This window comes from Zalophus californianus, chromosome 8 (assembly GCF_009762305.2).
Source record: "Zalophus californianus isolate mZalCal1 chromosome 8, mZalCal1.pri.v2, whole genome shotgun sequence".
NCBI lineage: Eukaryota > Metazoa > Chordata > Mammalia > Carnivora > Otariidae > Zalophus > Zalophus californianus.
Window position 1 is genome coordinate 108,898,825 of NC_045602.1, and position 143,647 is coordinate 109,042,471.

At 44.9% G+C, this 143,647-nt stretch overlaps 3 protein-coding genes and 1 pseudogene across 15 annotated transcripts; 2 read left to right on the forward strand and 2 right to left on the reverse strand.

The window, feature by feature from the left end:
• Positions 1-29,569: 29,569 nt before the first annotated feature.
• Positions 29,570-87,520, reverse strand: CDS2 (CDP-diacylglycerol synthase 2). 4 transcript variants are annotated; one of them, XM_027621200.2, is made up of 13 exons: positions 87,251-87,520; positions 46,236-46,372; positions 44,889-44,985; positions 44,032-44,129; positions 41,967-42,106; positions 40,403-40,461; positions 39,293-39,375; positions 37,246-37,333; positions 36,653-36,721; positions 35,589-35,717; positions 33,894-34,013; positions 32,396-32,499; positions 29,570-32,135 (listed from the first exon to the last, which is right to left on the reverse strand). In XM_027621200.2, exons 1-13 carry the CDS (start codon positions 87,305-87,307, stop codon positions 32,003-32,005), a joined length of 1,314 nt encoding a protein of 437 aa, XP_027477001.1. In that variant the 5' UTR covers positions 87,308-87,520; the 3' UTR covers positions 29,570-32,002. The 4 variants fall into 4 exon arrangements, with proteins under 4 accessions (XP_027477001.1, XP_027477003.1, XP_027477000.1 ...); XM_027621202.2 differs by having other exon boundaries at positions 35,565-35,717; positions 42,009-42,106; positions 87,251-87,517; XM_027621199.2 differs by having other exon boundaries at positions 35,565-35,717; positions 87,251-87,512.
• Positions 72,768-73,354, reverse strand: LOC113937233 (annotated as a pseudogene).
• Positions 87,521-97,301: 9,781 nt separating the features above from the next.
• Positions 97,302-103,170, forward strand: PCNA (proliferating cell nuclear antigen). The gene is made up of 6 exons (XM_027621720.2): positions 97,302-97,722; positions 98,584-98,681; positions 98,841-98,908; positions 99,649-99,843; positions 102,561-102,684; positions 102,770-103,170. The coding sequence occupies exons 1-6, from the start codon at positions 97,502-97,504 to the stop codon at positions 102,847-102,849; spliced, it is 786 nt and encodes a 261-aa protein (XP_027477521.1). The 5' UTR covers positions 97,302-97,501; the 3' UTR covers positions 102,850-103,170.
• A 1,401-nt stretch (positions 103,171-104,571) lies between these two features.
• Positions 104,572-112,538, forward strand: TMEM230 (transmembrane protein 230). 10 transcript variants are annotated; one of them, XM_027621723.1, is made up of 6 exons: positions 104,595-104,707; positions 105,131-105,218; positions 106,672-106,792; positions 108,100-108,222; positions 109,927-109,981; positions 111,469-112,538. In XM_027621723.1, exons 3-6 carry the CDS (start codon positions 106,694-106,696, stop codon positions 111,582-111,584), a joined length of 393 nt encoding a protein of 130 aa, XP_027477524.1. In that variant the 5' UTR covers positions 104,595-104,707; positions 105,131-105,218; positions 106,672-106,693; the 3' UTR covers positions 111,585-112,538. The 10 variants fall into 10 exon arrangements, with proteins under 10 accessions (XP_027477532.1, XP_027477522.1, XP_027477531.1 ...); XM_027621724.1 differs by lacking the exon at positions 104,595-104,707 and adding an exon at positions 104,739-104,858; XM_027621722.1 differs by lacking the exon at positions 104,595-104,707 and adding an exon at positions 104,777-104,933.
• The last annotated feature ends 31,109 nt before the right edge of the window (positions 112,539-143,647 follow it).

Consider the following 143,647-nt stretch of genomic DNA (forward strand, 5'->3'; position numbering starts at 1 on the left):
GTAGTTGGTCCCTGTCCTCCCAGAATCTACAATGTCCCTATGGAGACAACTCACTTCTGAGTTGTTCTAAACTCCACAGCCCAGACCTTCAAGCATCCCAAACACTGATTTCAGTTTGTTCTTCCCATTTGGCTGAAGACAAAGTGATGATGATGCCTGAAAATATGGTTCTTCTTTATCCCCATAACATACATTAAAAAAAAATGGAACCACTGGTTCCCCTTTTCTTTTTTCTTCTTAAATTTTAATTTATTATGTTATGTTAGTCACCATACAATACACCATTAGTTTTTGATGTGGTGATCCACGATCCATTGTTTTCGTATAACACCCAGTGCTCCCTGCACTATGTGCCCTCCTTAATACCCATCACCGGGCTAACCCATCCCCCCACCCCCTCCCCTCTAGAACCCTCAGTTTGTTTCTCAGAGTCCATCGTCTCTCACGGTTCATCTCTCCCTCCGATTCCCCCCCTTCATTTTTCCCTTCCTTCTCCTAATGTCCTCCCTGCTATTCCTTATGTTCCACAAATAAGTGAAACCATATGATAATTGACTTTCTCTGCTGGACTTATTTCACTTAGCGTAATCTCCTTTGGTCCCACCCATGTTGATGTAAAAGCTGGCTATTCAACCTTTCTGATGGCTGAGTAATATTCCATTGTATATAGGGACCACATCTTCTTTACCCCATTCATCTGTTGAAGGGCATCTTGGCTCTTTCCACAGTTTGGCTATTGTTGACATTGCTGCTATGAACATTGGGGTGCATATGGCCCTTCTTTTCACTACATCTGTGTCTTTGGGGTAAATACCCAGGAGTGCATCTGCTGGGTCATAGGGTAGCTCTATTTTTAATTTTTTGAGGCACCTCCACACTGTTTTCCAAAGTGGCTGTACCAACTTGCATTCCCACCAGCAGAGTAAGAGGGTTCCCCTTTCTCCACAACCTCCCCAATATTTGTTGTTTCTTGCCTTGTCAATTTTTGCCATTCTAACTGGTGTAAGGTGGTATCTCAATGTGGTTTTGATTTGAATTTCCCTGATGGCTAATGATGATGAACATTTTTTCATGTGTCTGTAAGCCATTTGTATGTCTTCTTCAGAGAAGTGTCTGTTCATGTCTTCTGCCCATTTTTGACTTGATTATTTGTTTTTTGGGTGTTGAGTTTGAGAAGTTCTTTATAGATCTTGAATAGCAGCCCTTTATCTGTAGTGTCATTTGCAAATCTCTTCTCCCATTCTGTGGGTTGCCTCTTTGTTTTGTTAACTGTTTCCTTTGTTGTGCAGAAGCTTTTTATCTTGATGAAGTCCCAAAAGTTCATTTTTGCTTTTGTTTCACTAGCCTTTGGAGAAGTATCTTGAAAGAAGTTGCTGTGGGCGATGTCAAAGAGGTTACTGCCTATGTTCTCCTCTAGGATTTTGATGGATTCCTGACTCACATTGAGGTCTTTCATCCATTTTGAGTTTATCTTTGTGTATGGTGTTAGAGAATGGTCGAGTTTCATTCTTCTGCAAGTGGCTGTCCAATTTTCCCAGCACCATTTATTGAAGAGACTGTCTTTTTTCCATTGCCTGTTTTTTCCTGCTTTGTCGAAGATTATTTGACCATAGAGTTGAGGGTCCGTATCTGGGCTCTCTATTCTGTTCCATTGGTCTATATGTCTGTTTTTGTGCCATTACCATGTTGTCTTGATGATCACTGCTTTGTAATATAACTTGAAGTTCCCCTTTTCAATCTACCTCTCCTTCATAGAGAAGGAGCTGACAGCCTCCTCAATTTACTGATTGAATTTTTTTCTTAGCATGTGTCTTTCTTGTATGATGTAGTAGTCTATCATAAACCTCTATCTCTAATTGGGGAACAAAAGACTTTGCTCGCTGTTAAAGGAATTTTTTTTTTTTAGATTTTATTTATTTGAGAAAGAAACAGAGAGATAGAGAGAGAGAAAACACAATCAGGGGAGAGGCAGAGTGACAGAATCCCCACTGAGCAGGGATCCCCACGTGGGGCTGAATCCCAGGACCCCAAGATCATGACCTGAGCTGAAGTCAGACGCTTAACCGACTGAGCCACCCAGGTGCCCCTGTTAAAGGAATTTTATGTCAGCATTTAAGGAGATATTTTTTGGAGGAGGGGGTTTAACAAAGGGAAAGAAAGAACTTGAAATCTAGAGGCCATGTACAACCCTGAAGAGAAAAAGACTGAAGTTGCCCCGCTTGCAACAATGAAATTATAAGCCTACAGTACGAGATTAATAAAAGGGGGGTGTGCATATCCCCCTCCCTCAACTTCACAAAGGAAAAATAGTTTGAAACTATGAAATATGATTAAACTGACAAAAAGTATATTGCATATACTTTTGTAGGCGGTAAGTTGTGACACCTAAGTTATGTTTCCATTCTGTAACAGCACAGAAATTAGAAATCTTTCCGCAAGGTAAAAAAGAAAATGTAAGGGTACCTTGGCGTAACTCAGCCACCTACATCATTCAGATTATCCCAGCTTACTTCTTCAGGCTGACCCATGTGCCGCTCTCCATTGCCAGGCTCACACATTTCTTATTTCCCTTCGGTCCCTAAACATTTTAGGCGTGTTTGGCTGCAGGTTCTTTCTAGCACTGCAATGCCCAATACAGTAACCATTAGCCACATGTCACCATTTAAATTTTAATTAATTTAAATTAAACAAAATTGAAAATTCAATTCCTCGGTCACAATAGCAACATTTTAAGTGCTCAGTAGCCCCGTGTGACCAGTGGCTATTGTATCAGACAGCCCAGATCTAGAACATTCTCTTCATCACAGAAAGCTCTTCAGTATAGTTGTTCTTGGTAACTGGAAGAATTTGAAAATCAAATTAAAAGTCTTTCTCTTTCCTCCCAGACTCCTCTCCTGCTTCCTCCCTCCCTCCTTTTCTACCACAGTCTCATCTTACATCGGGTTCAGAATTCCTGGAAGAGATTAGACAGCATTCTCCAGGGTTTGTGAGTGTGAATAAACTTTCCAGCAATGACCCCAAAGTTGTTATACATCAGTAAAAATACTGGAGCTATAACCAAAAGAAATTTTAAAAGAATGAACTAAACAGGAAATAAACATTTAATAAATATTTTTAGAAATGTATTAATAGGTCAATAGTTCTCATTAAAATATATTATTAGTATTTTGAATTAAACATAACTCAGTTCACTTTAATTTTTCTAATATTGACTTAACATTTTGTGTACTATAATTTGAAGGGAGGTCTGTTTTTTTCAACACTTGCTTTTGATATCCGTTCTAACCGAAATTTCCCTCACAAGAAGTGAATGTAGTAAGGACATCATCGGATGTCCTCTCCTAAATTGCAATGCTCATCTTTCTCTCTTCCACCATCAATTATGCAAAGACTCTTGTTGACACATGGCAAGTAAATTACCCTGTTCCCTGAGGTTCTTGCAGACCAATGAGAGGGTGCCATGTTCTTATATATTAACAAAATGTTTCAGTTCAAAACCTACTGAAGGGACACCTGGGTGGCTCATTCAATTAAGTGTCTGCCTTTGGCTTAGGTCATGATCCCGGGGTCCCGGGGATCAGGCTCCCTGCTCAGCGGAGAGCCTGCTTCTCCCTCTCCCTCTGCCCCTCCTCTCCCTGCTTCTGCTCTCTCTCTCTCTCTGACAAATAAATAAATAAAATCTTAAAAAAAAAAAACCTACTGAAATACGTCATTTGGAAGCTTTTAAATAACTCAATCATTTTGTTCCCAACTTTTCCCCCACTTTTTACTGTGTAAAAAACACATAAAATTTACCATTTTAACCATTTTTAAGTGTACAGTTCAGTAGTGTTAAGTCTATTCACATTGCTGCAAATGGATCTCCAGAATTTTTTTATCTTGTAAATATGAAATTCTATAGCCATTAACTCCTTTTTCCCCCTCACCAGTGCTCCTGGGTACCACCTTTCTACTCTGTCTCCGAATTGGACTACTTTAAATGCCCCATGTAAGTGAAATCATGAGTATTTGTCTTCCTGTGACTTGTTTCACCTAGCATAAAGTCCTCAAGGTTTATTCATGTTGTAGCGTGTGATAGGATTTCTTTTCCTTTTTAAGGCTGAATAATGTGTGTGTGCGTGTGTGTGTGTATGTGTGTGTATCACATTTTGTTTATCCATTCAACTGTTAGTGGGTGCTTGGGTTGCTTCTGTCTCTTGGCTATTGTGAACAGTACTGCAGTGAACCTAAGTGTACAAATATGTCTCAAGATTCTGATTTCAGTTATTTTGGATATGCACTCAGAAATGGGATCGCTGCATCATATGATAGTTCTGCTTTTAATTTTTTGAGGAACCCCCATACTGTTTTCTATAGCAATTGCACCAGTTTACAATCCCACCAACTGTGCACTAGGGTTTTAATTTCTCCACATCCTCACCAACACTTACGGTTTTCTATCGTTTTTTATAGTAGCCATTCTAATGAATGTGAGGTGATATTTCATTATGGTTTTTTTAAAGATTTATTTATTTATTTGAGAGAGAGAGAGAGAGCATGTGCATGCAAGTGGGGGGAGGGGCAGAGGTAGAGAGTCTTTAAGTGGACTCTCCGCTCAGCATGGAGCCCAACATGGGGCTCCATCTCACAACCCATGAGATCATGACCTGAGCTGAAACCAAGAGTCAGATGCTCAATGGAATAAGCCACCCAGGTGCCCCTTCATCGTGGTTTTAATTCACATTTCTCTGATGATTCATGATGTTGAGCATCTTTTAATATGCCTGTTGGCCATCTCTTTATCATCTTTAGAGAAATATCTATTCAAGTCCTTTGCCCACTTTTAAATTGGGTCATTTGAATTTCTGTTGTTGAGCTGGAAGAGATCTTTTCTATATTCTGGATATTAACCCCTTATCGGGTATATGATTTGCAGATATTTTCTCCCATTCCATAGCTCATCTTTTCACTCTGTTGATTGTGTCCTTTGGTGCACAAAACTTTTTTTTTTAAGATTTTATTTATTTATTTGACAGAGAGAGACACAGCAAGAGAGGGAACACAAGCAGGGGGAGTGGGAGTGGGAGAAGCAGGCTTCCCACCGAGCAGGGAGCCCGATGCAGGGCTTGATCCCAGGGCCCTGGGATCATGACCTGAGCCGAAGGCAGACGCTTAACAACTGAGCCACCCAGGCACCCGGTGCACAAAACTTTTTAAGTTTGTTGTAGTCCAATATGTCTATGTTTTGTTGTCTGTGCTTTTGGTGTCATATCCAAGAAATCATTGCCAATATCATGAGCTTTCCCCCAATGATTTCTTCTAGGAGCTTTACAGTTTTAAGTCTTAAGTTTAGATCTTTAATCAATTTTGAGTTAATTTTCATAGATGGTGTAAGATAAAGGTCCAACTTCATTCTTTTCCATGTGGATATCCAGTTTTCTCAGCACTATTTATTCAGAGGACTGTCCTTTCCCTATTGAGTGGTCTCAGCATCTTTGCCAAACATCATTTGATCATATTCACAAAGGTTTATTTCTGGGCTTTCTAGTCTATCCCATTGTTCTATTTGTGTTTATGCCAATGCCTTACTGCTTTGATTATTGTGGCTTTGTGACATGTTTTGACGTCAAGAAGTGTGAGCCCTACAAATTTGTTCCTTTTCAAAATTGTTTTGGCTATTCAGGGTTCCTGGAGGTTCTATATGAATTTAGAATGTATTTTTCTATTTCTATGAAAAGTGTCTTTGGGATTTTGATAGGGAGTGCACTGAATTTATAGATTGCTTTGGATAGAATTGATATCTTTTTAAAGATTTATTTATTTATTTTTAGAGTGAGAGAGAGCGTGAGTGGGAAGGGCAGAGGGAGGGGGGAGAGAGAATCCCAAGTAGACTCTGTGTGATCACGGAGCCCAACACAGGGCTCCATCTCACAACCGTGAGATAACGACCTGAGCTGAAACCAAGAGTCATAAGCTTAACCAACTGTGCCACCCTAGAACTGGTATCTTAACAATATTAAGTCTTACTATCTGTGATACAAGATCTCTTTTCATTTATTTGTCTTCTTTAATTTCTTTCAATAATGTTTTGTGGTTTTCAGGATAGGAATCTTTCACCTCCTTGGTTAAGTTTATTCCTAAGTATTTTCTTTTCATTGCTATTATAAATGAAGTTATTTTCTTAATTTCCTTTTTGGGTTGTTTATTGTTTTTCCCAAAATTTTTAAAAGGCAGGAGGTCGATGACCCACTTGCTTTTCTTTTATCAGTACAATATAAACTTTCAAAATGTCCTCTCCATATATTTTATTCCAAAAAACATTTGCTTTCTTTCTCAATGCTAAACCATTATTTTCACCTTGATGGTACAGATTGGATTTTATTAATTTTGTTTATTATTAAAATGTTTATTATAAACATTTTCAAACTTATGGAAAAATAGAAAAAATAGTGTAATGATCTTTCATATATGCATTACCTAAACTTAACCATTGTTAACATTTTCCAGATTTGCTTCACACTTTTTGCCAAAGTATTTATAATAAATTACAGACTGTGACATTTTTACCTCATGATACTCATATATGCATCTCTAAAAAGGACTTTCCCACATAAACCTATACTACTTTCCCACATAAACCTATACTACTATACCTAACAAAATGAACAAATAATTCTTTTATGTCACCTAGTACCCAATCCATATTCAGATTTCTCCAATTGTCACCATAACGTCTTTTGCAGTTGGTCCATCTCAGCCAAGATCCACACAAGGACCACACATTGCATTCAGTTGGTAGGTCTCTCAAGTCCCTCTTAATCCAAATACAGCTGGACAGCACTAAGTTCAGAAATGTGTCTGGACAAGGCTGTTAGCCTGGGGATGCAAAGGGGACACAGAAGGCTGTGTTCATGGCTGAGGGTACTGGGACCTATAATAGTATTTCATATCATAAACTCCAACAGTGATGAGGTACTTCTGGACCCCCTGGAAAATTTACTGTGTGAATCTGGAGCCAAAGAGACAGGCTTCCAGAAGGTCTGTCGGAATCCTTACTTGATCAGATGTTGTCATCCGACATTGTGTAGCTCCGGGAGATTTAGTTTGCACAAGTTTACACCTCCATGTGGCTCAGTTACTATTCCTAGTCTCTTTGCAGTGAATTCTGACTATACTGACTCCCTTCCCCATCCGTGAGCTGAGTGAGCCTTGATGATTTACCCATCCATGAGTGTTTCTTGGCTTTCTGCCAGGCACAGCCCTCCTAAGTCATTTGTCAATTCTGTTGATAGTTACTTGTCTTCCGAGAATTGGTTCCCAAATTTGAAACACTTGTCTTATTTTCAAGGAAAACTGTGTAATTTATCTTTAACTGAGAAGCTCTTTAACAAACTTTGCCACCAGATCACTCATGAATTCTCATGTAGTCAAATGCTTTCCATGCTCATCTTCTTAAACATGTCCTTTTTCAGCAAGTGATGTCCACGGAGCACTTCTGATCTCCACCTCTCTGCTGCAACACCTAGCCTCTAAAACAATGGTGGATGCGTTTTTCATGGAATGTCTAAGACCCTCACACCAAAATCCTTTCTGTTCTCCTCTCCAATCAAAGCAGATGATCCTGGGGGGCTACAGGTTTGGGGGGTTTTCCTTTTCATCAAACACTGGTTTTATTTGAAAAGTCATTACCACTGAGACTGTCTAGTTCATCTTTCCTTTCATGCCTCATTTAAAAAAACACCTTTTGCATTTTATTACGGACCGAAACTAACAGTACAATGCCCTGGGACACATAAGCAGCAGCTCTCTGACTTCTGGCAAACACATTGCAAGCTTCCCACCTGTGTCATTTAACATTTTCCAAATCTCCAGGAGTCCTCTACATATTTTCTGACCAAGGAATGAATTTTAATTTTGCTACCAGAGTGTTTTCATATATTCTTCAAATCATTTTTATTCCAGGAGGAGGAGACATTTTACACAAGGGCCATGGAGCTTTCCATCTTTAAACTCTTAAATAGGAAATATTACAAGTGGCTAACTATTCGCCATGAAGTTTCATAAAATTTTGTCAAGTTCTGAATCCCATTTCCCATGATTTCAAAAACAAAACAATGAGGAAGTAGAGCGTTTGGGATTAGGGCCCCCACTACTCCAGTGTTACTTCATCCTAATTACATCTGCAACGACCCTCTTTCCAAGTAAGGCCAACTTCTGAGGTTCCAGGGGTTATAACTCCAACATATCTTTGGGGGGACACCATCCAACCCATCACAGAGCTCTAAATAGTTGTTAGAGGAATGACAACTGACCCTGCCCGCGCTAACATCCTGTGTATCTAGAAATGAGATGAACAATGGGAAGTGTCCAAGCAAGAAGCTACACAGGGGAGAGCACCATGACTCTGCTTTGTGACGGTTGGTGTCGACGATGTCAACCAGAGATATTCTGATCTGTGGCTCTGCTGTCAGATTTGGCTTTATTTGGATCTAGCCAGACTGTGTTTTGGCTGTTATTAAATCAAAATGTGTCACCACACCCTCCAGCCAGAGGAGTGCTCTGTGCAGGGCTATTTCCTCCCACCCGTAGAAATAACTGATGTTCATAATAAGAGCCCAGGGACACTGCAAGGTCAGGGAGTCTTTTCTGAATCATCTGAGAACAACTACATTATCTTCTGAAGAATGTTCCTGTTCAATGCTTTTGAGTGCTTTCTTTGAAATTCAGTCTCAAGGTAAGTCCCTTAAAAGCAGAGGCTGAGACAGGATTCAGGTGCACGATTTATCGAGAGGGACTCTCTGGAGAAGGGGGGTGAGAGAAGTAGGAGGGGGCAGGGGGAGGAGCTGAGCGGGGATGCGGTCTCAGCTGCAGTCTAGCATCAGCCTGGTCCACAGGGAGCTCGAGAGTGTGAACTGCACCACACTGTCTGTCCCACCTTAAGGCAAGTGGGCTGGCCTTTTGTACCCCCATATCAGTCATCAGTAGCTGTGGGCTGCCAGAGAGGGGGCATAGTTTCTCCCAAGGAAGTTCCTAGACCAGGAAAATTCTGCACAGAAAGGGGAAACTGTGAAGCACTAGCTGCCAACAATCACAGCAAGGGAGAGATGGGTACACCAGCTGGTCAAGGGTGCCTGGCATTTCTGTGTTAGGATTTTGTGCTTGGCTAAAGTCACTGCTGTGGGCTGAACTGTGTTCCTACCATCACCACCACCAAATTTGTATGTTGAGGTCCTAGGCTCTAGCACCTCAAAATGTAACTGTATTTGGAGATAGGGTCTTTCAAAAGGTAATTGAGGGGTGCCTGGGTGGCACAGTTGGTTAAGTGTCTGCCTTCCAGCTCAGATCATGATCCTAGGGTCCCTCTCCCTCTGCCTATTCTCTCTCTCCCTCTCTCTCTCTCCCCCCTTCTCTCTCTGTCAAATAAATAAAAATCTTTTTAAAGAAATAAAAATAAATAAAAAGGTAATTAAGGGGCACTTGAGTGGCACAGTCAGTTTCGGCTCAGTTCATGATCTCAAGGTCATGAGATGGAGCCCCATGTCAGGAAGATTCTCTCTCCCTCTCCCTGCCCCTCCTGCTTGTGTGCCCTCTCTCTCTCTCTCAAATAAATAAATAGATCTTCTTTAAAAAATAAAAATAAATAAATAAAAAGGTAATTAAGGTTAAATGAGGTTACTGGGTGGGCCTTAATTCAATATGACTGGCATCCTTATAAGAGGACATTAGGACCCAGACACACACACAGAGAAAGCCATGTGAAGACAAGGGGAGAAGACTGCTGTCTGCAAACCAGGGACAGAGACCTCGGAAGAAACTCCACTGACACTTTGATCTTGTACTTCTAGCCTCCAGAACTGTGAAAAAAGCAAATTTCTGGGGGTTAAGCCACCTAGTCTGTGGTACTTTGTTATGGCAAAAAGTCACTGATATATTCATTAATATGTATCGCCAAAAGGCGAGGATGTTTGGTTTGCTTGGAAATCTCATCTCCCAATCCTGCTAGAAAACCCCGACCATAGTGTTTCATTATCCCCAGGGCCCAGAGGCCACCAATGAAAACAAAGTCTTCTAATGCTCTACCTCTGTGGAAACATACTTCCATTGAGGCATCTCCTCGGTGTATTTTCCCACACCCTTACTGGTGGTTGATACCGCCGGGAAATAGGCTTTGTTTTGCTGAGAATTTTAAATGTGAGAGCTTCTGCATTAGGGTGGTTTGAATAACAGTGGGAGAGAAAAGCCATTAGCCCAGGCATGCTTGCTGTCTTCTGTTTATAGAACATCTTCACTCTGTAATGGTGTCAGGGGATATTAAAATGTCATCGGTGGACAAAGGCTTTGTAACAACACCATCTTACCCAGAGGCTTGTGGATGGTTGGATTATGATGGAGAAGTACTCAAATAGCTATTGATCTCTGCTGCGTTGTATGGGGAAAAAACATTTAATGCTCTGACTTTACCATCGTCTCCTAAACAATCACCAATCAGTTGTTTTTAGGTAAGGATTGCTGTCTGTTTGGGTATATATCGCTATTTGGAAATAAAGCTACTTTTTTTTTTAAGATTTATTTGTTTTAGAGAGAGTGAGAGAGAGAGCACGGGGTGGGGGAGGGGCAGAGGGAGAGAGAATCCCAAGCAGACTCCCCACTGCGTGTGGAGCCCAACGTGGGGCTCAATCCTCATGACCTGACCCGAAACCAAGAGTCACAAGCTTGACTGACTGAACCACACAGAGGCTCCTAAAGCTACTTATCAATTACCTTTTCCATAATGAGGACGAACGCCAAGGAAACTGAAATTCCCACCAGAGCAATCTGGGTTCCTTTCCTTTCCCTTCCTCACACCCTTAAACCAAACAACAGTGTTGGCTTCCTGGAGTTTCTCCGGTTTTATTTCCTCTGTCCGCTGACTGGTGGAGATACCAATGGAGAGGTGAGGTGGCAGACTAGAGGAGGCAGGAGAGAGAGAAGCGTATCACAAACTGGATCGTTCAATTCTCGACTCTAGACATGAGCTTTGGCGCTCTGTTAGGGCCAGTGGCTCAAGGACTCTGGCATTCAGCCCAAAAGCCAGAGCCAGCACTCCTGACCGCTCTGTGCTATTCGTGGATCCTTGGATGAAGCCCTCAATCACCCAGATGTAACCCCAAAAGCTGCTCAGAATCTTCTCCCTGAACTCTGTGGGGATGGGGGGGATGGCACAGGACAGTCCCCCCCACCAACACACACCCCAAAGCTTTATCTGAACCAAAATGTCAACAGTGCTAAGTTTGAGAAACGCTGCTCTAACTACTCTTCATCAGAACCCCCTTGCTCCAGGCTTGTGTCCTGCCTTGACCTACATCATCCATCTATGCAGCTATCAATCCGTCTACAAACCCTCAGCACGTGCCTTGTCTAAGCCTGGAATTGTACTGTTTGCTTTCAAACACACATGGAACAAGAAGGCTAAAGTTTTAAACTGTAGCTTGGTAACTAATAAGGGCAATAATTCAGAGAGTGATTTCACTTATAGATATGGAAGAATGTTGTGTGTGATAGATGGGCTGGGCCAGTGGGATGGCTGCTCACCAAGGTGTTGGCAGGGCTCCCTCCTGCACTGCAGTCAGCTCTCAGTCGATGACCTCATCCGCACATCTGCCTGGTGTCTGACTGTTGGCAGGGGCGGTAAAGGTCTGTTTATCAGAGTATGCGTTGCTCATCCAGCAGTGGGCTCATTCACATAGCAGTGGTAGTAGGGTTCCCAAGAGCGCCACAAAAGGGCAAGCTCCATTGTGCAAGGGCTTTTGAAGCCTCCGTTTGCAATGCCGAGCAAGTCATGTAGCCCAGCCCAATAATCAGGAGTAAGAAATAAACTCTGCCTCTTGATGGGAGGACCTGCAAAGTCCCCATGCCAAGGGGTGTAGATACAAGGAGAGAAAGAAGTGGAGCTATTTTGCAATCAGTTTTGCAATGAGAGTGACTCGTTAATCTTCCTCTTTGGTTCCTCTCCACTACCGAATACTGAGTTCTTCCCATTGGTTTTGGTTAAGAACCATTTCTCATTTTCACCTTACTTAATCCTCACCCCAATCCCATGTGGGCTGGCCAGGCAAGTTTGGTTTTTGTTGTTTCTGTTTTTACTTTATAAATGCAAAACTTGAGGCTCAGGAAGAGTTCTAGCCTAAGGTCAAAAGCTAGAAAGTGACAGAAGTAGACCATAATAATGACCATCATGTGTTGACTGACCACCAGCTGTCAGGCACTGGGCTATGGACTTTCTTAATCCTCACAACAACCCTCTCATGAATCCTATTTTACAGATGGGTAAAGTGAAGCTCAGAGAAGTTAAGTAACTTGCCCCAAGTCACACAGCATATAGGGTTGAGACTCTAACCTAGGAGTTAAATCCAGATTTTCCTGGTGCCAAGGCAAGTTATATCTCAGTGTAACAGGACCATTATAACAACAGGCTGAGCTCTTGTTGAAGCAATAAGTGGCTCCAGCTCCATCTCCACAGTAAGCAGGGCAGTGCTATAGTTAGCTGGGGTCAGCTCTGCTCTAAAAGCAATTTCCCCACTGTCTAAGCTGATATGCAGGACAATGAAGAACATATAAGCACGGCCAGTAATGTGTTCTGACAAGACTTAGAGGGCACACTGATGTTTTTTTATGGGGCTAGAGGCCCCATGGGTGAGGGGCCTGCTCTCAGGTCTGCTGACCTTGACCAGCACCCCAGCCTAGGTAAACTATGTTAGTTTGAATAACAGAGCCACAGCTGGGGCTGAAAGAGAGGCAACTGGGAGAAGGAGAAGTTTTGCCCAAACTATCTGCGTCAACAGGAGCAAAGACAATATTCTTTTTCTTGACATATTTTTCTATTTACAAAAGGAATATGGTCAATTTAAAACCCCGTGAAAACACACCAATAGTATCTTCCCAAAAATTCCAAATCACCCCTCCTTCCAAGGTACCCATTATGAATAGGTCATATCCACTCTCTCTGTGTTTTTTGTATATGTAATTTACATGTGTAAGTAATTTACACATAATTTACAGCATGTGTCATGTGTATGGGAGTAATTTACAAATGTCTCTATGATTTTTATTTGCCTATATAATTTATCAAAATAAAGACTTCCTGTACAGTCTGCCTTGCAGCTTGCAATCTATTGTGAGCATTTACCCCTGTATGTTGATATTCTTTAAAACGTGACTGTAAGGGTTATGACATATGGTCACACCTTGATCATCTAGCTGGATCTCAGGGTTGGCTGTTTAGATGGACAGATTTTTCAATTAGTTGCGTTTGGGATTTTGTTTTGTTTTGCTTTGCCTCGTATCATTGAGAGAGAGAGATAGATAATAAATAAGTAAGATATGTATTATGTTAGATCGTGATGAGCACTATGGTGGCCAAATGGAGATGAGGATGAGAAGGAAGGCAAAACGCTCTCTGGTCTGTGCTCTCTCCCCATGCCTCCTTCTCCTGCAATCCTCCCAGGGCCCACAGTCCTTGAGTTAATTAGAAATGCTTGGGGGAGCAGAGTGATGGTAGCACGTTACATCTCTAAGGCTCCACAGAGCATGATGTTGTGTGGGACTGTGGAATGCATTATTTGTTTTCAAATCCACCTCACCTCCAGGCAGGCAATTCAGTATTTCCAGTGTAGTTAAGGACATGGAGGCTAACGTTTCTATGCTAGACATTCAAGAAAAATTATAGGCTCAAGTGTATGTATGAGGCTGATTGGCAATTTGAGGCTATATGCCAATTTTTCAAATAATAATACCCAGAGTCCTCATCATTCTCTTTTAGAGAGATTCCAGGAAGAAGGAACATTATCTTCTTGTACAATTTGTAGCTCTGCTTGTCATTCATGTGACCAACAGAGAGTATGTCTTACCCTGAGCACTCTGCAAACAAACAGAACTTTCCAGCTATGGCTTTAAGTCTCCTTGGTGTACCTTGAGTTCACTTTTTCTCATGCTGCCAGATGGAGTGAGGAAAATATAGTTTTTTAAACTGTTTGCAGTGTGAGCAACAGCTAACACTCAGAGAAGTAAGCAAAATGTGCAGGGTGAGACTTATTGTTTGCTTAGCCAAGCATCTTGGTAGGTAGGGTTGGTAGAGAAGTAAAGATCCCTGTGGGCATTGCTTAGGTGAAAAAGAGAAGGATAAAGAACAGTTAAGTCACTCTGCATAATAATTTGGGATTTGCTCGCTGGGGCCTGGAAAAAAAGGTTGGCGACTGTGGAAGGGGATGCGGGACCCAAGGGGTCCTAGCAATATGGTGGAAGGGATGACAGATGGGAGGATGAGGCCAGTACTGCCCTCGATCCCAGAAAAAGGAGGACCCGTGGAAGCAGCACGGGCTCAGTCATTGAGTGACTGAGCAGAAGTCAGGTGGCAGTGTCTTAGGGGGTCCCCCAGAAGCTGACCTGAGGTAGGATTTGAGTGCACGTAAATGATTAGGGAGGTGATCCCCTGAAATGCTGGTAAGGGGAGTAGGGTAAGAGATACAGAGATGTCAGGAAGTGGCAACAAGGACACCCCTCTGGGCAACTGGGGCTCAGTCTTTGGGCAGCTCTGGGGGACAACACAGGACACGCCTCAGTTAGCCCACCAGCAGGGCAAAGGGGCTAGATCGTTTGTCTGCCAATTCTTACACATCATCAGCTAAAGGCCACTCCAGGGGATGCTTACTCCCCCAAAACTTCCAGCCTCCTCCCTGTGGAGAGAAAAGCCTTATGCAGAAAGGTGCAGGGGCTCCCGATGGAACGCAGTCCGCGTGTCCTGGGATGGTGAGTGCCAAGAGCTGGGCCGGTCACTGGTGGGGTCTACAGTACGCAGCCGAGACTGAGACGCACCAGAAGGAATCATGAATTACCCTGAGAGTACAGTTTTGTTGAAGGCTGGCCCCATGAAGGTAGTAATGGAAAAAAAAAAAAAAAGTCTAAGATTTAGGAGACTAAATTTAGGATGTAGGAGCTGCAGGGTCGTCCAGTTCAAACCCATTATTTTATAGGAAACCATAGCCCAGAGGATCTCAGGGCATCCCTTGTCCATACAGCCAGGTAGAAACAGAGGATTAGGAAGGAGAGGCCAAAACATCTAACCTTTCACACACCTGTGGGAATCCAGGAGGGAAGTGATCCCAGGGGCCAGTTGGGATGGTTGCTGATAAATCCATAGAATGAGCACCGCTCGGTTCCCACCGTTCACATCAAATCTGTATTGCAGGGCACTGACTATGGCTCAACACTGTTCCAGGAGACAGGACACAACAGTGAACAAAGTGGGCAAAATCTTTGCCCTCGGGAATCTCACCCTCAAGAGAGAGAGAGATAAATAAATAAGTAAGATATGTAGTATGTTAGATCGTGATGAGCACTATGGAAAAAAAATCAGGCAAGAGGACGGGGGTGATCTGGGGTGTAGGTGTGTGTGCTGCTAGATGGGTCGCCTGACAAAGCCCACTAAGGAGGAGACATTTGCATAAAGATCTGAAGGTGCCACTTGGACATCTGGGGTAAGGGCAATCTAGACCGAAGGAATGGCAAGTGTAAAGGCCCTGAGGCAGGATGTGCTATTCTGGGGGGGCCAGTGTGATTGGTACAGAGTGAATACAGGAGACACAAGGAGGAAATGAAGCCAGACCACACAGGCATTGCAAGGACTCTGGCTTTAACTGAGTGAGAGGAAAGCTCCTGTTGGGTTCTGGGCAGAGGAGGGACAGGATCTGAGTGGACTGAGTCACTCTGGCAGCTGCGTTGCTACTAGAGTGAAGAAAGGGACAGAGAAAGAGAGATCAGTTAGGAGAGTGGCTCATTCCAAAGTGATAGCAAGGGGCAAGAAGAGATCGGATGTAAAGTACATCATTTTCAAGAGAAAGTAGAAGTAAAATACGCATTTGTGCCAGAAGTGATGTCCTAGATACCCATGCCATAAAAACCTACATGGCAAGAAGAGAGCCAGACGTGGACACTGCCGGTGTAAGGTGTGGGCTCAGAGACGTGAGGGGTGGTGTCCAATCATAAGGCTAGTGCCTCCCTGCTTCCTCTTCATTCCTTTCTTCATGGCAAAGACCGTCTCTGAACTTTCACTAACTTCCCCATGGAAGGTCCATTCCATACGTTGCCCAGGATGGGAGTGCAGGCCACAACTTTCCTGTTACATTATGTAAGGCAACTAACTCACTCTTGTCACTGGATCTTCAATTGCAGGGGACTCTGGAGTCAGCATGGACTTGGGACTTCCATGCCCCTCCTGAAGCTGGTTAAGACTGTGGACTCTCTGAGGCCCACACTGGTAGGCTTCTGTGTTTCTCTCTGCCCTTTTTTGTAAAGTGGGGGTGTGTGGTTATTTGGTATTTGTTATTACTATTGTTTTGAAGTAAAAGGTGTTGGTAAAGACAGCTGATGTAACTTTCCACTTCCTCCTTCTCAAGTTAACGGTTAAATGTCCTCAGAAGGGTCAGTGTCGTTTGGACTGATGTGGGAAGAAATATGGCAGCTCCCAGAACTAATTAGGACTCATCTTCATGTCCACACTGAACACCAGCCTGTACAGTGACTTCATGATGCCCAGCAGTTGACTTAATGACATACTATGGATATAAATCATTCTTTTCTAAACTCACTTCTCCTATATAGTGCCTCCATTAACTCATATGGTAACGTGGTACAAATTAGAAAAAGATACATCCTGCAGACAGGTTGTAGATTCCTTGTGTCCAGATGTATCCAGACTGAATGCAACTCCTTGCCGGATGTTGCAGACTAGGTGAGTGTAGCTGTTCTGCTTTTTGACCCCCACCACCCAGCATCCTGTGCGGCATGTGGTCTGCTCTCTAGTATCCAGCAGACCAAGCCCACAGGAGTCAGCTATCAATAAATTAAAGCCAGCTACGTATCTCAATAATGCCTGCATGAACTCCTAGAAAAGATCTACCACACCCAGCGCATACTTTCTGCAGGAGTAGCAGGGGCTACACACAAGCTGCCTATTTTTTTTTAAAGATTTTTTTATTTATTTATTTGACAGAGACACAGTGAGAGAGGGAACACACAGGGGGAGTGGGAGAGGGAGAAGCTGATTCCCCGCCAAGCAGGGAGCCCGATGCGGGGCTCGATCCCAGGACCCTGGGACCACGACCCAAGCCGAAGGCAGATGCCCAATGACTGAGCCACCAAGGCGCCCCAAGCTGGATATTTTAAAGAAAAAATAGTTGAATGAAATATCAAAAATGGGATATTTTGAGATGGAACTGTCACGGAAATTATTTTGCTATTTTTTATAATTGGTTGTGAGGATCTCAAACCACAAAACTGCTACAGGCCACAGTGGCATCCTTTGTGTCATGCTTGGAAAGACTGCCTGCCTGCCCTCCCAGTCCCGGCCTGAGGTCCAGCAGCCCAGGTCTTCCCCGAAAGCTGTTGTAGCCGAGGACACCAGGGCCCTACCCATATCCCCTGGGCCCTCACTGTTGCCAGCATGCAATGGCTTCCTATGCAAGAGCTTGCGACCCATTGCCTGCGAGCTACCTTTGGCTGCAGAAATGTTCTTAGCCCACTGTACAGTGCGTACAGTGTGCTGGAGGATTTGATGCCCCCCAGAAGCTCTCCTCAACCGGTGACAAAGCAGGTTGGAGGAACTTCCTCACCTTGTGGTGGTGCCAACTCTGAAGAACGTGCTCTTCCTAGTCTCACGGGTTCCTGTAGGGGGATCGAGACCCAGCTGCCCCTCTTGGCAGGACCTGTCTGCTTCCCACACCGCTGCAGGTTTGTCCTGAAGGCACTTCCCAATAACCTCCCCATCTTGGGGTCTGCTCCTGGAGAAGCCCAACCTAAAAGCAGCAGCTTAAAGGACCAGCACGCTGGTTCTCCCTTCAGCCCTTCTGGTTCTTCAGGTTCCAGTGTAGACGGGGAGTCATTTTCACAAAGGAATTGAACACACACAAATGACACAGTCAAATCAATTGCACTCAGTGGGCAGAATAAGAAGCACTGTTATTTCTGCAAACCTAATTATGCTGACGCCCACCAAATGCCAGAAAGAGAGAGGCTGTCAAAACAAAGATAACAGAAACAAATGCTCCAAAGCAGTCAGCCCTGGCTGGTGCTCTCAGCTCCCAGAGGAGCGTGACATCACTACGAGAAGTTCTGATTTGCAACATGGGGAGAGGGAAAGTGTTTCAGCAACGTGGGGAGACGGAAAGTGTTTCAGCAACGTGGGGAGAGGGAAAGTGTTTCAGGTGTTTCTCCTCTGAAACATCTTTCACACCCTTTACCCAGTTATGTGCTCACTCCCTCAGATTTCTCCCCCTCCCCATAACCACCTCTGTCCTACACTAAGCCGTGAGCCTCTTACCAGGAAACAGGGGCACCCGGTCCACAATTATGGGAAAGACCACCCTTTCCTCACAGCACTAACCTTGGTCATACACCAGGTGATCATAGATACGCAGTCTGGTTTCCCTGCTCTTAATTCTTTCGCTTTATTTACCAATTTCAAAATTACTACCTAGGTTGCTAGTTGGTTTGTCTTCATGCAGCAGGTATTTGATTCCATTGGTACAATCTATTTAGACAAAGCAGGATCAATGCTTGATTCTGCCCCTTTGTTTACAAGTTCTAGAAATAGCTTTCCTTGACTAGCATCCTTCAGTGGTGATCCATTGAGCGTATCATCCTGAATTCATGTATTTAAACATAATTGATACGTTTCAATCAACTGTAGTTATTAGTCTTACTGATGTTCAGAATGTCCCATCTTTGGCAGCCTCTTCTTATTGATATGGCCCTATTGTTTTTTATAGCTCCCTTGCTCTCTGGTATGTTTGCAGCAATAGATAATGGGTGGGTAGGGAGTCCTTGGTCAGCTTAAAATCCCACAAGGTTGACTGGCAGCTATAGGGAATTCAGTGTGAGCAGGATATGTTCAAGCTAGGAAGGGCCAAACCGCCCCCCCCGCCACTAACTCCTTCACCCCCCATGGGGCCATCTCCAGGGTGACTTGAAAAGGCCAAGCACACAGATCAGGAAGAGAAGGGGGGAGGGAAACACTGAAATGATAATAGCTAATATTTATGAAAACGTGCCATGTGCCAGAAGCTAGTCTAAGGTCTCATGTCACCCTCACAACAATGCCATGGGGCAGGGGCTCTCATTACCCCCATTTCACAGATGAAGAAACAAGCACAGAAAGGTTAAAGAACTTGCCCGAAGCCCCCAGGTCACATCGGGTCACACCAGGAAATGACGGAGTGAGGAGACAAGGTCGGTCACTCTCCCAGCCACAATGGAAAAGACCAGCCATGCCTCCTTTGTGGATTTGTGAAGGCCTCCGCGAGGCGGGGGGGGGGGGGGAGTTGCAGCACCATGTGGGAATCTGCGCAATGCCCTGACATGCTCAGTCAGCATCCCAGGGAGAACTTCAGATCTAACTGACCTTGGGATGCCCAAAGTCAGTAATTCAGCTGCTGTGATAACTTCAGTTCCCCCTGCCTTCCTTCCCGAGAGCCTCCTGCCTGGTCTGTGCACCAGCTCGGGTGTCCGGCCCTGCTCCTGCCTTCGGGGGAGCATGGGTACCAGCTCCTTCCCCTGCATCCCTCAGAAATTCACTTCTCCGACCAGGGGGGCAGTATCACAAATAAGTTTCTGATGGGTGCGTAGTAGCTGCTAGGTACTGGACAAGTGCTTTGCAGATTTGCTCAACTATCTCCATTTTGTAGAGGAGGAAGTGGAGTGGTGGAGTGTTTCCTTCAAGTAACAAAGCTGGTGGCCCCTGGACCAGGATTCCACCCAGCAGTGTCTCACACCAAAGCCCTGCGCCTGGCTTGTGACCCACGGCTGCCCTCTGCTGGGCTCATGACAGCACTGCTCCACTGTGCTGGGCCCCCGTGTCACCTACATCTCCTGAGTGGCTATCTGACCAAGAAGTGTGGCAGCAGTGGGGGGACATGGGGCGGGGGGGGGCAGGGATGCTATTTCTCATTCTCAAAGCCAGTGAGAGCCACTGACAATGATAAATTGGATCAGTCCAAACTGTATGTATTATTTTGCTATGAAGAACATTACTGCAATAATTGGTGAAATTTGAATAAGGTTACATAACAGTAAAGGGGCATGATGTCTATAATTTCAAACAATTTGAAAAAGTGTGTGTGTGTGTGTGTGTGTGTGTGTGTGTGTGGAGAGAGAGAGAGGGAATAAATAAATTGGTAACGTTAATATTTGAGGAATTCGGGTGAAGTTCTTTACACTATTCTTCTTTATATGTCTGAAATTATTTCAAATAAAAAGTTAAATAATTGTCCCTTCAGGAAGCCACCAACCATAGCTCTCCTGAGACAGTGGCTGGCAACTGATGGAGTCTGTAAGAGACCACAAATGTATGATCCCCAGGGCTCCCTCCCGGGCTCCTCTTCATGACGATAATCACAACCACTATGGCAGGTACGCAGTGCGGGGACCCTTGAGAGAGGAGGAAGAAGCTACCTCTTGGGTGGCAGCGACTAGGGGTCTTCAGTTCCCATAGGACCCCCTGTGCAGCCCCACCAACGTGCACACATATTTACAACTACAGGCAATGAGAGGGGACCCTCAAAAAGGATAAGCCTGTGTGTGTCTAGACACTGGTTAGCAGAGGGAAGGGGCAGAAGGCATTTCTCATAAGGAAGAAGGAAGGGCAGAAGATGCGGAGCTGGGGAAGAGACGGTCGGGTGGCAAGGAGAGGAGCTACCTGGGGGCACACAGCAAATACTACGGGTATTTGTGAAGCAAAATAGAAGCAGACTCAGTCTCTGAGATGCAAGAAGACAGAATGAGCTCTGGGTGGATGTGCTAGGAGGCACATCATTCTACACTGTGGCCGTGGTGTGCAACACCATTCCAGTGATTAATCCAGAAGGCTCACCTCAGGGCACCCTGGGGCCCCCACTGGAGATGCTCCCCCAAGAGGGTGCTGACCACCTGCAGGGGGAGAGGGGGTGTCTGAGAGGGGACAGACTCATCGGAGGGAGTTTCAACCACTGGTTCTCAACTTTGGCTGCACATCGGAATCACCCAGGGAATTTCTTTAAAACACCTGGATTCTGGGGTCATTGGTCTGAGGTGCTGCCTGGGCACTGAGATTCTTTTTCAAGTTCCTCGGGTGATTCTAATGTGCAGCCAAGCTTGAGAATCACTGGCTTAGAAAGCACTACCTCCAAGGCTCTAAGAGAAATCAGGACCACAGGAACAAGATCAGAGGGCCCATCTTTGCTGTAGGAGTAACAGCTTCAATCACCTCAAATAGAAATCAGAATTAACCCTGAACCTAGTCTCAGATGGACGTGCATTTGACCCCGAAAATGTGCTGAGCTTTCTCGTTAAAATTGAGAAGAGGCATTAAAATAATGGTGACATGGTTTTATTCCATTTGACAGCAACCTGGGCTTTGATCGATTTTGGAACTAGCAATGTCTTTTATGGGGAGGTAATGGCTTGCGATGATGTCACTGTCAGGCCATCAGTCCATTCTCTGGGGCTTTCTACCCCAACAGCCTGTCCTCTGAATATCCAAATACAGAAGTCACTCTTGCTTTGTTTACCTCTGCCACCTTCTCCCAAGAGACCAAAAAAGTCATGGCACTCCTCCCTCGTGAGCAAAGGGCACCCAAGCCTCTAAAACTCTGGCTCTTTTCCCCAGGAGGAAGTTAGTGGTCACTTCTGCTGTCAGGTGGGAGTGGGGCCACCTGAAGACAAACTCCATCCAGGCCTTTGTCCTGGCCCAAGAGCTGGACTGTCTGAGACTCCCTGAGAAAGGAGACCATCTCATTGAAGGGATGGAGGCAAGGGCCATAGCTGAAAAGAAGCGGATCCCTAAGTGCAGAACAACAAACAGAGGGCTTGGCTTGGACCTGAACTCTTCCCCATCAATGGTCTCATCTAGCCTCTTGGTGCAGAATAATATCCACATCGTGGCCACTCCCCTGGATTGGACATCCCCACGTGGATGTCTCACAGGCACATCAGACCTACTGTGTCCAAAACCAAACTCCTGATCTCCCCTCTCTGCCCCACCTCCCACTCCAAACCTGTTCTCCCTCGGCCTTCCTCAGCCCAAAACAATGGTGACACCATTCTTCCAGTTGCCCAAGCCAACAGCACCACAGCCATCCTTCACTCTTCTCCCATGCCATGTAGAATCCTCCAGCAAATTCTGATGATGTTGCCCTTTCCCACTGTACCACCCACACTGAGCCACTGTCTTCTGCTGCCTCAGCTGCTGCTGTGTCCCCCCTCTGGTCCTCCTCCTTCCACCCCCCTGAATCTGTTCTTAGCACAGCAACCAAGTGACTTTGAAAACAAACATCAGATCAAATCACTCCTTGGCTCCAAACGCTCCAACAGCTCTCATCTCGCACAAAGTGAAAGCCAATGGCCCTGCCCTACATGATAACCCCCTATCTCTGGGACCTCATTTCCTACCATAGCCTCTCCCCATTCACCCTGCTCCATCCATCACTGCAGCTCCTTGAAGACATTTTGCATTTTGTTGTGCACCTGCCCAAACACCCTCCCCACACCCTTCAGTGTGCCCAAACATCACCTTGGTAGCAAGGTCTTCCCCAATCACCCTATTTAAAACAATCGCTCCCCACAGGCGTTCCCCTCTCCTGGCTACGTTTCCTCCAGCTAACTAACATACTATCTTTTTCATGCGTCTGCCATGCTCTCCTAAAATGAACTCCATGACGACAGGGACTTGGTTGCTGCATCCCCAGCGTCCAGACAGGCCAAGCACAGAGCGGGCACTCCAGGAGCTCCTGCTGAATGCGTGGAGGTCACCCAGACCCGAGCACAGGGGCTCTGGGATAGAAGGACATCAGAAGCAGGCCACAGCGGGGAGGCCCTGATGCCACTGACTGGGGCCTCCTCAGAGCAAGCAGATGGACCTCACAGGCCGGGACGACAAGAGCCTTCAGCACAGGGACAGGAGGTCCAGGCCCCCACCATTTCTCCAGCACATGAGCCCATGGCTCTCGGTACAACAGGGGGGCAGGCAGCCAGGGAAAACAACCAATGTCGGCTTTCTCATTAACCTTGGAAACCCATGGCTTGGAGTGAGATTTTGTTGGATTAGGAGAAGTGCAGTTTTTTTGCACCTTGACTACGGGGAAGCAATTCATTCCAGAAGTCTCCCCACTTAGGGTCCCTGTGGGTGAGAAAGGCAGAGGCCCCTTGCAAAAGGCAAACATTTGAGGTCCCATTGGTCCAAGGTGCTAGCCCGGGTGGGGCTGGCCCACTGGATCCCAAGACTGCAGACTCGGGGTGTCCTCCATCCCCCCAACCAGGCCCACAGTATTGCCGGGAAAGCAGGGTCTTGGGGTGGGACAGTAAGGTGAGTAGGAGTTAGGCAGGTGGGGGAAGCAGAGGGAGAGAGGAAGAGAAATCTGGCAGGAAGCAAGGAGGTGAGAGGAGAGAGAGAGGCTGGGACAGAGCAGGGACATGCACGGAGCACGGCTATGAGAGAACAGGGTCCAGGTGTGGGGTCAGAGGGTACAGACTGGGGAACTCACGAACAAGCCTCCACTTGGCCCTCAGGCCACAGGAAGGCACCCAGCAGAGAAAGCTTGCCCCAGCTGGAGTGGAAGGGTTGGGCTGGCAGAGGCAGCCAGGCTGCGGAGAGCCGGCAGGCAGGCAGGATGAAGGTAGAACGGACAGGCCATGCTTACTGATGAGATGGCTCCTAGGTACCGGCCATGGAACAGAACTCTGTGGAACACAACACCGAGGCACGTGCGGGTAAAAGGCCAGGGTCTGGGTTTGGTTGTGCAAAGTCCACATAAAGAGGTCTCACAGCCCACGAGGGTTAAGGATATGGACTTGGGAATTGTGGAGGTGAGTGTGGTCATCGGAGCCCTGGGAGTGGGTCAGAACACAGGACAGAGTTCAGTGGTCAGGGGAAGACTGCCTCGGGCAGAGTGCCATGGTCCGACGGACGGGTGGAAGATAGAAAAGTGGCTGAGGAGGAAGAGTTAAGGAAGCAAGAGGAAAGCCAAGAGAGCAGGTCTTGAAGGCCAAGGGCAGAGTGTCTCTAGAAGCAGGCAGTGGTCGGCAGCATTCTGGGAAAGGATGCTGGTTCCACACAAACCCCCCTTCTCGAACCAAGTCCATATGCACCCATGGCCTTCAAAAGGCACTCCTCCCCCAGCAGAGACCATAAGCAATATAGAATTTAATAGATGTTTATTTGTGTAACAGGAACATTCAGGTATATAAATAAGGTAAATATTTCCCAGTGTACAATATAGGATGTTCAGGAACTGCGCTGAAAAAGAATCTACATGTATTGTTCAACACAGATCAGACAGCGCACATAGAAAGGTCAGCTGTGGCTAATACACGTGGACTCCGTGAACCCCCACGTTAGCTAAAGGGCACAGCAACAGCACATGGACACACAGCTATCTGGGGAGGCCCGAGGGACTGTCCAGTGGGCTCAACACACACCCAAGAGCTGCTCCAAGGTCACCTGTGTCTGAGGGCCAGAAACCGAATGTCAGTACCCAGCTTATCCGTGTGAGACTACTGAATCGCACCACACAAGGGGAGGGGCAGAGAAAGTGACCTTGAGGGGGCAGGGTACATCCAGGCTAACCTCTGAGTGACAAACACAGGCGGTGATTGGCCCCAGGTGACTGCCTCACACTCCCCAAACCCCCCAATGAGGCAGGAAGGCCATTTCTGTGTGGGGGAAGCTTTCCCATTAAACAGATCCTCAGAGCACACAGACTCGAGCAGGTCCACAGCTGCGCCCAACTCACCCAACAAACACAGAGCTCCCAGGGCTCCAACAGGGGGGCCTCTTACCTGGCCCACTTTGGTTTTCCCCTCCTCTTTTGGAAAGTATTAAACATCAATAAAAACAAAAATTTGGTATCAGCATCAGCTCCAGAAGATAGTCCACAACGCACGAGCTTTGAATCTTCCTGGATAGGCTTCTGAGCCCCGTTTCTGGTCCCCGCACCCACAAAACACAGGGCTGGCCTCTGTCTGTCTGTCCTCAGCTGCAGGACTCCTGGCCTCTCCTTTGCCCTCGAGGCTCCTCGGCGGTCTTCTGGCTGGACAACAACACATCTCTGCATCCTGTCCTGACTTGTTCTCTTGGCTCCAAGTCCTTTGGTTTTATTGGCCCTGATGTCTGCTCAGCTCTTTCCCTTTCTAGCCAGTTCCCAGACACCCAGCCGTAGCAACACGACATTCTGTGTATGAAAACGAAGCAGCATGCGAAGGACACTCTTAGAAAAACATGTATATACATTCTGCCCACTAGAAAATATTCTTAACTCCTTTCCTATTCTGGTGTTTCTAGGCACCAAGGCAGCCAGCCCAGTCCATGAGCCAAATGGAGGTGAGAACCAGACGTGTTCCAGGAGTGAAGGACAAAAACAGCAATGGAGATAATAAGAGAGACACAAGTTCACTTGAACAGAATCACCATCTAAAGCCCATCTAAACCCTTGAGCGCTACATAAAGGTTAAGGCTGCAAGGAGCCAGGCCCTGCCCAATGCCTGGGAGACTGACACAGGGGCATCGTCGGCCTGATGACCAGATGGCCCTTGTCCCCAGTTGAGAGCTCACTTCTCTACAGACAGAAAACAGCCTGGGTCTGTCAGACGCAAGGGAACAAGTGCCAGGCCTGGCAAATGCGGGTCCAGAAGGGCACGAGGGCAAGCCAGGATCAGCCTGCTACAGCAGCTGCTTACCAAACTCTTCCACGACCTTCTCCTCTTGATTCCTGTCATAGTCAGTACTTCATTATTTAACTGAAGGAGAGAGAGCATTCTTTTTTTTTTTTTAAAGATTTTTTTTTATTTATTTATTTGTCAGAGAGAGAGACAGAACACAAGCAGGGGGAGAGGCAGGCAGAAGGAGAAGGAGGCTCCCCGCCGAGCAAGGAGCCCGATGTGGGACTCGATCCCAGGACCCTGGGATCATGACCTGAGCCGAAGGCAGCCGCTTAACCGAGACTGAGTCACCCAGGCATCCTGAGAGAGACCATTCTTGAAATACAATGGGCCTTTGAGTCTGGTTTTCATTCCCCAACAACACCCAGGAAACAGTCCATAGTCAATCGGTAGTTATCATTAACCCACTGGCTTGAGAATTTCAGGGATTCTGTCAACAAGATTCCTCCAAAGCAAAGAATCCTCCACCTCACACCCATGCCCTCCCCAAGTCCCCATCTCCGTTTGGAAAACTAAGTGAAGATTTTTCACACAATCCAGTGCCTGTTCTCCCTTCATTCATCACACACCCATTTGATCCTTTAACCTTGATTCTAGCTAACCCAGACTCCAACAGAAACACCCCATACCATCTATCCTCAAGAGGTCACCTGCTTCTAGCCCATTAATACTTGTAAGAAAGCACGAAACACAAGGCCCCTGACTGGCTATGTTGTAAGGGTGTGCGCAGAGCTTTTAGGCTTTCTGTCAGTACTACGATCTGCCACACAGAAGGTTTCTTTTTGCCCCCACTGCGAGGTCCCCCCATACAGGGAACGACTGCAGACCCCTGAGCTGTGTGCAAAGAGCACAGTCCTTGGGCAGAGGAAAATGGGGTCCAGAGTGAGTCACAGGCCCTCCCCTCTCATGGAGTGGAGGCACCCATCAGGCAAGAGGTCAGGGCCTCCTCCAAGGAAAGCCCAGACCAGAGCAACAGGAAGTGGGCAAGACCTCAAGGAAACCATTCCAACTAAGAGTGGAGAATTTCTGACCATCCATTTAGAAGGCCAGCCTGACAAAAGGAAGGAGAAGTATGACACACCCAGATGCTGTAGGTGGGTGTTAAGGTTGGATCACTTCTCTCAAAATCTTCTGGACTGTGAACACCCAGGCTGTGTGCAGGGCAGGTGACAGTGCAGTGACTAAGAACCCAGTCTCTGGCATTACACCAACTTGGGTTCAAACTACTCACTGAGTTTGGCAAAAATAACTACCATTTATTGAGCGCTTACTATGTGCCAGACACTGTGCTAAATGCTTACATGTGTTATCTCATAAAATCCTCACAACAATCCCAAGAGGGAGGTGCTACTCTCAGACGCCACCAGGTTGGAGTTACACCTAGTAACCTGCCCAAACCTAGGGTCATCTGAACCTGAAGTCTATCTCCTTAACCACGGAGATCAGCCTGTCATGGTGCCTCAGTTTCCTTATCTATAAAATGGGGGTAATAATACCTAGTCAAAGGTTGTTTTCTGGATTAAAGGGGATAATGTATGTAAACCCTTAACACTATACCTGGCACATATTAAGCACTATGACTATTATTGCAATTATTATTAATAAACACACTGCTGGCATCTTATCGGCTCAAGAATAAAAAGGAGCCTTGGCAGATAGGCATCTGGTGGAGAGAGGGAGGAGATGGGACAGGGTCTTCAAACGTCCAATAGATTTGAAACCCACTGGCCAGAAAATCCTAGATGCCCCATATTCTGCCCCCTAGTCTCATAAATCACACACATGTTCTACAAACCCCGACACTTGAGCATCCGAAGTATACCTCCCAAACTGGCCCCACAGCTGTGCTCTTTTTACCCTTGAAAACACAGTCCACATCCAAACAGGTGAAAGTCTCAATCAGGGGACAACCCCAGGTAAGAACAGCCTCTACCCAGCTGAGAGCCCAGGTAAGTAAGGTCACTGCTGGCCCACCTGAAAGGGGGAGTGGCAGGGCAGAGCCAGGAGGAACAGAAAGACAGCGTCACTGTCCGGTGGAACAAGCAGTCAGTGGCTGGGACTGTTCCTCGCTGAGAAGAGGGCTGCCTGCTGCAAGGATGTGGGTGAGCAGAGTCCAGGACCAAGAGGAGGTGGGCCTAGAAGAGACCTTCCACTCACCATCACTTGGTCCAAAGAGCAGCACCTTCTACACATCAGGCCATCAGGTCTTAACCCAACAAGGGAAACCAAGTCAGGCAGTGGGAGTGGCAAATGTCTTCAAAAACTGGAAACTTGGGCAACTGTGTGGAGAGTGATCAAAGGAAGGAGAAGTTCGTTTTGGCCAAGAACAGGATAATGAGACTCTGCCCAAGAGTTAGCCCCTCTCCGCAGGAAGCTGCTGGTTTGTTCCAGCTGCTCCTTCAGAGCCCCTGCTGCAGACGAGCACCGTCAGGCCTGCCCACGGCTTACGTCTTGTGATATCTAGACATCCACCTGGACATTCTGCTCTTAGCCCTTCCTCCCCTCCCTGACCTTGGAAGAACAGGAACCGTGGGTCCAAGTGAAACCACCCGCCTCCCCACTCCACCTGCTACTCAGGCACATCCTCAGAACAGGAAAGGAAGGTGGGCACAGAGTTAGTCTGAAACACCGAGACGGTACCGAAGATATTATGGACGTAGGAGGAGGTTCCAGAAATGATGGATCACATCTGGTAGAGTAATGAGAAGCTACTTGCTTAGAAATTGACCTAGGGCAGACTCCTTACAGAGCAAGGCCACTGTTGAGTTCTCTGAGCAGGGACGCACTTCGCCCCGAGTCCTTCACATCCTCCGCTGCCCACCTCCATCAACATCGGGGGTGCCTCTGAGCCTGCTGGGGACTCACGGACACTGTGAAGATCTGAACTCCAGGATCCATTCAGATCAGCCTCCAGCCCACTTAGCAACTAGCTTAGATTCAAATCAGGGTCTGTTTAATCTCCTTTAAAATAGAGTATGCAGGAAGATTCCAAAAATATAAGTCAAGTTACAGGAAAAGAAGCCCAGTGGGAAAAAAATAAATACCATGAAAATGGCTCCAAAGCCCACTTGTGTAAGATGAAATGTTACATTTCACCCCTTCTAAAAGTGAAAGAGACACTAACTTCAGACATACATTATAGAACTAGAAATAAAGAATAAACACGGAGAATAAATACATTTTAAATATAATTATACTGTAGCTACTAATATGCTCAGAATATGAAACAGGCAAAAAATAATAAACACAAACAAGACCCAGGCTGCCTTAGGGTGTTTCACTCTCAGAAGCAAAACATACATGTGTACTTTGTCAATGCTGAGGGTGGTTAAGCAGGTGGCAAGCGCTTGTAAGGGGAAAAGACTCAGGTGTCCTGTGAGTAGTCATGAGGGCTCACCAGGGAGGATGCTCAGGTCCAGCCCTCTACAGACGCTCCCTGGTTTCCATGACACCCTTGCTCATCGGCTCCCCCTGTAAACTCCAACCTGGTGCACAGGTGGGCCCTCCTCGGCCTGAGGACCGGATGCTGCAGAATTCCCGGCACACTTAACACCACTTTCACAACAGCAAGTGGGGCTAGGGATGATCCCTGTCTTGGCGAGCAGAGTGCAAGGTGGAGCGAGGCTTGCCTCTCCCACGTGACCCTGGGGAAGCGCTTTCGCTGCTCTGGCCCTCAGCGTCCTCACGTCCTCACCAGTAAGGTGCTCAGGACTCCTGCCTGAGGCGCCTCAGAAGGCCACTGTGAGAAAGGAGAAGAATCGGAGCAGAAAACAAAAGTCTCTAAACCAGGACTGCATGATATTTATGATGCAAAAACAAGTGGCAAACATCAAACCATGCATGGAAGGAAGAAACTGAAGTCACAACAAGGGAGAGCACACAGTTTGTCACATTTTATTTCTCATACACACAAAAATGGATCGAAGCAAGTTATGCCATTCATGAAGATCTGCACAGGGGTATGTTAAAACAGTCTCTTGCATCTTGTCTGTGTGGTGAAATATCTCAATAAATGGGAGAAAGAAAAACACTGTGTGTAGATAGAGACATGAGGTGGCTTTACTTGCCTGGCTACTAGGCTAGGAAATTCCTCTTCCTTGACCAGAAAGCAAGTGGGGAAAATAGAAGATAAAACCCAAGCTGACCCTCTGGGCTTCTTGCTTAGAGCTCTAGTGAGCATCCAGCTTCAGTCTCCCAGGACCCCAGAGCTCCCGTCGGCGACCACTTCCACAAAGGATTGTGCCAGGCACGCCGATCCCAAAGACAGCCTTATTCAAGGGCCGCTGGGCCTCAGCCATCAAGGCCTCTACCATATGCCCAGAATAAGGCAACAGAGACAACCCCTTCTGTCTCTGGTTTCACCAACCAAGTCCATCCTTCAATGTGAAAACCAGATGTGTTACTAATGACCTCCACTGTTTAAGATTTGTTGGTGAGATACTGAGTCATCTCAAGAACAAGCATTTAGAAACGGCCTGAAAGCTCTTGCTGTTTGGGTGCCCAGGACATGACTCAATACTGGAATTAGGGAGCACTCAGAAAACAAGGACCCAGAGAGGGATGTGTCCTGCCCAGGGTCACACAGCCAGAATGGAAACCCCACGCAAAAACACATTTTGTTCTTAAGGGGCCCTCAGCCCTGAACCAGAAAAGCCACATGCTGAAACAGAAGTACAAGCTCAAGGGAGGGGGGAGAAGATGCTTCAGTGCTGCACGGGTGGGGCGAGCCACGCAGTGACCATGAGCTGCAACGTCGAGGGGCCTGCCACCCTGCGCCGGACATGGCAGTGAGCTGAGCTGACTGTGAGCTTTGAGGGAAGGAGAACGGCTGACTTAAACAGAAACAGAATGAACCAGGATCAGATCAAGGTGCTGAAGCAAGTTACCGCACCCTCATTTGGCAAAGAGAACCACCATGTCACGGAATAACTGAACCCATCTGGGCACCAAGTTCTCGCTCCTATCCTCCCTTGCTTGTTGTCCTGACAAAGAACTTATCTCCCCAAAGTCAACCTCACTCCTATTATCAGGCGGGGGCGGGGGGGGGGGGGGGTGTCACAGTGTAAAAGAAAAAAGGTCCCTTCAATAAAATACAATCTACATTTAAACCGGTCACATTATATATATAAATATATAAAATGTGCATGTAATCTTCAGAATAGTCACACCTCTAATAGGGTTAGGTTTCCGGAGTTGTAAGCAGGATTTTGTGGTTTCAGTGAAGAAATCATGGTACAACTGAAATCACTGTAAGAAGTAAGAGATTTTTAAAACCCACACACAGATACACACTTGCCTTAAGAGTAGTATATACAGCACACAGCAGCTACAGGGGTGGTCGGTCAGGTCAGGCAAAGGGTGCATGAACCAGAAGCCCCCTGCTCCCTGCCTAACAGAAGAGCCCCCTGGAAGGATTCAGCAGCAACAAGTCTACAGCACAAACATGAACGGTATCTTCCCTGAAAAGACAGTTAGCTGGACTGCCCAAGAGGAGCCACTTGAGCCAACAACCTGTGGGAAAGGGCTCGTGACAGTACATTCTATTGCATACACTTGAAATACTACAGTGTATTTTTTCAGACTATTATAAATAATTTCTCGCGCTTCCTGAAAAAAAAAAAATACTGAAGCCTTCTTTCAGTCTGTGATGAAGGAAGGTGAACCCATATCATAAAGCAGAGCTCACGCTCCACAGGACTTTGTGGGTAGGATGTTTATCTAATTAATCAGCCTTTGTCCCTCCAGCCTACAGAAGGCAACTGTCCCATCGCTCCAGGGCAGGGATTCTCGAGAAGCCCAGGTGAAAGCTCTCCAGTAGCAAAGACATCCAAGCGGTGCACTTCTTCCCAGCTGCAGTGGGGTGGGGTGGGGGGGGGGTGAGGAGGTGGGCAGCTACAAAGACAGGCCAGGGGGGTGCCCCTGAACTGGTCAGCCACAGATGGACATCCACTCTCTGAGCGAGCCCAGCAACAGAAACTCTAGCTTGAGAGTAAGAAGAACCAAGCAGATGTACCCTAGCTGGGCAACACTGTCTTCCAGGTTAAAACTTTTGTTTAAAAAACCCGAATGGTCTGACCCCCGTGACTTCTTTCCAACTCAAAGCTGTAGTTTACCCACGACCCAAATCATAAGCACATAGACTGTATATACAGATTGTTTTGAAAACCCACAAATAAAAAACTCTACCAAAAAAAAAAAAAAAGTGAGTTGAAGCCTTGTCATTGACTGAGTCACACCAGTGGGGCTTTGCCTTGGAGCCCAGCCCCTCGCTCCATTTGCTCCTGCTGTCTCGGCCCCAGGGCCCCTACTCATCCTCTGTGGCGGCTGTCAGCATCCCCTTGTCGGCCAGGTGAGATCTGAGTGTGTTGAAGATGTGCAGCTGTTGATCTGGACGCAAGGTCAGGAACTGCTGAATCAGCTTGCTTGGGTTGGGGCCCCTGGAAGAGAATGTGAGGAAACAGCGCTGAGCGGGGATCCAGCAGCTTCTAGGGCCTGATTATCCAAACGGCTACTGTTCCCTCTGGATTCCCTACTCGTGGAGGGCTGGGGGACCCTCAGAGAATCCAGACAGAGTAGCAACTGAAAACCATATTCACGTTTGGGATGCTTTTCACTCCCACTGATTTGTAGCTAAAATCTAGAATTTCACCACATTTAAAAATTCCACCAACTTGGTTCAGATGGAAAGGCACTGTACCTGATAAAACTGGCAATGTACACGTTGACAAAGGTGGCCATCAGGTACTGGCAGTCAAAGCGATCCATGATGCCTCCGTGGCCAGGAATGGTGTTGGCAAAGTCCTGTTAGAGGCAGGGGCAGGGCTGGTGAGCCCGGGCTAGGCCAACCCCAAACCCTGGACTATGGTCCCACCTCAGGGACCAGCTACTTGTCCTGAGTAGCTAAGGGCTACAGAAAGTAAGTATTGGTTCAAATGCTGAGGGTATAATAGGACACCATCTTATGATAAAATGTTTCTTTTGAAGAAAGATACAAGATATATGAACAATAAACTGAAAATCCAACTACAGTTGACCCTTGAAGAACAGGGGTTTGAACTGTACGGGTCCACCTATACATGAATTTTTTTCAGTAAATACAGTACAGTGATGTAAATGTATTTTCTTTCTAATTTTCTTAATCACATTTTTTTCCCTCTAGCTTACTTTATTGTAAGAATACAGTCTATCATAGGTATAACATACAAAATATGTGTTAATCAACTGTTTGTTATCAGTAATTCTTCCAGTCAACAATTATACGTGAATTTTCTACCGCATGGGAGGACGGGGGCAGGGGAAGGGATCAGCACATTGTTCAAAGGGTCAACTATACTGAATTTGCTTGGAAACAATGTTGTTATTGTTGTTTTTTAGAGAGAGAGAGAGAGAGAGGGAAAGAGAGCGTGAACGTGTTGGGGTCGGGGGGGGGAGCGGAGGAGCAGAGAAAGAGAGAATCTTAAGCAGGCTCCATGCCCAGTGCGGAGACTGATGTGGGGCTTGATCTCAGGACTCTGAGATCATGACCTGAGCTGAAATCAAGAGTTGGACGTTTGGGGCACCTGGGTGGCTCAGTCGTTAAGCGTCTGCCTTCGGCTCAGGTCATGATCCCAGGGTCCTGGGATTGAGCCCCGCCGCATCGGGCTCCCTGCTCCATGGGAAGCCTGCTTCTCTCTCTCCCACTCCCCCTGCTTGTGTTCCCTCTCTCGCTGTGTCTCTCTCTGTCAAATAAATAAATAAAATCTTAAAAAAAAAAAAAAAAAAGAGTTGGGTGCTTAACAGACTGAGCCACCCAGGTGCCCCAGAAACAATGTACTTTAAATTAACCAGCCTTGGGGCGCCTGGGTGGCTCAGTCGTTAAGTGTCTGCCTTTAGCTCAGGTCATGATCCCAGGATCCTGGGATCAAGCCCCGCGTCGGGCTCCCTGCTCTGCGGGAAGCCTGCTTCTCCCTCTCCCACTCCCCCTGCTTGTGTTCCCTCTCTTGCTGTCTCTGTCAAAAAAATAAATACAATCTTTAAAAATAAAATAAAAAAAAATAAATTAAGCAGCCTAAATACCCCCCGTGGGTGAAGAAGAGCACATATTAGTAGTCAGGGTTTATAGCCTGGTATTTTGAAGGAGGTGCTAGTTGAAGCGGTGGGACAGGAGGAGACCAGGCTGGGCGACAGTGAGAGGAACAGAAAAGAGGGTTTCCTACTTTGATTTTAAAGGCTCGTTTGAATCCACTTGCAAAGAACCCTCCAAAGGGGCCGATGAGCGAGGCAAACGTGGAGAGGGCGATGCTGTGAATCTGGAAAGGGTACATCCAGACTGTTGTCTGAGAAGAATAAATGAAATCAGTCAAGATGCCTTGTTAACATAAATAACTCTTTATGAAATGAACTCTATTTTCCCTCCAAAAACAAAATCAGTAAGAAAACTGGATTTTGAAAGAAAAAAAAAAAAAACAGGATTTTGTTTGTAAATCTCTAATGCTCAGTTTAATAGAGGACATTCAGTATTACGCAGTCTGTTGCAATATGATGTTTTAGTTGACATATGTGGAGAAAATCCAGCCTTACATAAATTAAGTGGCTGAAAAAAGGAAGAGTATTTTAGCAACCTCTTTTCAGATAATTATGAGTATTCTTCTCTGACACTACACCAGAACTTGACAAATGGTAGTTTCTTAAAAATTTGGTGCAGTGTGGAATTTGAGATCCTATGAATGAACTTTTTGTGCTCTTAACATTAAAATCCGTTGGTGTGTCTTGTACTTTGAATGGCTCTTTGACCCACACCTGACAGGTGTTAACATCATGCACTGGCCATTTAGAAAATAATGGTTCACCAAGTTATATAAGTTTTCCAAGTGTAGACACAGTTTGCTATATACAATGTCAAAACATCCTATGTTAAAATCATCATATGTTAAAATCACTGTAAAAATCACACACAAAAAAAATCACTGCAACTCTCATCCACAAAGCTTTGAAGTATCAGGAAGCTGTCAAGCTCCAGTGGCAGGTATATGCTTTCCAAAATACTAATGTTCACTTGGAAGCCAAATTCTATCATCGGTAACAATCACTGTCAGGTGTTTTCCTTGAAGAGACAGGCTCACTTCATTCCTTTTCAAGAAAAATGTTTGTCAAATACACAAGGCTGAAAAACTATAGTTTGTCAGTTCTTTTCAAGTAAAAAGTATGTCCCTATAAAACAGCAGCTAGGTCAGCTCATAACTCAAACAGGTGCACACGTGCTTTCCCTTCGGTGAGCACGGGACTTCTGTATTTGGCAGAAATGTTCTAGTCATACTTTCCATTTGGGTACACAAGAGTATAGACAGATATGTATTCAAGGGTCAGGATTTAATAAAATGAACCATGTTACGGTTTCATCAAAGACACTCTCAAGAGGAGCTGGCTTATTCTTACTGCGAGTGTGTGGCATGAAGAATCCCATGACTTAGTCCAGTTTGCTGCCACTGCCTTCACTCGCGCTAGAGCATCAGCGAGCTTACCCACCACTGCTTTTGCACCATTCACAGCAAATGTCAACAAAGTAAAAAAAAAAGGCAAATAGTGTCATTATATTATGATGAAAATAACTGTGACCTCACAGGCCCCCTGCAAGGATCTCAGGGTTCCCCAGGGACCCACAGAGCACAGTTTGAGAACCACTGGTCTAAAGGAACCTCAGTGAGATGAAAGGTCTCCCTCTGCCCTCACCCTTACCTGACTTGAACAAGTCTCCTCTATCCTGGGGCCTGTGCATTGTGGAGGGAGGAAGCTAGGTTTTTTTGAGCGAGTGGCAGTGGCAGAGAGAGGGTTCTCTCTGTAGTCACTACCTAACCAGGGGTAGCTTGCCCGACGTGAGCAGCACATACCAAGCCAATGACCGACTGGATCACCTCAGGGATGCTGTACTCCTGCAGACGAAAGAGGTCCGAGGGCTCACAGTCCACAGTGAAGCTGTTGGTGTCATTGTTGTATTCCACGGGGCAGACAAAGCATCTGTACCCGGACATCACATAGGACAGCTGAGGACGAAGAGCAAAGTCGGGAAGAAGAGACAAGTCCCAGCCAGCCTGCCCAAGCGGCACCCATTGGGTTCGGCTGGGTCCCTCACAGTGCCTAGCACCCTGCTAACTGTGGGCTGGGCACTAAATCAGAGGTTCACGTTTCCCCACATGAGTATTTTGCCTGAATTTGGAAAAGGATTTAAAAAGAGGTTCATGGCCTGCTGAGGCTTTACACATAGTTGCCCAAACACCCAGGTCGAAATCCAGGAAAGACCTGAAGGAATTTGGGCAAAGAACTACAAGAAGATTCTCCCCATTTAGGGGAGCTACGGTCCCTTTTTCTCAGGACCTCTTAATTTCATTTGAACTAGAGGCAGGCTGTCAGAAAGTGGTACACTGAGAGACAGCCAGCCCGGAGGAAGAAGATGGAAGAGCAATGAAGTAAGGTTATCAGTACTGGAGGACGGCTGGACACCCCTGAAAAAGAAGAGAGGCTGGCCGGATGGTCAGAAGCAGGGAATGCTCCAGAAAGGGTGGGAAGATCATCCTCTTCCCACAGGGCACGCATGGGAGAGAACCTCGTCCGGAGTGGCATAGCTCACCTCATCTCCTACTCTCAGGGGCCAATCACTCAACCTTGAAATATCAAATGCGGGAGATTTGCTACCTGCTGAGTGTCACCATGCCTTGGCATGAGGGGAGTGCAGGTGCACATGGCCCTGCTCCTCAGCTGCCAAGACCCTGTTGAAAACCGGCAGATCAAGGACAGCTGGCTCTGCCCGGGCCAATTACAGAGCATGCCATGCTCATGCCCCTCAGAGGGGCAACGTTACCAATCAGTGGGACAGAGTCCTGGGCCTCAGGAAACAAGCTCTCTAGCCCTGGACAAGCGTTGAAGGGGGGGGTGTGAGGTCTCTGTCCACTCCCCCACCCAGCAGGGAACCACCACCTACCAGAAGGCCAAACACCACAGTAGCAAAGAAGCCCCCAATGAAGCCTTCCCAGGTCTTCTTCGGGGACAGCTATGAACAGAAAGCAAATTCTTAACAAAGGGCATTTTGACAATTGGCTTTGGGAACAATGATTACTTGTTTAAAACCTTCCTACTATTCAAAAAAAAAAAAAAAAGACCCACCTCATTCTGTTAACCTCCTCTCCTAAAACAACCCCGTGCTTGGTGTTCTTGTTCCTGGCCTGATACCCATCAGTTTCCATTCTGTCCCAATTAGTCATTCAAATAGTTTAATTATATTATAAAATAGTATACTAATTAAATGACAATACTCAAATTCAGATTGAGCCCCAAAAATGTGCCTATGTAGTCTATAAAGATATTTTCTCTGTTAGCTTTTTTTTTTTTTGGTTTATGAATAGTTGTCTTCCTTTGGCTTTTCTCTTAAAACTAAGTTATTGCCAGACTTTCTCCGGGATGACATAAAGACATTCACACAAGCTAGATACTTCTTCTGTCCCAAGCTGATCTACTTGTACGGAAAGAACCACCCTTCCCTCACAGTGGTATTTCGTGTTAGGGTGACCCATTTACCTTAATGAGTGGGGTCCGACCAAAGAAGAAGCCAAACATATAGGCCATAATGTCATTACAGATCACACAAGAGATGGGGACAATGAACCTAGGGAATAAACCAAAGTAACAATCAACTCTCCCCAGATGACAATACCTCAGATGTCAACAAAACAATGCCATTCATCAATTCCAGGACCAAAATAACCCGTAAGTACTTGTTATCCATGAAGGAATAAGCTAGAAAGAAAGAAAAGACCAGACAAGCCATACCTAGTACCTGGCACACAGCAGACATTCAAATCTTTACTGAATGGCTCCTGAATAAATGGAGGTGGGGTTCTACAAAATGCCATTTGTTTTTGTTGTTGTTGTTATTGTTACAAAGTAATATATATGCACATGGTAATACACATTTGAACTGTAAAGAAGAGGAAGTTTTCCTTGTCTCCCTGTCCCTATCTCCATTCCCCCAAAATAACTACCTTTACTCATTCTTATTTCATGTCTATTTCATGATTTACCTACTTTTTTGGTGAATGGCTTATGACTAGCTCTCGTGCGCACTCCCTCTCCCTAGGGCTACGCTGAGCGCAGAACCACAACCCACACAGCTAGCTACCTTGTTGACCCCCCCACCCCCCACCCCCACCTGCTGATCCCTACCATGAAAAAGGAGGCCATTTCCACACTTGTATCCTTCTGCTCTCCTCACTCTCCACTCTCTGACCATCACTTTTTTAAAATGTCCTCTATTTAAAGTTCTGTATTTAACATAATATATGCAAATCTCTGGCTTCTTGACCCATCAACTGGAGGCAATATTTTCTGTCCGTTAAGGGAGCATCTGTATCCTCCCAACCCCGCACATTATTTACTTGATCGAGACTTCTAGCACATATTCTCTGCTCTTCATATTTTCTACACCCACAATTAAACCCTGTAGGTTGAGCATGAAAAGCAATAACCAGAAATTTTAGTATGATTCACTGTAGAGCCACGTGGCATGTTTGGCCCTAAAGATAAGGACTTATCATGAGCCATTCCTTAGAATTACCTAACAAAAACTGAAAGAAAGGGAAAGATTACGTGCCTCCCCAGGCCATTATTATCATTGTTTTAAACGTAATAATGCCCAAGGCCAACATTTATATGAGCTAGTCTCTGTCCCAAGCACTTTACATATATTTACTAATTTATTCCTCAGGAGGTGGGTATTACTATACCCTCAGTCTGAGATCTGGGAACAGAGGCACAGTCTGGGGTCTTAAGCATAACACTTCAGTACCTCTTATATAAACTAGGATACACCTTCACCTTTCACCAAGATCATCTAGCTTCCTCAGTCAGCCTGCTGATTTCCATAAATGCTGACAGATTTCCTGCTGAAACCACTGCATTTCTGGAATAAAATTTACTAAGTAATGGGCATATGGTTCTTTTGACACTTTGTCGGGATTCTATTTGCTAATAGTTTATTTACAATGGTTTATCTGTAATCATTACAAATAATCAGTTTAACATTCTTCTTTCTACCTCCCTAAGCTTATTAGCTTTAGTATGAAGGGGTAGATAAAACTCTTGCTATTATCATTGGTTGTTTTTTCCCAGGTGTGGATTCTTTAGGCGATTTTTAAAGTTCTTCCACAGTTAGCGATCTTTTCAAGTTTTCTTCTTCATGACTTTTGGTAGTTGACATTTTACCAGATCATGACATTTTCCTTTAGTTTTGCAAACCTGTTGCTATACAGTTGCACTGTCTCTGATTCTTTAATTATCCATTACTTGTTAGTCTAGAACATCGATTCTCAAAGTATAGGTCCTGACCAGCAGCAGCAGCATCACCTGGGAATGTACCAGAAATTCAAATTCTCATTACTGAGTCTACTGAAGCAGAAACTCTTAAGTGAGGCCCAGTGATCTGTGTTGTAACCAGCCCTGCAGACGATTTTGATGTAGCTCAAGGTGAGAACCCCCGGCTTAGAAGGCAAGCAGGGGTTCTCAGTCTACCTGGACATGAGAAAACCCACAAAATAAAAGGGAAATCTCCCTCACTGACATCACTCACCAGATCATTCCTTCAAACAGGTTGTGGATAACGAGATGTGACTGAGTTACAACAATCAGTAATGTTACATGGGTCCAGCCAAACTGCAAAAGAAGATCAAGAATACATTTGACCTGGGGCGCGTGGGTGGCTCAGTTGGTTAAGCGTCTGCCTCCGGCTCAGGTCATGATCCCAGGGTCATGGGATTGTGTCCTGCATTGGGCTCCCTGCTCAGCGGGAAGCCTGCTTCTCCCTCTCCCACTCCCCCTGCTTGTGTTCCCTCTTTCGCTGTGTCTCTCTGTCGAATAAATAAAGTCTTTAAAAAAAAAATCTGTTATACTGAAAGGAACTTCAATTAACAGTCAATAACAAATAGAAAACTGCTTAAAAAAAAACAAAACAAAAAAACAAAAACAGAAAATATGTCTGCTTCTGTACCTGTCTCATTGGAAGTAAAAAGGTACAGAACAGGCATTTGGGATTAACTTTGCTTCCAGCTACAATTACCACCAAAAGTAGGGACTACAGGGCCCACTAGTGAGCAAGTCCCTCTACGCTCTGAAAGCCTGGCTACGTCTCCTTTTCTCCATAAATGTTAATTGCGTGCTGGGGCACCTGGGTGGCTCAGTCACTAAGCGTCTGCCTTCGGCTCAGGTCATGATCCCAGGGTCCTGGGATCGAGCCCCACGTCGTCGGGCTCCCGGCTCAGTGGGGAGTCTGCTTCTCCTTCTCCCTCTGTTCTTTCTCTCCCCCTCTCAAGTAAATAAAATCTTTAAAAAAAAAAAATGTTACTTGGGTGCTTGGGACACTCAGTGAGGGGTTGTTTTCAAGTTGAGGGAGAGATGTAGCAGGTAGGATATCTGTGGGCATTGCCTGAAGCTTCACCCTGAGCCTTACTTGGAAGCCACCTTCATGTCCTAGTGGAGAGGTTGCTTGGGGTGTAAATTAAGAGTGATGCAGAGCCACCTAACTTAAATGGGGACACCCCCTTCATGCTCTAGGTTCTATGCACACAAAACAGACTGCATTCCAGAGTTTTGATTTGTCACAGAAAGCACAGAGGCCTGTTGAGTTTCTGCAGAGCTTCCCTTAAGCAAAGAATTCTGACACACACACATACATCTCGCTTACCATGTAGAACTGCAGTCGATAATGCTTCTTGACCAGACTCAGTACAAACATGCAGAATCCTAGTGTGAGGAGGAGAAAGGGCAAAATGAATCACACTCTGCATTATCTTTGTCCTAATCATTTCCTTTAGATGTGTTAAATGGTCTTTTGGCCAATTTCCAAGCAGTGCACAATTCCAAAGCCCAGGGGAATAAACCCCTTATTCCAGTAAGAGTCAGAAGCAAAAATGGACTCCTTCAAGACAATCAAAGGAAGGCAATATTTTTAAATCTTGCAGACTACACTCAATTTAGAACACTGTTCACCAGATAGGGGAACATTTTGATCCTAGAGCAGGGGTCAACCAACAAAGTTCAGGCCAGCCACCTGTTTTTATAAATAAAATTTTACTGAAACACAGCCCGTTTGTTTACATATTATCTGGGGTTCTCCTTCCATGCGCAAGGGCAGAACAGAAGAGTTGCAACAAAGAGCCTACGGCCCTCAAAGCCTAAAATATTATCTAGACCTTTAAGAAAAAGTTTGCTGACCCCTGTCCTAAATTATAGGTTTGTCTAAGGGGCAGATCTACCAAGTACGGAGTCAGGGCCTTACATCTCTCACACTGACGCACATGGTGGCAAAATAAAAATAAAAATAAAACCTGCAGGCCCCCACACTCCTCCAGGAAGGAAAAGAGACTTTTACCCACAGGTGTGGCTGGACCCCTCAAACACAGCCCTGCCCAGCCAGAAGACAGCATGTGGCTATTCCAGACCCCTGGCCTCCCTCTGTGGGGGATGGAGGGGCCCACTCTCAGGGTCTGAGGCACACTGACTATACTCAACAGCAACAGACCCCTTGGCGGTGGATTTTCTATTTTAATGGCCAAGTGTCATTCACAGAGCCAAGTATTGCTGTCAAGCTGATCAAAAATAGGTCAGACTGAAATTTAGGTCAGAACAAATTTCTCCCGTGCCCCAAACTGGCTTTGAGGGCAACTGTGACAAACACTAGCATTAACACTCAACACTCAGGTAGGACTGAGTTTACATTGACAGCCTCTCACTGTCAACTTTTAATGTATCTGATTAAATCCTCACAGTACCTCTGCTGTTTTGGCTCCCGATTACAAAAGAGACCCAAAGATTAAGCACCCAGCTCCTCTGAAGTCACAGAGCCCTTTTAAACACAGATGGGTAAAATTTCCACCACACTGCAATGTCCCTCATGCGGCTCCTCAGGTGACTCCCTTAAAGATAGCTGCTGGTTTTTGATCACACCGCAGAATCTCTGCCAACAGGAGAGTCGGGACTGGACCATGCTATGCTGTCCTCCCACGGAGGCTGGGACACAAGGAAGAGTGGCACAGACTGCAGTCCCCACAGGCACACAAGGCCCTAGGTCCCATTTCTTAGTCAAGAGCTGCTATGACTCACGTTTAAGGCAGAGCCCTCAGCTCTGCTGCCCTGCACAGTCAGACTTAACATCATCAAAACCGTGCATTCACCACGAAGTTCCCCAACTTCTACTCAGCAGACATACAAAAACAAGACAAACACAAGAAGAACCGCTGAGTGCCTACCTATTAGATAGAGAGTAAAGGAAATGAACCGGTGGTATTTACTGAGAATCCGCAAAGGCTCCTCTCTCTGGACCAGAGTGAAGAAGTAATCGGTCACCGTCTCACCATAGAAGAAGTAATTTACACACAGTAGAAAGTACCTGTAAATGGAGACAGGTCACTGCCATGGGGAGCACATGAGGCCTCTCCTTTACAGTGGGGCGGTCAGGAAGCCCTGAGGATCAGACCAGCAGCCCACCCGCCCCCTGCGCCCCCTGAGGCAGCTTGCTAGGGACAAGCCGACCATGGTTCCCTGTGCACTGGGGACCCTGTGGCTGAAAAGTTCATCTGGAAATCTGTGGCAGCTTTCACTCACTCTCCATTTATCACAAACTTGGGACTCAGTTTTTGCTTCTTTTGTAAAGTTACCACACCTGATCTAAGAACACTTCAACTGTAAGATGACTTTCCAGAGAGTGGCTCATCCGACCTCCCCATCGTTATTTCCACTCTTCCAGGAACCCCGCACACCTATCACAGTGGTTTACTGTGGCTTTGCCACCATCTGCTTCACTCCTGTCTCCCCCGGCCTGGGACATCCTCTTCGCTTACCCATTTTGTCACCCGTTGCTCAAATACCATTGTCTTCATAAAACCCTGCACAACCTAACATGGTACCTGCCTCCCCCCATGTTTATTTCTTTAATATGCAGCATTTGGTCATTTCACTAAGCAATTAATTATGCTCTCAGAGTATCTCCCTCCCGAAGCCTGTCTCTGACAAATAAACCTTTCACCAGCATTAATTCATTTGTTTATAACCTGCCTCCTCCACTGGAGCTCTGGGAAGGGAGAAGCCATGCTCATATACCTCTGCAGCCTCAGTGGTGCTTTGGAGTATGGGAGCAAGCAGGCCTACTCCAAATACTCAACTGGATCCAGAGGTAGGAAAGAGAATGGAGAGCTTCTCTCTTCCATTTTCTTTCTTTCTCTCTCTCTCTCTTTTTTTTTTTTTTTTTTTTTTCAGTTGTGGAGGTTCAAGAACTCTCACATTGGATTTGTTTTCGGTTACATGAAAAACACTCCCTTTGGTCAGTGACCACAATCAAAGGTCAGACATCCTGAGTGTATTAGCAAAATTTAAAATACTGCTTGCCAGCTACAGAACAGCCACAAGAGATACCTATACTTTAACCCAGGTGGCAAGCACAGGCCCATGTGGAGACCACGGGGCAGCAAGAATGGCTGGTTGGTGGGGAAGCAACTCTGGGAAGGATGTGTCCAGCCCAAGTCTGAGCACGTCAGCTCCCTTGGCCATGATCAAGTTGCTAGGGCCTGAAACACTCCTCTCAGGCTGCTAAGTCATGGAACCAATCCCTACATCCCAGCACAGAAGGTGAGAAGGGTCCATATTTGCCCCAAGTCCTCTTGACACCACGCAGAGCTCTGCTCACGTGTCCCCTGAGGACACTGCAGCCAATAAAGCGGAGTGTCAGACCAGAAAGGGATCTCAGACATCAGCTGGGTTACAGGTTTTGATTCTGTTTCTGCCTGAAGGCAGCTGAGCCCTTTTCTTGGAGAGAGGTAACAGAGCTTCTCTGAGGAGCCCAGATCCTCGGCATTCAGGCTCACTCCTGTCCACTCCAGCCCCTAAGGCACCGCCATCCGCGGAATGAGGGCTCCAAAGCCAACTGACTCGGTCTCAACCATCCATCTCAAGGATGAGGAAACCAAGTTCTAGAGATAGCAACACCAGCACTGACAACCTACAGATGACTCTCACGGGACACTGTGATAGAGCATAAAAAATATGCTGGTCTAGAAGTGGGGGCCATTATGCAAAGTCTGATGAATCCAAATACCAAGGCAAACGTGCTCACAGATGCACTCAGTGTGGGAGATTCGAGACCCCAGGCAACTGCTAAACACCCCTCACAGGCCAGCCACATAAAATACTTGGGTCTTAAAGGTGCTATGTGAGTCAGTGGCCATCACTCCCCACCTACCCACCATGACTGTAAATACCTACCACAAAACGCTTGTCATCCAAATCTGCTAAGGGCCCCTGTGGGGCTAGAGGGCTTACCAGCTGAGGGTTCTGAACCAGGGCAGGTCATAGGAGTGGTAGACGTTGTAGCCAATAGTGATAATCTCATGGAAACACTTAATCTGAACACACATCACCTGCAAGACACAAAAGAATCAGAATACTTGCTAATTCCCCAGTTCTTACCATCTTTGGAAACAGAAACCCGCACACGGGTCACGGACCTTGGAAGAAAAACTATCACATTTAAGAACGTCAGTCCTACAGTGACTCTGCTCTCCTCCTCCTTTCTCACTCACTCTGCACCCCTTTGGCAGTGCAGTCCTTTATGTCACACAGAGTAGATCCAAGAAATATGCACCCCTGAAGCTTCAATTAACTTTTTATTGTTGTACCTCCCTGGACTCAATCAATCTCTTCCCCTTTTGACTTTGAATAGAAATACCTGAAAAGCCCCAACTGCTTTGCTCAGCAGTCAGCCGCTAGTCATCTGACCCTGTCCATGACAGCAGGAAGCCTAAGAGAGCAGTGCTGCGGACTGGGATTTTTTAAATCAAAGTCCTAAGCCCCACAGTGAGGCCCCAGGGAAACAAGAAACAAAACAGAGAGTCACACAGAGTCATAGCCAGGGTCACAGGCTAATCAAACAGCTAAAATAATAATATCCACTTTTAAAACGAAGAGATATCTTTAACCACACACAACTGCCTGGTGCCAACACCCCTCTGGTTGGCTCCTAGAAGGGGAGAAGTCACAGATACTCTAAGGCAGATATGGTCTGAGGAGCCGGGACTCCCACTGATTCCCAGAACCAACCCAACACCTTATACTTAAGATTACGGATCCTGTGGGAAAAACTGAAGGCAAAACTAAAACAGCATGCAAATGGCACTTACAATGATCATTAAAACCATTGGTCCCAGGTAAATAATGATGAAGAAAAATGCAATCATGGCCAAAGTCAGGATGCCTCTCACCCACCAGTTCTTCCACCTAAGAGAAGAGGGGAATGAGAAAACACGTTACGAACCCGGAAAGAAACAAAGCACAAACCCAAGGGGGATGGCTCTTTCTGGGAGGAGAGGTCAATCCCTTCCAGGAGCACCTCCTTCACCTTGACAGAGGTACTAGCCCAAATGCAGGCAGAAGTAGGGCAAACAGGGCCATCACCTCACCCACACCAAACTCAGCAGGTGCTCCAAGGCCTACAGAAAAATACACCCAGCTTATATCTTAACAAAGGAATCAGGCAAAAGTCCCGAGGGAAATGTGGTACCTACTTCTGCATCTACTTGGATGGCTTCTATGGCTCTCTATCCAAAAAAAAAACAAAGCACATTTTTCCGGCAGCAGAATCCTACATCACTCTGCCCCTGCATCTTTATGGTGAGAACAACATTAACCAACGAAAATAACAATCACAAAGATGCATCTGGCACTTTTATAAGGACGCGGCATATATTAATGCATGTAAGCCTCAACACTACTAATGTTTACAGATGAGGAAATGGATGCACAAATCATACAGCTGTGACGTGGTCAAACTGAGATTTGAAGCCTGGATTCTGGCTCCAGAACCCATGCCCTTGACCACCGCACAATACCACCTTTCAAAGAGACACATGTGTGCGAGACACACATAGAAACACCTTCAGATAATGTTTTCGGGTCTTAATGTTTGCATTTTTAAACTGCTCACACAGCCAGTGTTGGAGGACCAAAGTCTCAAGGGACTAATATTTTAACCCTGGATTCACCCGAGTTGAGATTTCTCAATTCTTCTGGGAGAATTTAAGGAATGTCCACAATGGATGTGTGTGGGAGAGGGAAAACTAAACTTTGACCTAGAAACTTGGGCTCCTCTGTGAAAAGCAGCCCGTCTATTAGTCACAAACCCCTTCACATGTGGCGTCAGCAACCTTGCCCACCACCACCCCTTTGTCTACACTTTCCTCCTCCTCGGACTACTATACCTCTCAGCCCCGCCGACAGCTCCCTTCAAGGGCCAGATCCTTCTAGGCTGTGCTCATAGTTGCCGGTAAATACTAGATTACATTCAGTGGAGCCCTGAGCAGAAGCAGGGAGACTGTGGCCACTGCCGCCAGGCAGGCCCACCCTGCACACTGTTATAGCAGCAGGCTCACGTCACAAGGCCGCAGGCTGTCTGAGGGCTCTGGGTCTTCCACGGCCCTCGGACCTGGAGCAAGGCCCCCGCAAGTATCTGCATCATGAAGCCAGGTTACCTTGAAGACAAGTTGGAAAGGGCCCTGTTGAGGACCTCTGGGGTATCATCTGCAGAGGTTGATAAAGGAGCAGCTTCCGCTCGGCTCTCACTGTCCGATGCAGTCTCTCCATCTACCTTTGCTTCTGACTCCGATTCCTACACGGCAGAAAAACAGATGGGGAAAAGGTCAAAAACGCCCAGTAGGATACTGAGAAGTACATGCCTCTCATAGGAAATCTGTGGGAAAAGACCCCACAACAAGGCTTGAGGACCTGGCACAGTCAGGTGACAGAACAGATGGGACTCACAGCGATCCCGACACTGTTCTGACATGTGCCGAGGTGGCCAACTCTCTGCTGGAAGCGAGGCATGCATCTGTACCATGGGGGAATGAGGAACAGCCACAATCTGCTCAATCCCCCTTGCCTTACCAGGGGCAAGGGAGGGAACAGTCCAGAGGAGGGAGAAAGGGGCTCTTTTGTATCCAAAGCAAAAGGGGAGGCAGGCCTGAAATTCATCAGGACCTCATTCCTGACCCTGCCCTTGCTGCCAGGCTTAGTGCCTAGAAGGGTTTGGCTGCTGGCACCCGAAAGATGCACCCACCTCTAAAAACCCCTCTCCACCAACACCTAAATCATACAGCAAAGTCCCTGCTCTGCCACAACATGTTTGGACCCTCAGTGCTCCCAAAGTGGCCTGTGACTTTGGCCAGGCTCTCAGAGAAAAGCTGGGTGTGCAGGCTGTTGTCCCCACAGGACTCCCCAAAGTCCACAGTGTTACTTCCAGACTCCACAAGAGCACCCCATGAGGAGGCCAGCCCCAGGCAGTGTGGAACCCACACAGTACTGCTTACTAGAGTCAAGGCTTCACCAGGTCTGGGGTGCCGCTGTCCTTTCCCTGCCACGCAGCCCTGGGCACCATCGGACCCTGCGATGTCACCCACAGAGTGGCCATCCAGCCTCCGGCCATGTCAAAAACTCACCCTGCTTGCCAGCCCCTGCAAGGGGACCAGAGTCATGCCAGCAATAGGCTCTCTATCCAAAATACCAAGGGCAAGCTGCTCTAAATCCCAGGACCTTACTACTCAGAGCATTTATCTCTTACAGGAATTTAGAACCACTGCTGTTGGGAAGAGATGGAAGAGAAATCCAATCACTTCGAATTAGAGTCGAACAATACTGCTTTGTATTTGCAGAGCTCTCAACAGCTGTAAGAATGTTTCCCATACCTGTTGTGAACCTCAGAGAAGCTCTGGAAGGAAGGGAAAGGAGACAGGAAGATCCTTATTTACAAATGAAGAGACAGAGGCTCTGCGAAGTTCCATGGTGGGCCCCAAATCTCCTATTAACCCAGGTCTTCTGACTTCTCTGTGTTCATCCCACTAGATTTCCTTTTACTTAAGCATCTTGGAATCCACTGTTTTTCTGACACCCGACATTTTATTAGTGAGGAGCCTTGGTTTGGAGAAGGGGTACAGCTGGGATGGACAAGAAGCTCCCATCTCGGGGGATTTTCCTGGACCTCAGGTGTTCCTCCACGCAGATTTCGAGGAAACACTGTCATGGATGAAATTCCAAGAGGGCAGCACTGTGACTGCCAGGCAGCAGAGAGGAGGGGCACCCTAGCACAGCTGGACCCCTGGGGCACCCTAGCACAGCAGGGCTTCAAAGTCAGGCTGGATGTTGATGGCTGGAATGCGGGGGCTGGACTGTGCACAGGCACGCCGTCTGGGCCCACCATGATGTTCCAGGTGACGTCACTGCGGCAAACTGGAGACCAGGTGATGAATTTAGGGTTGGTCATGAGCGCAGTGGCACAGTCACTGGGGGCAGGCAGAGCAGGAAGGTGAAGAGGAGGTACACCTGCGCGCCCTCCACCTCACACTTCTCAAAAAGGACGAAGGTGGGCTCGAACCCACCGCCGGGTTAGATGTACTTGAGGGAATTCAGGATGTCTTCGTTCCTGGCATTCGCTCGATGCCTGAACTGGTGGCATGAGAAGCTGCTGCAGTGTGTTCATCTGGGTGTAGCCCAGACCCCCGTGCCTCAGTGAGCAGCACCTTAGCCCGCAGGGAGCCGCAGGGCACCCAGGCTCCTGGGCCCCCCCACTGGCCAGCGCACGCAGAGAGGGCGGACCCGGAGTGTGGGAATGCGGGGCCGCAGCGAACACAGGAGTGAGGAGCTCAGGCTGGGGACCCCATCTTACTTTTCGGTAAGAAATTCAGAATGATGTAAACTAGAAATGGCAAAAGGATGTTTCACCACATCTTCAAAGATTTCATTATATATGTGTACAAACACAAAAAACGGTCACTTTTTTTTTTAAGTTGAATAATTTGAATTTCTCTAAGAAGTACATGAAATCCAGCACCATTTCATGTTTATTGGTTGTTTGGATATCTTCTTTTGTAAAGTGTCTATCAAGTCACTGACCATTTTTCTACCGAGTTTTCTGCCTTCCTTTGGATTGGTAGGAGCGTCTCAGACATTCCAGCCTTAAGTACACTGTGTCGCTAATATGTTCTCCCAGCCTCCTCTAATCCCACCCCTATCCCAGTCATTCCTGCTCCCAGAAGCCCCCTTCTCCCTCGGGGCACTGGCCACAGTGCAGACTGACGGGGAGATTTTTGTAATTGTCTGTTGTTCCTGAAAGACAAGGACCACCTTTTTCTCATGACCTCCCCATGCCCGGTACAGAGCAAAATACTTACTAATGGATGGAAAAATGATGGAGAGAGGAAGCCAGGAATTAATTCTAGGTGTGGTAAAGAGCTACCCAGCCCCCCACCTCAGGGAAATAATAGCTCTTTCTAAACTAACTTACAACTGTGATAACACCACAAAACAGAGGGCTTTAACTAGTGTAAGACTGCTAATGAGGGGCTTTGGTGAAGGACTTATCCAGATGACCTCATCAGTAGGATGTGAGGCAAGAGCCTTAGCTTCTGATGACAGGGTCACTGTTCCTCATGCTGCCACAGCTCAGCCAGGGGGCTCTGGACAAGTCACACAAGTGCCTCTGTAGTGCAGTGTCCTCACCATATCAAATGGGCCCAGAAAGGGTCCTCCTTCCCCAAAGAGATACAGCTAAACTCCCATCCAAGGCTCTGACCTATTCCAGCACCCTGAGAGGTTCTGAAACACAGCAATGCCTCTGGGATTATCCCTCTCCAGTTAGAGTGAATGAAGACTGAGGCATTCACAAAAGCTTTCCATTCTTTATGGTAACATTAATACCCACACCCCAGCGGCAACCATCAGCGCTATGAAGTAACAATGCTGCAGGATTATCTAGATCTGACGCCTAACCCAAGGAGCTTCAGCATGTGGGCACCTGGGCCCCACCAAGGCCTCCCACAGATGCTCACCAGGAGCATCAGGAAGCCACAGGGACTGAGTCGGAGCCCAGCAGGGGAGAGGGCATGTATCCAGCCACAAGCATATGTGTGTGTACGTACACACACACACACACACACACACACACACACACACACGGTTATTTTTAACTTATCCATCCTGTTGTCAAGGAGACTCACAAAGGCTGCTGGTTTCCCCCGGCGAGGAAGGGCAGGAAGGAGCCCAGGCGGAGCGCCTGCAGGGGAGGAGCAAGGAGCTCCAGCTCAGTGCTGAGCCTCTCTGGCCCTTCCACGTCCTCTTATGAGCGTGAGGCCAGCACTGTGTCCTAAAATGTCACCCTATCAGACTCCTGCCCTTCCTTGCTAGAAGGGGTGAAGGGAAGAGAGGTATCCTGAGGCAGAAAGTAGTACAAGAGATAGAGAACCGTCTATAGTTCTAGATGCTATAAGGGCTGCTTGGGTGGCGCAGTCAGATAAGTGGCCGACTCTTGATTTCGGCTCAGGTCATGATCTCGAGGTCCTGGGATCGAGCCCGGCATCGGACTCCACACTCAATGGGGAGTCAGCTTCTCTCCCTCTGCCTCTCTCTCTCTCTCTCAAATCTTAAAAAAAAAAAAAAAAAGTCTATTACCAAGATATCAAGGAGCTTGAGATGAACAACTAAGAAATGAAGTAAATACCCTAAAGAAACAAGCCTGACAGAGATTAACGTTCTAGGTTTTAACTGCCCCTTAAGCAAGTAACCCCAGGGTCCTGGGCCTGACGCAGGTCACTGAATAAGCATCCCCCGAGCCCTTACCTGGAGGCACCCCCCCAAGTAGGAGACCAGCACCTACCCGGACAACCACTCCCTCACAAGCTACAATGGTACCCAACACGGAGGAAGGGCAAATCCTTGTGCAAGGGGCAAGGGCACAGCCCAGAAAACATGGACAGGGAACAGGCAAAACAGCCGGCTCTCTGGGCTCCTGACCCCCAGTCTCCTGCTCCCCAAACCCTGGGTGTAGATGTCACAAGAGAACAGGTCAAGGGAACAGAAAGTGAAGAGAACTTGGAGGCTCATGGTGTTCGGACTCCTTCCCACCCCATGGGAAAAGGCCTTTCACTTGGACTGCTAGGACTTCCTCTTCGGCTGCCTATGCCTGAGTAAAAGTAGCCAAGTGCAAGCGGCAGCTTCCATCGTGGGCAGGGATGCCGAGGGGCCAGGGGCCTGGAGCCCAAGTTCTTGCCCAGAAGAAAAGTGGCACATGCCGGACCAAGAGTCAGAGGTGCTGAGAGGTACACTGGTTTGCTCCTCCAGGGGATGGCAAGATTGGCAGACGCAGAGGATGACCTTCTGCAGGAGGAGGCAGTGGCCAGTCAGGGAGAGCAGGGCCCAGGGCCCAGCTCTGATGCTCACCACACTCCCCGGAGGCCTCCGATCTCTGGTGTTCCCAGTGGAGAAAGGATCCCTTACCCTGGACGGCTGTTGGAATGATCAAATGCCACACCGATGAAAGTCTGTGAAAACTATAAAGGGGCTGAAGAGCAACACTACCACCCCCACCCCTCAGTATCCTGACCACAGCACACAGGACAGCAGCACAGGAACCTTAACCACCCCCTCTCCAGGCAACCAGGGCACCCTTCCCAAGGAGGGCGGAGTGGGAAGAACGGTGGCCATCAGGACCTGCTGGGGCCTGTGTGCTCACCAATTATGTGAGCTCGGCATCGGCCTGCCTGCTTCCTCTTTCATGCCTTCCACTCATCCAATAGACAATGGCCCCCAACTCAAAAACAATCCACTCCCCAAAGCTACTGTGGAACGGGAAGGTCTGACACACAAAGGCAGCAGCGCAGACTAGTGCTCTCTAAAGTGGGATGTGTGATACACAATCCGCGGAAGTGTGGGAAGAAATATTACAACGAACTTCTATTTATCTCCTTTGTATTTTCTTTCCCGCGAATGCTTTATACTGGGCCTACCAGTACACGTGTATAACTCAGTAAGTCCGTGCAAGCTGGGTCACATGGCTCAGCACATACACATCAGACTCGGCGGTGTCTCAGTGGTCACAGGCTCCTTGTTTCCCACTGGGCTAAGCAGTGCCTGGAACATAGCAGGCACCCAAAGACTTGTTGACCTAATGAGTTAATGAGAATTCTACTTGACCTACCACAGACCAAAGCATCCAGACTGCACTGAGTGACAGAACCCACTGTGATTTCCAGCTCGCATGCCAGGACCCACGCCCCTGCCTCCCCAGTGGCCTTCACAGCAGGACCAGACTAGTCCAGTCCCACTCCGGCCCCCTCCCTCCCTGCTGGGAGGGCAGCAGGGAGAAGCTGCTTTGCTTCTTTAAACTGTCTCAGCCCAGCTCCCAGGCAGCCCCTCCCTTTTCAACCCAAAGGCCCAGATCAGAGGCTAAGTGGAGCATAGCCTATCTCTGAGATTCTATCTCAATCAACAGCCATCCTCTACAGTCCCTTAGCCATTCCCCAAGGGGCTTGATGCTGGCGTAAACAGGAAACAAAAGAAATTTCAAAAGGAAAGAAAAAAGCTCCCTCCTAGGCCCACCTGGTTCACTTAGACCCCGAAGGGAAAGCAGAAAAGTCTGACTGATGAGGGACAGAGGGGATGTCCTCGGTACCAAGGGCTCAACTAAGACCCGTTGACATTTTTGGAGAAACTCTTGCTCGGAAAGGCTTCCCCTACCAGCCTTCCAGGGCCCGTCTATGCCCACGACTGCCCAGAAGCCAACCCAAGCCCTGAATGAGGCTTAAAACAGCACAGCACAGAAGCTTTCCTTCAATGGAAGCAAGAGAAGGCAGTGAGGGAGGGCCAGGGGGAGCAGTGGGGTGGGAAGGGAACCTCCCTATGGTTGAGGCCTGGCTTTTCCTGGCCTGGAGAGGGACCTGCACTCACAGAGCTCATTTTCACTGTTATTCTCTGGGTAGAAAACCCTACCTCTTCCCACTCCTTCCTAATTCCCAGTGTTTCCCGAAGTACTGCCTTTGGCTTACAAAAGCTTACGAGGCTCCCTTTTGGTCATAAGTTGGTGTCGGGGTACGCCCTCTGACCTTGTTATTTCTCAAGACTCTACAGTGACACCCACAAGTGGCTGATGGTCAGAGCTTAACCAAAAAAAGTGTGGCTGTGGCCAGGCTACCCAGGAGCCCTTGACATTGTATCCACCAGACTCCAGGCAGAGGGTACTCACCCTACTCCACACCCCATTTCTTTACCAGATGCCAACTCAGTTTTGTACCTTGCTAAGGAAAACATATTAATATTCTGTTCATGTTTGCCCATGAGGGGCAAAAAACTAGGGAAAGAAAGTAAGGGTAGCATCCACCAAGCTCTTCTCTTTTTCATTGTCAGGGAAATTTCATTAAAAAGGCAGTGCTCAGGGCACTGGCTGGTTCTGCTTCCAACAACTCTGACCTTTCCACTGGCAATGCATTCAAATTCATAAGTTTCATTACTCGGTGAATTATGGAATTCATACAAACTATGTTTTGCGCTGCTTTAGATGCAAATCATAAACCTTATCCTGGAAGAATGTCATCAGGCCGAGCCTAACCTTTCTGCTAAATATTGGGCTTGCCATCTTTTTAAACCCTGTGGCAACTGCCAGGACAATCCACTCCCCCACTTACAGACACATCCCCAGGAGAGAAATTGCCAGAAACACCTCAATAAGAGTATCAGAGACCTATGTGTCCCTCTTACTAAGAAAGTCAAGTACAGGGTGGGTGGGTGGGTGGGTGGGTGTGTGTGTGTCTGTGTGTGTAGTGTTAGCAATAGCAAATATTTCTAGCTTTTTCTAACGTTAATCCCATTTGACACGTTCACTTGTTTAAACAAAAGATCAAATACGAAAGAGAAGTCCTACTCTGAAAGTTCACAATCATCCCCCCATACAGCCATACCCTGTCCTCCAAAAGCCTCATATAAGCCTCAATATGACCTACAGAAAATGCATTCAGCTACTCCACATGGATTGCTTCACCAAAAGTACTTCCACAGGTGAATGCACTCCACACCAAAGGGTTCCAGAGAAAGGACATGAAAAGATGCATGCGAGGGGGACTCAGCTTTTAAAAACCTGACTCTGGCTATGAACCAATTCACCTCCAGACGACACCATTACAGGGGCCTTTGCAAAGAACATAATACCACTGATGGCCACAGGCCCAGACAGGGCTCCCTCCGAAGGACAACTGTCCCCGGGACAGCGGCACTGGGATACACATGCCCAAGCGCACACCACGCCCTTTGCCATCACCTCCTCTAAGACCTCACACCACTGATCTTTCTCCCTCCCTCTTGGATCCCCCCCTCCCCCTCATCACAGGCCCTTACTTACAACCAGGTAAGCAGGCTCAACAATAAAAAGCTTTTGATAGCTCATCCACCCAGTGCACTTTCTTCCCTACTTCACAGGTGAATCTTTGGCAAGAGCTGTGGACAACCCACCCCCTCTCTGACTGCATCGCTCCCCAAGCACAGCAAGCCACCTGCCTGCCCAGCCACTCTGCGGCAGCACTCTCCCCTCACCACGGACCTAATCACTAAACCCACAGCACTCTTGTCCTCCGCCCCACCTTCACTCAGGCAACGCAAAAGGCACACCCATCCTTTGCTTCCAGGCAGCACATCCTTCCCCGGGGCCTCTCTAGCCGGGCCTTCTTTAGCCAGCCTTCTCCTCGGCAGCTTCCTCTTCCTGCCTCTTAATTTGGGGGTTCCGAAGGGTTTCTTCTGAGGCTCTTGCTCTTTACTACCCACTCTCCCCAAGTAATCTCATTCGCTCTGCCATTCATCCAAATGTACTAGATGTCTCCCCTTGTCTCCCACAGACAACTAAATTCCTCCATGTGTCCAAACCAAAGTATATTCTTTCCCCTGAATTCTCAGGTGAGAACTGTGACCATCACCCTTGGTGGCTCCTCCCTCGGCCCCTAGAACTATCTATCACCCAGTCTGTTAATAGCTCCAAAAAACCTTTCCACTCCATCTACTCCTTCCTGTCTCCTCTGGAACTCCCTTAATTCAAGCCAACACCATCTCTGCACCGGGAACCTGCAGCAGCCCAACTGGTCACCTCACCTCCAGTCTCAAATCCACTCCTACTTCCCCTCTACTGTTTATACTGCACCAAGAAGGACCTTTCCAGAAAGAAAATCTGATCATGTCATTCCCTGTCCTGAACTCCTTCTGGAGCACCGCGGTCTAAATGGAGGCAATTTTCCACTGGTAATCTAAAGGACAAACAACTACAGGATAGGTCTACACTTTTTTAAATGGTGTACCAGCCACTTTGAGATCAAGGTCTTATTTACCCTTCCAGCTTCATTCCTCACAGCCATTCTGAAGTACAGTCAGTTCCTAGAACAGGTTGTACTTTCTCACCTCTAGGACTTTTGTTCATTCTGTTCCTACCTAGAACAGTCTGCAAATCACTTCTATGGACACCCATCTCTTTTCTTTCTGGTCAAATTTAATTTACCCTTTGAATCTCGGCTAAGAGACCCCTTTCTCTCCAAGCCTTCCCCAACTCCCTGTGTGCCCCAGCGGCCCCCCCCCTAACATTTCTCAAGAGCACACCCCACACTGCATGGTCTCCTGCTCTTGATTTCCTCACCACAGTACACCCAACATCTGGCATGGGGCTCACAACAGAGAAGACAGTTAAGTAGGTCTTACCACATCTGCTGAAGGGGCCACAGCCAATCATTCAGAGAGGATCCAGGGTTTACTGAATTGGGAGACAGCTGGGTGACTCAGCAACTCATTTTCTGTGCTCTTAACAAGTACTACATGAAGGGGGGCGCGGCTGGGCGGCTCAGTCGGTTGAGCGTCTGACTCTTGATTTTGGCTGGGGTTGTGACCTCAGGGTTGTGGGATCTAAGCCCCATGCAGGGCTCCGTGCTCAACGGGGAGTCTGCTTGAAGATTCTCTTCCACTGTCCCTCCCCCCAGTCGTGTGCATGTGCCCGTGTGCACATGCGCTCTCGGGCACATGCACTCTCTGTCTCAAATAAGTAAATATTTTTTTAAGATTTTATTTATTTATTTAAGAGGGAGGTGCGTGAGAGAGAAAGCACCAATGAGGAGAGGGGGCAGAGGGAGAGGGAGAAGCAGACTCCCCTGCTGAGCAGAGAGCCCGAAGCAAGGCTCAATCCCAGGACCCCGGGATCATAACCTGAGCCAAAGGCAGATGCTTAACTGACTGAGCCACCCAGGGGCCCCTAAGTAAATCTTTAAAAACAAAACAAAACAAGTACTATATGAGGCATCACTGGGTTGTAGCCCATGGTCCCACTGTCCATCTTCTCTTTCTTGGACATTGTCACAGAAGCCCTGATTTTTAGCTGGGCTTAGAACCAAGCCTACGTTTTCCAATTCTAGCCAATGAATCATTAGCAGAGATGTTGTGTGCAATTCTACTGTTCTTCTTTCATGCTAACTAGAATGCAGACTGGCTAGCTGGAGCTCCAACAACCAATTATGAGGTGAAATCCACCTCTTATGAATGACTAAGCAACAAGATGGAAGGAGTTGTCAATGAGGAAAAACCAGCAATGGAGGATGACTGTGTAGCAGGACAAACAAAATAAAAGGGCCTGCACTGCTTATTACATGAGAAGAAAATCACTTCTATCTTGGTAAGCCACTGTTATTCTGGGTTTTCAGTCATTTGTGGCCAAATGTATCCTAAATGCTATAGAGGAATTCAAAAAGCCCAGGATTTGTAATAGAGGTATTTCTGAGAACAGTTCAGTAACAGAAGAGGAAGCCTGCCTGAATGCAAGGCTTTCAAATTCACACACCACAGGACTGGGTCTCAACCTCCTCGAAAATGCCAATTTCATATGTTAAACCAAGAGTTTGGATGACAGAGAATGAACAAGAATTCTCCTTTCTCCCAACACTCTTTCCCACCGTCCCCACTAAACCTCCCTCTGGAATAAATGCATCTGTTTACTAAAAGAACAAGCATACAACTCTAATCTAGTACCCATCATCACAAGACATTTTTTCATTCAGGTCAGAGACAACCAAAGGCGGAAAAATGGCCTCCATCTCCCAGAAGGCTCTGCCCAAGGTTCTGTCCTGATGAGATCACTTGTTTTTCCATTGTCTTACAGAGTCAGAGCACAAAATACTTAGAAGCCCTGCTGGAGTCCGGATAGGTCCTCTTACTTTCTGTTCCCTAGTCACAGATCTTTATTTAACATTTAAGGAAAAATGAGTCTTCAGCCTTACTGATGGAGAAAGCAATTAAAAAAAAAAAGCTTCCTCTTTATTAGAAAAAGATTCTTTCAAAGAGAATATATCAAATATTACCCCAAAATCTAGTAAGATGAGGAAGAAAGATGTATTTACAATCCCAAAAGTGGGCTCAAGCATGCTCCTAAGACCTCTGCCAGAAAGGGGAACCAGGACCAGCTGGTGAGTTCCATATCTGAGGAGCCCCTAAATCATAAATTGCCATCCGGTACCCACTTCAGTGTCTCCCATCTCCAACAGTGCTTACTACAAAGGTGACAAAGTAAGTGGACGTGAGAGGTGATGTCCCCAGTGTCTTGTGCCCCAACCTCTCCTGCCCCCGTAAGTGGGCAAGCACCCTGAGCTGTTTATTGTATTGGAATATTGTCATTTTTGTATTCCTGAATCATAATAGTCATGGAAATACATGCTAATCAAATAGATTCCAATATTTCTCCACTGGGAAACAAAAATTTAACAGTGTTCTCAATCCCAAAATTGTTATATTGACGAAATTATGAAAGCAACAATGTGAAATGGCTCTTTTGATAAATCATTAAGGATGCCTTGGGAAAGATGAAATAGGAAAACGAGAAAGCCACTTAAGAAATAAAAGGCTCAGGGCTCCTGGGTGGCTCAGTCGTTAAGCGTCTGCTTTCGGTTCAGGTCATGATCCCAGGGGTCCTGGGATCGAGCCCCACATCAGGCTCCCTGCTCCACGGGAATCTGCTTCTCTCTCTCCCACTTCCCCTGCTTGTGTTCCCTCTCTCACTGTGTCTCTCTCTGTCAAATAAATAAATAAAATCTTTAATAAAAAGAAAGAAATAAAAGACTCCTGATCACCAAAGATGGGATAATTTGAGTGTTGAAAGACGAAATGTGATTTAAACACAAGTATATGAAAATCTGAGTTCATAACGATAACTGTAAAAAGCCACGCTGGCCACCTTTGAAGGTTGCTGGGACACCAGATCATCATTTGAAAATCAATAATTAAAAGGAAAAAGTACTTATCATGCCCTTACCACACAGTGGGTACCAGGAAATTGATTAAACTATTCTTTTGTGTTTGAAAAGTTCCTTTAATAACAAGATTAGGAGGAAAAAAAAAGTGTGGGGGGTGGTCTGCTGAACTGCAAGTGACTTTGAGATATCCAGTATCTCAGCAGAGAAAAAACATGGCCTCAGTGTGATGCCCCAGGCTCGGGGAACTAAAACAACTGTGAAATTTCTTACACGTGAAGTAAATAAAACAGCCTTGATGCTGTCAAACTGGATGGACTTTCCAGTCTTCATCTTGCACCTCTTGGCAATATTAGATCTGGTGGACCATTTCCTCCTTGAAACATTCCTCTCTTAGCCCCCACGATACATACTTTCCAAGTTCTCATTCTACCTGACTAACTGCTCTGTCCCAGTCTCTGTGCTACTTTCTCTCTCCATGACCTCTAAATGTTGGACCAGTTCTGGTCAGATTCTAGGCCCCCTACACTCTCCCCCTAAGTATTATCATCCAACCCCTTGGCTTTAATTTCCAATTCCACCAACCTCAATCCCTCCTCCAGTGCCAGACACAACTACTGTTTCCAAATACTTAATGACATCTCCACCAGAAAGTTCTCATAGGCATCTCAAACATAACTAGCTAAACAGAACTACAGATGGTGCCCATCAAACTGGTGATCCTGAGGCCTCACCTTGCTGACAAGTTTAACACCACAATCTGTATCCTGTATAAGCCAGAAACTTGGGAGTGATGCTTAATTCCTCTCTCATCTTCCCCCAGATACCAGACATGCAGGTGGCTCCCTCCAAAAGTCCATTCCACTCTTCCTAGATGGCACACAGTAGCCTGTGCAAACTAATTATTTTAATTCCGTGCCCGTTTTCACAGCGACAGGTTCCTGAAGAGGCGTTTTTATCCCCAACCGAAGCCCTGACTGCTTTAGAGTAGGCACCTGGCCTAAGATGATACAATCGACATACAGCTCTAGAATCTGGTAAGAAGGCCACGGGGAGCGACCCTTGGGCTCTCTCAGCCTCACTAGCCTGAGGATAAGGAAACCAGGTGCTACCAGCACTGGCTTGCACCTCCATGAGAGCCTGAGGATGACCAACTCCTGAAAGGCACAGAGAAGCGAGGACAGAGAATGCTTTAAGCCAATGAATTCCATGATTATGTGCAACTAAATTTGCAAAGTATTTGCAAATCCAAGTCCTGTCGGTTCCACGGCCAAAATCTATCTCAAATCTATCCTTTTTACTTCAGCAGTGACTAGGCTCATCCCAGCCCCATTATCTCTCGTCTACAATGGATTCCTAATTGCTCCTTCCACCCACCCTTCTCCTCACGGCCAATGATCTTTCTAAAATGTGCATCAGTTTGTGAAAATTAACGAAAGGACACCTCGTTCACAATGAGGTCAGGCGGCCAGCAGGGGACGCTCTCGTGCCCTACCACTCCTAGTCAAGTGCAGCCCCAACAGGAAGAGACTACCTTTCCAGTCAGCGGGTCAAGGCACTACTACTTTACTATCTCAGTGGGAGGAAGAAAGGTTCTTTTCCTTCCCGGGCCACAGCCCAGCCAATGAGAGACAGTCCCAACTCAACCAATGAAAAGCCACTAAACTTCGAACTCCCAGTTTACTCCCATGGACTTTTTGTTTTTAACAGCCTTGCTACCTTCCCCCATTCTCCTCTATAAGAGACCATTCTTCTTTGTTCTGGGAACTTGCCTATGGTTTTGCCAGTAGCCTCTGTTATTCCCGAGCAAACCCATTTTTGCTGGCAAAAGGACTTTTATTCTTAACGTTAACATTACTTGTGATAAGAAGTGGGATCCAGGGCGCCTGGGTGGCTCAGTTGGTTAAGCGACTGCCTTCGGCTCAGGTCAGGATCCTGGAGTCCCGGGATCGAGTCCCGCATCGGGCTCCCTGCTCGGCGGGGAGTCGGCTTCTCCCTCTGACCCTCTTCCCTCTCATGTGCTCTCTCTCTCTCATTCTCTCTCTCAAAATAAATAAATAAAATCTTAAAAAAAAAAAAAAGTGGGATCCAGGAACAGTCTCCCAAAACTCCAAGGCTAGTGGGTAAACCCAAGGTGCCTGTACCCACAGAGCCAAATGGGCTCACTGCTTTCTCGCTGACCCTGGAGTGTGAAGTGAAGCAAAGTTTTTCCTGGATTTCAAGCTCCACTTTGTGTCCAAGCTCTCCAGGCTTTATTTGAAATCTATCTTAAGGCCTTGTTTATTACAAGAGTACTCTTTTGGCCTTCAGTCTGACTCCTTTTCAGAGTCAGACATCCTGTTGGAACTGTCCTGGCCTTCAGCCCGATTCCTTCTGGAACCAGTTTCTTCCTGTTGAAACTGTGCTTTTAGGAATTTTTCTCCTTGCTCTAGAGAAAAACCTCTAAAACATGAGATCCCAGTCATCAGAATGCTTTGAGAGTGCCCCCTTTCTGGGACCCTAGCTGGTTTTATGTTTAAAAACTTTGGTCCCTCCACATGCACATTTATAACCAAACGGACTGACATAATGAAAAGTAATTTAGAGCACCAATGGCCATTATGGGGAACTTTCGATCTCCCCAAACTTGTTGTTCTCAAATTAAATCAGAAAGCTGTGGCTCCTTAAATGAGAGAGAGAGAGAAAGAGAGAGAACCGAATGGGATGCCTATTTTAATTGGTACCTTGAGGCCTCCAAACATTTTCAGGATTCTAAGTTTGCATCCGTGCAAAATACCATTTCTAAATTAACTGAGGCAAGCAAATCATGGAAAGAATTCTAAATGGCTTCTGAATCTTCTTTTGCTAAATGGACCAACTTAAACAAAACTAATTTAGAACTTCAGTGGCCATTATGGAGAACTTTCAATCTCCCCAAACTTACTTTCTCAAAACTGAATTGGGCAGCTATGGCTCTAAAATTGTCAAAACTGAATAGGATTTTGGGATTTCGGGATTTTGAAGCTTCCAAATATTACCAGGAATCTAAAAATGCCTATTCTAGACTAATGGAAGCAAGCAAAGGAGAAAAGGGGGGCTTCTGAGGCCTCTTTTTTCCTTTCCTGTCTTCTGTCTCCAATGTATCTGGTGTTCAGTCCCCACCTTTTCTACATCACCCCCCTCGTACTAACCCTTTCACTGAACTTCCCTTTTCCTCTGAACCCCTCCCCACTCCCTCCTTTCCTGAACGTAATAAAACCTGACCCTTTAAAGTTAAGTCTTTGGATCCAAATAAACGGCAGATTTCTTATGTTCCCTGGACCAAGGTCAGACTTAAGGTCAGAGTTAACTCAGACCAAGGTCAGAGTTAAAGAGTTTCCTAAAGTGACTCAGGATCCATGTTCGCTGAAGAATTTAACAGGGTTATTCTAACTTACCACCCTGGTTTCTAAGATTTGTATCAGTCAGGCCATGTGCTTATTGGTGAGGACCAGGCCAAATGCTGGATGAAACTAGCCCTATGAGAACATCCTAAAAGATTTAGAGACACAAACCCCTAAAACTTTGGCAAGATTCTAGAACGCTCACTGGAAATCTCCACCGGGCAGTTACAGTAGCTTTTCCTAAGCCTGCTGATTGGAACAAAATTCAGGCTTGCACACAAAATCCTGATGAACCTGGTCACAACTCCTATAACCAACTCCAAACCGTCTTTAAAGATTCTGGGCTTCCATAAGAGGCTGAATCCACCTGGGTAGCCTTTAACTCTACATTTACTAACAGGCAGAACCAGGATCTTTTAGTTGAAGGACCAGCATGGAATGGGAAACTCAGTCCACTCCTGAGTTCGCTAGCTTGGCAAACCAGCTCACTCACACCCAGCAGGGTCACCTGAAAGAAAGAACCAAAATTCTCAATTTTCAACTCTGGCAAATGAAGGCCCCTAAACAGACCCAAACCCCCCGGTTTCTGTTATTGGTGCAAAGGGCCTGGGCACTGGAAAAAAGACTGTTACACACTTAAGCATTCCAGAAGCCTTCAGCCTTCTAGCCAGCCTTTCCAGGGTCCTCCTAATTCCCAGTGATGGCGCTCCAACGACCGACAGGGACTCTTCCCAGTCCCCCCTCTTAATTGGCTTGGAGAAACCACTCTCCAGACTGAGAATCAATGTCTTACTGACCCCAGAGCTACATTCTCGGGTGCTCAGCACCACTCCTGGAAAGCAGGCCCTGCAGGCGTCAGAACACGATAACAGCTCCAATAGTGGGGGGGTGGTCTCTCTTAAACTTCAACAGGTTCCTGTCTCTGCCCCTATTCCCTTTGGTTTAGGCCCTTTGAGAGATTCCCTCCCTTTTCTCTTTAGTTTCTCCCCCTCATTCATTGACTGGGCCAAGATTTCTTAGAAAAGTATCATGCCAGAATTTCTCCCAAAAGAAGGAAATCATTCTAGAATCAAAATCGCCAACCAGGTGGATTCAATGACCCTTCAACATCTTCTATTTGCTCCATCTCTGATAGCACGATGGGGGAGTCTGGGGACGCTGCTCATTTGTCCCCATCAGCTACCACCCTCTTTATGGGCAGATTCCTCAACTGATATTGGCAGAATTCACAGCGCACCTCCCATCAAGATTCAAACCGATCCCTCACCACCTCTCCCCAGAACGAATACGCTATAAATAAAGAAGCCCTTTAAGGCATCAAGCCCGTAATAGGAGACCACGGGACTCAGGGCCTTATCATCCCCTGCACTAGTCCCTGGGAGCCCCTATTTTACTGTGAGAAAACCCAGTGGCCAAGGATGGAGGTTAGTCCAGGACCTCGGAGCTATAAATTACATTATCCCTGGGCACCCTGTTGTTCCTAACCCCCATACACTGACATCTGTTCCCAATGAAAGCAAATCCTTCTTCACTATAATTGTTCTATATAGTGCACTTTTAGTATTCCAGTTCATAAGGATAGTCAGTATCTTCTTGCTTTCACTTGGGAAGAAGAGTAATAAATCTGGACAGTAATGTTCCAGGTTACACAGGCAGTCCTTCTTAACTCTTTACAAACCTTAAAAGCAGATTTGGAGGATATAAAGTTTTCTGCAGGCTCCTGTTGGTTACAATATGTATATGTTCTGCTTCTCTTCTCCCTTTCTCAAACCTCTTCACAGGAGACAGCATTCACCTGCTAAAACTTTTGGCCTTAGAGGCACCAGGCTGGCTCAGTGGGTAGAGCATATGACTCTTGATTTCAGGGTTGTGAGTTCGAGCCCTACACTGAGTGTAGAGATTACTTAAAAATCTTTAAGAAGGGGTGCCTGGGTGGCTCAGTCTGTTAAGCGTCTGCCTTCAGCTCAGGTCATGATCCCAGGGTCCTGGGATCGAGCCCCACGTCGGGCTCCCTGCTCAGCGGGAAGCCTGCTTCTCCCTCTCCCACCACCCCCCCCCCAGCTTGTGTTCCCTCTCTCGCTGTGTGTCTCTGTCAAATAGATAAATCAAATCTTCCAAAAACAAAAAACCACTTTTGGCCTCAAAGGAACATAAAGTCCCCCTCTTCCCCTCCCTATCTCTCTCCCTCTCTCTCTAAATATATATAGATAGACAGATTGTATATACATAATATATATAATTATGTATATTTCCCCCCCTAGTTTGCTCAAACTCAGGTTCTATCCTTAGGGCATCTGATCTGGAAACAAGGACTACTTTTGTATCCAGACAAAACTCCTCATGACTGCTTAATGCTAAGAGATTACCTTTTGGCTCCCAGTAAAATTTACAGGAAACTCCTATAACCAGTGCAAATTTTTCATGGTTTGCTGACTATTCTTCTTTATAGGATGAAAATGGTAAATATCGTGCTGGATATGCTAGTGTGACTCCTTTTGAAGTCACTGAGGCAGCACCTTTACCTTTACTTCAGCCCAAAAGACAGTTACAAACCCTTACTTGAGCTTAGCTCACGGTAAAATAGTAAGTATTTATACTGATAGTTGCTATGCCTTTGGGGTAACTCATGATTTGGAATGTTATGGAAACAACTAGGTATCCCTACCACCAATGGGGACAAAATTAAATATGGCTTCTATGTCCAAAATTTATTAGATGCCATACTTTTGTTGGTTGCTCTGGCTACTATTAAGGTTCCTGGGCATCCCAGACTCAACTCCCTGGAGGCCAAATTGAACACCTTGCTGAAATTTCCGCCAAAAACACCATTCTCAAGGAAACCAACAGCCTAACTTATGTCATGTTCCAAAAGGATATTCTCCCAAATGATAATTTGGAAAAACTGACCAGAGATACCCAACAATTGGCCCCAGAGAGAGAAAAACAATAGGAAATCTAATCATTGTTGGCTCAATACAAAGAGAACACTGGTTTGGACAACATTACAATCCAGCCCTACCAGAAATTCTAAAATCCCTACTACTTAAAACTGTACATGCCTTAAACCATTTGTCTACTGACAAAATGATAGCATTCAAGAACCAATATGTTTTAATATTGATAAATATGTTTGGGTCACCATTTGTATGTTTTCACTGGACACACAAACTAATCACAGTGATTCCCCGTACTTCTTCTGGAGCCCCCAGGAAGAAGGCATGACTTTGCCCATGGGACTTTCATCTGCTGAAAAATCTTACAACCATGTGAAGCCTGAAAACAAAAGCAATGTGAAAGAGTGTGACCAAGGCTTGGTGACATTTGAGCCCCTAGATTAAATTAAGTCTGAAGCTGGAATTCCCATGGTCTTTAAGTTACATGAGCCAATGAATTCCTTTTTCATCAAATTTGAGCAGCTTCCTGTGTTTACAACTAAAACAGTCTTAGTTTTCTTCCTTTCCAATCACATCTTTTCTGTTCTTCTTCCCCCCACTTCTTTTTTTTAATCTTATTTTTTTTATTTGTTTATGTATTTATTTATTCATGAGAGACAGAGAGAGAGAGAGAGAGAGAGGCAGAGGGAGAAGCAGGCTCCCAAGGAGCAGGGAGCCTGATGCGGGACTCGAACCCAGGACCCTGGGATCACGACCTGAGCCGAAGGCAGACGCTTAACCATCTGAGCCACCCAGGCGCCCCTTCCCCACACTTCTTAAATGCAGGTTGTGTTTGTACATCGTATCCTTAGTGAGTGATCCACTGCCATCAGCCTCTCTTCTTTGGACTCATCCTCCATAACACTAGCTATGTCCTCTCTCTCAAGCAACAACACTGTATATCAACCTGCCAATAAGACACTTCGATGTCCAACCAGCACCTCAAACTTGATATGTCCAAATTCATCACCTCCTTTCCAACCCACACAAGCAAGCTCTTCCTTCTGTTTTCCTCCAAGACCCTAATTTACTTGAGATGCACTCCATGGGGAACACTGATCTTCACCACTGTCTCCAACCCCCTGTTGAAAACCACAGGCCCCAAACGGCATCACTTACACCAACTTCCCAAACTAGAGCTTAACACCGAATCTAATTGCAGTTTCAACTTCCCCCAGAAATGTAGTTTTAATTGGTTGGTCGGGAATTTTTAATCAGTGCTGGTAGGTCTGCCACATGGACCCTCTCTATCCCCCAAAGGGAGATAAGGTAATCTGCATGAGAAGACCCCCAGCTTCTCTCCCCTTGCTTGGAACAAACCTTTTGCTAATAACTTTCTTCCACCCCCAGCCCCCATAAAAACCTTCCATTCCCTACAACTCCTCAGAGCTCCCCTCTGCTTGCTAGATGGGATGCTGCCCGATTCATGAATCATGTAATAAAAGCCAATTAGATCTTTTTATTTATTTTTTTTTTTAAAGATTTTATTTATTTATTTGAGAGAGAGAGAATGAGAGATAGAGAGCACGAGAGGGAAGAGGGTCAGAGGGAGAAGCAGACTCCCCGCCAAGCAGGGAGCCCGATGTGGGACTCGATCCCGGGACTCCAGGATCATGACCTGAGCCGAAGGCAGTTGCTTAACCAACTGAGCCACCCAGGCGCCCAAAGCCAATTAGATCTTTTTAAAATTTACTTAGTTGAACTGTTAACACCCCCCCACTACACACACACACACACCCCTCATCAGTTCTCAAACTAAAGACCCTCTTACTACAGGGTCTTCCCTTATTCCCATTCCCACTGCTAGTAACCTTGCTGACGTCTGCATGTCAACCTTTCTCTACTTCACTGGCCTCCCAATTGGTTCTCCACCAATTCCTCCCTTCTCTAATTTATTTGGCACATAGTCCCAGATTAATCTTCATAAAGCACAGCTCTGATTACACCCCTCCTCCACTCATTTTTGCCTAGTGAATTAAAGATAAACTACCTCCATTCCAGGCCCTGCACACACCACATGCTCCATCCAAGCACAACTAACTACCCGTTGGCCTTGATTACATCCCACCCTTCCTTCTTTTCCCCCTTTGCTCCTTGCCTTTTCTCCTTCCTGCTCATCTTTCAAGTCCCACCTTAGAAGCCACCAAGACTTAAGGAAGGTCTTTACTGATTCTCATCTGTAGCAGACAGGAATAAAAAATGGCCCCTCCCTCAAAATAAATTGACCTAGGAATCTGTGAATATTACCTTACATAGCAAAAGAGTAAATATTCGGGGCACCTGGGTGGCTCAGTTGTTAATCATCTGCCTTCAGCTCAGGTCATGATCCCAGGATCCTGGGATCGAGCCCCGCAATGGACTCCCTGCTCTGCAGGAAGCCTGCTTCTCCTTCTCCCACTCCCCCTGCTTGTGTTTCCTCTCTCGCTGTGTCTCTGTCAAATAAATAAATAAAATCTTAAAAAAAAAAAGAGTAAATATTCCCTTATATGTGTGACTGAATTAAGGGTCCTGAAAGGAGGCGTATCCTGGATTATCCAGTTGGCCCCTAAATGCAATCACCTGTAACCTTATAAAAGGGAGGCAGAGAAAAATTGGACACACAGAAGAGACGCAATGTGAAGAGAGCACAGACAGAGATGTGGCCAATAGCCAAGGAATAGCAATAGTCACCAGAAGCCGGGAAGAGGCGAGGCATGGATTCTCCCCTAGAGACTCTGAAAGGAATGCAGGCCTGCCAACACTTTCATTTCAGCCTTCCAGCCTCCAGAAGTGATAGAATAAATTACTGTTGTTTCAAACCACCCAGTTCCTGGTAATTTGTTAGAACAGCCCCAGGAAACTAACAGACCATCCTTCCCACCAAATTTATCTCCTACAAATAAAGTTCCCACAGGATGTTACTTATACCTCTCTCACACCATTTGTTGCCCATTTGTATTTAAGAGGGAACTTGCCATAATCTGATTTGATTTCGAGCTCATCAAAAGTAGGGACTGCGTTATTCATCTTTGTTTATCTTGAATGCCCCTTGCCTGAATCTAGTAAAAGCTAAATAAGTGTCTTTTTAAAACTCATTGAATTTTAATGTTGGTCTGTTTTTTGGTTTTTTTGTTTTTGTTTTTTGAGACAGAGAGAGAGAGAGAGACTGAGAGTGCACACACAGGAGTGGTGGGGAAGGGCAGAGGGAGGGAAAGAGAACCTTAAGCAGGCTCCACACCCAGTGTGGAACCCGACCAGGTGGGGCTCAATCTCATGACCCCGAGAGATCATGACTGGAGCTGAAATCAAGAGTTGGATACTTAACTGAGCCACCCAGGTGCCCCAAAATTCATTAAATTTTACTCAAATTCATCAATCTTTATTTACAAAGCCTAGAATAATGGTGTGCCAACATTTGTATGAGGAAGACCGCCCTAGAGCTACAGCTATACAAATCCAGCTAATGACTAAAAGGGCTGCATTTTCAGCGTTTTCCCAAAGCTTAAAATGACTGGGGCCAGGGAGCTGGTGAGGGAGACCCCCGGGGGCACCCATAAAACCCAAAGTGGTCATGAACTGTATTTGCAGACGGTAACTAATGTTGCCAGGAATAATGACTAAGTGGGCAGAGTAAAACCTTTCAGAGCCCTAAATGGTTCAGTCTTGCCCTACAAAAGGTGTAAGTCTGCACATTTCCCTTGAGTAATGGAAAATGCTCCAGGAAGAGTAAGAACACACCTGTCCTTTGAGCCAATCAGATTCATTAGTGGAAGAGCCCTACTAACACTTTAAAATGCTACCCTCGGGGTGCCTGGGTGGCTCAGTCAGTTAAGCGTCTGCCTTCGGCTCAGGTCATGATCCCAGGGTCCTGGGATCGAGCCCCGCATCGGGCCCCCTGCTCTGCAGGAAGCCTGCTTCTCCTTCTCCCACTCCCCCGCTGGTGTTCCCTCTCTGGCTGTGTCTCTCTGTCAAATAAATAAATAAAATCTTTAAAAAAACAAAATGCTATCCTCATATTAAAAAATACCTGCTTTGTTCTCCATAACATCACTACCACCTGAAATTATTACACATTTGTCTCCCCCACTGGAACACAAAGTCCACATGGAAGGGACTTGGGTTATTCACTGTGACATCCCCATGGCCTATATACGAGGTCCCAAATACAGGTTTCTTCACAAAGGGAGGAAGAGAGAGAAGATGACAGGTTAAGGAACAACTAAGGAGTTCTCCACTCCTGAGTCTGTAGGTTAAAATGGCAAGCATAATTTCTCACAGGGCCAGCCACTCTGCACAAAATGGCACCAGCTCACGGCATTCACCCAGATTTGCAAATTCCGTAGTGGAAGGAATGAGAAATTCTTAAGAACGTTCTAAGGATGAGACATCAAACGTCCAAAACCAAGGTGGGTAGCAGAATGAGAAAATAATGTCCAGCAGCTGCTGACTGCTTTTCTGTCCAGCAATTTTGCAAAAGGGAAATACCTGCTTCCTGCAGCTTAGGCTTCCAGAAGCTAAGCCCCTGCCAAACTGGTTGTCACTCCATGCAAAGACAGACTGATGCATCAACCAAAAAAATTACTCACCATCTGTGTAACAAGCACAGCTGTAGCGGCCACTCCAGTCTTCACACTGTGGACAGGCTGGCTGTTGTCCCCACCCAACTCCATCTCAGCTGAGAAGTTGAGGTTTGGTGAATAGAATAAACTCTAACACCTCAGTTATCTGGTATTAAGGAAAAATCCACTAATCCACAGTGAAATTTCTAGATAACCAAAATGTACCTGCTTCATCAATTAAAAAAAAAAAAATGGCTTTCTTATAAATGTTTGGGGTTGCAAATCTTCTACCCAAAGATTATTATGCACCTCTGTAATGAGGACACATTTAACGACATCATCCTAGGGTTCCTTTGTTAAAAAAACAAAATTCAGCTGAGTAAATTTTAAAGATTTTATTGGCTTTATTCAATGAGTCATGAATGGGGCAGCATCCCATCTAACAGACAGAAAGGAGCTCTGAGGAGCTGTACAAAATGAAAAGACTTTTATAGGCAGAAGTGAGTAGGAATAAGGAAGTCATGCTAGGCCAAAGCAGACTGGTTACTGTGAGGTCATTCTCCTTTAGGGGATGACAGGGGTCTATCAGGCAGATTACCTAACTGGTGCTGTCAGATGACTTCTGACTAGTTTAAGATTCCATTTCTGGGAGAGCCGAAACTGATTATTAAGTTTCAGTTTGGTGATGTAAGTCTCCATTTGGAGACTGCTATCTTGTTTTCAGTGCCTGGAATCTCTATTGTTCTGCCTGGGCAGGATTCAGGCACTAACGAATGAAGATGCTGTCTGCCCCAATTGTACAGACTTTGTGCTTAGTGCTCAAGTTTGAATCCCAGAGAATCCTCCCTCAGTCTCAGGCCACTGGCTATCTGCAGACATGTCTTCAGAGTGTTTCCAAGCTGCCTCTCTCCCAGATAACTCAATGGAGAACTCAGATGGCCCAGGCTCTAAGAACTAGGCCTGACCTAAGAATGGACACAGCGAGTGAGCAATTCACAGTCCGAGAGGGTCCTCAGACTCAAGGTGCCCAAACAAGGGTTTCTAGGCATGCACTGTTAAACATCAGTCCCTGCTGTTCCAGAGTCATTTATTCCAAGAGGTCCTGGCTGCGAGCAATAAGCTCTCAACCAGAAAGGCTTGAGATTAACAGGACTGACAGGACACTTAGGCCCTGCAGGTAGATATTCTGCAGCCTGAGGAGACATCGGGTGAGAAGAAATCTATCCATAGGCTTCTACACACAGAGAAGGAAATGTGAGTCAGCATGCTTTGTGGCTGGTGACAGTGGGGAGCTGTCTACACCTAGTCCAATTCATCTGTCACACCTGCATGCCATCTATGCACCTGTAGAGTTTCATTCTATTAGCGGGACGCAGAGGATGAATGCCATGAAAGCCTCCAAACCACACGACTTCCCAAAACAATATGCAAATGTATACTACTCACAGTCACAAAAATATTCTCGGTACTTACTTAGAATTGTAATATTGGAATTCACTAAAGCTACATTAATAATGAATATCAATCCCATAAACACAAGTAAGAGAGAGTGGTAAACTAGACAAACAAAACAAAACGAAACAAAAGGCTGCAACCGACTTTCCAAAGAAGCAAGTCTATCTTAAGGAGAAGAATACCCCAGAAGAATGGGAAAGGGGGAACCGGTACTAGCTGTGTGATCTTAGGAGAGATCGTGTCACCTTCTGGGCCTCAGCTTTTTCATCTATAAGACAGAAACAATTCCTATCTCAGGGGTATTGGTGTTTTTTGAGCTGTGGATTGAAAACTACGGGGTCTTAAAATCAGTTCAGTGGGTCACAACTAGCAAAAAATAAAATAAAATATGGTTCCAGAAATCAGGCTACTTCTGAAAGGGGTACACATCATGTTAATATAATGTGGTACTTCAGTACTAGAAATAAATACTGACACGCCAATATTTTCTTTTTGCTCTCCAACTCTAGTCACTAAGCTCAACAAATTCCTCCTGAAACCAGAGGCCTGGTTCTCACTGCCTAGCCAGTTGTTAATCTTCACAGCTGACTTAGCACCACTCCACCTTCTGACCACCATATGTGCTAGGGACAGCCAAGCCTGACAGTAACCAGGAGCTTATGACCAAGTCGGCAGGAGGGCTGTGCCTTCAAGTTTCTTCTCCCAGGGACAGTCAGTTTTGCCTCCCTGCCAGAAACCATCATGACAGATCAACACATATCCTTTACTGAATCTTGTGGGAGCTACAGAACTCCAAGTCAAGGAGCCCAACTCCAGAGACTCTATTTGCTGATGAGACAGCACTAACCAGAATTTGGACAGTCAATTTCCATAGAAGACTGGAGAGTGAAGGAAGATGAAGAAATGGGGTGCAGGAGCAGAGAGGGTTCCACGGAGAAGCAGGGGCTGAAGTGAGCATCAGAGGGTAAGGTCTCCATGCCACACAGGCCTCACATTGGTGCAGCCTCCAGGGCCCGTGCTGAGATGCCCCTGCTTCCAGCATGCAGGCCCCAAAGAACTCTGGGGCCACTACCCCACCTCCTCTCTCCAAAACAGGTGCAGAGTGAGGCAAGTGCTCTCCCACCCCAACAGCCTGTTGGCTAACCCTGAGATGCTCACAGGTCCTCCTGTGTTAGGGGCTCTTTGGCCAAGCCATGGAAGGAAATGACTATGGAGGCCAAGAAGGCAGAATGGCTAAAGCAAAGAGCATGGAACTCAGATTCAGCCTACCTGGGTTCAAATTCTGACTTGAAGTTCAGGCCTTTTTGCTCATCCCTGTAAAATAGGAGTCAATACTTCTGATAATCCAGGTAGCCTGCCTCTAGATATATATACACAAGTCACCAGCTGGTCACTGCATGTGCAGGACACGTGTAATACATCACAGCCCTGCTGAACAGCGCCCCCTGGCCCTCAAACACCTGCTAGGTGATAACTGCAGCGTGTCTATGAAAAATTAGATTTTCAGTTTCCTTAACTATTAAAAAAAAAAACAAAACCTCTTACAAATCAATAAAATGTAGCCATGCCAATAGAAAAAAATCAGCAAGAGACAATTTGCCAAATACAAATAACCTGTATACTTAACCTCACTAATAATCAATGACATAAAAAATAAAATGGCCATAGAAGCCATTTTCTCACATCAGACTGAAGAGATAAAAAGAACATTCACGGTGGACCAGGCTTGGAGAAAATGAGTACGCTTATACAGTACTCATGCAAATGAAATTAGTACCACCTTTCTGAAAGGCAATTTGGAAGTATGTATTAAGAACCTTTAAATGGTTCACATCTCCTCTGATCTAGTCATTCCTTGACGAGAAATATACCCAAAGTGAGTATCTAGCGAAATACGTCATTTACATGAGGATGTTCATCATGCCCTTATAAGAAGAAACAACTTATATGACCTACTTAACAAAGATAGGGAAAAACACCAAGCAGCCACAGAAAAAAGATTAGCAGGGCACAATAAAAATGTCAGCGGCAGTTATATTCTAGGTAGTAAAATTAAAGGTAAATTTTTAAATATTTTCCCATCACCTCCACATTTTCCACCAAACAAGTATTGTTTCCATACTTTAAAAAAAGTACCAAATGGATATATCTAAGCCTCTCAACTTCTCTGTGCTGACACCTTTACTGGCTTCCTCCTAAACTTTCTGGCCTGGCCCTCAGGCCTTGCCACTGGGACCCCTCACTTATTCTTGGTCCATCTTTCCAGACACATTCCTGCTCCTTCAGCTCAAATGTCACCACCCCACAAGCTCTCCCTCTGCCCCCGCCCAAGCAGTGCTAAACAAGTCAGAATGATGAGCAAGCCCTAGTCCCACATGGATAACCACAGGAGACAACATGAGATTCTTCAAAGTAACCAAAACAACCAGCCCGAGGTCAGCTTCCCCGACCACATTATCTATAGTGAACTCGTCAAAGCTAAGAGACATTTGTGATGAATGAAGATGGAAATCCTGGGCCAAATTTCCCTGGAAAAAAAGGGGGCTTGAAAAATCTCAAACCATCCTGGTTTTCCATCCCCTTTTTGATCCCCTGGACACTAAAAGCCTTTGGTTTTTCAACTTCAAATAACAGCTCATTCTTAGATTTTGGATTTTCTTTTATCAATACAGTATTTATTGGTCTTCCCTTTATCAAACCCTGAGCCAACCACTTTGCACAGGCTGCCTGGGGAGGTATAAGAAAAGGAACATACAGGGCAGACGAGACACGGGAGAAAGATGGAGACACAGCTCCTTCACATAGTGAAGAGGATGAGAAAGGCCGCCATCAGGCAAAAGAGCCCCATGGTCTCCAAGAGGGCAAAGTCCAGAATGGTGTAGAAGAGCTGTTGCTTCAGAGACAGGTTCCTGACATGACCAGTGATGAAATCCCCAAACATAGTCCCAATTCCAGCCCCAGAGCCAGCCATCCTTACCATGGCAGCCCCAGCCCCGATGAACTTCCCTTGAAATGGCTCTGGTTCACCTGCGGCTGGGAATAAGTGAGGTCAGAAGACACGGGGCTGCCAAGCTGCTGAGGCTCTCACCTGTCAGTGTCTCCAGTGGTGCTTTTATTGATTTATTTTTTATTTATTTATTTTTAATTTATTTATTATTATTTATTTTTTTATTTTATTTTTATTTTTTATTTATTGATCGGCTCAACAGCTGAGAGGTGCTCCTGCCCAAGAAGGGGGTGGAGAGGAACTTCGCACAGACATACATTTTCAGGGGATGAGGGGCTGCGGCAGGAGAACTGCTCCCAGGGCACAAAAGACAGAGAGCTCATATTTTGGATACTTTAAGAACAATGAGAGGGGCGCCTGGGTGGCTCAGTCGTTAAGCATCTACCTTCAGCTCAGGTCATGATCCCAGGGTCCTGGGATCGAGCCCCGCGTCGGGCTCCTTGCTCTGTGGGAAGCCTGCTTCTCCCTCTCCCACTCCCACTGCTTCTGTTCCCTCTCTTGCTGTGTCTCTCTGTCAAATAAATAAATAAAATCTTTAAAAAAAAAAAAAAAAGACCAATGAGAAATGTAAGAGTCGTGTGTTAGAACACCAAACCCTGTAATCCGGATAATTCTTCCTGAGACCTAGGAAAGAGGATGTCCAACCACAGCAACTAGGAATCAAGCAGAACCCTCTAGAATAAGGAGATGTCGCCTGTCTGATAAAAAGCCTCTAGGAAAGGCTGATATCTCTGGAAGAAATGGTTCTTTGTCAGCAGTGCTCAAAATAGCTACTCTCCTATAGTGTGTTTTCAACAGACCACTATGTGAAAACTGAAAATTCTCTGTACAGAGAATTCTGTGGAGCAGATAGAAGATAGAAATGGCAACCCATTCAAGAGAAAACTGAGAGTCTGGCTGACATCCCTGTGAAAAAACAAAGCCCATGTGGCCCTTACTCTCCCAAAACTATAGGGGGTGACAGACGTCAGCCTCAACATGGCAGACTAGACTGCAGCAGGAAATTCTATTTAAAGTGGCCAGTGAAGGAGACCTTTGTGCTTCTACAAACTACCCTCATACTCAAACAGTAGGATGGGACACTACACACCGACAGTCAAAGGGAGTACAGAAGATTTATGATTTATGCCTTCAGAGGGAAGCCCCTGGAAAAACTGGCTAAAGGCAATCAGAATGCAGGCTGGCTGGTCAGTCCCCCTGAGCCTGCTTCCATATGTGACATAATGGAACCGACCATTCCTCAACGGATTATTTTTCCACCAATGACCTCTTATTTAGAAGACTATTATTATTTTGAAGACTGAATTTATCAGTAACTGATTCATTTCTCCAAAGAGAAGTGCCCCATCACACTAAGAACCTAGCCATGGCCTCCTTCTTAGGCCCTTCAGGCAGCAGGAGAGAGCTGCCAGGACCTGCACCCCCACCAGCAAGTGACTGTTCCAACATCTAGGGAATGTACTTTTCTGTTGCAATGGTGGAAAGAGGCTGCTGTGATGATTTTTATCTGAAGTCATCTAGTTAAAGCAGCACCACTGGGCGCCTGGGTGGCTCAGTTGGTTAAGCGACTGCCTCCGGCTCAGGTCATGATCCTAGAGTCCCGGTATCGAGTCCCACATCGGGCTCCCTGCTCAGCAGGGAGTCTGCTTCTCCCTCTGCCTGCCGCTACCCCTGCTTGCACTCACTCTCTCTCCGTCTCTCTGTCAAATAAATTTTATTATTTTATTTATTAAAAGATTTTATCTTTTAAAAATATATAAGAACTTAGCAAAATCCATAAAATGGGAAATGTATAAAGGTTTATTGTTCAGAAAAACTTAGGTCCTATCACTTTCTGAGATACCATCTTCCGTGAAAAGATTTTTGGACCATTGTGGAAAATAACGTTGGCAAGGAAATAACACAGTCTGCTCCTCATTCTACTTGACTTCTCCATTCTATTTGACACAGCTTTTCTTTCTTCTCAAAAACTTGTTCTTTCAGGATCTGGTAGCACACCACCCTCTCCTGACTCTTCCCTGATCTCCTACCCAGTGTCCTCTCCTCCATCAGCCAACTCCAACTGAACACAGGTACTTCCCGTGATCGGCCGTCAGCTCTTGCCCTTCTTAATGTCAAGAGCAGAAGCCCAGATTTCAATCAAGAGGAACCATGTTTATCCTTCACCCCAAACACAGAACAACAAAAGTGTTGCAACAGGCTGCTTCTAATGTAAGATCAGCTCAGTCTCTCAAAACTGAAAATTTCCTGTTGATGAAAGCAGACAGAGCACATGCCTTTTAACCTCAATATCCCACTGAACTGAAGTCAATAAGCACAGTAAGGAATAAAACCATGGCCTTTTAGGCAGAAATAGTAAGGGACAGGGACCAACCACATACATGAGATTTCAACAAATTTCTAGATAACAAAGTAGACTGAAGAACTAAGATGGAGGAAATAAAACGGAAAGTGTAGCCAAGAGCATATACTTCAGAAAGCCTCCAGAGAAAATAGAAGCCCTCTGCCCTCTGCTACCGTGGAGGAGTTCTGGACTGAGATCTGACATACGAGATGGTAGATGAGATTTAGGAGGTTCGGCTCCCCATCCGCTCAACCTAAAATGAAGCCTATTAAGCAGCAGGCCCCATCTAAGCACACAGAGGTCTCAGACAAATTCCCAGTCAGGAGAAAGGTAAGCCAAGACATTACTGCTCATTCTTTCCTTGTCCAAATGGGAAAGCTTATTTGGGTTATCCTGCCCCCTTCAGCCTGACCCTCTTCCACAAGTGTCCTTGAAGGGGAGGGGGATGGAAGATAACCTTTAGTGCATGGCAACCAGACCCAGTGAGACTACTGGACATCAAACTGCGATGCAGAACTCTGGGCTGCATACAAGGACTAACAACTGGATGGGCTTGGTGTCGCCCGCCTTGGGAGTAAGTGGTATGTTCTGCAGACTGGAAGAAAAGACTGATCAAGCAAGCACACCCTGCAAACCCTCCCCAGTTAGCATTTTCCTGGGAAGACACACAAAGATTGTTAATATGCAAACTACATACAATGCACATGATCCTCAACATGATGTTTTCAGTCAATGTTTATATAGGAAACAAACATCTGTGTCTCAAAAAATCCATTTTTTTTACAGACTTATTTATTTTTAGGAAGAGAGAGTGAATGAGAGCACGTGGGCGGCGCGGGGGGGGGGGCAGAGGGAGAGGGAGAATCTCAGACTCCCCACTGAGCACGGAGCCCAACGCAGGGCTTGATCCCACAACCCTGAGATTATGACCTGAGCCAAAATCAAGAGTCAGACACTTAAATGGCTGAGCCACCTAGGCACCCCCATTTGACATTTTTAACAAAACAATACATGGGGAAATTTTTGAGTTATATTCCAAATAACAGTGGGAGGAGGTCAGAATCATTAAACATATCAAATCATTAGTCAAAATTCAAAAGGAATGTATGGTCTTCAAAATTACTGGTATTTTGAGAGTGGTCACATTGGCAACATACACTCTGTGAATATATGATAAGAGGCTTTCTTTTAGGAAAAAAAACGGCCTGATGTTTTATAGCACCATACAAAGAAATTTTTAACATAACAACCAGGGGTATAATAAAGCTATATTCTGTAGTTTTTTCATCCTAAAGCATGGTCTACAAGAAGATGAAAGCTTGCCAGTTCAGGAAGCTCTACTACAACACCAAGCAAACATGACTGGGTTACACAGTCTGACAATCCACTTGATAATGGATCCCATTATTAGGTTGACCATATAAGATATCCTCCAAACCGGGACACTGCAGAGCAAAGGAAAGTATCACCCACTTCATCACATCCATTAGCAATGACTGCTTCAACCCTTCTCTTCCTTGGTGAGTAATACAGTTCATTAAAGCTGCAGTTCTTGCCTTTTTTTTTTTTTTAATCTCAAGACCTCTTTACACTTTTTAAAAAAGATTTTATTTATTTATTTGACAGAGAGAGAGCATGCACAGGCACAAGCAAATGGGGCAGCAGGCAGAGGTAGAGGACGAAGCAGACTCCCCACTGAGTTGGGAGCCCAACGCGGGGCTGGATCCCAGAACCCTGGGATCATGACCTGAGCCGAAGGCAGATGCTTAACTGACTGAGCCACTCAGGCGCTCCCCCTCTTTACACTATTACTGAAGATCTCAATAGTTGTCTATGTAAGTTACATTAATCAATACTTGCCATTATTAGATATTAAAACAAATTCCCAAAATATAAGAATACATAAGTGTGGCAGTTTCTTAAGAAATTAAACACAGAATTACCATATGATCCAGCAATTCCACTTTGGGGTCTATGCCCAAAATAACTGAAAGCAGAGATCCCAACAGATATTTATACACCCATGTTCATGGCAGCATTATTCATAATTTGGGTTGTTTGCAGGTTAGGGTTACTGCAGAGAACACTGCTTTCAATATTCTAGAACTTGTCTTTTAGTGAACATTATGAACATTATGCACAGATTTCTATCAGGTAATCACCTAGGAATGTTCATAGAATTTGTATAAATGTAGGTTTTATTTAAGATTTTATTTATTTATTTGAGAGAGAGAGAGAGCACGCACATGAGTGGGGTGGGGTGGTGTAGATGGAGAGGGAAAGAATCTCAAGTAGACTCTAAGCTGAGCGAAGAACCCAGCCCAACACGGGGCTCGATCTCACCACCCTGAAATCACGACCTGAACTGAAACCAAGAGTTGGACACCGAACCGACTGAGACATCCAGATGCCCCTATATATAGCCTTCAGTAAATATTTGCCATACTCCCACAAACAGTATATGAACTCCACATACTTGCCATCCCTTAGTATTTTCAGTCTTCTTAATCTTAGATATGCTGATGGGTGTGCAGTAAAATCTCATTGTGGGTTTTAATTTGCACTTCCCTAATGACTGATGATGTTGGGCACATTTTCATATATTTACTGATCATATGAAGAGCCCATATGTCTTTTTTACATATTCATTTTGTAGGAATTCTTTACACAGATTCTGAATGAGTCTTGTGTCAAATATTTTTTACATCTTCTCATCTGTGGACTTCCTTTTCATCTGTAGACTTCCTTCTCATCTGTAGATTTTCTTTTCATTTAGTTCCTAATTTTAATGTAGCTCTATTTACCAACTCTTTCTTTTACAGTTAGTGTTTTATTAGGGGCTTTTAAATATCACTATACCATTATCACACCTATAAAAATTAACAATTCCTTTATATTAAATCTCCAATATTTGAATTTACCCAAAATTTTCAATTTTTTTCATAGCAGTTTGATTGAATCAGGACCCAAATAAGGTCCAAAAATCATTAATATACCTTAAGTCTTTTAATGTGTAGATTTTATCATATCTATTGCTCCCACTTTTCTTAAAATGGGGCAAGATGTCTCCTTGCCATGTATTTTCTAAAGTAACCAGGTCATTTGTCCAGTGGTGTTTTTCAATGTGTTCTCCTGTCCCTTGAATTTCCTGTAAACTAGCACTTAGAACTAAAGTATTGATAGGTTCAAGTACGATTTTTGGACAAGATTCCTCCTCTAATTTGTACCTCCATCAAGAGACACACAATATCTGGTTGTTTGATGGTAGCAGCATTGATGGTTATGGTCTCGTTCTATCAATTCAATGGGGAGTTGAATATATTATTTCTTCATTTATTCTATAGACACTTCTAATCAACTATTTGGTTACTCTAAGGTACAGTTCCTATGGGAAAAGGATGATAATGCCTCAGAACAACCTCTTTCTAAGCCCCATTATTTAAAGAAGAAAATTGAGGCAAATCATTGGGGGAGCCAGGTTATAAACCAAGCAGTCCAACCAGAAGTCTGTGCTTGTAACCACTAGGCTATAATAATGCCTCTTCTAAAATCAGGAAACAAGTGAATACTCAGTGTGTCTTTGTGGGGAAGGAGAGACCACAAAGATAGACACTCTCATGCAGTTAGGGTGGCTACAAATTTACTGCAGGAAGGAAATATATTAATTGTATCAAAAGCTTAGACAATGTACATCCCTTTTTAAATCAGCAATTCTAAACATAGAACCTATCTAAGGATATGCAGTGCAGAAAGGGTTTTTTGTGTTTTGTTTTACTTCAACAAGGGTATTTCCTGCAGCTTGCTTATAAGACCAACACTTAAACAACTTAAAAGCCTGACTGGTTCAATAAGTTGAGGTACAGAAACACAATGAAATGACACATAGACATTAAAAATGATGCTGGTTATATATTTACAGACTTGAACAATGTTTAGGGCATATTCTTAAGTAAAAAAAATAAGTTATAAAACTTATACATAGTACATGAATGTGCAGTGCATATAAAAAGAAAGGCTATGCACCAAAACATCAACAACAGTGGTTCTCTCTCATTGGCAGGCTTGAGGTGATTTCTTTTCTTTTTGGTGCTTCTACAATGAATACCTTTGTTTTTTTCATGTGTTTCTTTCATAGTAAGAAAAAGTTTGAAATACTGCTTATAAAGAACTTAAAGAACCTTAACGATGTGGGAAAATGCTTCTGACAGCATAAAAAGGCAAGCTATCAGATCATACATGGTAACTACTATTACAGCTGTGTGCAACCACATGCATTTGAACAATGGTTGTTTCTCTGCATGATGGGATTGTTGGTGGGTTTCATTCTCATACGTATACATTTCTGTGATTTCTACAATAAATATATGCCTGATGAAGTAACGACATGGAGAAGAGCTAAAATAGATTTTAAGAAAATAAGGTTTAAACAGGTAGAGGTAGGGAGAAAGGTGACAGAGAAAAAGCACAATTCAGGAGGTGGAAACAGCAAGAGCCAAGACTGATATCACAGGGGTACCAAGCAAGAGGAGGGACTGGGTAAGAGAGAAGACTTTATAGTCTTCTACAGCCAGAATTCTTTTTTCTTTTTTCCCCTCTAATTAATAGGGTGATTTCAGAGCTGTTAAGAGGATAGAAAGGACAGATGGACTAGAAATGACTGAGTACAAATCCTGAAGGGAGGGAGCTCACTTAGAGGGTTCTCAGTAGTGCTGAACTATGTGAAATATGCAAGAGCAACAGGTAAGGAATCCAGGTAACACCTGGTTAGAACCGGTCACCTGGATAGGGTGAGGGAACAGAAGACATAGGGACCAATGGATTTAACCTAGAGCAACTTAGAGATCTGATTCTACTTGCAGAAGAGACAGAAAGAGGGCCAATGTCTAGAACAAGATAAGTCAGATTTGAGATAGTCACTGGTTGAGGGATATGCACCAAGGAATGTCCTGAACGTCACTGAAACCATCAAGACTAGCAGGACATAGATTGTGGGGAGGAGGCTCTGAGAATCGCCCACTGAGGAATCTGGGGTCAATGACAGAAATCTTCTCAACATCAGGCACCCAGGAGCAGAGAGTATTGCCAGTAAATCCCATGTCTCAACGGCTCTTTCAAAAACACAGCAGAGTCTTCACAGAGAAGCCCCAGGCTGGCCCTCTGGTGACCCTAATACAAAGGACTTGGTGCCAAAAGGTAACAAAAGGACATCTGACTTTGGAAGGACATATCAGGTCCTGTACCAACAGCAGGTACTCACGAGCACCGGAACTTGGCTCAAGAGGCTGAGTCTGCGGAGCACTAGGGAGAAGGGGAGGTGCAATTCACAGCGTACCCTTTGCACCTTTCAAATTCTGAACCATGCACTGCCTAGTCAAAATGACACAATGAAGTTTAACTTTCTTGAAAAGGTCACTCAACCTAGTGGGCCCTATGCCATCCCCACTGTTGGGGCAAACAGCATGGGAACAAAGATTGGAGACTGGCAGGGTGAGCTGCCTAATGGATCCAGCCTACCATCGCTGGCACCACACCACCATGCCACAAGGCTTGGAAGGCAAGAACTCTGCCCAATGCCAGGAACAAATTCGTATTTTTCCAAGACGACCCTGGCAAAAATACTCATCAAGAGTCAGGGTCTCTATGTCTCTTTCACAAACCAGAGGCAGCATAGCACATGAAAGGCTGTGCTTTCTCACACCCAGCAGCCTCCAGCATGGGTCAGGAAAGGCAGGGAGACTGTCACAGCACAGGGAACACGAAGCCCTGTGCAGCAGTTACTCCACAAGCCTACTAGAAATGCAAACGAGTTCAGTATACTCCACCTGGGTGGATCCTAGAATAGATGGAAGAGCGCACAAATCAGAAACACAGTAGTCCCCTTATCTGCAGTTTTGCTTTCCCAGGCCCCAGTTACCGCCAGGCAGCCGGGGTCTGGAAGCAGGTGATCTTCCTAAGGTATCGTCAGAAGGTCAAGAGTAGCCAACCTCTAAGTCCCAGCGCCTACATCATTGACCTCACTTCATCTCCTCACACTGGCATTTTATCATCTCACATCTTCACAAGAAGGGCGAGTACAGAACAATATTTTGAGAGAGAACATGCTCACATAACTTTTATTATAGCATATGGTTGTAATTATTCTATTTTAATATTGTTGTCCATCTCTTACTGTGCTAATGTGCAAATTAAGGTTTATCACAGGCATGTATGTATAGGAAAAAACACAGTGGATAGAGGACTCGGTACTATCTGCAGTTGTAGGCATCCACCGGGGTCTTGGAACATATCCCCTGCAGATGGCGGGGGCGGGGGTGGTTAACTCTACTGATGCTCACATTCTTTCAAACAGTTTAAAGGATGATTATTTGCATCCTTTTGCAACTGTGAAATTAGCTACAAGATTCATTTTTGTGCATTCAGTTACATTTCTTCAAATCAATGGAGAAAGAATGAAATATTTGTGGAGTTTTGGAGCCAAAACTGGTATAAAATCCTGAACATTTTCTTCATGAACACAGACACCAGCCCTCCCTCAGAGCTAACAGAGACTGTATACAGCAGACACGGAGTCAGTGAATGTTCTAAGGAGAAGGTGTGTTGAATACTGAGTGACTGATCATTGCTGGAACAAGCGGTTCTGACACTGAAAATCATCATCTGGAAAGCAGCCTCATGTAGCTCAGTGTGAGGAGCCCAACCACACTGGGAGTTCCTTTCAAAGATACCCAAATGGCTGCTCCCAGGCATGGACTTCAGAATATATAAACCACCAGTAACTGGGAAAACTGGACCTAATCAACTTCTTCTGCCAATTTTTTTCTCTCAGAATCTCCACATTTACTGAGAATTTGCAAACACATTTTGAAAAATTCATTTGCTATTTTTCTGATTTTTATGGCCACATAAGAAAAATAGGTGCTATTTGCGTATGTTTTTAAAGTCTGTAAATTAATTCTGTACCCTTGCAGGCAGCATTATGCAACATAATGAGAAAAAAAACAGAAATAAGAAAACCTTCATACTATGACCCACTCTGCCTCTAACAAGCTGTGTGACCTTGAGCACGTAAACTCTCTGGGATATGGTGTCCTATCAAATAATGACTTCTAAGATCTTTCTAGTTCTAACAACCAATGAGAACTTACCATTTTTAAAAGATATAAATTCTTCTAATGAAATATCACAAATGTGTACAAACAAAACATTTCAAACAAAATCAGCATCAGCTCTTTTAAAGAAAAAGATTTTATTTTTAAGTAATCTCTACACCCAACGTGGGGCTCAAACTTACAATCCTAAGAGCAAGAGTTGCATGCTCTACCAACTGAGCCAGCCAGGCACACCAAAATTAGCTTTTTAAAAAAATTAAAAAAAAAAAACTAATTTTAAGTAGTCACAAAATTGGGAGTTGAGTTTTTAAACTTACATACTTTGATCAACATAAATAAGAAAATTAAAATGGTGGGTTATGTGACAAATCTTGTACCTTCTCTCCCTGTTTAAGAACCATAGTCAAGGGCGTCTGGATGGCTCAGTCGGTTAAGCATCTGCCTTCAGCTCAGGTCATGATCCCAGGGTCCGGGGATCAAGTCCTCCATCAGGCTCCCTGCTCAGTGGGAGCTCGTGCACGTGCACTCTCTCTCTCAAAAATAAACAAATAAAATAAAAATTAAAAAAAAAAGAACCACAGTCAAGGTTTACTGACTTTTCAATACCCAAAGTATTTCTCAATAAGAAAAAAAGTTGAAATAGAGCATTTCTCCTACATCTGTAGTTTTATAGCTCTTAAGATTTCATTTTTTCAGTAATTCACTCTTAAAAAGCAGAAAAACACTTTTAATTACTCACCACTGTCCCCAAATATATTATATCTAGTGCACTGAAGGGAAGATAATTGCATACAGCAATGCTGCTTCTACGGCTAAAGCCTGCCTGTGATTCTGAACACCGAAAAATTGAGCAAAGAAAATGAACTGAAAAGATAGGTCGGGGAGCCTGGGTGGCTCAGTCGTTAAGTGTCTGCCTTTGGCTCAGGTCATGATCCCAGGGTCCTGGGATTAGAGCCCTGCATCAGGCTCCCTGCTCGGCAGGGAGTCTGCTTCTCCCTCTCCCACTCCCCCTGCTTGTGTTCCCTCTCTCGCTGTATCTCTCTCTGTCAAATAAATAAATATCTTAAAAATTTTTTTAATAAAAAAAAAAAAGATCGGTCACAGAAGGCCAAGCCCTGTAATACTTTCCTTAAAAAGTGATGAATAGGAAAAAACTACTCCAAACACTCATAACTTGATGATTTAATCATCTTACAAGAGTGGAAGGTGAATATTATTTTTTTCTATAAAACTATATTTCAGGGGCGCCTGGGTGGCTCAGTCGTTAAGCGTCTGCCTTCGGCTCAGGTCATGATCCCAGGGTCCTGGGATCGAGCCCCGCATCGGGCTCCCTGCTCGGCGGGAAGCCTGCTTCTCCCTCTCCCACTCCCACTGCTTGTGTTCCTTCTCTCGCTGTGTCTCTCTCTGTCAAATAAATAAATAAAATATTTTTTAAAAAACCCACCTATTAAAAAAAAACAAACTATATTTCAGCTAGAAACAACCGTAGCTAATATACTATCACAATGTGACAATTCCTGCCCTACCTATGTAACATGCATATTCATTTAATCCACAGGAATATCCTCTGAAGCACATGCTACTTTATCACCTCCATTTTAGGGATGGACAAACAGAGGCTTTTATAAGCGCCTTGCTCAAAGTTACACAGCTGGTAAGTGGCACAGTCCCTGCTCCTAACGACTGTCTTCAGTTAAACTTTAAACTCTTCTTTCTAAATGGTGTCACTATTTCCTTCCCATGCTGGCTTCATCCATCTACAAAGGAAGCCTTGAAACAAGTAAAGCTCTAATTTAAGTAGCACTCCAGCACCTAAATACAGCAGAGCCTTCACTCTAACCTCCAAAACAAAGTCTCCTGAAATGCCAAACCCAACATAAATTTTAAGATGACAATCTTTTGGCCCATGTTTCATCCTTTCCTAACCTCCATTGGAAAAACATGGTTGGGCAGAAAGAGGATCATTCTCAAAGCTTAAATTCCAAGTTTCTTAAATTTGGCAACAATACTGTGCTTTGGGACTTTAAAATTATAAGCACGGTTCCCAGAGGAAAACATTTCCTTTATTAGCAATTGGCTTTGAAAATTCCATTCTAGGATGCTAAATATAACAAAATACCTTCTGACTTCTAATAAACACATTCTCCAGATTATTTTGAAACTAATGATTACTTACTTACAAAACAATTTTGCCACAACCATTAAGCAAATGGAACATTTTAAAGAATCTTTCAAATGTGTTCCACTTCTTTTAATGAACTGACCTGATACTATTTTCTGAATTCTTCTATGAAATAAGAAAGTTCTCATTTCACAATTCATTTCTTTAAAGAGATAGCCTTGTTTTATTCTAATTTTTTTTTCAAGATTTTATTTATTTGACAGAGAGAGAGAGATAACAAGAGGGAGAGCACAAGCAGGGGGAGCAGCAGGCAAAGGGAGAGGGAGAGACAGGCTCCACACTGAGCAAGGAGCCCGACGTGGGACTCAATCCCAGGACCTTGGGATAATGACCTGAGCTGAAAGCAGATGCTTACCACGGAGCCACCCATGCACCCCTATTTTATTCTAATTTTCTTAAGTTTTAACAGAAGAATATCAGCAAAGCCAGAATCATGAAAATAGGTTTTTCAAACTATGAAATAGAATATTTTTAAAGATTCTATACATTCATCAAAGGCACATAAAGCATTTCATAGTTCTTAAAATGTATCTTTATTATTAAAAATACCATACGTGGTAGTTCAGAAATACTGAGTGATGAGGCAGGGGAGGAGTTGACTGCCTTGTTCTGGGTTAATGGACTACATCAATCAGGTTTTTAACCAAATGCAGTAGCTGCTGTGTTTTAGGGAACAGGCACTTAGTAGAGCTCACAACCCCAGGCATTCTGTCGTTGTATAAGTGGTTCAAGTGCAGTTGTAAAAATTTAAGGTACCTTTAGCTGGACAGCTCCTCATGTTCTCCCTACCTAAAACATGGGAATGAGAAAGTAATTAAGACTCAACTGGCACTTTTTCTCTGGGAGACGGATCCAAGGAATTGAGTGGGGAGGGTAAAAACTTTCACCTCACAATCCCATGGGGTGTGTGTTTTTGTTTTCACCAGTAAGTATGGCTAACCATTACAAATAGCTTTTCAAAACATACAGCCCACTGGTTATCGTGCCTTCTTTTGTCTCCCTCTCTTCACACCTTTTAGGCCACAAAGTCCCTTAACGTTAAATCTTAAACAGGGCTACACAACCTCTAAACATCTAAATATTCACCAACTAGTATATGCAGGGTGGGGCAGAGTTCTTTCAGGCCCAACCAGGATACTTAATGGGAAGATAAGAGATTTCAAAGTACCATTTCTCTGCAAGTGACTCCTACGCTTGCGCTGGAACCCTGAATTTTCTCCAAAATTTATTCCAAAAATTAATATGAAGAGTTCTCCTTGAATGATCCACTGTCAACAGCAGTAACAAAAAACTTGTTTAACACCCTATTATCTTTCACCCCAAACATGCGTTCTAGTATAACTGCTCTGTTGACACCCTGTCCCCAGATTTTGTGCTTTCTTCCTTCCTGGTGTTTCCCTGACGTTCCTTTCCTCCAGTTGTCAAAACCTGCAAGCTACATACATAAGTGGCTGCTGTAGGCCTGGTGTAGGACAACAGGGATTGGTGGCAACAGCTGTTCCTCAGCTCCAGCCCCATGCTAATCAGGTGGGACTATGATAGCAGATCTTCCAATTATCCACAGAGGCCTGAAATTCAGACTGTTAGGAGAAACGTTCTGGTTTTTTAAAATAGCATGTGACCAAAGAAAACATGTGCAAATCGCCCGTTGGCAACTCCCAAGTTAACCAGCGTCTTCCATTCTGGCCCAGGCTCCCTCGGTCCATTCTACACACCACTGCCAGATCCATTTACCAAACACACTGCTCCAGAAGCTCGAAATATTACCGCCAAGCCCCAACCCTTACGCTGCCATTCAACGTCCACTGAACCAACCACTCTCCACCTTCCTCAACTCTCCTACACAAACCTTTCACTTCAATGAAAGGTGTCAACCCCCCCATCCCTCACCCCTCAACCAACTGCGTCCCCGCCAAGATGGCCTCTTTTTTTACCCTCCTGCTCTACCCCATCAATGCCCACACTTGAAGCAGGAAACCTACACGGGGAGTACACCTTCCAACACCTGCAGACGACGTGAGTCAAGAGACCTCTCTGCTTAATTTAAAACCAATAGATTGCACTTTCAAGAAAGAACTTAAATCTCCTAAGAGGCAAATTCCATGGCCTTGTCTTGATAGCCGCCTCCTCGCCCAAATATTTTAAAGGGGAGCAGAGAGCTTTAGACTGGCTCAGATGAGTCTCCTGCCAAAGAAGGCTTTACGGGGTCCCGATGTCTCCACACCAGGAAGTCCTCGGGGAGGTGGGAGACTGGAAGGGGACCCCCATCAACCCTGCGAGGCAAGTGGCCCCGCGCGCTCCTTCCTGCGCCCGGGAGATGCCACCCCCAACCAGACCCCAGAGCCGGGGTTCCGACCTACCGCCCCTTCGTGCGCGCTCCGCCGAGGCCCCCACCCAAAGACCCTCGGCGCTGCCCGGGGACGCTGTCGGCGGCGACAAAGGGTCAGAGAGCGAGACGACACCTCTGCGCGCGGCCCCCGCGAACCTCCCGGGGGCGCCGCTGCCCGGCCGCGCCAACGCCGACGCCGCCGCTACCTTGTCCTCGGGCGGCGCGTCCGGCTCGCGGACCGCCCTCTGCCTCAGCTCGGTCATGCTTGGAGACCCCGGCGCTACGTCGCGGCAGGCGAGCAGCGCAGCCGCCGGAGCGGGCAGCTCAGCGCGGGCACGCGCGGACTCCGCTCGGCCGGCCCCGCCCCGCCTGAGCGGCTCTCAGGACCCACCACAGCCCGGCTGCCGGCTGTGGAACTCGGCCCCGCCCAGCGCCGCCGCCGCTCTTTCACCCGGGCGGAGCACGATCTGCCTCCTCCAGCACCCGCTCCGCTCGCTCCCCTAAGGAGGGCCCCGGAGCGAGCGCGCACGCGCACCGCCGCCATCACGGCCGCAGAGATCCACCAATGGTGAGACTCCATCAGGGAGGAGGAGTTGTGGGGGCGGGGCGGAGCGGAACGGAGAAGCGTGCATTGGACTAGCTGCATGAGGAGGCGGGAAAAGGCGTGTGTTTCCGAAGGAGACTAGCCAATGGGAGCTCCGGCCTGACAGCGGACGGCTGGCGCTGGCGCCCGGGATCCCAGAAATATAAATAAGAAGCTGTGGGGGGGGAGGCGTCCTACAAGGTCTAACCTGGAGGCAGCTTGGTACTCTCCGCTTCGTGTCCTCCGTAGCCAGGGCTTGCCCCTCACGCATACAAAGCAGACACTTGTTAGGCCCTGAAGTGGAAAACCCTGGGGATCCCACCTGTGTAAGAGGAGAGACTCACGTGATAAGGAAGTGAGACCCAAACTTTAGTCGGCTTTGCTTTGCCAAGTACTTATTCATCAATTATGCTAACCACTGAACTAAGTAATCGCTTTATCTCATTTATTCTGCCGGGAAGTAGATACGATTTTTATTTTACAAAATCTTTCACGGTTTTTCAAATTTCTTTTCTGTCTTCTGGACTGTTGAAAGACCTTTTCTTAGACAGGAATGATGCCTACTTCGTTCATAGTGAATGTTCACTGTGTACCTGACATATCCTAGTACTTGAATGGATTTAAAAATTCTCCTAAAGGAGGACACCTGGGTGGCTGAGTCGGTTAAGCGACAGCCTTCGGCTCAGGTCAGGATTCCAGGGTCCTAGGATGGAGCCCCCTTTGGGCTCCCCTGCTCAGTGGGGAGTCTGCTCTTCCCTCTCCCTCTGCGCCTCCCCCCCCCCCCCCCCGGCTCATACGCTCTCTCTTGCTCTCAGATAAAATCTTTAAAATTATCCTAAAGGAAAATTATTCAACCAAGGTCTCATAACTACAAAGTTCCCACTAGGAATTAGAACACAGATCTGTTACCAAAGCCTACGATACCCATTGTTCGTACTACCTGCCTTCCTAAATTCATTGTTAATACCTGTATTGTTCAAACATGGCCTTCAGCGGTCCCTGTTCTCTGCTTTGCCAGTGATGTAAAACAAGTATGAAATGAGGTCCCTTCCCCTAAGCATACTGTAATTTAACAAGGAGAGAAACTTGCACACGTAGGAGTTGCAATTTCGTGTTAGCAATTTTGACCTTAGCTGTGGGTTCTGGGCAAAGTAGTGAAAATTCTGAGAAAGGCATTCTATTTTCTTGATTTCTGTAAGTATATTCCCAAGCTTCTGCAACAGTGCTTCACAGTGACGGTAAACTAGGTGTGGAGGAATACTGAACACCGGGTGTGCTACCAACAACAACATTGCACAAAGACTTGATGGTTTTTTTGTGGGAGGAGAAACAGACCACTCCTTTCAGGCCATAATTTGTTTATAGAAAGATTTGCTTTCATATTTTGTTGTTTGTTTCGATGTTACTTATAAAAGTAAATAGCATAGTAATGGTAATTTTAAAGCTCTTTTAATCTGTTGAGGACTGACCACCATTTTGACCAATGTCAGTGGTTACTTCTTCATCTGAAGATCAGACACCTCTTGAGTAAATTAAGCAAGTTTTATTATCTCAAAGATGTAGGAAGGATGTCAACACAGAGAAAGCCACAAGGTCATCCTCGGAGATAGAGGTAGATAGAGATGTATCCATATCCTCACCCCTAGGGTACGTAATTGTGAAAGATAACAGCAGTCCCTCCAGCTCAGCTGTTGCCTTTCAAATCCAGCCTAATATAAGAAGGCTGGTAGAGCAGTGCATATAAATCAAAGTTTCAGAATGCACAGCATGATTACTAGGGTAGGTAAGCCCCTACAGTTTGGCCTGAACAAACTTCTCAGCCATTGCTCTCAGTCTTCTTAGGCTGAGTTTAAACCAAGTGCATTTCTGAAGTTAGCGCTGGAGAGAACAGGGAGCAGGTATTCAGACCCCTGAAAGTCATACTAATAGGTCTTTCAGCAAGCTTTAGGGTCTCTATATAAACTGTAGAAAGAAAGTAAAAATTTCCCCCTATCTCCAGCCCAAAGAAAAATTTTGATCCTTTACTTTTTTTTTTTTTTAAGATTTTACTTATTTGAGAGAGAGGAAAAAAAAAGGCACAAGCAAGAGGAGCAGCAGGCTCCTCACTGAGCAGGGATCCTGACACAGGGCCTACCGCTCCCCCTGCTTGTGCTCTCTCTCTTGCTCTCTCTGTGTGAAATAAATAAAAATCTTTAAAAAAATAAAATAAACAGCAACTTTTTAAAAAAATTGTTAATAAACAGGGGCGCCTGGGTGACTCAGTCGGTTAAGCGTCGGCCTGCATCTGCCTTTGGCCCTGGTCATGATCCCATTGTCCTGGGATTGAGCCCTTTGTCGGGTCCCTGCTCAGCAGGAAGCCTGCTTCCCCCCCCACCCCCTCCCCCGTCTGTACTCTCGCTCACACTCGCTCTCTCTCTCCTCAAATAAATAAATAAAATATTTTTTTAAATTGTCAATAAACATAAACAGACTTTATCTGCTTTTTATCTTGCCCTCCGTATCGCCTTTTCACTTCTTAGTTTGACAAGTGTTCTCAGATAGCTAAACCCAGCTTAATGAGGCAACATGCAAAATGGAATTGGGAGTGCACTCTGCGGATTTGTCAAACTTCTTAAAGCTTCAAAAATGCCAATCCTGCCCTCCCACAAACTTACAGACCTACTCAATCATTAGACAGTCCATCTAAATTATGTCGGTCTCCTGTCGGCGAAACTGTAGGTCACATTTTTTCAAACCAATAGTCTACGTGGAGGCGCAGGTGGCTTTAAGCAAATATTCGTCTATTGATCACACATGATGAAACAGTACTACTCAGTCCTGATTATTTATTAGAATTACCTGGGGAGCTTCTAAAAGACTAATGGAGGGCCTACCCTAGACCAACTAAATAAGAAACTGGAGATGGATCCTAGAGGAAATAGGCTTTTTTGTTGTTGTTAAGTTCCCCAGGTCTTTTTTTTTTCTTTTCTAAAATTTCATTTATTAGAGAGAGAGAGCATGAGCAGGGCGGGGGATGGGGGAGGCAGAGGAAGAGGGAGAAGCAGACTCCCCGCTGAGCAAGTAGCTGGATGCAGGACTGGATCCTAGGACCCTAAGATCATGACCTGAGCCAAAGGCAGATGCTTAACTGACTCAGACACCCGGTGTCCCTCCCCAGGTGTTTCTAAGGGGCAGCTAGACTTGAGAATCACTCTAATACATGATAATCACCTTATAAAGAAAGTTGCCAGAAATTATACAAAAGAGTTTACAGCATTTTTCTCTCCCAACGTTCATTAACATTTTCTGATCAACAATTATATCTAGAAAGTGTGGAAAATGCAGAAAAGTATAATAGAAAACATTGAAATTATTAGTGGTACTATGAGCCTCAGGTAATTACTGTTATTATTTACATTATTGCATTTTCATTCTATTTTCCATGCACTTACACTTAGATATAACAATTATAGAAAACTGGAATGCTACTATTTACACCATTTCATAACCTGACTTTTCTATCATTAAATGTTCTTTAAGAATGGTATTTGAAAGGCTGTTTGGTATGCCATCTTACAATTTACCATAATTTACCTAATGGTATTTTGTTAGAACTCAAGGTTATTTCCAATTTTAGAGGAATTTTTATTAATTCTATAAGTTTTTTTGTTTGTTTTGTTTTTAATGTGAGTAGGTTCCAGGCTTGGTGTGGAATCCAGTATGGGGCTTGAACTCACAACCCAGAGATCAAGAACCAAGCTGAGATCAAAAGTTGGATGCTTAACCAACTGAGCTACCCAGATGCCCCTCTATAAGAAATACTCTTAAACATGCTTCATCTTGGTAAGTACCTCTGATTACTTCTTTTTTTTTTAAAGATTTTATTTATTTATTTGACAGAGAAAGAGACACAGCGAGAGAGGGAACACAAGCAGGCAGAGTGGGAGAGGGAGAAGCAGGTTGCCCGCAGAGCAGGGAGCCCAATGCTGGGCTCAATCCCAGGACCCTGAGATCACGACCTGAGCCGAAGGCGGATGCTTGATGACTGAGCCACCCAGGCGCCCCTTTGATTACTTCTTTAAGAAAAAAATCCTAAAAATTGATTTTGGGTCTCAAAGAATAAATAAAATTTGAAGGCTTTCATACACATTACCAAATTCCCACCAGAAAAATTATACAATTTATACTCTAATCTTAAATGCATGGAAGTGCCCACTTCCTTGATTTCTTCCTAACAATGAATGTTGACCTAATTTTCATTAATTTGGTAGATTAAAATTCTGTCACCCTTTAATTTACTTTTTTGTCTATTAATGTGGCTAACCATTTTGTTCATATACTTACTAAGACGGAGCCGTGGACCCTGCAAGCTAGCTACTTCTGGCTTTTGTTTGAAGGCATAAAGTCCCCTTTTCTCTTGATGAGTTTGAATTGGATTTTCTGTCCTGGAAACATAAAGTGTACTAACGAACACGTGCTCTTAGCCATACTGAAGTTTTAAAACTTACGTAGTCATTCCTTAGTTTTATGGGATTTTCCTTTTATGTTTAGAAGCCCATAGCAAGATCTTGTAAATATTTACCAAAAGACTTTTACACATCTTATTGGGTTTATATTTACTTGAAAAAAATTTTAAAGTTTTTATTTTTAAATAATCTCTATACCCAACATGGAGATCACCCCGAGGTCAAGAGTCCCATGCCCTGAACCGGTATTGATTTGAATTTTGAATTTATTTATTTGAATTTTAATTATTTAATCTATCTGGAATTTCTTTTGGTGAACAGTTATTAGGAAGAGTCTATAGCTTTATTATTTCCTAGACATTTAATCAAGTTTGATAGTTTACTTAATACATTGTTTCTCTCCCTGATTGGAATAGCACCTTTACCAGATGTTAAAGTGATCCTCTTAAAACACAAATTAGATCATGTCAAAGATCTTCTGATAATTGTCCCTTGCACTTGCAAAGTCCTATGAGCTCTCACTGCTGCTTCCCTCTGCAACCTCACCTTGCACCAGTCTCCCCTTTTATCAATGTGTCCCAGACATATCAATTTTGAGTTCTATTATATGTCAATTATATCTCAATAAAACTGGGGGAAATTACCCTAAAAAATTCTTTGAATTGTAAAGCAAACTACTACCTGAACATCTTCTACATATGCTGTCCTTTTTCAACATACTATTCTTTCACGCTAGAATACTCTTTCTTCCATTCTCCAAACAGCTAGCTTTTCTGATAAAATTCTACTACCTTGGAAGGCCCTCTCTGACCACAGGTCATTGCCATTCACATGCCCTCATTTTTCAACTGATTGTGTGCAAGGTGGGTGCCACCTGGGTGGAGTTAGTTGCCATTTAAAATATCTTCAAATTGATTACACTTAGATCTGGCATTAAACCAAAATGTTATTATGTAAGCAAAAAGTAAAGAAACAGAGTAGCCAAGCATACATTTGTCATTAGTGAAGCAAATGGTCCTGCCTGGAGTGAACCGATTCCACATTTTGCAAAGGAATGAAGACTCTAGGACAACTAAGAAAGCAAAATACTCACAAATGGATAAAACTACTATGTTTTGATATTAAAATGTATGCAAAGGATAGTTGATCATACATAAAGCAAGAAGGTGCCCATATCAAAATTTACCAATGGGAAACCATCAACAGAATGAAAAGGCAACCTACTGAGTGGGAGGAAATAATTGCAAATCATGTTAAGAATAAGGGGCTAATCTTACACAATAACAAAAACCATACAATCTAATTCAAAAATTGGGCAAAAAGTCTGAATAGACATTTTTCCAAAGAAGACATGTGGATGGCCAACAGGCATATAAAAAGATACTCAACATTAATAACCATCAGGGAGATGCAAACAAAACCACAATGAAATATCACTTCACATCTATTATCAAAAAAAAAAAAAAGCAAGAAATAAATGTTGGCAAGGAGTTGAATAAAGGGAAACCTTGTGCACTGTTGGTGGGAATGTAAATGGGTACAACCACAATGGAAAATAGTATGGAAGTTCAGGGGCGCCTGGGTGGCTCAGTTGGTTAAGCGACTGCCTTCGGCTCAGGTCATGATCCTGGAGTCCCGGGATCGAGTCCCGCATCGGGCTCCCTGCTTAGCGGGGAGTCTGCTTCTCCCTCTGACCCTCTTCCCTCTCGTGCTCTCATCTCTCATTCTCTCTCAAATAAATAAATAAAATCTTAAAAAAAAAAAAAGAAAATAGTATGGAAGTTCCTCAAAATATTAAAAATAGAACTACCATGTAATCCAGCAATTCTACTTCTGGATATTAATCCAAAGAAAATGAAAACACTAACTTGAAAAGATATATATATCTGCATGTTCACTGCAGCATTATTTACACTAGCCAAGGTATTGACAACCTAAGTATCCATTGATGAATTAAAGGATACAGAAATCGTGATACACACACACACACACACACACACACACACACACACACACACACACACACACACACACACACCCCAGAATATTATTAACCCACAAAAAAGGATGGAACCTTGCCATTTGCAACAATATGGTTGGATCTTGAGGGCATTATGCTAAGTAAATAAATCAGATAGTGAAAGACAAATACCACATGATCTCTGTGGAACCTAAAACAAAAACAAAAACAAAAATAAAAAACTGAGCTTACAAATAGAGAACAGATTGGTGGTTAACAGAGGTAGGGGATGGGAGTGGGAGAAATAAGTGACCTGCTCTCTTGTTTGTTTTTGTTTAAATTGACTTTAAACACTTAAAAAAAATTTTTTTTAATTTACAAATGGATGGCACAGACTTGGAAAAGATTCCAGAGACAAGAGTGTAGCACTCTTGAGAAAGCTGCATCAATACCTGTGATAAGAGTATGCTAGCATATGGAAACACAGCCGTATCAGCAACTGTGAAAAACTGAATGTGGAGAAATATTAAAAATGCCTTAATTCACTTTGATTATATTTTTATGTATGCTAAAGAGTAATATACAATACAAATATTTTAAATAATCTAAAAGTTCAGTAATTACAAAATAGAAATTCTAAATGATAAAGCAATGTGTGACGGTTTGACATTTTATTTTTTTTCTTGTGCTACATGAAAACAATGGTGCATCTTAAAGTTATCTTGCTTTCAGGGCGCCTGGGTGGCTCAGTTGGTTAAGTGACTGCCTTAGGCTCAGGTCATGATCCTGGAGTCCTGGGATCGAGTCCCACATCGGGTTCCCCGCTCAGCAGGGAGTCTGCTTCTCCCTCTGACCCTCTTCCCTCTCGTGCTCTCTATCTCTCATTCTTTCTCTCTCTCTCTCTCAAATAAATAAAATGTTTTTAAGATTTTATTTATTTGAGAGAGATAGCGAGAGCAGGAACACAAGCAGGGGGAGTGGGAGAGGGAGAAGCAGGCCTCCCGCCGAGCAGGGAGCCCGATGCGGGGCTCGATGCGGGGCTTGATCCCAGGACCCTGGGATCATGACCTGAGCCGAAGGCAGACGCTTAACGACTGAGCCACCCAGGTGCCCCAATAAATAAAATCTTTAAAAAAAATTTATCTTGCTTTCAATGAAAAGATTCATCCATTAGAATTGCGAGAGAGAGAATAGATTAGGGAAAGGCAATATTTGAAACAATAATAGTTGAGAATATTCTAGACTTGATGTAATATATAAATCTTCTGACTTGGGGACACTAAACTCTCTAGACAGCATAAATAAAACTAAATTCACATCAAGATACACAGTAGAAAAACTAATTCTACAGACCAAGATAAGAGAGCAAATACAACTAAGGGGAAATGCTATAACCAAAACAAAAGAAAAATAACAAAATGGGGGGAGGGAAAATATATATAATAGAGAAATGATTAATATATAAAGTGCTCCTTGTAATCAATAGGAAAAAGAGTTTAATAGAAAAGACAAACGTACAATGATCACTCTTAAAAAATATATATGAAAGTTACCCAACCTGTAACAATTTTTTAAAAAGATTTTACTTATTTATTTGAGAGAAAGAGAGAGCATGAGCAAGGGGAGGAGCAGAGGGAAAAGGAGAGGTAGAAACAAACTCCCCGCTGAGCGGAGCCGCCTGTGCAGCTCCATCCCAGGACCCTGAGCCCAAGGCAGACACTTAACTGACTGAGCCACCTGTAAATATTTTAATATTTCAAAAATATTTTAATAGGCAAATTGAAATTTTCACACGAATAGGCATTGATTTTAAAACAAGATTGGTAATATCTATAGTTAGGAAAATATGGAGAAATGAGTACGTCCACAGTCTTAGGTAGATTGCAATCTTTCAGCAGCCAATTTAGTAACATTTATCAAAACTTTAATGCGTATGCTACTTCAAGGAGTCGATCTCACAAAAATCAACTAAGTGCCCAAAAGTGTTTGTAATCACAAGAAATTGGTAAATTTGGTTACATGCATAGGATACTATGCCATTGTTTTTTTTTTTTTAAAGATTTTTATTTATTTATTTGAGAGAGAATGAGAGATAGAGAGCACGAGAGGGAAGAGGGTCAGAGGGAGAAGCAGACTCCCCGCTGGGCAGGGAGCCCGATGTGGGACTCGATCCCGGGACTCCAGGACCATGACCCGAGCCGAAGGCAGTCGCCTAACCAACTGAGCCACCCAGGCGCCCCTATGCCATTGTTTTAAGAGGTGCTGATATAGAGGTGGTGTGTGACAAAATTAAACGTATTTTATTAAATACGTCGCAGAACTGTTTCTGGTATGAACGAATTTTTTTTAAAGATTTTATTTATTTATTTGAGAGAGAATGAGAGAGAGCACGAGAGGGAAGAGGGTCAGAGGGAGAAGCAGACTCCCTGCTGAGCAGGGAGCCCGATGCGGGACTCGACCGAGACTCCAGGATAATGACCTGAGCCGAAGGCAGTCGCTTAACCAACTGAGCCACCCAGGCGCCCCCGCATTTTGTTTTTTAAAAATGTGTTTGAATAGGGGCGCCTGCACATGATCCCGGGCTCCTGGAATCGAGTCTGGCGTCGGGCTCCTTGCTCAGCAAGGAGCCTGCTTCTCACCTGCCTGCCGTTCCCCCTGCTTGTGCTTGCTCTCTGTCTCGCTCTCTCTGTGTCAAATAAATAAATAAAATCTTAAAAAAAAAGTATTTGTATAGAGAAAAGAAAGCTTAGAAACTGGTATACAGTAAACAACACGAGCTTGGTGTGCGTGTGGGCGGGGAGGGGGCAGATAATTTTGTAATCATAACTGTACACCTCTTTACCGTTTGACTTTTAGGAGCACATCACTTCTATAATAGCATAAATAAAATGCACATTTAAAACCGCTATACTCCTCAGGCTGCAAGGCGTTTTCCTCCTGGTAGGTTGGATTTGCGTTTCACTTTCACGGCTAAAATCTTTCTATCCCTGAAGCGGGAGATGGAGGAGGCAGCACAAAACTGTAACTCTAAGAACCCTAACCTGGGTCTTGCCTTCACAAGCCTAGACTTGTTTAGCGTCCGGGGTCTCAGAAAAGGGAAAAAAGGGCGGTCCTACAGGAGGTGGAGGCGCCACGCTCCCGCCCCGCCCCTGCACCCAACCCTCCAATGGATGTTCAGGGAGGACGGGCTACGTGCCGATCAGGGACACTATTGGCCCTGGAGTCTCTCCGCCAGGCAATGGGCGGGGCAGCGTGGTGACGTATCCACACGCGGCGCAGAGGTGGAGAGCGCGCGCTCGTAGACGCGGCGCTATTAAACGGTTGCAGGCGTCGCGGACTGGTTGTGGTCTTCTGCTTCTCGGACTTTCGGTCCTGCGTTTGTCGGCTCGCTTTTATACACTGACGCCCAAGCCGGCTACAACTTCTTCCTTATCTCCGCCTGTAGTTGCGTCGTTGTGACTCTGCCACCATGTTCGAGGCGCGCCTGGTCCAGGGCTCCATCCTGAAGAAGGTGCTGGAGGCGCTTAAAGATCTCATCAACGAGGCCTGCTGGGACATAAGCTCGAGCGGCGTAAACCTGCAGAGCATGGACTCCTCCCACGTCTCCCTGGTGCAGCTCACCCTGCGTTCCGAGGGCTTCGACACGTACCGCTGCGACCGCAACTTGGCCATGGGTGTGAACCTCACTAGGTGAGCCCCGGGGTAGCAGAGAGCCGGGCTCTCGTGCACCCCCACCTCCTGCTCTTGGCGGGAGCCCCTGCTAGCTAGGCCTTCATTGGCTGACATGGGCGACCTGCGCCATCTCATTGGCCTGCGACGCCGAGGGGCGGGACCTAGCGGAGCGCGCGGTTCGGAAAGCCCGCGCTGGCAGCCGCGCGAACCGGCTTTTTCCGCGCCAAAGTCACAAAGCGGGTGGTGGCGGGAAAATGACGGGCTTCTTCGCAATGCCAGGAAGAGCCTTGAACAGCTGTTTGGCCATTAAGTGCCGGCGGCCTTGGATGAGAAACCTTTGGCTTGATTGACTTTAACTGCTTTATTATGTGCCTTAGTTCTGTCACCCTACCTAGGGACAGTCGGTTGGTTCTGGTCTTTTATTATTATAAAGTTGCAGTGAGCACCTTGAGTTCCTGGACTTAAAATTTCTCCAGGGCAGTGGCTTTCAACTTTTTATCACTACTTGTCTAGTACATAAACATGTTTAAATCTTAAGGCTTATAAGAAATACTTACCCCGACTACGTGCAGTGTGTTTTAATCCTAGATCATCTTTCACGATCGTCGCGACCGAATAATTTGCTTCATCCACCAAAGGGATTTGCAATTCATAGTCTTTTGTTGATATCCAGAAGTGAAATTGCTCGTGGTAGGGTGTGTGCTTGTTAGAGTATAAATACTGCAAAATTGCATTACAAAATGGCCGGATCAGTTTACCTAACTCACCCAATTCCTCAGAAGACCCTGGTAAAAATGGCAACTCCTCGTTTTAATTGCGTCAGAAATCGATCTTGAAAACTTTGTGTGGATTTTAAATCCTGTGTCTTCTGTGCTCTAGCATGTCCAAAATACTGAAATGTGCTGGCAATGAAGACATCATTACACTAAGGGCTGAAGATAATGCGGACACACTGGCGCTAGTATTTGAAGCTCCAAGTAAGTTGTATACCCTTCTAAGTTATGCTGGAGGAAATTTAAATGCAGTGCGTTTCTTAAAGTTGTGAGAAATTTAAGAAAATGTTTGTGATGATCATAGAACTTAACATCATAGTTATAAACTTAAATGCTTTTCTTCAATCTGCTTTCTTTTGGTAGATCAAGAAAAGGTTTCAGACTACGAAATGAAGTTAATGGATTTAGATGTTGAACAACTTGGAATTCCAGTGAGTATCAAAGTTTCTGAGTGTACTGTACACAAGTCATGATAGTTACATTAGATAATGTTAATAATACCATTAAAGCCCACTTTCAAACAGAACTTCTATATAGCTGCTGATAACATGTTCCAAAGTGGGGTTTTAGTATTTATACTGACATTTATAATTTCATTAAACTACAGTACTCTAAAATGAATCATTGGTTGAATTCATTGCACTAAATGTGTATTTGCATTAACCTCCATGCCCCCCCCCCCTTTTTAAGAGTAGACTTTAAAGCTGTGTTAGCAGAAATTCATTAAGGTTAAGTTTATCAACGTAAAAGGAGAGAAGAGATGTTGAGATGTTTAAAATCCTTAGTATCTTATTTTCTTGTTTTGTTTTGGTAAGCAATTGGGTCTCCTTGAACAGCCATCATCGTTTGTATGCCATGAATGTCCTCTGGATTTAGTCCAGAAGGTGATTAGGGGGAGGCTCTTTTCCCTGAATAGTGCATTTATCATTAAAGGTTTAAACTCTTTTAATTTTAGTTTTCTTACTTTGATTATTCTTATGATATACTTGTTTTATATCTACATTTATTTTTTGAGTGTTAGAGTATGTTAGGAAATTACACAATGAGTGATACTTCAAAGTAATCAGGAAATCTTAAATTCTGAATTCTTGTCTAGATGTGGAGTCTTCAGAAAATGAGAATGCCAATCTTTAATTTCCAGCAATTGAACTTTATTTTATTTTTTAAATAGGAACAAGAGTATAGCTGTGTAGTAAAGATGCCTTCTGGCGAATTTGCACGTATATGCCGAGATCTCAGTCATATTGGAGATGCTGTTGTAATTTCCTGTGCAAAAGACGGAGTGAAATTTTCTGCAAGTGGAGAACTAGGAAATGGAAATATTAAGTTGTCACAAACAAGTAATGTCGATAAGGAGGAGGAAGCTGTAAGTAGTTTCTTAAGTAAACAGAAAATACTTTTGAAGAGCATTGTGACCCTTAACATTAGGTTGTGCTTTAGTCTATTCAGGCTGCTATAGCAAAATACCATGGACAATGACCAACTGACATTTATTTCTCACAGCTCTGGAGGCCAGGATGCTGGCAGATTCAATGTCTGGTGTGGACCTGCTTCTTGGTTCACAGACAGTGGGCTTCTCACCTGATAGAAGGGTCAAAGGAGCTCTCTGGGGTCTCTCTTAGAAGGGTACTAGCACTATGCACCTCCTAAAGGCCCTACCTCCAAGTACCATCACATGGGGATTTGGTTTTAACATGAATTTTGCAGGAACACAGACATTCAGTCTATAGTAAGGTAATTGCAACCCAACAGAAGGATCTAGTTGGAGGTAAAAATTTACCTTTTAGGAGCTCTTATGTAATCTTTATATTAACTTTTTTTTCTTTTAAAGATTTTATTTATTTGAGAGAGAATGAGATAGAACATGAGAGGGGGGAGGGTCAGAGGGAGAAGCAGACTCCCCGCTGAGCAGGGAGCCCGATGCGGGACTCGATCCCAGGACTCCAGGATCACGACCTGAGCCGAAGCCAGTCGCCCAACCAACTGAGCCACCCAGGCGCCCTATATTAACTTTCTATACAGTAGGCCCAGTAGGGGGCCAGAGAACCCCTATTTAGGGACAAAATAAAGAACACTCTAATTACTAAATATCCTTAAATTAAGGTTTTCCTATATAATCAAGTGCTTTTTTAAAAGAATATTTATAAACTAATATTTTGTAATTGTATTTTTAAAAACCTTGCTAGCCTTTGAATAAACATCAGTTAACTCTGTAAATGAAGGACAGTTGAAGGTTCTAACCTCATAGGATTATTAGGATTAAATATGGTAACAAAGTGCTTAACATAGTGTCTACGTTTTAAGTTTATAGTAAATATTAGATATTCTAGTCCCTTGCATGAGTAGTCAATCCTTAGTTTAAATGAAGACTTAAAGGGTGCCTGGGTGGCTCAGATGGTTAAGCATCTGCCTTCGGCTCAGGTCATGATCCCAGGGTCCTGGGATCGAGTCCCGCATCGGGCTCCCTTTTTCTTGTGAGCCTGCTTCTCCCTCTGCCTCTCTCTCTCTCTCTGTCTCTCATGAATAAATAAAATCTTAAAAAAAAAAATGAAGACTTAAAAATATTAGTAGCAAAAGTCCAGGGGCTAATTCTGAATTATTGGTCTCCTAAATTACATTGTAACTCCGCTGCCATTCTGGATTTTTGTTTTAATCTCCAATTAGCTCTCTCTCTTTTTTTTTTTAAGATTTTATTTATTTATTTGACAGAGAGAGACACAGGAGAGAGGGAACACAAGCAGGGGGAGTGGGAGAGGCAGAAGCAGGAAGCCCAATATGGGGCTCAATCCCAGGAACCTGGGAGCGTGACCTGAGCCGAAGGCAGATGCTTAACAACTGAGCCACCCAGGCGCCCCTCAAATTAGTTCTTATATAAATATTTTTATATCTGAAGTATGAGCATTTTATGACATTATTTGGTATCAAGAATTTTTCAGTGTTTTCCTGTTTCTTTGGTTATTTCAGAAGTTGTTTGAATCAAGATGTTAATAAGCTCTGTACATCGCAGTTCAATGATAGGCCCTCAAATTCTTTTAATCCATTGGTTCTCCATTCAATTTCTCCCCCCCCCCCCCATTACAATTTGTTGAAGCAAATCTTTGTCATTGAGTTTTCCCAAAGTCTGGATTTTACCCATTGTATTCCTTAGGTCAATAAATATGCTCCTCTAACCTGTATTTCCTATAAACTGGTAGCTACAGCTCTAGAGGCTTGATGATACTCAGTGTTTTCTTTGTTTTGGGAATGAGAGAGCAAAAATACTTTACAGATGGTGGTATGTGTACCTCTAGTAGGTATGAGGTGTCGTATGTTTTCTTAGCAGCCATAATAATCATTTAGAATCATTAGGCCATTAGCGTTGTAATATATTAATACATTTCATTCCTTCATTTATTACCTGATTTATTTATTAGGAGCATTCCCATAAAGAGAAGCTTTCTCTTATAATTTGTACCTGAGCTACAGTTCATATGGGAAAGGCAGACTAGATACTTGATTCTTTTTTAAATTTATTTTTAATTAACATAATGTATTATTTGTTTCAGGGGTACAGGTCTGTGATTCATCAGTCTTACACAATTCACAGTGCTCACCATAGCACATACCCTCCCCAATGTCCATCACTCTGCCACCCCATCCCTCCCACCCCCCCCCACTCCAACGCTCAGTTTGTTTCCTGAGATTAAGAGTCTCTTATGGTTTCATCTTGTTTCATTTTTTCCTCCCTAAATACTTGATTCTTTTGATTTACCAGTCCTCAAAGTTAGTTTCATATCACTCTCCAAAGTAAGCAATAAAGGGTTTTTTGGTTTTGTTTTTAAACGTATGTTCTAGGGGTGCCTGGGTGGCTCAATCAGTTAAGCGTCTGACTCTTGGTTTTGGCTAAGGTCATGATCTCATGGAATGAGCTCTGCTTGGGCTCCACAAACAGCCTGGAGTCTGAAGATTCTTTCCCTCTACCTCCCCGTCTTGCGTGCACCCATGCACTCTCTCTAATAAATAAATCTTTAAATATATTCTAAACTAATGGGTTGCAACTTTCTTGATGTTTTTCAATATGATTAATCTTTTGTTTTGTCTCAGGTTACCATAGAGATGAATGAGCCAGTTCAGCTAACTTTTGCACTGAGATACCTGAACTTCTTTACAAAAGCCACTCCGCTCTCTCCTACAGTAACACTCAGTATGTCTGCAGATGTACCCCTTGGTAAGATAATTGGTTTGTTGAGTCTTGTTTTGTAGATGGTATAATGGACTTCTCAATAATGAATTATGTTCCTGTCTTCTTTCAGTTGTAGAGTATAAAATTGCTGACATGGGACATTTAAAGTACTACTTGGCTCCCAAGATCGAGGATGAAGAAGGATCTTAGGTATTCTTAAAATCCAAGAAAAGAAAGTTAAGCTCTTTAAGAACTGCTTCTGAGATGCCAGCATGTACTTGAGTCTGTCACCAAATTTGTACCTCTGAATACATATGTAGATATCTTCTGTAAATAACCTATTTTTTCCTTCATTCTTTACAATTTGTTTAAAGAATAAAGTCCAAAGTCAAATCTGGTCTTGTTAACCTAGGAATATTTCTGCCTTGCCCAAAAAGTTGTGATTTTCATAACAAAAGGGTTTTGACTCTTAAATACAGTTTTAAGAATTTTTTTCAATTTAAATAAAAGTTATTTGAATTGCAAACATCACAAGACAGTGCCTTCATTTGGACCATGACTGTTGCAAGTATCCTAGGCAGTTCAGTTCAAGCTACCATTTCATGTAAATGTGCTTATTTTTCCAGTCTAGAGCAGCCTGATAAAAATACATTAGATATAGCAATAAAAAGTATTCCAAATACAGTAGGTGACAAGATATTTTTGGGGATTCATTTGTCAAACTTATTTTGGTATTCTTCTAACTTGAGTTCAAGAAATGAACAGGAGGGTAGACCAGGTCCTATATATATTGTTATTTTGTCAATTTTGTTAGCAAAAATTAACACTTTTTCAGAAGCTTTATGTACCCAAAGCTGTGTGGGCTTTAGAAGACGAGCATTGCTATAGGGCAGTGTTTCTTTAGCCTAGGGAGCCTTTTAGAAGAATCTTGAAAGATTTAGTAGATCTGTGATAGGGCCCAAGCAATATGTGCAAAAATAATTTTTCTAATATAAGTAGCCTTTTTTGGGGACTTAATCCTAGCGGTTATGAAACGGACTGTTTAAATGTTCCTACTAATTGTGCCACAAAGCCACAAGCTGGCATAGTACATGTTGAGAATTGCTTCATTAAAGTCCTTTATCCCGGTTCATTTTGTGCTTGGTGGTTTAAATGACTGGTTTCTTTTTGTAGTATCTGGACTGAGTTCTAGTTACTGGACGGTAGAACTCCCTGTACCTCAGTAGGTTCATTACCTTCTGTGTGCCTGGAGGTGGGGAAGGATATTGGCTGCAAAGGGGCCTGACGGAAGTTTTGGGAAAGATGTAACAATATAGACTGGTGATGGTTCCAAGACTGTATGCACTTGTCAAACTCATCCAATTGTACTTTATTGTATGTAAATTATACTTCAATAAATCTGACATTTACAAAGCTTCATGTGCTGCAAAATGTCCCTTGTGGGCAGGCCTCTTACCTGGGTCAGGCCTGACGGTGAGGAGGGAAACTGAAGCACAAGAATGTGGGGCCACTCGAGAGTAGTGGTGGGGTACTAACCAGCAGAGACCGCGGCGCTCCTGCGGGAAAGGCCTACAGCCCTGGGCAGTGAATAGGAGACCCGGCAGTTACGGTCATCCACAGCTTCACTGTCTTGGCTTCCGTCTCCCGTGGTGCCACTGAGCTCCCAACACTGCCGGAGGGATCAGGGAAAGGAAAAAGTAGCCGGTTTACCTGGAGTCTGACTGACCCAGGCGGCCGGTCACCCAAGGCACCTACACAACCCAGCGGAGGTGACCGGCAGCGACTCCCGCAACCCCACGGGGCGGGACTCCGCCGGCGCCTCCCGAGAGCCCCCGATGCCTCCCGCAGGATGCTCCCACTAGCGCGGTATCAAAACGGGAAGTTGCGAACAGTGGAATGAGAGGACGTCGCTCCCGGTGACGCCACTTCCGGCGCGCCGCCGTTCGGCGTGCCACTTCCGGCGCCGAGGTAGGCGGGTGGGGCGGGGTGGCCGTTAGGTGAGGCGTGCCATGAGGCCTCAGGCGCCTCTGCTGCCAACCGTGAGCGAGCTGTCGGCGCGCGCGCTCCGGTAAGGCGTGTGTGCGGCGGGGCGGGAACAGAAGCGCCCCCCTCAGGCGCCCGGCGGGGCCGAGACTGCGCTCCCTGCCGAAATCTACTTCGCGTCCTGGGTGTAGAGCGTTCGCCAGCCCGGGCCACCGCTGGCCTCTTCCCAGAAACCGGTTTTGTTTGTTTCCGTCTAAATTCGCGTCGGTTTTTATTTATCTTCCTGGCTAGGCTTGGAGACGGGCAGGAAGGTAGTGTGTGTGGAGGCGCATAATGCCAGGCACTGCGCTGAATGCTTTACTGATGCTTTTAAAGTCTTGCAACCCTCGCGTGTTTAGGGAGTTTGGGGGTTGCGGTGGAACCGGTAAAAAAAAAAAAAAAAAAGCCTTTTGGGAACTTGGACTGGTACTCTGAAAACCTCGGTTTACGTTTTTCCTTCCTCTTGCAGAATTCTTACTCTTGGCCGCCAATAAGCATTCGTCTCCCCTCTCCCTCACACCCTGCGGTGTTTTGTTTTGATACGGGTGTATGAATAGGTAATGGCAGAGTATGTAACCTTTTTTTAAAAAGACGATACAAATCAGAGGCGATTAAATGCCCTCAAAACCCCCACATACCGGTAGTTTGGACTTTAAATTTTGTAGAATTAAATTTAGGTTATCATGTAATCGGGATCGCAACACTTAAAAACCTAGTATTTGATGCAGTTTGAGCTAACTTCAGAAAAGTATATAAATTAGCATTCTGGATTCAGTACTTGATTTCTGCACTGGTATATAATTGCTGCACCAGTATATAATATAAAAAGGGACATTTGCATTTAGCACCAATTCCATCATAATGCTAGTTATTTTAGGTTCACTGCGGGCCGCTTAAGACGGCTCATTAATAATTGGGATAAAGTATATAGAAAGCACTTAGAGTAGTACCTGGTATCTAACCAACACTGGGTAATTATTAACTGACATTATTATAATGATGATGGTTATTTACAAAGTATCATACCAGGGGAAGGCAAAGTCGTTATGGTTTCTGTTTTTTTTTTTTTTTAATGTAGTCCTTATTGCGAAATACTTAATTTTCTCTTTTTACAGATCCACTTCACCTTTAGAATTAGCTTCACAAAATATTTACTTGTTTTATTCATATAACTTTGTGATTTTATGGTGGAAAAGTGCACAAATTACAAATATTTCCCCCATTTAAATGTCATTGTTTTTTAATCTTATCTACTGTCTCTTGAACTAGTGACAAAATAGTCATGATTTCATTACTGAAGTTGGTTTTGAATATTTTGAACAAAAACCAGATATTATTATTATTTTTTTTTTAGGAAGCTATAGAAGTAATCTGGAAAATGAAATCACTACTTTCAGTGCTTGGGGTAGGGCAGAGAGGCAGGCAAATTGGCACTGGTACAGTGCTGATTACCGGTACTGATAGTGCTGATAGCCAAATTTACGGGAAGCTCTACAGATTTTTTGCATTAAAAGAATGATTCCCATTAAGGGGGATCAACAAAATGCTGATGTGACTGTATTCCATATCCTACCCATTCTCCCTCCCTGGCAAGTAAGAGAATCATTTGAGCATATGCTCTTCTTGCTTTTTCCTGAAACAGGGACAGGGGCCAGGCAGTACTATAGCAGAATGACTGAAAATGTGGACTTAGGTGTCAGACTCAGACTTAAGTCACCACTCTTCACCTGCTCTGTGTGAGGCTTTGGAAAAATTAGGAGGCCCAGGAATATTGGTGACAAGATAAACATGAGGTCTGTTTCTTGGCAAATGTCTTGACTCTCGTTCTACCAGGACAAGCCAGAGTAGATACATATGAGAATGTTTTCACTTTGTCAAAGGAATATCAGATTTTAAGTGCAATGGAGTGTAAATTGCCAGTTGCTTAGTATGACATCTCAGCCCAAAACTCCCAATATATGTAACACACTGTTGTCACTTGCATACAATGACAGTTTTCTTTGTCTTCAGACTGTAGCTGTGTCAGTGTGTTATGATGCCGTCTCGTACCAACCTGGCTACTGGAATCCCCAGTAGTAAAGTGAAATACTCAAGGCTCTCCAGCACAGACGATGGCTACATTGACCTTCAGGTAAATGCGGCAGGGAGCTGATGAGACTGGCTGGCTCTGTTTCTGTTGAGTTAGCAGGAAGACCTTCCAGGTGGAGGATTTGCTAACTGTCCATGGGGATTAGAAGGAGCAGCAAGAAGGAAACTCATCTCTGAGACCCTTTCAACCATAGTTTGCAGAAGGAGGGGCCTTGGTAGAGCAGTTTCAAACAAATATAAAATATTGTTCATTTCTAAGAATTTTTAGTTGTAACGCCAGAGCCCAGTAGTTACGTATTTTATTTAGTTTTTTCTGGAAAATACTCAGGTTGTGTTTTGTTAAGTAGAATTTTTTTAAGGACTGTGTCATTGGTTCGTTTACACTTTAGTCAAAGCCAGTTCATCTTTTAAGGGAGAAACTAGCTGCTAAAGCCAGCAGATTGTGGGAATCTTCCTTCTTTCCTGATGTCATGAGATCCAGTTTATTAAAGGTATTCTTTGTGGCAAACAGTAAGTAAAACAGAATATTTGTTAAGTTTGTATTCTACCCTGATTCATTATTTATAAAATACTTAATGTGTAGCATCTCCTTTTGACCACTTCCCCTGAATAGTTTAGATGGAACCAGGGCTAAGGAGGAAGAGGCAGGAACCCATCCCTTTAAATATAAACAAATCAATGACTCTGCACTCTTCGGACCCATACTTGAAGGAGAGAAGTTTTTTTTTTTTGAAAGGACATCTGGGAAGCTTCCAGCCAGTTAGGTCAGGTACAGAAATGAGGCAAACCTTAGAAAGCTTGTCTCTGAATCTTAACTTTGAATTGAGCTTATTAACAAGTTAGGTTACTTGATCTATGGGGTGGGCAACTAGTGCTTTAGAAAAAGCTGTTTCTAAAATCTTTGACTGTATGCTAACTTAACTTTGAATGCCAGAAATCACTAGTTTTGTTTACTTCTCCACACCATCATACTCACTCTTGAATCCCTATAGATTAGTACAACCTTCCATGTGCCAAGCACTTAATAAATACATGCTTAATCAATGAATGACCGTTCAAGTGTCTTTTGTTTTTGTAAGAAAATATTTTCTTATGGTGAATGGTATGTGGAATGAGATTAGAAGTAGAAAGAGTAACATTCTGCTGGAACTCTTCTGAGTGATTGTTAGAGCAATAACTAGAGCTTCACTTCCTGTTTGTCCCTTGCCTTTCTCTCCCAGAGCTCTAGTGAGTAGGACTTCCTTCAAGACACACAAAGCATCCACCTTGGTTCTTATTATCCTCCTTGCTTTAAAGTGTCTCAGTCCTGGTATTTTCATAATGTGCCTTTTTTGTTTATTTCTCTTCCAGTTTAAGAAGAGCCCTCCTAAGATCCCATATAAGGCCATTGCGCTTGCTACAGTGCTGTTTTTGATTGGCGCCTTTCTCATAATCATAGGCTCCCTTCTGCTGGCTGGCTATATCAGCAAAGGGGTAAGTTGAAGGGTTTGTGGGACTGTGCCATGAAATCTTTAAAGTGTGAGTCTGGGCCCTATTGTTTTATATTCATATCTAGTACAGGATTTGCCAGCAGAAAGAAGAAAAGAGTTTTCTTTCAGATTTTGTTCTCTGATAACAAAGCATATGTTTCTTTTTTTGAGCAAGAACATGCATGTCCCACAGTTTCTGTGAGGTGTGTGGGGGCAGGTAGGCGCATTTTCCCTCTGAGATGTTGAGCAATCTTCACTGTCATAGTTTAGAACAGCAAAGCTGAGCCTTGTATTGAGGATTCCTGATTGATAACGGCTGTACCTGGAGTAGAATGTGTTGTTGCAGTTTTGCAGTGCCACAGAAACAGTGAGGCTTCTATAGGTCTGGGGGCACTGACCAAACCAGGACTTGTGACTTATGAGTCTGATCCCTCTTACATTGAGTTTGGTTGGAGTTCTTGTTATGTTTCCGAGTGTTATCTTCAAAACCTAAAGTGTTGGGTGGTTCTTTTTCTTGGGCTATATACATACTAATAGACAGTGCCCAAGTTGATCTGAACTAATAATGATCACAAGTCATGTCTGTTCTTCAACACACACCAGGCCACGGGATGATGGTCATATTGTTCTGCAGAGGGAACACAGCCAACATCTGAAAAACTGGACACTATAGAAATTGGGAATAGTAGCACTGTTGCAATAAAATGGCTGCATATGGTTTTTAAGAAGTGAATCTGATTTGTCTTTGTTTCTTATCTATTTAAAATTATTATATGGTCACCAGGTGTTTACTTGGTGCAATCTGTGTTTGAACATCTAGCTTCAGGACCGTGCCTTCAGTTAACTTTCATTACAGTATGCAGTATGCAGTATCAATTCCAGAGGACTCTGTTAATGATATTATGAATACTGAGAGTGGACATGACATCCACATGCAGCAAATATCATTTTACCTTGTGTGGTTTATAAAAGACTGCTTTATAAATAAAGATGTTAAGAGAATCACTAATAAATTTTGTTTTTTCGGTTTGGAGTTTTTTCACTTTTATTACAGATATTTCAAACAAAACAGAAGTAAATGAAATAATGTATTAAACCCCTGTGTGTCTACCACTCATCATCAACAGTTATAAACATTTTGCTTCATGTATTCCCCCACCTTTTTTTCCTGTGTATGAAACCAAATACCAGATTTACATTTTGCTGGTATTCTTTTTGTTTTTGTCTTTTTTTTTTTGAGAGAGAGCGCATGAGAGTGGTGGAGGGCAGAGGGAGAGGAGAGAGAGAATCTTGTGGAGGGCAGAGGGAGAGGAGAGAGAGAGAATCTTAAGCAGGCTCCATACCCAGCATGGAGCCCAGTCTCACAACCCTGAGCTCATGTCGAGTCGAAATCAAGAGTCTGATGCTTAACTGACTGAGCCACCCAGGCACCTCTATTTTGCTGGTATTCTCAAGTAGCATCTTCAGTATGCATCTGTAACAGTTTTTATATATAAGTTTACAGGTGCTATATTAATATCTTTGACCTTGACTTCATATTTTTGTTAGATTTAGAGACTTACTTAGATTCAGGTTTAGTTTTGTTTTAGAAAGAATATTTCATAGGAGGTGCTGTGTATTTGTTACGGCAGGTTGGTTTTGAAACTTCGATGTTAATCAGAATCATCTGGCAGGCTTGTTAACACAGATTCCTTGGTTCCATTCCCAGAGATTCCAGTTCTGTAGGTGGGTGGTGAGAATCTGCATTTCTGACAAGTTCCCAGGTAATGCTGGTGGTCCGTCAACCACATTTTGAGAACCATTGCTGTAACATTACATAAGCCCACATTGGGCTCCCTGCTCAGCAGGGAGCCTGCTTCTCCCTCTGCCTGCCATTCCCCCTGCTTGTGCACACATGCTCTCTCTCTCTCTCTCTCTCTCTGACAAATAAATAAAATCTTTGAAAAAAACGAGATTTTTAGATTGGGTTTACCTTAGATGAGGGAAAGCTTAAAATTAATGGGAAAAATCACAAAGGAAAAGGAGGATAAATTTAACTGTATAAACATTTAAAACTATACCTAAAAACAAGGCAGAGCAATTTTATGAGTGGATTCATTCATTTAATACATTTATATTTTGGGCACAGCTGGGGATCCAGGGATGAACAAAGTCCCTGCCCTCCTGGAACTCCCCAAATAGTTGAAGCCCTATTGATAAAAACACTAAACACCATTTCTTCCTCTTTGACCTGTGAATTGTACTCATGGGAATATACACTAGAATCTGAAAGGCCAAGGAAAACAATGGAGTTTATTGTGGTATTCTGTACAGTTACAAAAAGTGAGAGACAAAGTATCCAACAGTTGGTAGGAAACTGTGGTGCATCCCTTACAGTGGAATGATAGACACCATTAGTTGGCATATAACGTGTTAGTTTCAGGTGTACAACATGATTCAGTATGTCTATATTGCAAAATGATCACAATAAGTCTAGTTAACATCCATCACCACACAGTTAGAATTTTTTTTTCTTGTGATGAGAACTTTTAAGATCTGCTCTCAGCAACTTGCTAATACACAATACAGTATTATTAGCTAAGTCACCATGCTGTTCATTGCATCTCCAGAACTTACTTGTTTTGTAACTGAAAGTTTGTACCTTCTGACTATCTTCACCCATTTTGCCTATCTCCCACCCCCAGTGCAGAACTTTTCATAATATTTTGGCAGTTGCTTGTTAACACTAAGAGACTAAAACAAGGCAAAGGGTATGGTGTGTTCACAACTAGAAACTAGAATGGAGAAAAGAAGGAAATAAACGAAATATCTATGGATGAAGATGGACAATTTATTTACTTTATAATTTTTAGTGCTTTGCAGTTTTGCTACATTTTTTTTAAGATTTCATTTATTTACTTGAGAGAGAGATAGGAAGAACAGGAACACAAGCAAGGGGAGTGGGAGAGGGAGAAGCAGGCTTCCCGCTGAGCAGGGATCCCGATGTGGGGCTCAATCCCAGGACGCTGGGACCATGACCTGAGCCGAAGGCAGACGCTTAAGGACTGAGCCCCCCAAGCGCCCCTAGTTTTTCTACATTTTATAGTCAGGAGGAAAAGAGATGTAAACCTGTTTCGTTGGTAGCATACTATCCAAAGGAAATGCTCTGAAGAGTGTAAAATACTGATGTATGGGTTGAACCTATGGTTTTGTTTTATTTTAAAATTGGTAATTTGTATGGTACTAATGTGTTTGCCTCTTCCGCCACCAGGGGGCAGACCGGGCTGTTCCCGTCCTGATCATTGGCATCCTGGTGTTCCTGCCAGGATTTTACCACCTTCGCATCGCCTACTATGCATCCAAAGGCTACCGGGGTTACTCCTATGATGACATTCCAGATTTTGATGACTAGCACCAACCCTTAACCCTGAGGAGAAGAGTCACAGATGGGACTGAGACCAGCTTTAAGATATTGAGCGGAAACTGGCTAAGGGCTAAGGAGTTCTGCAGTTTGCGATGTTAAACAAAAGAATGGCCATCCTCAAGATGTCAACTGAGCTTACAATTACAAATTAACTAATTAGGACATGCTCTATTTTTCATCTCCTGGCTCTGGCAAAAGCTGACAAGTTTTTCCACACGAATATGTATCTTGGAAGAGTAGCGGTGTTAATGGTGTGGGAAAGCAGGAGGTTACCCTGTAGTGGAGAGTGTTACTGCTGCCACCCTTTTTAGAGTTCAGCATTTCTTTTAAATCGTCCTCATTGTCAGTTCTGGTAGCAAATGGAAAAATTTAATATGTCAAATTTCTTATTACTCGTAATTTATCTTGAAAACATCTAAGTATCTTACCCCTACACTCATCTCTCACTTTGTGTGCTAGTGGAAGACCTTGGCAAACCAAATGTCAGTGTGGGTGCATCTGTAATATTTTTTACTTGCTTTCTAATTAACAGCAGCCAGGACTTTTTTAAATCTCAGAGCAAGTTTCCAGAAGGTAAACACCTCTGTTCACCAATCCTTGGTCAGCTTTGATTTGGTCCACCAGTAAGTTGGCCAACATAATTTGGGTTATTCTGTTCTTCATAGATCAAGATGTTCTGTATATCGTGCCTTTAAGGACTGGACTTTGGCTGTTTCCTAAGGAAAAAATGTAGATAAGTGATTGTTATTTAGAGATTATAAACCTGTTGTTAGCACCTTGCATTATGATGTCATTCTGCTGAAAACTGCAAGACTCAACCTGGATTCCTAGATGGACTAGACTGCCTTAGTTTGATTCTGTTTCCTAGCTTGCATGAAGTGACATATTCAAAAGAAATTAAAATGCCAAAATCTAAACCTAGACTTAAAGTGAGTTAATTTCAAGTATATTTCAGAAAACATTTTAATGATTATATGAGATCTTTGATCCCAGTACCCAGGGCCATCTTCATATTTAGATAACTGGCCTTGTGGGTCAGACTGCATTTCAGTTGTCCTCTTACTATGAGCTTATGGACGTGGGCGACTAGAAGCCTGGAAGGGCCATCATCTGACATTTGGAGGGCTCTGGGTGGAACAAGTTTATTGGGGATGAATTCACTTTTGGATGTGTTAAATTGTAGATGTGTACTCTACATCCACATGGAACTGTTGAGTAGGCAATTGGAAAGCATGGATCTGGAGTTCAGGAGAGAGTCTAGGCCAGGGCTAGAAATCAGGGAGTCATTATGGGGACCATATCTAAAAACTGAATGATACCACTCACAGAGTGAGTGCATATGAGAAAAACACCTATGACTCAGGAAATGAGGGACGGCGGGGGTGGGGGGTGACCTGGAGCAACCTCCAAAGTTAGGTGCATTTGGTAATGGGAGAGGAGGCTGGGGAGCCCAGTACTCTAATTGAAGTTCCTGGGTCTTGACACTGAAGATGTAAAGAGATCTATAAAGCTTTATCATGGGAACTGTTTGTAAAGCAAAACTCAGACCACAAGGTTTTGTCTAAACCAAATTATTTGGTCTTTTTTTTTTTTTTTTTAGATTTTATTTATTGGAGAGAGAACGAGCAAGAAGAGAGAGAGGGGAAACAGACTCCCCACTGAGCGCAGAGCCTGAGCAGTGCTCAATCCCAGGACCCTGAGATCATGACCTGGGCTGAAGTCAGATGCTTAACTGACTGAGCCACCCAGGCACCCCTATTTGGTCCTTTTTATAAGGGTAATGATGCTTCTGGTAAGGGGAGAATGCTCAAAATGGAACTGAAGGCCATAAAATGAGAAGTAAGCATCTTGCGATAGAAGGTAAAAACATTTGCTCCCCGACCCATTCTCTAAGGTTGTCTAGTGAAGTTTCTTATACACCCATCTAGAAGTGTTCTAAGCACATAAACATATCCTTTTTAAAACTCAGACTTCCATTGTATATTTCTATACTTTACCTTTTTTAAAATTTTTTTATTGTTATGTGAATCACCATACATTACATCATTAGTTCTTGATGCAGTGTCCCATGAGTCATTGTTTGTGCATAACACCCAGTGCCCCACGCAGAATGTGCCCTCCTTAATACCCATCACCGGGCTAACCCATCCCCCCTATAATTCCCCTTTTTTTCACTTATTCTGTTTGCTATTTCTTTCCATATCCATGGAGATCAGCCATATTCTTTTAAAAAATCTACCCTAGAATATAGTTTTACAAGCTGTGCATGTAGTCCTAGGGTCCCAAGAGCAGAGACCATAAAAGTCCTAATCCTCCCCTCTGATGTCCTCTAACAAATGGCCCTTGCTGTTCTATGTGAACATTCAGGCTCATAATCTCATTCCAGGTGGGATTGTTTATTCAAGCCTTATTCGTTTGGGTTTTTAAAGATTTTATATATTTATTTTGAGACAGCGAGCAGGGGGAGGGGAGGAGACAGAGGGAGAAAGAATCTCAAGCAGACTCCACGCTCAGCGCAGAGCCCAACGTGGAGCTCGATCTCAACACCCTGAGATCACCACCTGAGTCAAGAGTCAGACGTTTGACTGACTAAGCCACCCAGGTGCCCCTCAAGTATTGTTTATTAAGATAAAATCAGACTCTGTAACTTTGCATTGACAGTAAGTGTGTATTTTGGTTATTCATAAAAAACATCTAAACGTTTGTAACAACAGTGAATGTTTCTTGAAACCTTTGCCAGATGTGCCAAGCACTTTTATTACATACTGTTTGATTTTAATCCTTGGAAAAAACCCAAGTTGGATAATATTCTTAGGTAATAGGTCGGACATTTGGGACTCAAGGCAAAGCCTGAATTCCCCTTACCAAATATGAAAGCCCAAGTACCTTTAAGGGCCGGGCAAGTAAAGAAGGGGTGGGGGTGGGCAGAGCCATAGACAGTAGTGGGGACCTAAGTCAATTGTTAAATGTATATTTTATGTAAAAGCAGCCTCCCCCCGCCCCCACTGTTGGCTAAGCCAAGTGCTCTAGCTTTATAAGGATTTTCTTACTTGCAACAACTGTTAGACCTCTCGTTCATCATTTCCAAGACTAAAAATCCTCCGGGGTTGCATCAGCTGTTCTATGTATGATGGAGATTCAGACCGGTTGCCTCTGGATAAGCTTCCCCTGGTCAGTGCGCTCGCCGCATATTGACTGATTCCTTCTGCCAGGTTTTGTGAGGTGCTAAAGGCATAACAGGAAAAATTGGGCATGGTCAGCGAAGAGCAGAGTTTGCAAACTAGTGAACACAGATGTCGGCCTGCATTTTGTTTTTAAAAATGGAAGGGTTCACATTTTGATTTGGGGGTTTTCTTGAAAAATCACTAGATTTTTCTTCCATGCTGAGACGCTACAACCACCTGAAGCAACGTAGTAAAGCAGCTTCGTCTGAGCAGAATTCTCCAGTTCACCACAGTCCTCACCGTTGCTTGGCTACTTGTGTGCTCAACCTGCTAATTGTTTTTGTTAAGGGCAAGAGTGTGTCTTAGGGTCCCACAAAGTCCAGCACAGTGTTTGGGGGCACTTCAGTTTATTAAATGAAGAACCAAAGTTCAAAGTGCATTTCCATCCCAGGATGCTATGTTATGTTCCTTGGAGGTGTGGACAGTTGGGCTGGTACTGTTCGATTCAGATGGTCCTAAATGACCCTCCCGTCAGCTGCCTGGCAGGCCGGCTTCTCCTCAGACTGGTTGGTGCCACCTGGTGAGTCCAGTCTCCGCCTGGCACCCTCTGCTCAGGCCGTTGAGCCCAGTTCACAACCACCTGCACGTTCCGTCTGGCGGGGTCCTGGGGTGTCCCTGCCGGCACAAAAGAGCCTTCTGTTACTGATTCAATGAGGGAAGCTGGTCAAGGGACAGTTTTGACCTTCAAAGTGTTATAAACCAAATTAATTCACCTTAGTGTCTTGTGTCATCTAAACTCCTTATCTCGAGGCTTCTCTCCTGGACATGATCCCCCAGGCTCCTGGCCTCATGAGTTCAGTTAGGTTTAGTGCCAGGCTGGGAAGGGTAGAGTCCTATTAGCTGTGAGGAGTTGGGCAAATCGAGTCTGGAGCCTCAATTTCCTTATAAGGTGGGGATGAGCCAGTTCCCACCTTCGAGGGTAAATGTGAGGATTAAATAAAACCGTGTGGGAGGGCGCTTCCCACACAGCCTGGCACCCAGTAAGTGCTCAGTTAATGGAAGCTGCTGTTTGAGGAAGTGAAGACGGTCAGTCCTTTGGCTTCAGGGAGTAGGTCCTCGGGTGAAGCTCAGGAGGGGAGTGAACTCATCTGTTATCCCTGGGGCCAACCTGAAGAATCTGCCGTCGCACGGAGTTAGGGGCCCGAGCTAGCATGGCAGTCGGGCCCAGCTGAGGCAAGGGAGGGAAGGAAAAGGTCTCCAGCCCCTGGCCCTCCCCCAGCATGCATCCGGGAGACTGTGTGCTCCAGTCCTGTGGAACAAGAGGGGAAGGGAGAGGACCAGAGCACCCCACTGTAGCCTCATGGGGGCCACCGAGACCCCTGCCACAGAAGGCCCTGCGGGGAGGCCTCGGAGACCAGAGGTGGTGCAGCCGTAGCACTCGCAGACCGCCTCTCCTGGAGCTTGTTTTCCCTCACCTCTCCTCCTATGGGCCCTGTTTTCACCTCTTTCTCCACTTTTCCCTCCTCAGTCTTGCCCCTTGCTACTCGAAGCGTGGCCTGCGGACCAGGAGTTTGTTAGAAATGCAGAATCTTGGGCCTGCCCCAGCCCTGCTAGATCCAAACCTGCGTTTAAACGAGACCTCTAAGGGCTCCGTTGTGGGTCAGTGCCTGAAAAGCACTGGTTTGGGGCTCCCTGTGCCTCCTAATCCATTTCTTCCCTTGGGGCCTGGACCTTCTCTGGCAGCACCAATGGCTGAGGGGGGGCACCCAGAATTTAGAGCTCCTCCTCCTTGATCTACCTGTTACTCTTCAGCCAACCCAGTAACTCCCAGTGTCTTGAGGAAGCTTCACAGAAACGGCACGGACACAGCACAGGAAGGCCTTGTGAAGATGCTTCGTGTGAGCAGTGAGAAACCAAAACAAGTCCCACAGATGGCGAAGGTCCATGGCAGGAGTGGGAGCACATTCAAGTGCTCTGAAGGCCAGGGGAAGGGAGCTGTGTAATTTAGGACCCAGTGAGAGGCAGGGTGTGTTTTCCTGCGTTTGTGGGAGGCAGGCCTTGCGGTTCAGGAGCTGCCCCCGAACACTGGAGGTGCTGACTTTCCTCCCCCGCTCTGTGGGTCTCCAATGCGTCCATTCTTTCGTTCCTTTCCCTAACTGGAGAAAGGCCAACTAGAAAATGCTCCAGTCTTGGCTCCGGTGCTAGGCCTTTGAGAGGGTTTTCTCTAGGATTAATATCCACCAAGTTTGCTCTGAGACCACCACCCTCAGGACCACAACTGAAAAGGTGGCAATAGCCGAATCACCAACACAGCTAGGAGGGTTCGTGGCCTGGCAGAATGGAGGTGACTGGCACGAGGAGCTGGGGCTGAGTCAGATCTCTGGATATAGCTGCGGGCTCCTGTCCCTTCAGCCATGATCTGAACGTTTTAAAACTTCAGAGCATATTGACAGGGTACTTGCTAAGAGCGCCAAGTTTGCCGTTCTTGGGGATGTCAGAAAATGCCAGGTATTTTCTCCATTTAATGGGAGTGAAACCACAGTGGGACCAGAAAAGCATGGAATGAATGGGCCCAAGATTAAGGACTTCTGCTCATTCTGAACGTTGACTCGAGATGGTCTTGCACTGCATTGCTCTCCCAGGGCTGTTGGCAGGGTAGAGTACATTTATTTTCCAAGGCCCAGGTCACCAAAACTTGGAACTTGAGAGTACTTTGGGGGCAAAATATCTCTTTATTAAAACAACCCAACTTAAACATTAACCAAAAATGTAGACCACAGAGCTTTGAAGGCCCCTCTATCTTGATACAGTTAGGTCCTCTAGATGCCTTAGCCATTATCAGTCACAGCTTGAATCTAACCTTAGTTTTATCTCCAGACTTTGTTTTAAATCTGTCTGTTAATTCACCTTGAATTCTACTTTTAAGTTTATTCATGAAGTGTTTTTTGGGCAACTACTATGGACATTTGCCAAACATCAAAAAGGAATCGTTTACTTCTGCCAGAAGTTTGCAACTTACTCAGGGAGAAGAGCTCCATGTCTGAACTAGCTAAACCAATGTAAAAAGTAACATTCATCCATGAATAATTTAGAAAATTGTTGCTCTGCTAAGTGGATTGGAGAGGAAAGGAGGCTTGGCAGGCTCTGAAAGGGTCTGGTGGAGACAGGACTTGAGCTAGACCTAGGGCAGGTGGGAGGGAACTTGGGTGAACTTGGGCTGCCCCCCTCCCTGCCCCACTGGTAATGGGTGTTGTGTCCAGGCAGGGCATTGGGAGAGTTGGGGATTAAGGTTGCCTAGGTTACATGGGACTAGGTTGTGACCAGCTAAAGAATGAGAAACTATGGTAGTTTTCTTTTTAAACTTTTTATCTTTCTCAAAACGATCAGTGCACATATCATAAAAAGTTAAATAGTTAAACCAGGCTTATTATGAAAATCAGTTGTTCTTAGCAACGCCTTTTCCCCCATTCCCCAAGGGACAAACCACCCACTTTAGGTTCTTCCAGCTGAATCTCTTTGTATTGACTTTGAGCTCTCCACATGATATATTACCACTTCACAATTTTTCAGTACTAAACCTAATCAATTGACTTTATCTGGTAGAAAATGCAGATTTTACTCCATCCCTCACCGTCTCCCATCCTACTCACATACTTGCAAGCCCCGTTTTCTCCATGTAATTGTGTGATTTTGAATGGATCAATATTAAACATTGTGATGTGACTAAGGATATATAAACCCTATGTGCAGCTTAGGCAGGACATATATTATGACTTACTTCTCCCTTCTGGCACAACTTTTAGTTTTCCCTGAAGTTGACAATCTTTTTTCATTTGTTTATGTGATTTTCTATGTAGCTGTCACTAAATCAGGCTCTGCCATTTCTATATGTATCCCCTGATATTCTGTCCATGTCATCGGGAACTCTCTCTGGAGCCTGCTGCCCTTTCTCTACCTGCTTTTTGTCCCCCAGAGGTGAGGATGTGACTGCAGAGCCTTCAGCCTTCCCATATGACTTATGTGGAGATGTCTGGTACCACTCTGATTCCAGGGTCTTCATTTTGCTACTATTTTTCTTTCTGGATGCTTGTAGGATTGCATTCAGTGTTCTGACATTTCACAGTGACATGTCTTGTTGTTGGCCTATTTTTCTCCAGCACAGGCACTCTGGAAACTCATGTCTTTTAGTGTTAGGGAATTTTCTGCAATTAATTTCTTTGATAATTTCCTTCACTCTAAGGTCTCTGTTTTCTGTTTCTGGAATTGGTTCTTTAGGTGTTGGTCCTTATCTTTTCTCTCCGATTTTTCATATTTTTGTCTTTTTCCATATTTTGTCTTTTTGATCTCCTTTATGGAAGGTTTACTTAACTCTGTCTTCCAAAACTTCTGTCATACTTTTTAGTTTTTTGCTATCATGGTTTTACTGTCCACAGACTCTCTTTAATGTTCTGGGTGTTCTTTTTATGGCCATAAAATTTTATTTTGTGGCCATAAAAATCTTTTCTTATCTCAATATATTATCAATGTAAATATTCACTTGATCAGGGGCGCCTGGGTGGCTCAGTCGTTAAGTGTCTGCCTTTGGCTCAGGTCATGATCCCAGGGTCCTGGGATCGAGCCCCGCATCGGGCTCCCTGCTCGGCGGGGAGCCTGCTTCTCCTCCCGCTCCCCCTGCTTGTGTTCCCTCTCTTGCTGTGTCTCTCTCTGTGAAATAAATAAATAAAATCTTAAAAAAAAATATTCACTTAATCAGGGCACCTGTCTGGCTCAGTTGGTAGAGCATGTGACTCTTGACCTTGTAAGTTCAAGCCCCACATTGGGTGTAGAGCTTATTTTTTTAAAAAAAAGAAAGAGGGCTATCTGGATGGCTCAGTTGGTTGTCTGCCTTTGGCTCAGATCTCAGGGTCCTGGGTTTGAGCCCCAGGTTGGGATCCCTGCTCAGCGGAGAGTCTGCTTCTCCCTCTCTCTCTGCCTCTCCCCCTGCTCATGCTTTGTCTCTGTCTCTCTCAAATAAATAAATAAAATCTTTAAAATCAATCAATCAATCAATCAATCAATCATATTTTTAAAAGACGGGGCGCCTGGGTGGCTCAGTCGTTAAGCATCTGCCTTTGGCTCAGGTCATGATCCCAGGGTCCTGGGATCAAGTCCCACATCGGGCTCCCTGCTCCGTGGGGAGGCTGCTTCTCCCTCTCTCACTCCCCCTGCTTGTGTTCCTGCTCTCACTGTCTCTCTCTCTGTCAAATAAATAAATAAAATCTTAAAAAAAAAAGAAAAATAAAGAATGGTCCTTTAAAAATATATCATATCATGTCATTCCTCTCAAAACACCACAGTGGTTCTGCATCTGACTCACAGGAAAACCCCGAGTCCCTACAGTGACTGATGTGGCCCAACGTGATCTCTCCTCCTCCTGGCCTCCCTGTCATCGGCTCTTCTACCTCCTGTTCACTCAGCTCCAGCCACACTGGCCTCCTCAGTGTTCCCTGACTTCTCCAGGCCCACTCCCACCTTAGCACCTTGGCCTTCACTGTTCCTTCTGCCCAGAACCCCTCCCTCCTTCAAGATTTGGCTCAGATTGCATCTTCTCAGTAAGGCCTGCCGTGACTTCCATGAGTAATACTACAACCTGCCCACACTCCTGTCCCATCCACGCCTGGAGCACCCACACTCTTGGCCTCCTTTCTCCTGCTTGACTCTTCTTTTCCATAGCAACTGTCACTTTCTAACTAATTTTACTTACTTACTCTGTGTGTTCTTCATCATTCCATTCCACGCCCTCACCCCACCCCACTCAGAAAGGCAGACATCTGTTTTGTTCACTGATGTTCCCAGCACCTTGGAATGATGCTTGGCACATGGGGCACGAGTAGTCTTCGCTGAGTGAAAGGATGAATGAATGGATGAATCTCTTTGAGGATTTTCATGGTTGGTTTGGTGAACTTTAAAACTTCTCCCTGCATGCTGGGCTTTTCTCTAGGTTGCTTTTTCTATTTCTTTGCTTCAGTCTCGACCTTTCAGGTGATCCATGGCTGTCAGCTCATGCTAAAGAGTGAGGACAAAAAACCCAGCACAGGTCTGTGCCTGTGGTACCGCCTTGTTGACCATGGGATGGATCCTCTGCGTGACAATCTGTCTGGGCTATTCATTGGGGAGAACTCATGGTCAGCGACTTCAGATCTTTCCCTGAGGCTGGTCTTTCCCAGATAGCAGGGCTACCCACCAGCACCTGGGAACCAAGTTGGCAACAAAGGATGGGAGTCTCGGCTTCTACTTAGTCCCCTGCTCTCAGTTGGCTCCTCACACCTCAGCTATAAAATGGTATCTCCCAGCTTCTCAGTCAAAAAGCCTGATTTCACAAACTCTCTCCAAAGATTAGACTTCCAGATTCCTGCCAGGGTACTGGGGTGATCTTTGCCCTGTGGCTTAGAGTTGGGGAGGAGAGATAGGGTTTAACTCATTTTATTTTTTACTTTTTATGCATGGATTCCCATACCTCAGGGGCTTTGCTGCTCCCATGTTTCCTTCTTTCCCCCCCAAACCCTTTAGGGCTTGAATTCTGCCTTCTTCCCACCACCCACATTCAGATAAGCTGGTGTCATCCACAGCGTCATCCACTTGTTGCTTGGACCTCCAATCACCCTGCCCTCTCTGTGATTAGCCCCAGTTGCTCAGCCTTTGTTCCCACTTCTGCTGACCTCGCCAAATCAGGAGACCCAAGCACCGCTTCACTTACTGACTTGTTTACCAAAACCGCTCAAGAAATACATGTTCTGACACTCTCAAAACAGGAATAGCGTCCTTCCTTTTCAAATCTCTACCCTGGAAAAGACTCATTTTTCTTTTTTAAGGGAAATCGTATTAGAGCGAATTGTGTTTGAAGGGCTTTTTTGGTTTTGTTTTTTAAGACCATCCTGCTGCTCTTTGAGATCCTTAGAAAGCCCCGTAGAACCAGACCTGGCAAAGATTAGATCCTGAGGTTCAAAACGCGGTGAGTAATTGACGGTCTACAATGAGGGTAGAAGGCAGCAGGTCAAAGGCACAGTTGTCTGTGGTCCAGGAAGGAGACAGCTGCATGTTGAAATCTGTCTGGACACAGCCAAGACTGGGAGAGTGTCTCTGGTCATCTGGGGTCAACCTGGGGTTTCCCTGCTACCTGGTCATTTCCCAGGCTTCGAAAAACAATCATTTATTTAAATATGGAACTGTATTAATTAAAAAAAATTAAACACCCTCCATTACGAGTTTGCCATTGTATTCTTTCAGAAAAAAAAGTGCATCTATAAAACCATACACAGACTCTTTGTCAGCTGTCTTCATGGTGAAATATAATACATATACAGAAAAGCACACAAAACATACATGTATGGCTTAGATAATTAGAAATGGAAAACTCAGGGAAGCACCTGTCAAGTCAGGGAGCACTGCACGGGCATCCTGGGCAGATGGGGCAGCACGGGCAGTGAGGCGAGAGGCGACAAAGCAGATGTTGCCTGAGAGCTGCCTGACTTGGTTCTGGCCAGTACGTTGTGACAGGAGGAGCCTAGGAGAGGAGGCAGACAGGTGAGATCTTGGAGAGCCCTCTGTGCCAGGGGAAATAGGCCAGCCTCCTGTCCCCCACCCCAGCTGGGGGTCCGGCCCTTCTCTTCACTCTCAGCTCATCCTCTAAATCTGCTAAATAACCCAAAGAAAGTATGACTTTCCTTCTCGGAGGCTATAAGATTGGAACAGAATATCCCAGCCTTTGATCAAGCCCATAAAACTCCTGACACTGGATAAGAACAGACTCTTTTGGGGAAAGATGAAAAGAGGCACATGAAAAGATTCGGCAACACAAAAGAAAATGGAGCAGGAAAAGGAGAGGAGCGTTGCTTCCAGTAAGAGGGGAAATGTGTGCCAAGAGGAGACTCATGTTTGTGGCGAGATTGGAGAGGACATCGGAGGGGCCACCTGGAGTCCACGAACACTGCTTTCAGATGAACTCAGGACTCAGGGGTAAAAACTCAGAGAAGAGGGGGTTTGGGACGACTTTTTTTTTTTGTTAAGTTTATTATTTTTAAGTAATCTTTTGATTACTAAACAACTCACAACCCCGAGCTCAAGAGTCACATGCTCTACCGACTAAGTCAGCCAGGCACCCCGAGAATGTGAGGTACAACTTGCTCTGAGATTTAAACATGAAAATGAAATGTTCTTTTAGAATAAAATGTTACTAAAATTGGGGCCGCCTGGGTGGCTCAGCTGGTTAAGCGTCTGCTCAGGTCATGATCCCAGGGTCCTGGGATAGAGCACCTCATCGGGCTCCCTGCTCAGTGGGGAGTCCGATTCTCCCTCTCCCGCTGCCCCCTGCCCCTCCCCCTGCTCATGCGCACACACTCTCTCTCTCTCTCTCTATCAAATGAATAAATTAAAAAAAAATTAAAAAACAAGTTACTAAGATCAACTCAATAAAAAATGGAGAACCCGAATAGACCCACTAACTCTAGAGGATAGGAAGAAGGTCCTCAAAGGTCTTACTCAAATTTGGGACACAGATGGACAATAGTGTGGAAATTTTCTAGCTAACCTTCAAGAAAGGCTGCCCATAATTTTTACATTCTATAATCTAGAGCATGAGAAAATGTTATAAACCTAGTATAACCCCCTTATCACAGCTTGTTCAAATGAATGTTTTTAAAAAGTACACACAAAACTCACTTATAAATGTTGGTTTGAAAATTGTAAATAAATTATAAGCTCAAATTCAGCTATGGGTTAAAATAAACAGGCAAAGTCAAAGGTGAATTTTTTTTAAGATTTTATTTATTTATTTGAGAGAGAGCGAGCGCACACACATGACTGGGGGGGAGGGGCAGAGGCAGAGGGGGAAGCAGACTCCCCACTGACAGGGAGCCCAACATGGGGCTTTATCCCAAGACCCTGAGACCATACCGACCTAACCGACCTAACCTGACCTAACCGAATGAGCCACCTAGGTGCCCCCAAAGTCAAAGGTATATTAAGAAAATCTGTTGTGTACTACATTACCTTAACAGGTTAGAAGAGAAAAATCATAGGACCCTCTTGGTAGATGCTCAAAAGGCACTAGACAAAATTCAACATCTATCTTGTTCTCAGCTGCACATTTTCCTAAGGGCTCTGTTGCTCAGCTCCTTCTGCACCCCCTTTGGGCCCACGGTGACATCAGGTGGCCCTGGTGCCTACCTACTGGGAGTGTCCAAAGTTCTTCGCTGCCTGTGGGCTCCTTCTGGACACCCAGCGAATTATTCTGCTGCTCCCCGCCTCATGCTGTAACGCGTGGGAACTGTGTGGGCCGCCTCCAATCCAGCCGTCCAGCTCTGCCCAGAGCCCTTTCATTTCTCAAAGAAATGACAGAATCTTGCTGCTTCCCAGGCTCTACTTAGAAAAAGGGATGGGGGGCGCCTGGGTGGCTCAGATGGTTAGGCGTCTGCCTTCGGCTCAGGTCATGATCCCAGGGTCCTGGGATCGAGTCCCGCATCGGGCTCCCTGCTCCTTGGGAGCCTGCTTCTCCCTCTGCCTCTCTCTCTCTCTCTCTCTGTCTCTCATGAATAAATAAATAAAATCTTTATTAAAAAAAAAAAAAGAAAAAGGGATGGGCCCCTTCGGATTGCAGTTTCCCAGTCTGTCAAGGATAGCTGTAGTTCTCCCTTTGGCAGCTTTCCTCTGCCAGCCCCCGCCCTGCATTTATGGCCATGCTTCTGGGGGTGGGGGCCAGGATGCAGCCACACGGGGAGGGGGGACATTCCAGACCTGCATGCTTCCTTCTAACTCTCTTCTTTTCTCTCAATCCATAGCCTGCTGGTTAATCTAAAGAAGCACTCAACGAAAGCACATCAACCGAAGAAGTGAATCTAAAGATCAATCTGTGGTGAAGGACTTGGATTTCACTTCCGGTTGTCATGGAGCAGTATTTTTGGTTCACACACCGTTCAGTGAAGCCAGTCGGCTGATCATGCATTTGGATACTGTGGCGACATCAAATTGCTATAAAAGTTTCTAAATGATTCCTCTCCAAATCTGTACGTACTTCATCACGGGCCAGTGCCAAATGGCTCAAGGGCCAGCAGAGGTCAGAGGCCATGTTGAGGAACCTGGTAGAAAGGCTGTCAACTCCTCCTCTGGTCTTCTAAATCTGGTAAAGACATTCAAAAAGGAAAAATTCCAAGAATGTGGGGCGCCTGGGTGGCTCAGTCAGTTAAGTTTCAGACTCTTGGATTGGGCTCAAGTCATGATCTTAGGGTCGTGGGATGGAGTCCCGTGTCGGGCTCTGGACTCAGCGTGGGGTCTGCTTGTCCCTCTGCCTCTGCTCCTCCCCCCACTCACAGGCGCGCGCGCTCTCTCTCTCTCTCTCTCTCTCAAATAAAGTCTTTAAAAAACTCCAAGCACTTGACTTCCCTTTCCTGTGCATTCTGCTGTGTCACCCCTTCCCTAAGCCAGTGGGCACAGACCACCCTGGCTGCTGCCAGGCTGGAGAGAAGTGGTCACAAGGTCACAGAAAGTAGTGGAAATGAAAACTGCATCAGTCACACAGCAAGTTTCACTCTTTTTTTCTTTTTTAAGATTTTATTTATTTATTTGACAGAGACACAGCGAGAGAAGGGAACACAAGCAGGGGGAGAAGCGGAGGAAGAAGCAGACTCTCTGCGGAGCAGGGAGCCCGACGTGGGGCTCGATCCCAGGACCCTGGGATCACGACCTGAGCCGAAGGCAGACGCTTAACGACTGAGCCACCCAGGCGCCCAGGATGGATTATTTAATAAATGGTGTTAGAACAACTGATTAACAAATCTGCCCAATTCTCCTGGTCCCCTGTTTGGATTAGATTTCCTCCTCCCTTCAGGCTGGGTGTCGTCATGTGATTGGCATTGGCCATTGAAATGTGAGTTTGAGTGATGGGGGTCACTTCTTTTGGGAGGGGCAGAGGGAGATGGAGAGAATCTTAAGCAAGCTCCAGGCCCATCGAGAGCCCAATGGGACACAGGCTTGATCTCACAAGATGGGTGTCACTTTTGAGAAGCTTTAAGAGCCATTACACAATTTCCCATGTTTTCATTTACCCTCTGCCTCAGTCTGGGAGTGAGGATGACTCACAGCAGAGCCCCCAGCTGACCAGTAAGGAACACATAGTGGGAGAGGGAAATAAACTTTTGCTGTTTTAAGCCACTGGGTCTGGGGGTTTCTGTTACACAGTTACCGTGACTGGAAAAACTGTTGTTTCATACTTCACAACCGTCAGAAGAAAAACAGTTCACACCAATGTATTAGAAACGCAAATCATTCATGTTTTCTGGGAATATCTGTGCTTTCAAAGGGAGTGTTGGAGAAAGGGCATAGCCTATCTGAAAGAATAAAGTGCTGTATGCAGGACCAGCTACTGTAATCTGTGGGCCTCAGGGCAAAATACAAATAGAGATCCCTTGAGGGGCACCTGGCTGGCTCAGTCGGTAGAACATGTGACTCTCGGTCTCAGGGTTGTGAGTTCGAGGCCCACATTGAGTGTGGAGATTACTTAAATTCTTTTTTGGGGTGCCTGGGTGGCTCAGTCGGTTAAGCGTCTGCCTTCGGCTCTGGTCATGATCCCAGGGTCCTGGGATTGAGCCCCACATCAGGCTCCCTGCTCCTTGGGAGCCTGCTTCTCCCTCTGCCTCTCTCTCTCTGTTTCTCATGAATAAATAAATAAAATCTTTAAAAACAAACAAATAAATAAATAAAATCTAGGGCGCCTGGGTGGCTCAGTTGGTTAAGCGACTGCCTTCAGCTCAGGTCATGATCCTGGAGTCCCTGGATCGAGTCCCGCATTGGGCTCCCTGCTCGACAGGGAGTCTGCTTCTCCCTTGACCCCCCCCCCCCATGTGCTCTCTCTCTCTCATTCTTTCTCTCTCTCAAATAAATAAATAAAGTCTTTTAAAATAAATAAATAAAATCTAAATAAATAAATAAATTTTTTTTAAAAAAAAGAAAGCATATACAGGTCCCTTATTTAAAAACTATTAAAAATGGTCAAGATGGTGACAGTAGAGCATTGAAGCATGCATGGGGTCCTTCTGAGCCTGGGTCCCTGTGTGACTACACACACAGAATGCACACCCGTGAAGCTTGCACACGCCGTTTGTGACTGATTGTCTGCAGCCTCCCTTTCCTCGCGCTGCAATTTTCTCCCTACTCTGCCTCACATTACACGTCCACCAAACACTAAGGTGGACATTTGTGGTTCATTTGTGAAGTCTTCACTCAAATGTCACCTTCTCAATGACGCTAACCCTCAACCCCCTTGTTCCTTACCCCTTATCCTGACTGATTTTTCTCCTTAATACTTATCACCATCCATTGTGGAATACATTTGCTCCTTTATATGATTTATGGGTATCTCCTTTATTAGAATGTAACCCATGAGGGCCCAGATTGTTGTCTGTTTTGGTCACTACTGAATCCTCAACACCTAGGACAGTACGTGTCATACAATGACGGCTCAGTAAATATTTGTTGACCGAGTAAATAAATTAAAGGGTATCAATAAGAGAATATGGAACAGGGGTGCCTGGGTGGTTCAGTCGGTTAAGCGTCTGCCTTCGGCTCAGGTCATGATCTCAGAGTCCTGGGATTGAGCCCTGCATCAGGCTCCCTGCTCAGGGGGAAGCCTGCTTCTCCCTCTCCCACTCCCCCTGCTTGTGTTCCTTCTCTCACTGTATCATTCTCTGTCAAATAAATAAATAAAATCTTAAAAAAGAGAGAGAGAATATGGAACAGGCATCCACACATTGGTGGGTACATCCATTCAACTGTATTTAATGGTTGCCCCTCAAATCACTGCATCATGTTATCTTCCGGGGGCGTGATAACAACTAAACCACAGCACTGCCTGTCCGGTGATGGAGTTGGGTGCTTGAGCCATTGCTGGAAATCCTGGTAACGATTATGAAAGGTACACTTACAGGATGTCACGAGGCTGGGCCCCTGTAGGGAAATGATTTTTTTTAAAAATCAATTTTACCATGGGGTGCGTGGGTGGCTCAGTTGGTTGGGCGACCAAGTCTTGGTTTCTGCTCAGGTCATGATCTCATGGGTGGTGGGATGGAGCCCCGTGTTGGGCTTCCTGTTCAGTGGGGAGTCTGCTTGGAGAGTCTCTCCCTCTGCCCCTCCCCCTACTTGTACGCAAGCCCGCCTGCGCTCTCTCTCTCTCCCTCTCTCTCTCGATAAATATTTAAAAATAATAAAGAATTAAAAAATAAAATAAAAATCCATTTTACCAGGACATAATTTACATGCCATAAGATGCACTCATTTGAACTATACAGCTTGTAGCATTTAGATAAATATATAAGCTCATATTCTTTTTTTTTAAAGATTTTATTTATTTCTTTGACAGAGAGAGACACATCAAGAGAGGGAACACAAGCAGGGGGAGCAGGAGAGGGAGAAGCAGGCTTCCGGCAGAGCAGGGAGCCCGATGCGGGGCTTGATCCCAGGACCCTGGGATCATGCCCTGAGCCGAAGGCAGATGCTTAAAGACTGAGCCAACCAAGCGCCCCATAAGCTCATATTCTGCATGATTTTTTTATTGTGGTAAAAAAATTACATAACATTAAATTTACCATCTTAATTATTTTTAAGTGTCCCATTTGGTAGTGTTAAATATATTTACATTTTGCAACCCATCACTAGGATCTTTTCATCTTGCAAAACTGAAACTCTAGACCCATTAAACACCAATTCCCCCAGGAGAAAAGTTTCCTTTTACTTCACCCTTATAAATGGAGCATTCAGAATGTATAAAGAAGTTCTTAAAATGATCTCAAAATAGGGCCACTTCCAGAAAAAGCCAATGTACCATTAAGGTGCAAATAAGGACTCTTAAGGATACAAATAAAAGAAAAACAATCTGACTCAAATTGGCTAAATAATAAAAGGGATTTTGGAGACTCCTGTAACAGAACATTCTTCTATCCAGGACTCAAATGGTGTGACCCGCCCTAGCTTCTCTTTCTTCGCCTCTCAGCTCTGTCCCTGGGGGTTGTGTCCCTTCCCAGACACAGGGGAGAGCACCACCAGCCCACCCTCTCTTTCTGGGCCTTCTGAGAAGGAGCCTCTTCCTTCCTGGCAACGCAAGCAGATGCCTCCTCAGGTCCGAGCTAGGGTTGCTTGCCCACAACGGAACTAATCTCTATAACCAGAGGAATGGAGTCTGTTGATTGTCTTAAATCAATCGGGGTCCATGTGGGAGCTCAGGTAGGGGTTGATCCCCCAAAGCTGCATGCCTGAGAATGGGAGAGTGACAATTTAACCAAAGAAAATTGGGTGCAGGTGAAAAAGGGGGAATGGATGCAGGGGCAACATTGTGATGTCATCACTGATATGTGTTTTATATAACTAGATCAATCAGTCAGTACTCAGTGAGTCCCAGTAACGAAATGAGCATCGTGATGAGCCTTTGGGGTGTGGATCAGATTGTCCCCGAATCAAGGATTCAGGTGCAAGTGATTCATGAAGAAAGTGCTCCCAGGAGAAACCTGTAAGGGAATGTGGAAGGGGGAGCAAGACAGGGAAGGGGAGGAGGGCCCAGCAAGGATGTCATTGGGGTGAGGTTTCAGCGCCAGCTTGATCCCTCCAGGCTGGGAATAAAATTACACCCCAGGGACACCTGGGTGGCTCAGTCGGTTAAGCGTCTGCCTTGGGCTCAGGTCATGATCCCGGGGTCCTGGGATCGAGCCCCACATCAGGCTCCCTGCTCGGCGGGAAGCTTGCTTCTCCCTCTCCCTCTGCTGCTCGCCCTGCTTGTGTTCCCTCTCTCGCTGTCTCTATCAAATAAATAAAATCTTTTAAAAAAATAAAAATAAGGGCGCCTGGGTGGCTCAGTCGTTAAGCGTCTGCCTTCGGCTCGGGTCGTGATCCCAGGATCCCGGGGTCCTGGGATCGAGCCCCGCATCGGGCTCCCTGCTCTGTGGGAGGCCTGCTTCTCCCTCTCCCACTCCCCCTGCTTGTGTTCCTGCTCTCGCTGTCTCTCTCTCTCTGTCAAATAAATAAATAAAATCTTAAAAAAAAAAAGAAATTCATCTGCTGAACTAACAGCAAATACATTACTTAAAAGTATAATTAATATTTAAATGATATATAATGTTTATAATTTATATTAATATTTAAATTATAACATATTACTTTAAATTTCAATATTATTTAACATTATTTTAATAATTTCTCAGTGTGCTGAAAATAACATTTCAAGTTATGTTTTCAAGTGGGGCATTTGGTCCATCTTGAACTGCCTATTTTATGCCTACGGTAGGCGGAATTCTAAAGATGGGATTCTCTCCATACCATATTCTCAACCCCTAGTTAGTCAAACACTAACCTAGGTACTGCTAGGTGCTGCTGTCAAGGGATTTTGCAATTTTTTTTTAAGACTTCATTTATTTGACACACACACACACACACACACACACACACACACACACACACACAGAGTGAGCGCAACAAGCAAGGGGAGCAGCAGAGGGAGAGGGAGAAGGAGGCTCCTTACGGAGCCCGATATGGGGCTCGATCCCAGGACTCCGGGATCGTGCCCTGAGCGGAAGGCAGCCACTTAACCGACTGAGCCCCCCAGGCGCACCAAGGCATTTTGCAATTGTAATGAAAGTTCCCAGTCCCTAGATGTTAACACATGGGAGGTTCTCTGATCTAATCACGAGCCTTTTACAAAGCAGCAGCAGAAGGCAGAAGAAAGAGGCACCTGGGTGGCTCAGCCTTCGGTGTCTGCCTTCGACTTGGGTCATGATCCCGCAGTCCTGGGATCGAGCTCCACATTGGGCTCCCTGCTCAGCTCCAGTACCCACCTGTCTGCCTTCTGGCTCTGCTCATCTGGCTGCTCCCAGTACCTCAGATTAGAAGAATCAGACAAGGGGCGCCTGGGTGGCTCAGTTGGTTAAGCAACTGCATTCAGCTTAGGTCATGATCCTGGAGTCCCAGGATCAAGTCCCACATCGGGCTCCCTGCTCAGTGGGGAGTCTGCTTCTGCCTCTGACCCTCTCTCCTCTTGTGTTCTCTCTCTCATATTCTCTCTCTCAGATAAATAAATAGAATCTTAAAAAAAAAAGAATCAGACAAGATTGGTCTTTGGTGGCTGGCTTATTTCACTTAGCGTAATGTCCTCAAGGTTTATCCTATTGTAGCAGGTGTCAGAACTTCTGATTCTCCCTCTTCCCCTCTCCCTCTGCCCTCCACTCATGCTTGCTCTCTCTCCAGTGCTCTCAACCTCTCTCAAATAAATAAATAGATAAAATCTTCATTAAAAAAGAGGCAGAAGAAAGAGATTCATAGCATGAGAATGACTTGATGTGCCATTCTTGGCTTGAAGATTTTGAGGACCACATGAGAAGGGATGTGGGCAGCATTAAGGAACTAAGAGAGAGGCCCCCAGTCAATGGCCACTAAGGAACAGGACCCTCGGTCCTTCAACAGGAAGGAATTGAATTTTGCGAACACCGACAAGAGTTTGGCGGTGGCTTCTGCCCCAGTAGAGCTTCCAGAGAGGAACGTATCCCCATACTCTGATGTCAAAATTGTGAGACCCTGAGTAGAAGACCCAGCCAAGCCTCCCTAGATGCCTGATCTACAGAAGTGTGAGATAATAGGGGCCCCCCGGGTGGCTTAGTCGGTTGGGTGTCTGCCTTCGGCTGGGGTTGTGATCCTGATTGAGTCCTGCATTGAGCTCCCTGTTCTTAAGGGGCCTGCTCTCCCTCTGCCTCTGCCCCCCTCTCTCTCTGTCTCTCATGAATGAATAAATAAAATTAAAAAAAAAAGAAGTGTGAGGTAATAAATAGGTGTAGTTTTTTTTTTAAGATTTTATTTATTTATTTGAGATAGAGAGAGCAGGAGAGGGGGGAAGGTCAGAGGGAGAAGCAGACTCCCCACCGAGTGGGGAGCCCGATGCGGGACTCGATCCTGGGACTCCAGGATCATGACCTGAGCCAAAGGCAGTTGCTCAACCAACTGAGCCACCCAGGCGCCCAGTTTTCTTTTTTTTTTTAAGTAAACATTACCCCCAACGTGAGGCTCTAACTCACCACTCGGAGATCAAGATTTGCACACTCTACTGACTGAGCCAGCCGGATGCCCCTAAACAGGTGTAGGTGTTAGCTGCTAAGTTTAGGATAATTTTTACACAGCACTGAACAAAGAATACCATGCCTCTTCTAAACCATCTTAGTCCCCACATATGGTTAGCGGTAACATTTGATGCTTCATCTTTCAAATCCTCCCTCAAGGGATGAAAAGTTGTTTACAGTAAAATGGGTCCATGTAATTACGGACCTAATGGTGTGATTTATTTAAAGGATGTGCCACAGGCTCTGGAAGCAACGGCATGTGAAGAGCCGTTGGGATCAGGAATACCACAGAGAATCCTGAAACAGCTGGGTTGCAAACTGGATAGTCATCAAAGGCTGCTGCTTGGAAAGAAAGAAACAGAGCGAGGAACGTTATTGCTGTTTGGACCACAGACATAGCTTTAATTTTTTTCCAGGGTAACCAGTTCCCCTCCTCCCTCACGCTGGAAGCCCCCTGTTGCCTCAACACTAACTAGATGGGAGATAAGTGAAGGTGTCCGCCAGTCTGAAGCCTTCCTACAAGCTGTTGTATACTTTTTCTGTATCTCCAGTCTTTAAAACAAAAAACAAAACAAAACAACACTTCTTTTTGGACAAATGATGCAAGTTCCTTTTGGAAAAGCAGAATATATTAGATAATATATTATATTATATCTAATAGATTAGATAAGCAGGAAGGGAAAACATCCATGAACAATCTCACCACACACAGGTAATAAACATATATATACATATATATATATATATAAAACAGCTCTTTGTATTTTTCTGGGTATCTCCACCTCTAAATGCACATATTGGTGTCTAGATTCATCTTATTATATATATCAATGTAATTAAAAATCTATATATCTTTATATGTCTATTTATGTCCCCATCTTTCTCCAGCTCCCATATCCCCATACCCACACCTGTTTCGGTCAGTGTGTTTGTGTACTCTTTTTTTTTTTTTTTTAAGAGAGAGAGTGTGGTGGGGAGGGGCAGAGGGAGAGGGAGAGAGAGAGAGAATCTTAAGCAGGCTTCATGCCCAGCATGAAGCCCTATGTGGGACTCGATCTCACGACCCTGAGATCATGCCCTGAGCCGAAATCAAGAGTCTGATGCTTATCCGACTGCGCCCCCCCAGGCGCCCTCGTTTGTATATTCTTTTTTTTTTTAAGATTTTATTTATTATTTGACAGAGAGAGACATAGTGAGAGCAGGAAAACAAGCAGGGGGAGTGGGAGAGCGAGAAGCAGGCTTCCCGCAGAGCAGGGAGCCCGATGTGGGACTCGATCCCAGGATCCCGGGATCATGACCTGAGCCGAAAGCAGACGCTTAACGACTGTGCCACCCAGGCGCCCGCGTTTGTGTATTCTTGACTAGCCGCAGCCCTGCCTTAAGCCACATGGAGCCCAGGGATGCGTATTTCCGGAGCCAAGACATTCACTAACGACTGGAGCCAAACACATTCCCACTTCCTGTCATTTCTGGGGCATCTACGGATCCGATCGTCTGACTTTTTTTTTTTTTTAATAATTTTTATGTGTGTTATTTTTTTAAAGATTTTATTTATTTATTTGAGAGAGAGAGAGAAAATGAGAGATAGAAAGCACGAGAGGGAAGAAGGAAGAGGGTCAGAAGGAGAGGCAGACTCCCTGCTGAGCAGGAAGTCCGATGTGGGACTCGATCCCGGGACTCCAGGATCATGACCTGAGCCGAAGGCAGTCGCCTAGCCAACTGAACCACCCAGGCGCCCCCGATCGTCTGACTTTTAAGTACCTCCTGACAACCACCTTGTTGCCATTCCCCTGCCAACGGGGCCAATGCCGGCTTCTAGCAAATAAGGAAAAACAAACACACAAACAAAAAAAAAATCCCCAGCGTCTTCTGAGAAGCCTATTTGTTTTCCTCTGCCACACTTGCTCCAGAGCAGCCGCCACGGCCAATCACAGCAAACTAACGAAACCCGCCAGGTGATTTGCCCGCGGTGGACAAAAATGCTTTCATGCAAATCTTTGTTGACTCTTCTCCCACTCGGTAATTAATTTCCGCTTTCCGCTTACACCTGGATGAGCGGAACCACTGTGGTGGAAGCGCGCCACCTGCCATGGCCCTTGGCTCGCCTGTAACAAGAAGACGGCCCAGCGGGGGGCGTCTGTTCCTCCGCATCAGTGAGAGCCCTGGGTGTCAAGACCACTTCTTCGAGCTTCTCTTCCTTGGAATTCCTTCCTTCCCTGGGTCGCTTCGCCACTGCTTCCTGGAATCACTTCCAAACTTCTTATACCCAGAATCTACTTCTGTTGGAACTCAAACTAAGGCTAGCTGAAATATTAGCTTCATCTGTGGTCACCAGGGACACCTAGCAGCTGTAAATGGGGCCTCAGATCCGTATGGGTTGGCAGCTGGGGACCCTGGTCACGGGGTCGGAGATTGGAAACAAAGAAGTCAGTGGGGAGATGAGCACACTCGTGTCTGCGAGCTTACCCAGGTCGGTGACGTTCTGTCGCATCCCAGAAACGTTCTAGGCGTCAACTCCGTGAATCACAGGTGCGTCAACTCCGTGAATCACAGGTGTGAGTAACACCGGAAGAAGGTTCTTTGGGCACGTTTGGGGTTTTGACATTTTTGTTTGTTTGTTTTTAAACAAATGTTCTTGTCTCTACTGCCCAGGCTTGTACCTTGCTGGGATGGCCTTCAGAACTCTAGGAGGACAGAGAAACATTTCACATCCTCCATCAGGGAAGGCAGTGTCCTTCAAGGAAGAATGACTCCACCTTGACAGGCTGGCGAAACGGCCGAAGGCCAGTCCCCGGGACTTGGCTGGCCAGTCCCAGCCCAGTCCAGGAGGCCTGCCAGTGTAGCAGTGATGCGTCACCGACTGGGTGTGCTGGCCATGATTGGCTTGACCATGACTGGGCAAGGCTGTGAGGTTTCCCAGTCTGGGTCAGTGTGGGTGTATGGGCAGAACAGGGCTAGGGGTGAGGGCAGAGGCCAAAGCCAGGAAACTTTGTAGGCTCCTTCCATGGCACGGCGGTCCCTCTCCCCCTTGCTCAGATCAGTTCCTGCTTCTCTGGTCCTCATAGGGATGGGGGTTTCCAACGCAGCCCACCCCTCATGCTGGTTCTGCCCATCTCCAGTGCAACTCCAATCTGCCCTACAGTTGTGGTATCCAGCCTATCAGGGCGTGACCTGCATCCCACACAACCAGTGAGTCACAACCTTTGTGGTCTGGTCTGTGGGCTGGACACTTCCTGCCCTTTACGCCAGAGCCCTGCTCCAAGCCCAGTCATTACACAGGCCCTGACTTTAACCCAATTATTCCAGAAGCATCCCCACATGGGAACCTGGGAAGCTGGTGGTAGTAAGGGGCCTCTGCCCTGGCCTCCTGGCTATACCCACTGCCTCTCAGGGGCCTACTAGTCTCTAAGAGATTGTCAGAGCAACTTTGCTGCCCATAACAAGGGCCACTGGAAAAAAAGAACAATAAACAGCTATGGGAGGTGGATCATGGAAATCAAAGAAAGAAAATTCTCTGTTCCAGTCCCTCTTAACAGCACCACCTTCATCACTCCTGACAACTGGTCAACCTGCCACTAAGCCTATGATACTCCTTTCCTGGAAACCTAGGTCATGACGTTCATGGACCATTCCAATTCGTTAGAAAATTATTGCATATGAAGAAACCAAACCTGCTTTCCTATGATATTTTCCATCTTTTCATATGTTTATTGAATATTTGTATTTCATTCACAAAACTCATAACTTTTGTCTAAATTTTCCAAAGTTATTGCTGTAAAGTTATACCTAATATTGTTTATCTGTTGAAATATCTATGCTTTGTTGTTCTTATTACAAATATTAATTTTTATTGTCTTTTTTTTCTTTGATAGCATTTTTCAGAAATGTCTATTTTATTGTGATTCAGTGAATTAGCATTGCGTCCACTTGATCAAATTTATTATTGTGTTTCATTTGCTTTTCTTTTTTTTATTTCTGCTTTTATCTTGAATAATTTCTGCTTATACTTTCTTTGGATTTATTTTGCTGTTCACCTGCCAGCTTCTTAGATTGAAAACTCAATTCACCTAATATCAGTCTTTCTGGTTTTGTTATCAAGGCACCTGTGGGTATGCATCATCCCTGAGTCCTGCTTTGAGCACATCTCCCAGATGTTGACATGTAGCTCTGTAATTATCATTTATTTCTGAATACTTTATAATTTTTTAAAAATTTCCTTTTGAAACCAAGAATTGCTGAGTAAGCTTTCATAAGATTTTCCAAGTTAACAAATTTTTGGTTAAATTTTTCTTGCCTAGTGGTCAGAGGATACAACTTGTATGACTTTTCACTTTTCTGTAGTGATCATGGTCTGTTCTCTGGTCCCTCTCAAAGACATTTTAATTCCTCTTTCAAGGGATGCTCCAGTAAAAACTTGATAGCAGTTACTTAGCAATCCCTGGGGAGGGAGGGGATTTCCCGCAAAGCATTGTCCATCTTCTAGGGGCTTCTAAAGCTGTTCAGATGTCCTGCCCTCTGTGCCTCACCTCATCACTGTCATCACATGTTGAGACAGGAAAGGAAAATCTGCTCTGAGTTACACATTCACAGTAGGACTGTTGTAGCATGCCCATTCTGTCCTGGGGCTCATCTCTGGAGATGTTTGAACCTTTCAGTGTCCCTCTTTAGCAAACCTCTGAAGTCAACATGGTGCTTATCAGACTGTAGGGAGCTGTGCACCCCCTCTATCCCTGAAAATGTACTTCCCTTTATGTGTTTCCAAGCTTGCTTTGTCTTTTTCATAGACTGTAAACTAAGCCCCAAACTGGAGTTTCCCACACTGGGTTCCATGGAACACCAATTCTGTAGGCATTAATAGGTGATACACAGAAAAGGTTCTTTTGGGGACTGTTGAATTAAACAAAGAGAACTGACTACTATGGTATCTCAGAGCCTCTGTATCTGCTAGTGTGTTAACTGACTTTATAAGAGGAGGGAAAAGCACAGTTGTGTTCCCCAAACTAATCTGGAGTCGAACCCTTCTGTGGGACTCCGGATTAATGCTCCAGAACAGATAGCATATGCCATGCTGCCCTATTCTCAAATACACTCCTATGAAGTCTTTTGTCTTGGTCAAATTTTATTTTATTTATTCTAATGGTTAGAGTCAGTCCTTCATTTTGACTTCTCAGTGTGTTTGTCTCTTGATTCTGCAATCCAGTGTTTCTTACTCTCAGTAGATCAGAGCAGCCTGCCCCTGTGTGCTCATGCCATGCACAGATAAGTGCTTGGAAAGGACCAAGGACAGAGCCTTGAAGTGTGCCTCTGGACTAGAGAGGACATTCATATTCATCCAACGACTTTGATTGGCAGAGGCTGCCTACCCCAGCACATCTTAGACTTCCCGGTGCAGGCGAACCACCTGGAAATATTGCTAAAATGCAGAATCTGATTCAGTGAATTTAAAGTGGGGTCTGAGATCCTGCATTTCCAACAAAACTCCCAAGTGAAGCTGATACTGCCAGACCTGGAACTACATTTTGAATAGGAAGGTATTAGAGTACTATGACGAGAAAGAATCTGAGGCTACATTTGTGCTCAGTGGGAAAGAGTGCCATGATCAACTGGTAATGTCTGCCATGGGCAGAGGGGTAGGCCGTGAATACAGGCCATCTTTGCCCTATAAGTCTCTATGTAGAAAATGATGTATTATTCAAGACTAGAGGGAAAAAAAGTCATCCATACAATAGAGTGTTATGTAAGCATGAAAATGGATGTCTATGTCTTCTAGATGGCGTAAATTCCAAGACATATTGTTATGTTTTTTAAAAAGGCAAGGTTGGAGAATAAATTATGCGCTACTCTCCCATTTGTGTAAAATAATCAGTAATCATATACTCTGACGATACCAAGACTTGATAAAGCCATAGAAAACAGGAACATCATTACACCGCTGGTGGGAATGTAAACAGGTATAACCACTTTGGAAGACGGTGTGGCACTCCTTTTGGAATTGAAGACGTTCATCCTCCACCCTTGTGTCCTTCTTCTGGGTGCATATCTGAGAGGAACTAAACTCATGCACTTGTGCACCAAGACCCACGGACAGAAATGTTCACAGCAGCATTTTATGCTGGCTCCAAACTGAAAACAACTCAAACATCTCTGAAGAGGGAAATGGATCAATTGTGGTAAATTCCTAATGAAATACTACATGATAATAAAAATGACAAAACTATAGGTGTGTGCAGATAAATCACAAACAAAATGCTGACTGACAAGCAAGACAAAGAGAATACATGTATCCTTCTACTCCATAAGTTTCAAAAACAGGAAACACTAAGTTATATCACTTAGGGATATATAGGTAGGTGCTAAAGCTTTTTTTTTTTTTAAGTCTCTATGTACACCTTTTTTTTTTCTTTTCCAAATTTCGATGACTTTAAAATTTTTTTAATTTAATTTTTAATATTTTAAATTCCAGTATAACTGGGGTGCCTGGGTGGCTCAGTTGGTTAAGCATCTGCCTTTGGCTCAGGGCATGATCTCAGGGTCCTGGGATCGAGCCCCGCATCGGGCTCCCTGCTTGGCAGGGAGCCTGCTTCTCCCTCTCCCTCTGCCTGCCACTCCCCCTGCTTGTGCTCTCTCTCTGTCAAATAAATAAATAAAATCTTCACAAATTTTTTCAGTATAATTAACATTCAGTATTATATTAGTTTCAGGTGTACAATATAGTCATTCAACAATCTATACAGTCTTCAGTAGTTATCATGATAAGTGTACTCCTGCTAAACTAAAATGCAGAATCTGATTCAATGAATTTAAAGTGGGGTCTGAGGTCCCCATCACCTGTCTCACTCATCCCCGCTACAACCTCCTCTCTGGTAACCACCAGCTCTCTGTATTTAAGAGACTGTTTTTTGGCTTATCTCTTTTTATCTTTCTCTATTTTGTTTCTTAAATTCCACATATAAGTGAAACCATATGGTATTTGTCTTTCTCTGACTAATTTATTTCACTTAGCATTATAGCCTTTAGATCCATCCATGTTGTTGCAAATGACAAGATTTCATTCTTTTTTTATGGCTGAGTAACATTCCACTGTATACGTATATATCATGTCTTCTTTATCCATTCATCTGTGGATGGACACCTCGGTTGCTTTCATATCTTGGCTATTGTAAACAATGCTGCAATAAACATAAGGGTGCATATATCTTTTTGAATTAGTGTTTTTATTTTCTTTAGGTAAATGCCCACTAGTGGAGTTACTGGATCATATGGTATTTCTATTTTTAATTTTTTGAGAAACCTCCGTACTGTCATCCACAGGGGCTGAATCAGTTTGCATTCCTATCAGCAGTGTCCAAGGGCTCCTCTTTCTCCACATCCTTGCCAACACTTGTTATTTCTTGTGTTTTGATTTTAGCCATTCTGACCAGTGTGAGGTGATATCTAATCAGGTTCCTTCTGCCACTAAGACACGTTCGGCTCAATTCATCCGAAGTTTAGTGAGTACCTGCTATGTGTCAGGCCCTGTGATAGGTTCTGAGAGTTCAAGGACAAAATATGCGGCTTCTCCTCCTCCGAGAGCCCACATTTTAGCAGGAGAGGCCCCACATACAACGAATAACAGAGCAGTGAGGCAGAGGTTGCTGGTATGCTGTGAGAGTGGGAGGAGAGGGTGCAGACAAGGATGGGGGCATAGAGAGGTGGTGGGTCCTTGGGAACAAAGCAAAATTTTTCCCAGTGAAGATGCAAGGGTAGGAAAAAAGCATTCATTCTAGGTAGAGAGAGCAGGTGACATGAACACCCCATCTGCTGAGTCTGGGGACTGGAAGGGTGAGTAGGGGCCAGCTGGGAAGGGCCTTGAAGGCCATGCTAAGGAATATGGACCGTCTCCTGCAAGTAAAGAAGGGTAAGTGACGGAGGGTGGTATTAGGAGAAAGCTGGGTAGGTATGAAAAGGTTTTAAGCCAGACCAAAGTTAACCCTAATAGTTTTACAAGAAGACACTGTGAAGAAAATGTGGAGAAACAGAGGCAGGGAGCCTTGTTGTGAGCTCTTGTCTAGGCAAGAGGTGATGATGCCCTGATTTAGGTTTGTGGTTGTAGGAATGAAGAGGAGGGGCCAGATTCGGGGGCTGTTTCAAAGATGAAGGAGACAAAATATAATGGCAGTGACTTCCATTTTCCATTCTTAGATTCTAGGGTCAAATTGGAATAATCTTAAAGAAGATCTAAGATAACACTGTCTTACATCAGGTCCCCTAGAAAGCAGAGCCTGAGGCAGGGATTCGGGTGTACATGACTAACTGGAGGAGTGCTCCCAGAAGAAGGGGAGTGAGGGAAGCAGAATGGTGCAGAGGAAGAAGCTGAGAAAAATGTGGTTTCAGGTGGAATCTAGCCTTAGCGTGACCCCAAAGACAGCTCTGTAGCAAGGCTAGCACCACTGTGTTGGTCTCACCTTAACCCAAGAGGGCCAGCCTTTTATACAACCCGGTAAGAGTAACCGCTCAGGCAAGGGGACCCTGATTGGCCAAGTACAATTCTCTGGAGAAGGGGACAGTTGGAAGTCATTAGCAACAGACACTCAGAGCGACTGGGAATGGGATGCACCAGGCAGGTGTTATGAGCTGAATTGTATCCCACTCCCAAATACATATGCTCAAGCACTAACCTCCAGGACTTCAGAATGTGACTGTATTTGGAGATAGGGCCTCAAAAGAGGTGATTATATTAAAATGAGGCCATTAGTGTGGACCCTAGTCCAATCGGACTGGCGCCTTTATAAGAAAAGGAGATTAGGACCCTCAGAGAGACACCGGTGATGTGCACACGCACATAGAGGAAGCCATTGTGAGAGCGCTGTGGGAAGGCAGCCATCAGCAAACCAAGGAGACAAGGCCTCAGAAGAAACCAATCCTACTGACACCTTGATGTCAGACTCCCCAGCCTCCAGAGCTGTGAGAAGACACATTTCTACCACGGAATCCCCCCAGTCTGTGGTGTTCTGTTATGGCTGCTCCAGCGAACTAAGAATGTCAGCAGGATCTGGATGGCACCAGCAACATTTCATTTATGCTCTTCACCCCCACCGTTTCTCCTTTCCTTCCCCACCCCCGCTCCCCAAAACAGTTCACTTAAATCTGTCTTCCCTCTCATCATTAAGAACAACGGCCGCCATGGCAAGAACCAGCTGATTTCCTGGATGGGATACCGGCCACCTGCTCTCCTGGCCTCCCTGAAGCAGTTGTGACATCTCGGGTGGAAACAGCGCAACCAGGCTAGAGATTTATGGTCCTTCAGTTAAAATGAGCAATCACAAGTGTTGCTGTATTTCAGCCCTTAATCCGCCATCATTAGCCAGGTCTGATGACTAAGGGCGATGTGCGTGGTCCTGGCTGGCCTACAAAAAGCTGAGGAATTGTTCCCAAGATCTGCAATGAAGGGGGAGGAGGCAGAGTTGGCTAAGTTTTCTGCGATGAGCCTTTAATTGATGTGACCATCATTAAGGTTAATATTTATTGGTGACTAATTTTTCCTCCAATGCTGGATTTTTCCTGTGGCAACAGTAACCGCGTTGACCTCATTTCCATGTAACAATGGCAATTCCTCGGCCTGCCAGCTTGCTGAAACAACGGGTTCCCAAGCAGCGGGCACCTAGTCTGGTAAACTTTTTCTTGAGGTGAGATCAGGAGCCATTCTCCAATGGTACGTTAGCTTGCTACAGTTACCACAACAAAATACCATAGACAGGGGACCTGAAGCAACGAAAACGGATTTCCTCACAATTCTGGAGGCTGGAAGTCTGAGATCGAGGTGTGGGCAGATCAGTATCTCCTGAGGCCTCTCTCCTTGGCTTGCAGACGGCTGTCTTCTCCCTCTGACTTCACATGGTCCTCCCTCTGGGTGTGTCTTTGTTCAAATGTCCTCTTTCCACCCTAACGGCCACATTTTAACTTAATCACCTCTTTAACAGTCACATTCTGATGCACTGGGAGTTAAGGTTTCAACATAGGAACTTTGAGGGGACACAAGTCAGTCCCTAACAGAGGATTTTGAGCAGGAGAGAGATGGTATCTGATTTTTTAAGGACCCAGTATGGCTGTGGTATAGAGCATAGACCGTAGGAAAGCAAGAGTGGGGAGGTGCTCCTGTCTGGAGGCTCCGGCAATAATCCAGAAGACAGAAGAGGGTGTCTCGGGTAGGGGGGTAGCAGTGGATTTGATGAGGAAGGATCAGACCCTGAATACGTTTTTAAGATAAAGCTGAGAGGATATGCTGATGCCCTAGAGGGTGACACAAAGAGGAATCCTTGAGAGTCCATCCGAAGGCTGGTGGAGCACTAAAGACCTTCCATCTCGGTCTTTTTCAAATGTATCAGATGTCAGAACTACCCAGATGATTATCAAAATACAGATTCCTGGGGGGCGCCTGGGTGGCTCAGTCGGTTAAGCATCTGCCTTCAGCTCAGGTCATTGTCCTAGGGTCCTGGGATCGTGTCCCTCATCAGGCTCCTTGCTCAGCGGGGAGCCTGCTTCTCCCTCTGCCAGCAGCTTCCCCTGTTTGTGCTCACTCTCTCTCTAAAATAAATAAAATCTTTAAAAATAAATAAATAAATAAAACTTGTAAAAAGACTATTATGCTAATATTAAATGCAACCACATAAAACAAATTAAGACTAGGAATACATTTTTAAAATAATTTATTTGTGGATGAAAATGACATTTTGTCTGGCATTTGCTTTCCAATAATCCAGTGGGGAAAGAGTCCGTATGAAGCAAAATGGACCAGGAGTTAGTAATTGTTGACGGTGGATGATGTGCACACTGGGCGGTGGGGATATGCTCATTAAACTAGTCTTTCACTTAACAAAAACCTCACCTTCTTATCTTTCCACATGAATCCGACAGCTCCCTTCTAAAGGAAAGACTCGAATTTTGACAATGTAATTTGTATGCAATTTTGGCTAAAATCAAGTGTAACACCTTATAATTGTCACTAAACATAACTGCAAAAATACGTAAAAAACAAACCAGAAAACTCGACCTCATTCTACACTGCCCTTCCATTCACCTCTGTACTTCAGTTGAAATCAAGAAAAATTCATGACCAGAAAGATTTACTTAAATGTTGCATTTAAAAAAAAAATCCATAAATCAATATCAAGCAAACACACAAGCAGGAAGCACGGTGTTATGGGCAAGCACTACCCATGTCGCAGAGCCCTTTGGGTCAAACACATTTACGGATGTTTATACCCCAGGTTGCTCGCACTATAATTCCAACTATTAATTGATATAAATATTTTATCCTCAAAAAATCCTCAACATATAATTCAGCGCGCTAACAGCAAGACTTGATCTTTTTTTTTTTTTTAAAGATTTTATTTATTTGACAGAGAGAGACACAGCGAGAGAGGGAACACAAGCAGGGGGAGTGGGAGAGGGAGAAGCAGGCTTCCCGCCGAGCAGGAAGCCCGATGCGGGGCTCGATCCCAGGACCCTGAGATCATGACCTGAGCCGAAGGCAGAGGCTTAACGGCTGAGCCACCCAGGCGCCCCAGCAGGACTTCATCTTAAATTGGTTTGGATTTAGCAAGTTGTTCTTTTTTTTTTTTTTAAGATTTTATTTATGTTTCAACAGAGACAGAGACAGCAAGAGAGGGAACACAAGCAGGGGGAGTGGGAGAGGGAGAAGCAGGCCTCCCGCGGAGCAGGGAGCCCGACGCGGGGCTCGATCCCAGGACCCCGCGATCATGA

Bases quoted from the DNA above. Each gene is read 5' to 3' on its own strand.
- TMEM230 (XM_027621721.1), top strand. From the start codon at position 106,694: ATGATGCCGTCTCGTACCAACCTGGCTACTGGAATCCCCAGTAGTAAA. The intron at 106,793-108,099 runs GTAAATGCGGCA...TTTCTCTTCCAG, and splicing joins ATGGCTACATTGACCTTCAG to TTTAAGAAGAGCCCTCCTAA. The intron at 108,223-109,926 runs GTAAGTTGAAGG...TTCCATTCCCAG, and splicing joins CTGGCTATATCAGCAAAGGG to AGATTCCAGTTCTGTAGGTG.
- CDS2 (XM_027621199.2), bottom strand. From the start codon at position 87,307: ATGACCGAGCTGAGGCAGAGGGCGGTCCGCGAGCCGGACGCGCCGCCC. The intron at 44,986-46,235 runs GTAACCTGGCTT...CTCTTCTCTTAG, and splicing joins CTTTCCAACTTGTCTTCAAG to GTGGAAGAACTGGTGGGTGA. The intron at 32,136-32,395 runs GTACAGTGCCTT...ATTCTCTTCCAG, and splicing joins TACATTGCCAGTTTTATCAG to GGGCCCCAACCCAAGCAAGC.
- PCNA (XM_027621720.2), top strand. From the start codon at position 97,502: ATGTTCGAGGCGCGCCTGGTCCAGGGCTCCATCCTGAAGAAGGTGCTG. The intron at 97,723-98,583 runs GTGAGCCCCGGG...TCTGTGCTCTAG, and splicing joins ATGGGTGTGAACCTCACTAG to CATGTCCAAAATACTGAAAT. The intron at 98,682-98,840 runs GTAAGTTGTATA...TTCTTTTGGTAG, and splicing joins GCTAGTATTTGAAGCTCCAA to ATCAAGAAAAGGTTTCAGAC.